Raw genomic sequence first — 133,900 nt, forward strand, 5'->3', positions numbered from 1 at the left:
TTGTTCTCACTGTCAGGAAATTTCTCCTCAGTTCTAAGTTGCTTCTCTCCTTGAATAGTTTCCACCCATTGCTTCTTGTTCTACCCTCAGATGCTTTGACTCCCTCTTCTTTGTGGCAGCCACTGAGATACTGGAAGACTGCTATCCTGTCTCCCCTAGTCCTTCTTTTCCTTAAACTAGACCTACCCAGTTCCTGCAACCGTTCTTCGTATGTTTTAGCCTCCAGTCCCCTAATCCTCTTTGTTGCTCTTCTCTGCACTCTTTCTAGAGTCTCCACATCTTTTCTACATCGTGGCGACCAGAACTGAATGCCGTATTCCAAGTGTGGCCTTACCAAGGCATTATAAAGTGGTATTAACCCTTCACATGATCTTGATTCTCTCCCTCTGTTGATGCAGCCTAGAACTGTGTTGACCTTTTTGGCAGCAGCTTCACATGGCTGGCTCTTATTTAAATGGTTGTCCACTAGGACTCCAAGATCCCTCTCACAGTTACTACTGTTGAGCAAGGTACCACCTATACTGTACCTGTGCATTTCGTTTTTCTTGCCTAAATGTAGAACCTTACTCTTTTTTCACCATTGAATTTCATTTTATTAGATAGTGCCCAATGTTCAAGTTTGTCAAGATCCTTCTGTATCTTAAGCCTTTCTTCGGGAGTATTGGCTATTCCTGCCAGCTTGGTGTCATCTGCAAATTTGATGAGTTCCTCATTTATCCCCTCATCCAAATCATTGATGAAGATGTACTGGGCCTAAAACAGAGCCTTATGTCTGATTCCTTAGTTATGACGGACAGACCTGGGCTAAAACCGAGATTCTGACAATCATGTGAATTTTCCAGCCAGCTATGCTTTAAGAGGGGAGGACTTCCACTCCCAGAATCCCCTAGCCAGGATGCTTGTGCATCTCCCTTCATGGCTTCTTTTGCTTCCTCTCTTTTCCCGTCCCCCGATTTCTAAATCGCGAGAGATCCAAGCAACAGCGTAACTTTAAAAAAATGTTTATTATTATTATTAATATTATTATCATCATCATCACCATTATTAGCTCAAGATCTTCACTTTTTTTTTGTTCCCACGTTTTTAAACCGGTTTCTCCAAAAAAAGAAAGAAAGAAAGAAAGAAAGAAAAAATGAAGGCTGGGTGAAGTACAAATTAAAAACAGAAAAATGAAAATCAGCCGAGCCGCAGCAAAGGGTTAGAAGTCACAGGGGAGGGGGCACGGAGGAGGAGGGGCAAGAAGGGGCAAAGCCAACTAACCTGGGCAATATATACAGACAGGAAGAGACCAATAAATCAATGCACACCATTCATTAGGGAAAGCGGGGAGCGGACGCTGCCAGAATTCTCTTCAGGCCATTTTTCTTTAATAAGCTTTCCTTTTCTTTTTTTCCGTACGAAATACATCAAAGCATGCGATGACGTCGGCAGGGAGGGAAAGAAATTAAAAATCGAACAGAAACCCATAAAAATTGCACTCTGGATGAGAGGGAGGGTCTCTCGTGCAATCCAATTTTGTTTTTGCCTTCCCTTTAATTTCCACCCACCCACCCACCCACTTTACGGCATTGTCTTTCGTTCCGGCTCCTTTTTTTCTGTCGGATCTTCAAGTCAGATTGTTCTGCAAACAGTTCACTTCGGCATCGTCTGGATTGCCTTTCCTGTTATCCAGCTTGGGTGAGGTGGAATTCTGGATGTTAAAGGCTTCGTCATCTTTGAGGCAGGATTTCAAAGGGTCCTGGAGTTTGTGGGGGGCACTGGGGTCATCCTAAACGGATGGGGGGGATGGGAGGGGACAGGGAGTGGGAGATAGAAAGATCAGTTAGTTTCTGGGTGTTGTCGGAACAAATCAGGGAGAGGGTCATACGGGACTCGCCCATTCCCTTCAAACCGGATCTCAAACAAAGCTACGTGAGGACTTCAACTTCCAGAATTCCTCATGCCAGCTGTGGAGTTCTGGGAGTCAAAGTCCACCCATTTTTCCGAATCACGAAGGTTGAGAAACTCAGCTCGAAAGAACGTCCGTCCCGCCTGGACTTCAACTCCCAGCGTTCTTGACATCGGCTGGGGAATTCTGGGAGTTGTAGTAGATGAGTCTTCAAGTTGCCAAGGGGGAGAAATGCTGCTTCTAGTTTATTTCCTCCCCAAAACAGGGTAGAATATCTCCCAAGCAGTTTCATGCCTTTAGTACAGGTAGTCCTCGTTTAGTGACCGTTACAAAGTTTTCTTGTACAAATGACTTATGACCATAAGTGCAATCCAACTTCAGACACTTGGTATTTATGACGGTCGCGGTGTCCCGGGGTCACGTGATCTTCCTTTTGCGACCTTCCGATGAGCAGCGTCAAGGGGGCCCCCCAATTCACTTAATGGCCATGTGACTCACTTAACAATGACAGGGATGTGCTTAACCTCCGTGGCAAGGCAGGTCATAGCATGGGGCACAGCTCACTTTGAACAAACGTCTGCCTTAGCAATAGGAGACGGGGCTGGATTGTGGTCATAAGGCGAGGAGTACCTGTATATATCCTAGCCAGGATGATATGTACTTGCGCCTGCTTCTCCTTTTGATGCCGAAAACTGCGCTCGGGCGACAAACATGTCATTGCATTGCAACTCTTTAAAGCAACGCTGTCTTTTTCCCCTCCAGGGAAGGACAGTGCTGCTTTAAAGAGCAGCCAGTCACTGCCCTCTGAAGTGGAATTTATTTTTTTATTTTTGCAACCCAAGCCGTGCGCAGCCTTAGGGTCGGCTCCGAGGACAGCACCAGAAGCGTCAATGCGGTTGTGAACATGTCCATGCATTGGGTTATTCTTTGGACCCATCTCCACCCTTCCCTCTCTCTGTCTTCTCTCCTGTTCTCTCCTCCTCTCTCCTTTCTTCCACCTCTACTCCCTCCCTTTTCTCTCCTCCACTCCTTCCTTCTTCCTTCCCTCTGTCTCCTCTCCTCTCCAGTTCCTACTTTCTTTCCTCCCTATCCTCCTCCTTTCTTCCCCCTCTCCTCTCTCTAGCACTCTATACAATACAATAGCAGAGTTGGAAGGGACCTTGGAGGTCTTCTAGTCCAACCCCCTGCCTAGGCAGGAAACCCTATACCGTTTCAGACAAATAGCTATCCAACATCTTCTTAAAGACTTCCAGTGTTGGGGCATTCACAACTTCTGAAGGCAAACTGTTCTCTTTCCTCTCCTCCCTCCTTCATTCCTTCCTACTTCCCTCCCTCCCTCTTTCTATTCCTCCCTCCCTCCCTCCCTCCCTGTCCTACTTTCTTTCCTATCTTTCCTCTCCTCTCCCCTTCCCTCTCCTCCCCTCCCATTTCCCTTCTATCTTCTGTTCTTCTCCCCTTCCCTCTCCTTTCTTTGCCTCCCATTCCCTCCCCTCCTCTCCTCTTTTCTCCTCTCCCCTCTCTTCTTTAATTCTCAACTTCTCTTCTCTCCTCCTCTTCCACTCTCTCTCCTTTTTTCTTCTCTCTTCTCCCTTCCCTCTCCTCTCCTCCTTTCTCCATAACCTCTTCTGTTCTTCTCCCCTTCCTCCTCTCCTCTCTTTTCCCCCCTCTCTTATCCTCCCCTTCTGTCCTCTCTCCTTTTTTTCTCTCTTCTCCTCCCTCCCCTCCCCTCCCCTCTCCTTCTTAGGACACCAGCAACTGTAGAGAAGGGAGGCAGCCAGCGCCCCCCCCCCAGCATTCCCCCGCACCCACTCCTGAATTCCCAGTTCATCCAGTGTAGCTTCTGGCCACGTACAAACAGCCATCCACCACGATATCACAGATGGAGAATGGAGACAAGCAGACAGGGGGAGAAGACACATGGGCCCTGTGGAAGCGGGCTCAGACCCACAGCACTGCCAGGGGAAAGAGAAGGGTGGGCAGACTGAAGAGGGGTGGGCAGGCTCCCCAAACCTCCCTCCCTGGAGAGGGAGGGGACACCTCTGAAACAGTTCAGGGGGGAACTGAACAGCCCCTAGAGGGAAAATGTGGGCCTATCTTCTTCTTCCCACATCTTGATCATATCCCTCAATCTAATGCAGGATCCCTAAAATAGCTCTGGAGCTGCGAGAGGAACTTGTCCGATGCAATTGCCAAGGCAGTCAAGGATTGCCCTCAAAGCAAGAATCCTAAGCAGGTGTCCTGTGAGCTCGGTAAAAATTCGGCAAGATGCCATTTGGGCAGCCCCAGTTTCCCCTTGGAAGGATAGGGGTGCTACATGCTGAATATAGGGTGCAACGGGTATTAAGGTCATGATGCCACCACCTTCAACAGCTTTTAAGAGAAATTGGTCATTTGGGGAGATCAGGTGAGGATCGGAAGCCCCAGCAGGAGGAACACTCACGGAGAAAGAGGGGTGCTGCATTGCTCATGGTCCAATGTCATGCGGGGCCCCATAAGCGGTGGGGGGCGGGAAGGGAATCACCCTTAGGGAGGCAGACTTTGGACCCCTGAAACAACCGGGCAACCTACCAGGGGTGTCACAGAGTTTGGTCCAAAAATTGATGGCTGAGATAGTGCAATTGAAGCTCTGGATTATTTTTAGGTGACTTTCGGCTGGAACGCAGTACTCCCCGAGATCCAAATGCAGCCCCCCCTTGCTGGTTCTTCACTGTTAACTAACTTCACGGAACGTCTGCAGGTAAACAACCTCAGCTCAGAGAGCACCAAGGAACCCCACAGTCCTTCTTGTTCTCGCCCACTTTCGGCCATTTCTCATTCCCGCCTCCTCCTCCTCCTCCTCCTCGTCCTGTCTTGTTTTTATCTTCGCCTACATCTCTACTTGCGGATCGTCAAGAGTTGCTAAGATTCGAGCAAAGTGTAAATTAAATCAGGACCTAGTTACCTGCGGGATCGTATTCTGCCCCATACATCCCTACGACCCATCCGCTCGCACAGAGAGGGACTTCTCCAGGTGCCGTCCACCAGACAGTGTCATGGGGCGGCGCCTAGGAACAGAGCCTTCTCTGTGGCGGGCCCAGCCCTGTGGAATGACCTCCCCCCAGATATTAGGACCACTACTGACCTCCGCTCCTTCCGTGTAAAGCTCAAGACCCACCTATTCCAAATAGCTGGCCTGGCTCAACCATAACTTCTTAACGCTCCTGATGGGTTTTTTAATTCAGTAATTTTATTTAATGGGATTTTAAATTGTGTTTTTTAATTGTCTTTCACTTATAAGTCTACCTCCTCTATGCACGTGTATATGTCTTTGTTTTTTATGTATTATGTCTGTCTTTATCTGTATTTTACTGTTTTGATTGTACGCCGCCCCGAGTCCTTCGGGAGAGGGTTGCGGCTAATCAAATAAAATTATTATTATTATTATTATTAATACAAGCCTATATAAATCAGATCTGACTGCAATGGGGTATTGCCGAAATCTTGTTCCTAATAAATGACTGGATTTCTTTTGAAATTTGGCTTGAGGCTCATGAATTAATTAGGGCATCTTTTGGAAACCTGACAGACTAGTTAGACTTTCCATCTTACTGCAGTCATCTCAATTTTTTTTTGACCAAACTCGGTTAGCAATGGCAACCTGGAATGATCTGTTGAGGGTGCAGCCTCCAAATGGCAACCCAGATGGATCCCCCTTACAGTGCAGCCTCCCAGGAGTGGACCTAGAGCAGCAGCAGCCAGGCTGAGCATGCTTGGGACAACGGAGACAGGACAGGGAGACAGGGAAGGGAGGAAAACAGCAGGAAGCATGCCAAAGGACGGGAGAGGTGAAGAAGACACGTTACCTGACATATAATGTTATCATAGTAAGCCAATGCACGAGCGTGGGGGGAGTGGTTACACGGGGTGTCACAAAATTTCCTTACATTTGGGTGCGATCCCTCGGCAATGGTGGAGAGGGAGAAGTTGTCGTTGTGTAACTCCGAAGGGGTTCGGTATCTGCAGGGGAAGAGCAAAGGGTCAGAGAGAGAGAGAGAGAGAGAGGAGAAGGATGGTCAACTCCAGAGAGACTCTTTCGTGGTCTCGTAGGGAGAAGAGAGAGCCTCTGAGCATACACAGAAGGCCGGTGGTTCAAGGGCAAACCTTCTGGGCTGTCGAAGCGGCAATTCCTGGCTGGTCCACAGAAGCTAAGAAGAGTCAAGCCTTAGTTTGGATTGGATGGGAGGCCACCCAGAGATCCCACGGCTGTGTGTGTGTGTGTGTGTGTGTGTGTGTGTGCGTGTGTATGCGCGCGCGCACTCACATGTGTGTTTGTATAAAAAATGTTTGGGGGAAAACCACCATTTTTTTCAAAGATCTGTCACCTGTCTGTCTGTCTTTTATTACTATCCCTTTTTCTTTTTCCTTCTTTCATACTTCCTCCTTTTTTCTCTCTTTCTCTTATTCTTTCTTTTTCCTTCTTTCCTTTTCCTTTTTCTTTCTCACTTTCTCATTTTTCCCTCTTTTTATTTCTTTTTAGCTCTACTTCTCCCTCCTGCCTCCCCTTCCTTCCTTCCTCTTTTCTCCTTATTTATTTATTTATTATTGTGTCTGCCTTTCTCACTCTTTCTTTTTATTTCTCTTTCTTTCTCTCACCCTCCGTCTCTGTTTTTTATTTATCTGGTTTCTTTCTTTCTTTTTCTTTCTTTTTCTTATTTCTTACTTTCTGATCTTTTTCTCTCTCTCTTCTGTGTTTTTTCTGTCTCTTTATCCCTCTATTTTTCTTTCTCTCTCCTTCCTTCTTTCTCCCTTCCTTCCTTTTCTTTCATCTTTTTTCTTTCTCATTTTCTTTCTTTCTCACTTTTTATTTCTTTCTTTCTATTTCTCCCTCCCTTCCCCTTCCTTCCTTTCCTTATCTCTTCCTTTCTTCCTTTCTCCTTCCTTTCTTCTTTCTCTTCCTTTCTTCTTTCTCTTTCTTACTTTCTGATCCTTTTTTCTCTTTCTCTTTTGTTTTTCTGTCTCTTTTTCCTTCTTTTTTCTTTCTCTTTCTCTCTCCTTCCTTCTCTTTTTCCCTTCCTTCTTTCCATGTCTTTCTTTCATCTTTTTTCTTTCTCATTCTCTTTTCTTTCTTTCTCTTTCTCTATTTCTCCCTCTCTTCCCTCCCTTCCCTTTTCTTCCTTCCCCTCCCCTCCCCTTCCCTACAACTTAACAACTCTGTGACTAATTTGACCTCCAAAGGGAATCGTTTAACAAATGTGACTGACTTAATCACCAATTCAACGAATGAACGTTCATAAAACGGAGCCAAAATTTCCCTTCAGAAACATCTCGCTCAGCAGCAGAAATTTGGGGAGCTCAATGGCTGTCGTAAGTTGAGGCCTATTTCTATTAGCCTTTGTTTTGTGAGATGGGTAAATCATAGAAGACCTTTGGAGGAGCTGGGGGTCTTTCTCAAATGCCCCCTTTTACAGGATGGGAAGGTGTTTCTCTTTCCTCAACCCCAAACCCCTTTATAGGAAAACCTTTAAAAGTTTTCTCTCGGCAACACGGAGAGGTTTCGAAAACATCCGTGGGTTTCTCTCTGCGTGAATGAAGCCCCCCTTCCTGCCCAACCACGCTTCCAGCTTTGCATTCAAGCCATCGCTGGCCCCAAAGAGCTTCCCCCTGGCAAACCAGCCTTTTCAATGCCCCCGATTCCCCATCCCACTCCCCACAATACTACTGACCGTGGGAACTGGGCATCTTTCCATTGCAGCCGGCTTTGTTCCCTTTCCCCTGACCTTTGACCCTCAAACCCACCCACCCAGTGCTCAGTGCCAGAATCTTCCCAGAGATGCCCCCACCATCATCCCTTAACCCTCCCCCTCCCCTCTGTAAGACAATGCACCATCTGCTCTCAATGGGCTCAAATGTCCCCTTGCAAAAAAACTACTTTGTGAAAATTCTCCCAGGTTCGGCAAAAGGAGGAATGGGGGGAGGGAGGGGAGGGGGAATCGGGGTCCTGCATTGGGGTCGCAGGAGGGGGTGTGTGGCTCATTTGCATCTGTGAGCAAGTCCCAAAAGAAGAAAAGGAGGAATGGGGGGGGGGAGGGGAGGACAAGCCAGGCTGCTCCCACGATCTTTGCAAGAATGGGAATTTGGCAGTTGCTACGCACGGACGGTCCAATCTCTGTCCACCCCACTTGACCAGGGGAGGTTGTCACAGATGACTGGCCCCCAAAATTTGATATTTTCTTTTTTGTACGGAGGAGGCTGGACCTCAGAAGTTTGAGAAGCCGGGAAGGGGGAGGGGGAAACAACCCACATCTGCCAAGAGTTCGGGCCTAGACCGGGCTGGGGGGGGGGGAGAGAAAGCAAGCACTCCGTATTCTGGGGAACGAGAAAATGGTGCCTCCCCTCACCCACAAATGGCCATCCATGAAGGCATTCTGTAAATGTAGTCCTCGACTTTACAACCAGCAATGGGGGTTGGACTAGAAGACCTCTAAGGTCCCTTCCAAGCTCGATTGTCATTGATTGACGGTATTCTATCTGAGGACTATCCAAGACCCCAAGCCAGCAGGCTTTGACCAAAAAAACTGGGTGTGCCTCCGGGCCTTCACGCCAAACCCAATGACAGGTTGAACCCATGAACTGTGTTGGAAGGGACTTTGGAGGTCATCTAGTCCAATCATGGTGTGTACGTCCTTGACTGACAACGGTTCGTTTAGAAACCATACAAAGTTACGACGGCGCTGAAAAAAAGAGGCTGATAACCGGTATTCGCACTTTCAGCATCCCCCCCCCCCCCGCTTGGTCACGTGATCAAAATTAGGATGTTTGGCAACCGACTCATATTTATGACGGTTGTGGTGTCCCAGGTTCATGTGATCCCCTTTGCGACCTTCTGACAAACAATGAGGAAGCCAAATTTACTTCACAACCGTGTGACCAACAAGTGCAGTGATTCGCTTGACAAAAGAGGCAAGACAGGTGATAAAATGGGGCAAAACTCATTTAACAAATGTCTCACTTAGCAACATAAACTTGGGGCTCAATTGTGGTCATATGTTGAGGATGACCTGTGTTTGTAGACTTGCTTCATCCAGATTTTCTAGTGTCCTGGGGTCCTGCGTCCGGCTTTTACGATGCTCACATGCTTTCATGCCTAAAACAGAACTAGAACTCCTGGTGATCGGCCCAAAGTCACCCAACCAGCTCTCCTCCCTAAGGCAGGACTAGAACTCCCAGTCTCTCAGTTTCTAGTCTGCTGCCTTAACTCTTCACCCAAACCAGCTCTTCACGCGAACCTTCCTTGACGGCTCAGCATGGCTTCTCTCGTCTCAAAATAGCACGCCTGGCGCCTAGCCTTGGGACATGAAATCTAGGCGCACTTCCCCACGTGGTGGACAACCATCCCCACATTGTTTAAACGGACAAAATTGAGTTCGACGCTTCCCACTTCTTCTCCTTTTTTAAGTTGGTTGCAACATTCTGTTTCTCGGAGAGGAAGGTGCTTCAACTCCTTGGCGGAATACGGCGGATGATTTATCCTGGAAATTGATAGCCTGAAGACCATCCAGCCATCAACAACTCAGGCCTCTCCATCTTATCTACAGCCAAGTTGGCATCTTGCCCGGCAGAAGGTCCGTCCATAAATCAGAGACTGGAGAACATGGATCTCTAGGGAGCTCCACCGCTAACAGCTATCTTGGAAATGTCTCCTCTGGTGTAGCGCTGAGAACAACTGAGCAGAAAATTTGGTCCATGGGTGAGGATGAGTTCCTCTTACATTGGCCAGTTTTTGAAGAAGGCACCTGGGAGGAAGGTGGATGGAGGTTTAGCTCCAGAATTATGGAGGAAGGAAGGTTGGGTCCTCACCATCTTCAGAGGAAGGAAGACGCCTTGTGTGGGGATGAAGAGCAGAAGACTTTGAAGGGAGACCTTGGAGTCTTCCAGTCCTCCAAGAGTGGGAGATGGATGGGAGAAGGTCGAAGGCAGAGTTCCGAAGGTCAGGAGATGTTGGTGACAGAAATTATAGTAGAGAACTGCAGAAGTACAGAGGTGGGAGGGACCTTGGAGGTCTTCTAGTCCAACCTCCTGCTCGAGCAGGAGACCCTCTACCGTTTCGGACAAACGCTTGTCCAATCTCTTCTTGAAGACCTCCATTGATGGAGTCCCTACAACCTCTGGTGCGAAGTCATTCTACTGGTCAATTGTCTTCACTCTTTAGTTTCAGGTTCCTTCTCTCCATGCTTCTTGTCCTGCTTTCAGGTGCTTTAGAGAACAGGCTGACCCCCCTTCTTCTATGGGGTATGCCCTCAGCTTTGGGAAAATACTATCACGTCCCCCCCTTCTTTTCACTAAACTACATATCAACAATTCCTGCAACTGTTCTTCATGTTTCTCCAGGCACAACGGTAAGTTTACAATAGGTTGCCCAGAATAACCTCTGCCTGACGCCTCCCAACCCTTAAGAGAGGGGCTCTAGTTGACAATAGAGCCCCTTTGATCATGGAGGGAGGGAGGAGAGGGAGGGAGGGGGGAAATGAAATGGGGGAGGAAATGGAGGAAAGAGAGGGAGAGTGCAAGGGAGCAGGGGAGGGAGAAGAGAGAGGCGTAGGAGAGAAAGAGGGAGAGGATGGAAGGAAGATGGGAAGTGGAAAGGAAGGAGATGGGAGGAAAGAGGAAGGAGGAAAGAAAGGGAAGGAAGAAGAGCGGGGGAGGAAAGAAGAAAGGTAGGAAGGAGATGGGAGGGAGGAAAGGAAGGAAAGAGAGGGAGGAGAGGGAGGGAGGGGAGGAATGAAGAAAGATGGGAAGGAGATAGGAGGGAGGGAGAGAAGAGGAAATGGGGGGAGGAGAGAGAGGGTGGAAGGAGAGGCAGGAAAGAGAGGGAGGGTTGCATAAAGCAGGGGAGGGAGGGAGGAGAGGGAGAAAGAGGGAAAGGAAGGAAGAAACAACAGAGGGAGGGAAAGGGAGTGAGGAGAGGGAGCGAGGGAGGAATGTGGAAAGGAAGGAAGGAAATGGGAGAGAGGAGAGAGAGGGAAGAATGAGAGGAAGGAAGGAAGGAAGGAGGAAAAGGGAGGGAGGAAGAAAGGGGAAGGGAATGAAGCAAGAGGGAGGGAGAGAGGAAAGGAAGGAAAGAAGAAAGAGGGAGGGAGGAAAGAAGTAGAGGCAGGGGAAAGGGAGGAAGAAGGGACTACATCAAGGAGGACATCCTTTTGCTGGGGACAACCCAACACCCTCCTTCCCTGCCACTCACTTGCTCTTCCGCAGCTTGAGGTTCTCGGTCTTGAGCAGGTAGAGCTTCTTGGCGAAAAAGACGGTCATCATGAAGAGGAGCAGGACAACCAGGGCGGCCAAGCCCACCGCCACGCACATCACCTGGAAGTCGGTCACAACGGACTCACAGCGCAGCCCCTTGTGCCAGATGTAGTCCTGGGTGTTGCATCTAAGGGGGGAAGGACCGGGAAACATTTGGACAGATCCCGCGCAATCCCCCATTCTGGCTCTCTCTCTCCCTCTGCTTAGGGATGCAAATAAAGCAGTCCTGGAAGGAGGCAGTCTATCTTAAGGACAGAAGCTGGGGACAGATTGGATGTCCTGGCCTGTAAGGTAACACAGCACGGTTTTTGTCCCTCACCCCCCCCCACCCCCGCCCACGTAAAATTCACATCCGGAGGAGAGGGGTAGCGCCATTTGCAACTAAATGGAATGGGAAAAAATTATTTTTTTAAAAAAATGACAAATTCTTTAAAATTATGAAAAAATGAAAAATGTAAATAATAAAACATAATCAAATCAAATCAAAATCAAAAAAAATAAATTAAAATCAAAAACTTAAAAAGCTATTTAAAAAATTAAAAACTTGAAATAATTTAATTTAATTTTAATTTTTTGAATTTTTTGAATTATTAATGTAATTTATTTTTAATTTATTAATTTAATTTATTTTTTAAATTAAATTAATTTAATTTAAACTAAACTAATCTAACAAAATTAAATTAAATAATAAAAAAAACAAATTAAAAACTAAAACTTAAAATAATTTAATTTAATTTTTTAAATTTAATTTAAACTAATCTAAACTAATGAAATTAAATTAAACAAAGTAATAAAATAAAATAAATCTAAAGTAAATTCAAGTAAACTAAAATAAATTAAACTAAAATGAAGTAAACAAACTAAAATAAATTAAAGTAAATTAATTAAATAATTAAATAAAACAATTAAATTAAATTAAATTTAACTAAAGTAAATTAAGCTACAACTAAACTAAACTAAACTAAATTAAATCATTAGGATATTAGGACCTTTTTGTGACCTATGTGAAAAGATTATATATAATCTCCAATTGGAAATGCCACCATAGGTAGCCCATTCCTTACGACCGCCACTCAGCCCAATATTTCCGAGGCAGCGGGGAAGGGAGTTTTGTATCTTTTTATCGCCTTTGTTCCGGCCACCGTTGTTAAGTGTATCACCACCGTTGTTAAGTGAATCACCACCGTTGTTAAGTGAATTGGGATCCTCAATTAACTTTGCTCATCAGGAGGTTGCCAAAGGGGTCACATGACACCCCTCCCCCCCCCGAACACTGCGACAAGCGTCTCAGTTTGGATCACCTGGCCATGGGGATGCCGCAACGGTCATAAGTGAGAATAACAAGTCATTTTTTCAGTGCTGTTGTAACTTCAAATGGTCACTAAGCGAGGACTAGTATACTAGACTTCTCCTTATTTTTCGCTTTTCTGGATTAACAGGGACAAAAAGATTGTAGGTAGTCCTCGACTTATAACAGTTCATTTAGTGACGGTTGAGAGTTAGGAGGGAGATGGCACTGAAAACAGTGACTTCGGCCCATTGTTCAGACTTATGGCCATTGCCGCATCCCCGTGACGAAAACACTTGTGGCAACGGATGAGGGCCATGTGATCTACCTTTGCGACCTTCCAGCCAGCACAGACAATGGGAGAAGCCCGATTCTCTGAACGTCCGTCTGACTAACTTTGCAACGGTGGAGATTCACTTAAGGACGGTGTGACCAACTTAACGATACCAGGGATTTGCTTAAACATGATGGGCTGAAAGTCGTTAAACGGGGCCAAACTCTGAACAACCGTTGCATTTTAGCCAGAGTAATTTTGGGCTCCATTGTGGTCATAAGTCCGAGGATTAATTGTATTATATGCTCAGGAGACTGATGGAAAAAGCGACAGATCTTAAATTCATATTACTTTATGATATTAATATTATCTAAGATTCATCCTGGTATTTTGGATTTATATATTTCCTTCTTATCTTATATGTTATTACATAAGTTGGAAATGTGCCCATTGTTAAATGGGTAGTCCTCAACCTACGACCACATTCAAGCTCAAAATTTCAGTTGTTAAGTGAGACATTCATTATGTCTTGAGTTTTGCCCCCTTCAAATGACCACCATTGTTAAGTGTATCATGGCAAACGTCTCACTTAGCAACCCGGTCTTTAAATGAACCAGGCTTCCTCATTGACTTGACTCGTCCAACGGTCGCAAGAGAGGATCGTATGACACTGGAACTGTCATACGTATGAGCCTGAACTCTGATCCTGTGACCACAGGGAGGCTACGTGGTCGTAAATGTGAATGACAATCATATGACACATTTTTCAATGCTGCTGGAACTTGGAATGGTCACTGTAACAGGCTGTCGTAAGTTGAGGACTTCCTCTATAGGGTCTCCTGCTTGAGCAGGGAGTTGGACTAGAAGACCTCTGGGGTCCCTTCCAACTCTGATTTTACATTCTATATATCTTCCATCTTGGCTGGAGTTACTTGGAATCTACGGAACTCCCTGCCAATAGACCTCTGCAAAATCCACGGAGCTCATTGACCCCGGCTACAGGATCTCCCCGTGGGGATATGGAGATCCGGGTTCCATTTCTGGCTGTGTCCTGGGTGAACAACCAAGCGGATTAACGGCTTTGGATGGCTTTGACCTAATTCCAGCAGAGGGGGAGGCTGGAGGACTCCGAATACCATCTGCCTGCTTCTGGGAGGAAGGGGGGGTGGAGGTCTTCCCTATCTGTGGAAATTAGGGTAGGGGGTCTGCAAAGAGGATGGCCTCCATGCACAGAGCACCTAGTCCTTGAGTTACAAACGTTCATTTAGTAACCATTCAAAGTTACCATAGCACTGAAAGAAGCGACGCAGGGCCGTTTGTTTCAGCCTTACGACCGTCGCAGTCTCACCACGATCCAAATTCAGACGCAGGGCAACTGAGTCGTAGGTCGCAGCATCCAGGGGGGAAGGTTAGGGTTTGTACCCATTTTGCAATGAGGAAAGTCCAGAGGGGGGGGAGGCCCGATCCGCTTAACAACCGGGGCGACCGACAGCCACTGTAGCGATTCACTTAACAACTGGGCATGAAATGGGGCACAACTCCCTTAGTGAATGTCTCACCAAGTAGCAGAAATTGAGAGGGGGGGGATGGACGGTGGCCGTAAATCAAGGACTTCCTGTATTGGCTTCAGATTGGGGAGGGCTTGTTCCCCCCCCCCCAAAAGTAGAAGTAAAGGAGCAGTCTCTCCCCCCCCCCACTGTGGGTCCCGAGAGGAGGGGGCACAATGGAAAGCAAATTGGTGGATTATGGGTCCTTTGATCTGTTTCTGATGGAGGGACCCTGCACCCTGGTTTTTGTAGGACTTTGGGGGGGAATGACACCCCAATATAGGGCTCTGAAGCACCCCAATAAAGGGCAGGGCCTCCGGGCCAGGGAGGGGCTCCAAATCCCCCCCCCCCCACAAATGAACAACAGGTAGACCCTTATGGGCGTTTTCCCTGCTGGATGGGTTGGATTACACCTCCCATTGTCCCCTGCTGAAAGGCCTGGGGGAGAGAAAGATGGGGTGTGTAGTCCCAAGGAAGGCTGAAGTGGGTCTGGTACAGGGAGTCCTTGTTTAATGACAACGGCTTGGAAGAAAGTGACCAACTGCTGTTTTTCACACTTACGACCGGGGCGAAATTCCCATGGTCATGTGATCAGGAGTTATTGGCAAGTGACCCGTCCTTAGGACGGTCGCTGTGTCCGCATGATTCCCCTTCCGCCACCTTCCAATAAGCAAAGTCAAGGGGGAAGGCTGATTCACTTAACGGCAGTGTGACCGACTTCACGACAGCGGGGATTCGCTTAGCAACAATGGCCAGAAATGTCGTAAAATGGGATAAAACTCAACCACCATCTCACTTTGGGGTGGAATTGCCATCATAAGTAAAAGACGGCCTGTCTCGACGTGGGATTTGGGATGATGGGGGCACCCTTGGAAGAGCCGTTGAACAGGGCAAAACTTACCTAACTCGCTTAGCGATGTAAATGTGCTCGTGTTTTGTCGTAAATCGAGGACTCCCCCATCCCTGTTCCCCCCCCCCCCCCGTTTCCTGGTGTGTGTGTGTGTGTGTGTGTCAGCAGAAGGACTAGGCAGCCATGTTAGGCCCAGAATGTTTATTTGGGGAGGGAGCGTTTTTGGAGGGTCTGAGGTCCAGAGGAATTGAGATGGGGGGAGTTGGACATTTGGGAGGGGGCGAGGTCCAAGGTGACCCCCCCCTTCTGAGACAAAGACAGGGGTGGAGGAAAAGAAAGGGGAGGGGTCTCTTGGGTTCAGTCTGACCACCGCCCTCAAAAGCCCCAGGTGAGGGAGGTTGGGGGTCTTTTCCCACAGGAGGAGGGGGGTCAAAAGTGAGGAGCTCTAAAATGGCCACTGCCATCTTTGTTCCTGGGTTTTGGGTTCAAGGGAGAGAATTTTCAGACGGGAGGGGGCTGTCAAAGGACACCTCCCTTGGCCGCAGGTGGGGGGGGGGAGAAAGGAAGGCTGAGATTCCCTCTGGGGAAAGAGGGAGGGGTTCTCTCTTCCCTGACCGGCCAAGTAGGGTCTCAAGAGGGAGGGGAGGGGGCTTTCAACCCCCCCCCCCACCCTAAATTCCTCCCTCCCACCTTAATGTCTTCTTTTAATGACTCACAGCATCAATTAAACCCCTGGGAAGAAAGGCGGCAAAGAGGAACTCTCGAGCATGTGCAGAGCGCTTTTGAAGCAGGGTGTATGTGTGTGTCTCAGCTCCATGTGAGAATTAAGACGGGTGCTTTCATGAACAGAATAGTTGGAAGGGGCCTGGGAGGTCATCTAATCTAACCCCCAGCTCAAGCAGGGGACTCAAGAGATCCTAGGTCCCAGCACTAGAATATTCCTCTCTCTCTTACTTTCTCCCTTTCTCTCCCTCTCCTCTCTCATTCATTCTCTCTTTTCTATTGTTGTTTTTCTTTCACACCCATCCCTCCTTCTCTCTCTAATTCTCATTCTCTCCGTTTTTCTTTCATTCTCCTTCTCCATTTATCTCTCCTTCTCTCTCCTTTCTTTCTCTCTATTTTTCTCTCCTCCTCTCTTTCACTCTTTCTCTTTCTTTCTCTCCTCTTCTCTTAGCCTTTCTTTCTATTTCTCTCTCAACTTCTCTTTCCCCTCCTCTTTCTTTCTCTCGCCCTCTCTCATTTTGTCTCTCTCTTTCTCTCTTTCTCTCATTCTCCCTCTTTCTCATTTTCTTTCTCTTTTTCTCACTCTCTCCTTCTCTATCTATTCTTTTCCCCTTCTTCATTCTCTCTTCCTCTCTCGTTCTCTCTCCCATTCTTTCTTTCACTCTCTTCTCTCTCTTTCTCTACCTCTCTTCCATTCTCTCCTCTTTTCTTTCTATTTCTTTCTGTTTCTCTCTCCTTATTTCTCCCCCTCATTCTGTTTCCCCTTCTCTCTCTATCTCTCTCATTCCATTTCTCTTTTTGTTTCTCACTCATTCTTTATCTCTCCATCACCCCTTCTCTTTCATTCTTTCTCTTCATCTCATTCTCTCCCATTCTCTCCTTTCTTCCTATTTTTTTCTGTTTGTCTCCTTGTTTCCCTCTCCCTCTCTCCCTCTCCTTCTCTCTCCTCCTCTCCCTCTCTTTTTCACTCTCATTCTTCCTTTCTATCTCCCTCTGTCTCCTTCTCTCTCTTTCCTCTCTCTGCTGGGGTGGGTTAGGGTGGTGGAGCGTCCGCACTGCTTTCTGGGCTCCATTTACTTGGGAGACAAACACATGGAGAATATATACGTATGAACCATAAAGGGGGGGGGTGTTTTGAAGACCAGAGAGGGAAACCCCCCTCTCACGGGTGCCCCTTTCCCAGCAAAACTAGTTATCAAATCCCCTCGCCCCCTCCCCGGGACTGAAGTCTCCTTTTCGCATGTGCGCACATTCGGCCCTTCCCCCAAAGTTTAAAAGGCATCCCACCAGGTTTCTCCTGGTTGAAGGTAAGTAGGGGGGGTGTCTCTGTATCACCCCCCCCAATCTGCCCCTCGGAAAATCTGGCAGCCCAGAGGGACCCCAGGCCCTTTTCCAGACTTCCCCCACTCACCTGCAGAAGGCGCCCAAGTTTTCTACTAGGTAACACTGCCCCCCGTTGTGGCAATAACTTGGGAAGGTGTCACAGACCGACTTGCAGGTCGCATTGTGTCGGGTGTAGCCTATGCGGCATTCGGTGCTGTTCTCCGGGGTGCCCGTTTCTCGGGCTGGATCCCCTGAAACTGGCCTGGAGAGGATTCGTCCGCCGCCCCCCGAAATGACAAAGGTTTGCAACGGGGGAAGGAGAAAGCGGCGGGCGGTGGGCTCTGCGCCGGGGAGTTTGCTGTGGATTTTGGGGGGTGTGGGCGTTGGGACCTGGCGGTCCTTCCCCTCCTCCTCTTCCTCCGTGGCCCCTGCCTCTTCCTCCTCCTCTTCCTCCTCCTCCTCCTCCTCTGGCTCCTCTTCCTCATCGCCGTCGGTATAAAAGGAGGTGGTGGGGTAAAAATCTGATTCATCGAAAGGGCTGAACTCATCGTAAAGGTCACGGAATGGCCACGAGACCCCTTTGTCCACGGGGGGTTTCGCCTTGGTCGAGTCCATACCAGGACCTCGCAAAGTGCCCCCGTCGAAAAGGTCATAATAATCGACGTCGATGATCTCTGAGGCCAGAGGGTCGGAGGAAGGGGTCTGCTTGATTTTGACGGCAGGGGGCGCGATGGAAGGGAGGGTCTCCAGGTTCGGGCTGTGGCTGGAGGGCTCTTCCTTTGGGCCTGGGACACCCCCGGCTCCTCGCAAGGTCTCAGTTGCTTGGGGGTCGTGCGTTGATCGCGTGGGTTCGAGCAGGAGATCTCTCTCATGGCCGAGCGGGTTGAAATCACGTGGTGGAAGCGCTGTGGCCCACCCGCGATTCAGGGGTGTCTTTGCATGGGGATCTCCACTGCCCACGTCTTCTTGGCTGCCTGGGCCAGCTTTGCCTCGGTCGAAAAGCCGCCATGTGCCGTCTTCTGCCTGGCCTGGGGGACCCCACACGTGTGGGGCGGCTGAGGAAGCTTCTGCGCCAGGGTCTGGGTGTGAATCACTCCCAGCCATCTCCCGCGCTGTCCGCCGAGAGCAGCCGGGGCAGAGAACCGGCTGGGTTTTGGGCTCCCACGCAGGTTGCCAGACACGCGTGGGAGGGAGAGTGGGGGGAACCAGTTGGGACTCCTTGGCCTGGGCCGGTTGCAGAGATGACACCTGGGCCATGGAGACATTGACCCCCAACCTGGGAGTCTGCCCAGGGGGAGATGGACGCTCTTTCATCGGGGGATGGCTGCTGAGAAGGGGGGGCTCTTGGCTGCTCCTCCAGAGGGGTCCCGATACTTTGGGGTCACCCGGGAAACTCGGACGGGGCTCAGAGGCTGCAAGGAAGGAAAGCAGAGACATGGGACATGGGGGGGGTCTCTCTCTGGCTTCCCCCCTCCCCATGAAAACTCTACCACCCCCCCCCCACTTTGGTTACAGACACCCGCCTCTATGGGAGTTGGGAGTGGGGACCCCAAGCGGCTTTTCCCAAGGAGAGGGGGAGGGGAACAAAAAATACACCTTTTCTTTACTCCCCCCCCCCTTGCGTGGCTGTGTGGCGACTGACGAAAATAGCAGCCGTTCCCCACACGGCTTGATTCATTCTCTGGATTCTCTCGCCACCTTCGGGAGCCATAGTAAAGAGGGATTAATTCCCAGGAGGTGTGGCTGGGAGGGAGGGAGAAGGAGGGCGGGAGGGAGGGAAGAAGAGATGGAAGGAAGGAAAAGAAAAGGAAGCAAAAAAGGAAGGAAGGGAAAGAGGCAGGGAGGGAGGAAGGGGGGAAAGAAAGAAGGAAGGAAAGGGAAGAAAGAAGGAAGCGAGGGAGGAAGGAAAAAAGGGAGGAAGGGAGGAAAAGAGGGAGGGAGGGAGGAAAGGAAAGGAAGGAAGAACGGATGAGAAGGAGGGAGGGAAGGAAGGAAAGGAAGGAGAAGAAGGAAGGGAAGGAGGGAGGGGGAAGGAAGGAAGGAAAAAAGGAGCAAGGGAAGGAAAAGAGGAAGGGAGAAAATAAAGTGGAGGGAGGGAAGAAAGGAAGGAAAAAAAATGAGGGAGGGCAGGAGAAAGGAAGGAAGAAGGGATGGTGAGAAGAAAATGGAAGAGGACAGGGAAGGGTGGGAGGAAAGAAGGGGAGGAAGGGAAGGAAAATGAGGGAGGGAAGAAGGAGGAGGGATTGAGGGAAGAAAATGGAAGAGAGGACAGGGGAGGGAGGAACGAAGGAGGGAGGGAGGAAAAGCAAGAAGGAAGGAAGGCAGGATAAGAGGAGGGAGGGGGGAAGAAGAGTGGAAAGGAGGAATGGAGGGAGGAAAATGGAAATGAAGAGGGGAGGGATGAAGGAAGGAAGGGAGATGGGGAGAAAAGGAAGGAGGGATGGAAAGAGGAGGGGAGGAGGGAGAGTGGCAGGGAAGAAAGTAGACAGGAGGAGGAGGAGAGAAGGAGGGATGGAGGAAAGGAAATGAAAGAGAAGGGAGGGAAGAGAAGTAAGGGAGAGGGGGGGAAGAAGATAAAGGGGGGGAAGGAAGGAGGGAGGGAGAGAAGCAGGGAAGAAGAGGAGGAGGGAGGAAAGGAGAGAAAGAGAGAGGGAGGAAAATGAAAGAGAAGGCAATATGAGATAGAGGAAGGAAGAAGGGAAGAGGGATGAAGAGTGGAAGGAAGGAGGAAGGGAAAATGGAAAGAGGAGAGGGAAGGAAGGACGAAAAAACAGAAGGGAAAAAAAGATGGAAGGCAGGGGCTTGCAATAAGGGAGGGGCACACCTGTGGACACCCCCATTTTTGGGGAGTGGTCTCCATTCCCTTCTCTGAGACAGACCCATGGGGGGGGTCTTTTCATCTGCTGGGGGTGGGGTGGGTGTCGCAACCAAGCAGACAAGCCGCACCTCTGCCCCCAAATACAGGCCTCCATTCCCTCTTTGCAAAGACCCCTCCCAGAATTCCGACGTCCCGCGCCCCCCCCCAAAGGAAAAAGATGTGTGTGTGTGTGTGTGTGTGTGTGTGTGTGTGTGTGTGTGTGTAGGGCGGGGCGGGGATTTTCGGCACATGGTCAGGAACCACAAACCATTCGTGGCGATGCCGCCCTCCGCCCCGTCCTCCTCTTGGCCCCTTCCTCTAATTCTAGTCCCCCCCCATTCGTAAAATGATGGCCAGCTTGTATTAAAAACCGGGCGCCTTCGCCTGTCCTGGCTGGGGATGTTGGGCTTTGTAGCCCCGGTCCGTTTGAGAACTAGCGGGCTGGGGAAGTTGAGGGGGGGAGAGTAGGACCCCTCCCCTTCTCGGCTCCCACGGCCGCCCACCCCCCTCCCGGGAACCCCCGCCTTTCTGGCGAAAGGGACTCCATCGCAGCCTCCCTATCAGACGCTGATTGACAGCTAGGAGGGGGAGACCCCTTTATCCGCCGCCCCCTCCCCTAAATCTAGAGAACCCCGAGATTTCCGCAACCGCCCCTTCCCCCTCCAGTCCCCACGGTTGGAATTGGGCAGGTTGGGGGGCGTGCTGCGATTTTAGCGCGAACCTCTCCCCGCAACTCTTCCAAGGATGCTCTGTGTGGATTTGGGGGACACATTTCAGGGGGAGGCAACACCCCAATGCTCCCCCCTCGTCATTCCCCCTTCCTATTGCTCCCCACCTCAAATACGAGCGGGAAGGAGGTCAGAAAGACCCCAGACCGCATTTAAGGCAAAGACCCCTCCCCATCTCTTTGGCCGGCTTTACCCAATGTGGGGAGGGGACTGGGAGAGACCCTTCCACGGATTCTCAAGGCCCCCCCACCGTATCTTCCAGGCCCACCTACCCGCCAGCAGCAACGCCAGGAGGGCCAGCCGGGGGGCGGCGGGGGGCGCCCCCATCCTCGCCGCGGGGCTCTGGGCTCGCCCGCCGGACCGACCGCGCCCCCTGCCCGCCTGCCTCCCCTCCGCGATCAGCGCTCCGCTGCCGCCGCCGCCCCACCGCTCCTCCTCCGCCCCATCATCCGCGGCCGCCTCGCCTCCAGCAGCAGCGCCGAGTGGCCAGCCGCCTCCTAAAGTGGGAGGGGGGAAGAGGAGGGGAGGGGGCGGCGCTTGGGGAGGGGGAGGGGGAGAGAGGAGGGGGATAGAAAGAGAGAGGGAGGGAGACCCCCGCAGAGGCCGGAATACCAGCAGCAGCCCTACTCACGCCCATCATCCCCGGCCAGCAGGAGTGGGCTGGAGAGGGAGAAGGGCTTTGGAGTCTTTCCCCTGGCGGCGGGGTCTGTGCCTCGCCGGCAATCTCTGACTTGGCTGATCGTGGGAACGGAGCTGGAGGGTGGCTACGGGGATTCGCACGGGGCTGAGAGCTCCAGACTCATGCCCAAGCCAATGCGATGGGCGAGTGATCCGGAATTGAGCAAAGGGGAGACATCTCCATCCACAGAATTCAAGCCAAGGATCCTTCTGGCCTGGGAGTGGATGGGATGAGGGAACATGGCTCGATCTACAGTTTTCTGTGGTTTAGTGCCCTGTGAGAACTCAGTTTCATTCCCAGAATCCCCCAGCTGGTGTGCTTTAAGAGGGGAGGACTTCCACTCCCAGAATCCCCCATCCAGCTATGCTTTAAGAGGGGAGGACTTCCAGTCCCAGAATCCCCCATCCAGCTATGCTTTAAGAGGGGAGGACTCCAACTCCCAGGATCCCTCATCCAGCATGTTTTAAGTGGACTTCTACTCCCAGAATCCCCCATCCAGTTATGATTTAAGAGGGGAGGACTCCAACTCCCAGGATCCCTCATCCAGCATGTTTTAAGTGGACTTCTACTCCCAGAATCCCCCATCCAGTTATGATTTAAGAGGGGAGGACTCCCACTCCCAAAATCCCCCATCCAGCATACTTTAAGAGGGGAGGACTTCCGCTCCCAGAATCCCCCATCCAGCTATGCTTTAATAGGGGAGGACTTCCACTCCCAGAATCCCCCATCCAGCAATGCTTTAAGAGGGGAGGACTTCCAGTCCCAGAATCCCCCATCCAGCTATGCTTTAAGAGGGGAGGACTCCAACTCCCAGGATCCCTCATCCAGCATGTTTTAAGTGGACTTCTACTCCCAGAATCCCCCATCCAGTTATGATTTAAGAGGGGAGGACTCCAACTCCCAGGATCCCTCATCCAGCATGTTTTAAGTGGACTTCTACTCCCAGAATCCCCCATCCAGTTATGATTTAAGAGGGGAGGACTCCCACTCCCAAAATCCCCCATCCAGCATACTTTAAGAGGGGAGGACTTCCGCTCCCAGAATCCCCCATCCAGCTATGCTTTAATAGGGGAGGACTTCCACTCCCAGAATCCCCCATCCAGCAATGCTTTAAGAGGGGAGGACTTCCAGTCCCAGAATCCCCCATCCAGCTATGCTTTAAGAGGGGAGGACTCCAACTCCCAGGATCCCTCATCCAGCATGTTTTAAGTGGACTTCTACTCCCAGAATCCCCCATCCAGTTATGATTTAAGAGGGGAGGACTCCAACTCCCAGGATCCCTCATCCAGCATGTTTTAAGTGGACTTCTACTCCCAGAATCCCCCATCCAGTTATGATTTAAGAGGGGAGGACTCCCACTCCCAAAATCCCCCATCCAGCATACTTTAAGAGGGGAGGACTTCCGCTCCCAGAATCCCCCATCCAGCTATGCTTTAATAGGGGAGGACTTCCACTCCCAGAATCCCCCATCCATGCTTTAAGAGGGGGGGGACTTCAACTCCCAGAATTCCCCAGCTGGCATGGGGAATTCTGGGAGTTGCAGTCCCTGTGGTTAAAAGTGTACTGCAATCCGTGAATTAGGTTGGGCCATGGCAGAGTAGCTGTGTCAGTCACCAAAGGGAAGAAGAGAGGATCAATCAGAAGGCAACTCCAAAGGCCATGATGCTGGGCTGCCTCAGCCTTTCCAATCGGCGCCCCTTGTAGAAGCTGCCACTTGAGGATTGCAGAGCTATGAGGCCCACCGGAGCCTTCCTTTCCCCATCAATCCTGCCCGTAGTAGATCAAGGAATCTCTTATTAGCCTGGAGCTCCGTAGAAGCCCCAATCCCTAGGCTTTCTTAGAGCAACTCGCAGGGAAGAGGGCGCCAGTCATGGCGTTTCCTTGTTTGGGGGAGGCCTCGACTTTCAGGGTCTTTGGGGGAGGTTTCATTTCTTAGCCAGGTTTTCGGGTAATCACCTGGGAGCAAGAAGAAGTAAGAAGTTGGGTGATGCAAAGCAGATCTGAGTTCAGATCAGCCCGGGAGATAAGTTGGGAATCCCATCGTTAATTAGGCCGAGAAGAATGGATCAATTGCGGAGACAAGTCTGTCAGTAATCGGGAGGAATCCAGGATCATTTTGGGAGGATCTTCATCAAATGCTGCTCATGTTTGGCTTAGCTGAGAAATCAAACCAGGCTTCCACTAGGTGCGTTACAAGCGCAGGCCCGTTTTGCGTCAGTCTGTTGCACACACACACACAAAAAAAAAATCACCTTGGACACACACACACTGTAGAGCATACACCTGCAGCATCTCCAGCCATGCGGCCAACGGTCCTCCTGGCTGAGGATGCTGGGAGTTGTAGTGTGACGGCATTGGGAAGGCGGAAAAGGAGATGGAGAAACCTGGAGACCAGCTCAGTGGGAGGAGAGGAGTTAAGTTATTTAACAAAAAAGAGAAAATCTATTTGTGTTTTCAGTTGTGGAATTTTTTTGTGTGTGCAAAGACAAAAATTGTGTGTTTCAAACTGTGGATTTTTTTAATACAAAAAGATGAACCCATGTGTTAATTTTTTTCTAATGCAAAAAGATGAAAGCTGTTTTAAACTGATTTTTTATTTTAATGCAGAAAAGGAAATACTGTGTGTTAAACACATTTTTAAAAAATGTGTGTTTAAACTGGTTTGGGTTTTTCATGCAAAAAAAGGACATCGTCCATTTTAAACATAATTTTGTGAGGCTTTTTAATGTAAAAAAGAGGAAACTGCACGTGAGTTAAACTCTGGATTTTTTGCTGTATGTTTTAATGCAGAGAGAAAATTGTGTGCGCGCATGTGTTAAAACTAGAATTTTGGGGTTTTTTTTTTTTAAATGCCAAAACAGGAAATGATATGTTAAAAGGTGGGTTCTAATATCATACACAACCTCTTGTGTGTGAGTTGGACAGTTCTATAAATCCATTCAATTAATAAGTAAGAATAAACTCAATTTCCTAGTTTCTTTGTCCAACACGGAGACTCTGCTTGGCAGGCACCCAGTCAGGAAAGGGTTGTGTGTTTTTGTGTGTTTCTCTGATTTTGGGCAGTGTGGTTGCCAGAGCACTGAGGGACGCTGAGCAGAGGCCAAGAGCATTACAGGTAGTCCTCGACTTACAACAGTTCGTTTAGTGACCACTTGAAGTTACAATGGTATCATTTTTTCCACTCTTACGACTGTTCCACCATCCCCGTGATCACCTGATTGACATTTAGAGGCTTGGCAACGGGCTCATATTTATCACAGTCAAAGTGTCCCCAGGTCACGTGATTCCCCTTTCACGACCGTCTAACAAGCAGGAAACCGGATTCACTTAACGACCAGGCTTTATGACATAACTGCAGTGATTTACTTAACAACTGTGGTGAAAAAGGTCATAAAATGGGGCAAAACTCCCTTAACAAATCTCTCGCTTAGCCATTAGGGCTCCATTGTGGTCGTTAAGTGGAGGAATGCCTTGCCTAACCAACAAAGAGACCAACCACACGCAGAGTTGTTAAAAAAAAAAACCCACGTTTTATTTCAGTGTCACAAAAATTTAGAAATTTGTGCTGCAAGAACTGATGTCCCCACCCCCCCCCAAATTGGAGCCTAACCCCCCCACCCCCCCAAACATCTCCCATTTCTCATGCGTACCGAAACACCGTTGTGTTAATAATTCATCACACACACATACGCGGCAAGATCCGGTCATTAATTGAGCTTAAAAAAAGGAAAGAGAGAAAGAGAGAAGAGGGAGAGTAAAATTCTCCATTTCACAAATCTTTTACTATCCAAAGGAGATCTTGCTAAAAAAAGGACTCCGTCAAAAAGGACCCATGTTGAGAATCACAAATCCTATGGTGCTCCCGAGGTAAGGAAGGGTGGGGGCCACACATGGGACGGGAAGAGAGAGGGAACTCTTTTCCAGGGGCGCATTGAGAAGGGGACAAGGTCTTCCCCAAATAAAAGGTGTGGGACATCCACAATTGTTACCCTACATAACCGTTGCATTCTTCACACCAGGCAGAGGGATGGGGAGTGTGGTGAAGCAGATTTGGGGGGGGGGGCATATGTCCCCCCACCGGCCCCCAAAATGCAGTTAGAAAGGGTGCATCATTTTGAAGGACAAGATTTGAAATCTCGAAATATCGGGTGTCAAAAGGGAGGATGTGTGTCTGTAGGGAGGGTGCCATGGCCGGCTTTTTCTGGCGAGGCACCTGTAAGGCTGGAAGAAAACCAGGTGTGGCTGTGAGTATCCGGGCCTCATCAAGCCAGTAGCCCACTCCCCATTTCTAAAGGGCGGGTCGAAGAGAGGTGGGCAAAGTTAAGCAGGGGATTTGGGGTACAGTAGGGTTGGGGGTGTGCCTATGAAAGATGGGAGGGGGCTTTCAGGACCCCAAAGAGGGTCGTGGTTTGTTGGCTTGCCTCCCCCCCCCCGTGCAGCTGTTTTCTAAGAGGTAGTTTTGAGAACTGATGATGATGGTGGTGGAGGGCGATGGTAGCAGTTGGGTGGGTGGGCTGTGGGGCGGGGGGGAGGAGCCACAGAAAGGTGGGGAAGGGGCTGGAAGGGGAGAATGGAGTGTGTCCCCTCCAGGTCCAAGGAGAAGGTGTGGAACAGCAACGTTCTGGAGAACCATGTCCACCTGGAAGAGACAGAAGATTCCCAGGAGAATTGTCACCTTGAACTGTTAAGCTATGGGGAACCCTCCCTCCCTCCCTGCCTCCCCCCTGATTCACGGAACAGAGCTGGTCCATCTTGGTTCTCGGCCTGGGCCACTGATCCATCCCCCCCACCCCCCCAAATCCCAGTAGACCCCTTCCAATTCTTTTGATGATGATGATGGAAGCCCTTGATGGTCAGGAGATTGAAGCACCAAGATGAACCAGCTGTGGGTCAGTAGAGCCACCCAAAGGGTTACCACTGCCACCCCCCATCCCGAAACTGTGGGCGTTGTGAGTTGGATGACGCATTGGGGTGGGAAGACAAGCTGGGAAAAAGAGGAGCAGAACATGGAGGAGCGACGGTGTTGGCTGCATCTCCCAGAGCTTGAGAAGGTCCTGGTTGAGGATGCGTTCAGGGCGCTGTGGGGGCCGGGATGGGTCCTGTGGGTGGCGGCGTTGCCCTGTCGGCTGGAGGAGGAGGAGGAGGCGGCGGCTGAGGATCTGAGAAGAGACACCAAAGAGAGAATTAAGGTGGTCATCTAGAGAGAGAGAGAGAGAGAAGTATGATCTTCAAGTTGGATTCTTCAGAAGCTCCAGAGAAGATGCGACATCTGGCCTGGCTTAAATTCTGCACTTACATTTGGTAGGAGACGGGTCGGAAGCCACCTCTGGACATTGTCAACGTGAAGGTTTGGCCCTAAAAATGGGGACCCGTTTTCAGGAGGACCAATCGTTGAAGGGCCTCCAACCACAGATGGGTGGCTCAGAAGGTTCATTTGGGGAAGGGTGGACCAGGGCCATCGGACGGTTGGTAATAGCCAAGGACGAGGAACTTACTATTTATTTAGAAAATTATTTGCTGAATTCCATTGGCCGTTTGGGAAGGGTGCGTGCGGAAGCCAGGGGAACTCCCTGCCACTGGATGGAAGGTTGTAAGAGGCTGGCTTCAGTTCAAAGCCGAGGACTATTATTGGAAGGACAGGGAGAGCAACAGGGCTGAAAAAATTAGACAACCGTTTGTCCAGAATGTTATTTGTCCTTGACTTGCAACGCATAACTGAGCCTAACGTTTCTGTTGCAAAGCAAGACAAATATTGATAACGGTAGCGGTGTCCCGGGGTCACATGATCCCCTTTTGGAGACCTTCTGGTTGGCAAAGTCAATGGGGAAGCCAAACCACAATGATTCGCTTCACAACCGTGGCAAGAAAAGTTGTTGCAGGGGGGGTGAAACTCACTGAACAAAGGTCTTGCTTAGCAACTGAAATGTCGAGCTCAATTGTGGTTGTAAGTGGAGGACCAGCTGTAAATTTAATAAATAAAATGGAAGGAGGCCTCTGGAAGTCCTGGAGGAAGGGAACCTGCCCAAGGAAAGGGGGCCCAAGGGGGCCAACCGGGAGACTCACACAAGCCGTTTGGAGAGGCCAGCTGTCCCCGGGGGCCGACGATGTTCCCTGTGCCCGAGGGAGGGACGTTGGTGCTGGTGGCCGAAGGGGCGTTGGTGGTTCCGGTGGGCATGATACGGCCTGGCAGGGGCTGTCCGGGCATCATGGAGCCCTGTCCGAGGATGGGACCTGTGGGGGAGGAAACAGCAGTGAAGTGGGTGGTGGAGGGAGGGGGCCCTTGGAGGCCATCTTTGAACCTCTGGAACATCTCCATTCATCCCTCCTTCTTCTGTCCACCCACCCATCCTCTCGTCCTCTTCGTTCATTTCTTCTTCCTCCTCCATCCATCCATCCATTCCCCACTCTTCCATCTCTCTCTTTCTCCCTCCCTCCCTTTCCATCCATCTGCCCATTCCCAAGCCTTTGGCATCTTCGTCCATCTCTCCATCCGTCCATCCATGCATTCATCCACAGCCTTGCCAACGAAAGCACTGGTCTCTTGGGCAAACGGCCAGATTGGAGTGGAGAGAGAGGGAGGAACAGAGAGAAAGAGAAAGGGGAGAGGAGATGGACGGAGAGGCAAAGAGAGGAGGAAGGAGGGAGGAAAAAGGAAAGGGAGGGAGAGAGAGAGAGAGGGGAAGATCAGTGCTTCTCAACATGCAGCTGGGGGATTCTGGGAGTTGAAGTCCACACATCTCCATGTTGCGGAGGCTGAGAAAAATCCTGCCCCCCCTTCCCTGATAGTCCCCGACTTACAATGGTCCATTTAGTGACCGTTCAAAATTAAAACAGCACTTAGGACCAGTTTTCAAACTTAGAACTGTCGGTCATATGAACAACATTGGGAAGCTTGACAACTGACTCACATTTACGACAGTTGTAGTGTCCCGGTGTGTGTGTGTTGTGCGATCCCCGTTTTGTGACCTTCTGACAAATGGAACAGGGAAACCAGATTGGCTTCAGAACCATGTTACCGACTTAACAGCTGCAGGGATTCACTTAATGACGGGGGCAAGAAACTCCATTTCCTTGAAGAAATGTCTCCCTTAGCAGCAGAAATGTGGCCGCTCCATTGCGGTGGTTAAGCTGAGGACTGCCTACATTTAAGCTGCCTTTTGAAAAATGCTTTTAAGCCATCAGCAAGGAGAAAAAAAATCTTATTCCCCCCCCCCCAACTGCTCTACTTTTGCAAGAAATGGCACACAACGTTAAAATGCTTTTTAAAAGCCTTTTTCTGTCTCTTATATATATGTACATGTCTGTGTATCTCTGGGGGAAATAAAAGCAGGGAACAAATATTTTTTGGACGTGCAAAAACTCTCCATCACGGGGTAGAGGTGGGGGGAGCAGAAAATGGCTTCCCGCTAACCAGGATTTCCCCGCAGTAGCTGAGATGTGATGACGGGTTAAAGGCAAGCGAGAGGGGGGATAATGAGGGGAGAGGGGGAAAAAAACAAGAAGAGAGAGAGAGAGAAGGACGTTTGGTGGAGGAGAAAGAGGAGGGGGTGGGCGGATGGGGGGGGGGAGAAGACAGAACGACTGGAGCAGAATAAACAGGGAAGCGTGACCTACATACAGGAAGGGAGGCTGAAAGGAAAACACACAGACACACACACACACACACACAAATGCACAGCCGAGTACAAACGGCAGCTGTTTGGAGGGGGGGGGGGAGAGAATGGCATGGTTCATTAGACAGGAGGCGGCTGGCGGAGATGCCTTTAGTTGGCTCCTTCCTTCCTCCCCATCTCCCACCTTCCTTCCCTTCCTCCCACCCTCCCCTCATATATCTTTTTCCTTCCTCCCTTCCATCCATCCCCCATACCTGCTTCCTTCCTTTCTTCCATGCATGCATGCATGCATCCATCCATATCTCCTTCCATCCATTTTACCTTCCTTCCCTCATATATCTCCTTCCTTCCATCCATCCATCCATCCACCATACTTCCATCCCTCATACATCTCCAGCCTTTTTTCTTTTTTCCTTCCATTCATCCTCCCCGTATTTCCTTCCTTCCTTCCATCCAACATCCATCTCCTTCCTTCCTCTCTCTATCTCCATCCATCCGTCCTTCCTCCCTCCCTGCCCCATATCTCCTTTTTCTTTCTTTCTTTCTTTCTTTCTTTCTTTCTTTCTTTCTTTCTTTCTTTCTTTCTTTTCTTTCTTCTTTCTTTCCTTCCTTCCACTCACATTTCCTTCCTTCCTACAGTTCCTACAGCCTTCATTTTTCCTTCCATTAATCTTTCCCTATATATCTCCTTCCTTCCTTTCCTCTCTCCTTTCCTTGCTCCCTTTTGTCTTCCTCCCTTTTCCTATCTCCTTCCTTCCCTTTCTCCCTTTTCCTATCTCCCTTCATCTTTCTTCCCTCCCTTCATTTCCTTATTCATTTTTCCTATCTCCTTCTTTCCTTCCATCTTTCTCCCTTTTTCTATCTCCCTCCCTCCTTCTCAGGACCTAGTTACTTGCGGGATCGTATTCTGCCCCATACATCCCTGCGACCAATCCGCTCGCACAGAGAGGGCCTCCTCCAGGTGCCGTCCACTAGACAGTGCCGAGGGGCGGCGCCTAGGAGCAGAGCCTTCTCTGTGGCGGGCCCAGCCCTGTGGAATGACCTCCCTCCGGATATTAGGAATACCTCTGACCTCCGCTCCTTTCGTGTAAAGCTCAAGACCCACCTATTCCAAGCCGCTGGCCTGGCTCAACTTTGATCTAACCATATCGCTCCTGACGGGTTTTTATTTATGTAATTTAATTGTATTTATTTATTTAGGGGTTTTTTAATCACTGTATTCTAATTGTTTTTTATTCATCAGCCGACCTCCTCCTTGTGTGTGTGTCTCGGTATATGTCTCTGTTATATGTTTGTTTTGTCCACATATTTATTTCATATGTTTCATTGTACGCCGCCCCGAGTCCTTCGGGAGAGGGTGCGGCTAAGAAATAAATATTTATTATTTATTTATTTATTTATTCTTTCTTCCCTCTCTTCATTTCTGTCTTCTTTCCTCTTTCCTATCTCCTTCCTTCCTTCCTTCCCTCCCTCCCTCCATTTCCCTCATCTCCCCATCTCCAAAGAGCGGCAGTGCCTCCAAGGGTTGGGAACCTTCACTCCGGAATGTCCTCTCTGAAAGGGCTAATCCTGCCCTGGATTAAAACCCGTTTCCACTGCAGAGGGATCTTTACTTCTGTTGCTTTCTGAGTTTGAAAAGCCCATTTTTGCACATCTGGGCGTGTTAAAAAGAAGGTTTCAAAGAGCTTTTGGAGCAAAGCTTTCAGGGAGGAGCCGAAACCCCTGGGGTCTCTAACAAAAAGGTGGAGGGAGAGGAGGAAGGTTGGCAGACTTGGCTTCCCAAGCGCCAATTGCAGTCCACCATTCCTGTTGCACTTCGAACACAACACAGTGGGTTGTTATGCACTGGTGATGTTACCTAGTTGGGTCATGAGACGCCTGCAAGGAAACCACCAAGCTCAGAGAGCCCCACCCCATCTTTTTGCTCCTCCTCTTTTCTAGCACTGATGACATTCCCTAGTTGGGTCATGAGATGCCTGCAAGGAAACCCAGTCCTCCTCTTCCTCCTCATTCCTTCCAGCCCGGATAACATTCCCTAGGTGGGTCATGAGATGCCTGCAAGGAAACCCAGTCCTCCTCTTCCTCCTCATTCCTTCCAGCCCGGATAACATTCCCTAGGTGGGTCATGAGATGCCTGCAAGGAAACCACCCAGCTCAGAGGGCAACCAGGACCCCCCCCCCCCCCCCAAAAAAAAGTAGTATTGCTGCAGAGGGGAAATGATGCTACCAGGATTGATTCTTTTCCCATTACAGACACATAGAGAAAAGTCACATTTACATACAATTCACAATGGAAACAAAAAAACTAACACATCCCTCCAGTTACCAATTCTCAGAGAAGCAGGGATTAACCCCAGACAAACAATCAAGGAGGAAACAATCCTCTTCTAATCAAGGAACAACCAAGGGAACACGCCCCCCCCCCGGCCCCCATTCCCAAGGACACTGTCTGGGCAAGCAATTGTACATAAATAGAGACTAATCCCCCTTTCTTCTATTACTGATGATGTTACCTAGCTGGGTCATGAAACCTCCAGAAGAAAATTAACAAACTCAGAGAGCATGAAAGACATTACAGTCCTCCTCCTCCTCCTCCTCCTCGTAGTAATGATGTTACCTAGTTGGGTCATGAAATGTCTGCAAGCTCTGAGAGCACAAAGGACTTCACCATCCTCGTACTTATGACCATTGCTTCATTCCCCAGTCACATGATCCAAATCCGCATGACGCACTACACAACCATAGCAACTCACTTAAATCACCGCAAGAATGAAGGGTACCAAACCAGGCGCAAATCCACCCAACCACTGTCTCACTTAGCCACCAATGTTGGTCACAAGGCGAGGACTACCTGTTATTTACAGGTTATGTCTCCAGCACTTAATAATCTTGGCTTCCTTATCTTCTTGTGAGAATTTGTGCCACCCCAGAACGTCTCTCTCTCTCTCTCTCTCTCTCCTTTCCAAAACCCGTCACTAACCTGGTTGAGGAGGGTGAGGTGGGGGCATCTGGTGAAGCATCATGGGATAAGGGGGAGGCTGCTGGTGAGATGACAAGGCTGTCCCCAGAGGATTCATGCCTGGACCACTGGTGTGCTGGTGCGATTGTTGTGCGTTCTGGCTCTGTTGTTGTTGCTGCTGCTGTTCTAATTGTTGCCGGGCTCGGAGTTCGGCGTATTTCAGCTGCTCCATGTGGAAGTTTTGACGCTCGGTGAGCAGCTGCTGTCTTTGCTGCTCCAGCTAAGGGGGAAAAATTGAGATGTGGGGAAAGAAAATCATATACCGATCAAAAGTCATGAACTGATCGGCGTCATAAACCAATCAGTGGTTCAAAGCCCACCATCAAAACAACCACAGCACGTTGTTTCCTCAGCTCATAAACCTCTCCCGGCCATTGCTTCAAATTCACGGCCATAAAAGGAGGAGATCACGTGACCACAGGATATTGCCATCGTCATAAATACGAACCACTTGCCAAGAGTCTAAATTTTGATCATGTAACCCTGGGGAGTGCTGCAACGGTCGTATGGGTGAAAAATGGCCACAAGTATGTTTCTCTGGCGCTGTCGTAACTCAAATGGTCACTATATGGACCATCATAAGTCCAGGACTACCTGTAGTTTGGGGAATGCTATGGTGGTTGTGTAAAAATTGGTCCTTCGTAGGGCCATCGTAAGTTCAAATGGTCACTCAGTGAAATGTCATAAATCGAGGACTACACGTATGTAATCTCGGTATCCAGAGCTGAGAGATTCTGAAGGCCAGATGGAGGTCAGGGGATGGCTTTCAAACGCACGCCAAAACCAGGCGATGTGGCGGATGATGTATATGTGTCTGTGTGTGTGTGTGTAGCGCCAGGCACCATCTTTGTGGGTGGTGGGAACCGGGTCGGATTATGTGAGAGGATGGCCACCTTCTCCGAAAATAACACAATTCGATTTTCTTTAAAGGGAAAGTTCGAACGAAACGCTAGGTCAAAGTTTGAATACTTCCTTTATTTGATATTTTTACTTTTTTTCCCCATTATTTTGTAGTAATTCAAAGGGGTGGACATAAATAACACTCCTTCTTCCCCCACAACAACTCTGTGAGGTGGGCTGAAAGGGAAGGGCTGGCCGAGGCTCAGCCAGCTGGCTTTCATGCCTAAGGCAGGATTAGAACTCACAGGCTCCTGGCTTCTAAAGTAACACTAGACCACAAATGGAGCCACAAAACCAACACCCTAAATTTACATCGCACCAAGAAAGCAATTGTCCACTTCCTGGTTTTCAGGCCGATTGTTTTTTTTTTTAAAAAAAACACCCTATGTAATTTAATGTTTGTGCCCAGCAAAGGGACCCACCGAAGAGAAGTGAGGGGTGCAATTCCTTGGGATCCTGCCAATTTTCTCTCTTAATCGTAAAGGAAACAGGGAGGGAAGGAAAAAGAAAAAAAAACCACAGATATGCAAAGGTTTCCTAAATTCTGGTCACACCTCAGTTTAAAAGAAAAAAAAAATGGCCGAATCGGCTGTCTCCAAAAGGACGACCAATGGAATTTCTCCACCTGTCAGCTTCCAATTCAAATGGATGGTCGTCGGGGGAATCCTGCTCACACCTCCTACCCTTAGCCGGGTGTGTTGTTTGCAGCACGCGTGAACGAGGGATGCAAAGTATTCACAAAGCGCGCCTCCGCGGAAAAAGAAAAAAGGACGGGGGAAATGAAAAGCAACTCACCCGTGGTGGCTCTGGGCTCTGCAGTCATGCAGCCTGACATCCCTTTTGTGAGATTTTACACAACACGGACTCAGATCTCTCTGGGCTAAAAGTGTTACACTGGATCCATTATGTATAAAATTGGGAGGCCGATTTGAACCACCAAGAAGAACAAAAACCAACAGTTTTTGCAACCGGAAAGGTTTATTTTGCCAGGAAAATTGAGGCTTCCCACCCTCCCTGGGAATCCATGCATTCCTAGGCTGCGGGGCGAGAACAGCTGCTTGCTGCAAGAGAGTAATTTTCTTGGGGGGGGGGGGGGGGGAGAAGAGAGAGAATCAATGGAGAAGCTGCCTTTGCCCCTAGCAACCGTCTTCCCTTATCTGCCAATCAGCAGAGAGCTGGGGGGGGGGAGACTGGGGGGGGGAAACACGGCCACCATACAAAAGCCATTACGAGGAAGGGGAGAGGAAATCAGGAAAGCCCAGTGGATAAAGAGCAGAGAACCTGCTGGGGTTCATGTGCTCCGATGTCCGGGGGGGGGGGGAGCAGGGGGGGGGCTGCCCCATTTTAAGTGTTTTGCCTTCAGGGAAAAAAGGAGGGGCTAGACACCCCCCCGCCCAGGGAATCCAGGATCAGGAAGGGAAAACTGATTAAACTTTCCGAGGAGGGGTCTGGAAAGGGCAGGAGGGGGAGAAGTAAATTTGGGGTTCTGGGTTATTATGGCAGGTCAGATGCCGAGACGAGAAGGCCGATTGAATGGGGTATCCGGAGGGACTCCAGGGCTTGAGGTTGGGCTGCCCAGAGACACTTCATGAGTCGGCCATGAGATGGCTGCAGGGACTGACCATGGGGTGCCAGGAGAGGCTCCACGGATTTACTGAGGGCTGAGCAGAAGAACTCCATTTTCCAACCGTGTGGTAACCTGACAGACTCGGGATATTGATCGCAGGATGCCCAGAGGAAAGGACTGCATGGAGGGCCCAGGACGTGGCCTTGGGGCAGCTGCCTTTGCCGGCCCCAAATGGGAAAAGAAGAGGCACGTGAATGGTGGAAAGCCGGCGTCCCTAGCAGGTTTTGCAGACCCTGGAGGCAGCGTGAAAAGAGGCAGCAGCCTAGAATTTTTACGTGGTCGCAAGCAATCTACGTACTTCCAGCCTCCTTTGAATTCTGTTGACTCTTAAGTTCTGCTACTGCATTTCCCCCAAAATACAACCTCCTCCAAAAGCCCCAGCTTCATTTCTCTTCAACATCTTCATCAATGATTTGGATGAGGGGATAAATGGGGAACTCATCAAATTTGCAGATGACACCAAGCTGGCAGGAATAGCCAACACTCCAGAAGACAGGCTTAAGATACAGAAGGATCTTGACAAACTTGAACATTGGGCACTATCTAATGAAATGAAATTCAATGGTGAAAAGAGTAAGGTTCTACATTTAGGCAAGAAAAACGAAATGCACAGGTACAGTACAGGTGGTACCTTCCTCAACAGTAGTAACTGTGAGAGGGATCTTGGAGTCCTAGTGGACAACCATTTAAATAGGAGCCAGCCGTGTGCAGAAGCTGCCAAAAAAGCCAACACAGTTCTAGGCTGCATCAACAGAGGGATAGAATCAAGATCACGTGAAGGGTTAATACCACTTTATAAGGCCTTGGGAAGGCCACACTTGGAATACGGCATCCAGTTTTGGTCACCACGATGTAGAAAAGATGTGGAGACTCTAGAAAGAGTTCAGAGAAGAGCAACAAAGAGGATTAGGGGCCGGGAGGCTAAAACATATGAAGAACGGTTGCAGGAACTGGGTATCTCTAGTTTAATAGAAAGAAGGACTAAGGGAGACATGATAGCATTGTTCCAATATCTCAGGGGTTGCCACAAAGAAGAGGGAGTCAAGCTATTCTCCAAGGCACCTGAGGGCAGAACAAGAAGCAATGGGTGGAAACTAATCAAGGAGAGAAGCAACTTAGAACTGAGGAGAAATTTCCTGACAGTGAGAGCAATGAATCAGTGGAACAGAAGTTGCCTCCAGAAGTTGTGAATGCCCCAACACTGGAAGTCTTTAAGAAGATGTTGGATAGCCATTTGTCTGAAACGGTATAGGGTTTCCTGCCTAGGCAGGGGGTTGGACTAGAAGACCTCCAAGGTCCCTTCCAACTCTGCTATTGTACTGTATTTTTACACATGAGCCCAATGTAAGCCCTAGCCCCCTCCCAAACCCTAATTAAGAGCTCGCCCACTCCAGGGGATAGGAGGTGGGGCGAGGCACCCAGGTAAAAATGAAGCTCGCTGTGTGTGTGTGTGTGTGTGTGTGTGTGTGTGTGTGTAGAGCTGCTCTATTTACCAGGCCTCACACACCCCAACATCTGTCTTGCCTTGCCGGCCCACTTCTTCTGCCGCCACTTGTGCGTGTTCCGTTGTCAAGAGCCTTCAGGAAAGGTCTCTACGGCTAAGGAACGGCTCTGGATTGATGTGCACGGCATCCCCTGGCCTGGTTTCGCCCTCAGAGGCCTCCTGGAAAGGCCCCAGAGCTCTGTGGTCAGCTGCAGAGGGCTTTCCAGGAGGTCTCTGGCAGTGAAATGGAGGCTGGGGGCGACGCACAAGAAGTGGGCCGGCTGTGCTGGTAGGGCTGTTGGTGCCACCGCCGCAACATGAGTCAGTGGAAGACACACACACACCCTGAAAATAAGACCTGGTGCCTTTTTTGTTGTGTGTGTGTGTGTGTGTGTGTATGTATGTGTGTGTGTGTGTATGTGTGTGTGTGTGTGTGTGTGTGTATGTATGTATGTATGTATGTATGTATGTATGTATGTATGTATGTCCGGGTCTTATTTTCGGGGAAACAAGAGCGGCAGGTCTGTCTGTTAGCTAAGAAGATTCCCCCCTGGGTGGGCTTTGTAGCAATCCATCCCTTTAGGTGAAAGATTCCTGTGCAAAGGCTTTTTTGGCAATCAATCACTTTAATTGGAACCGCGTTTGTGCACCTGTCTTTGGCAGCTGGATATCTGGAGGAGGGTCTTCCCAATTTCTCCAGTAGGGGACCAGCGTTCCCTCCCCCACCCATTTTAGGGGTGGAAATAGGTCTCTATTTTTCTGCCCAGGCAAGTCACGCAATAAAGTACCACTTGCCTGCATTGGCAGATTGGGCTTAGCCCTGGGGGAGCCTCTCTCAGGGTACTACATTTTTGGGTGGCTGGGGCCCTAACCTTGGACCACCAACAATGCCACTGTTGCAGAGAAGGGGAAGACATGTGCAAAAGCTGATTGCTGAGGAGGCCAAAGAAGCAGTAAAAACCTTTTAGTGACAGACTCATTGCAACAGAAGAGTTAAATCAGGGGACTGGGAGAAAGTCGGTGCCCAACTTAGAAATGGGGCCCTGGGGGCAATTTGGGGCTAGAAGTCTAATCTATTTTTCTATAGGGCTTATTATTTTAGGGATCAAAGGAATTCCCTGAGGAAACTCACAACCATAAACACGAGGGAAAATAAACCGACAAATGAACAAATGAATAAGATCACAGCCACCATTGTGCGTTGAAGTCAATAAAATAAAGAAAACTGGAATCTGGGAGAAAAATCGGCAGCCCTCGACTTACAACTGTTTGTTTAGCGACCATTTGAAATTACAATGGAACTGAGAAAAGTGGCCTAGGATCGTTTCTCACACTTAATAATAATAATCTCCTTTTAACGATCCCATAACCCAGTGATGGCGAACCTATGGCACGCGTGCCACAAGTGGCACGCGGAGCCATTTGTCAGGGCACACGAGGCGCTGCCCTGTCAGCTAAGTTCACTTTTTTAAAAGCTATTTTTCGCCTTCCCCAGGCTCCAGAGGCTTTAGAGGAGCCTGGGGAGGGCGAAAAGAGCCTCCCCCCCCCCGGAGGCTTCAGGGACTGTCCAGAGGCTTCCCTGATGCCTTCGGAGCGCTTAAAACCAACCTCCGAGCAAACCGGAAGTGACTTCCGAGTTGCTCGGAGGGCGGTTTTAAGCGTTCCGAAGGCTTCAGGGACCGTCCGGACAGTCCCTGAAGCCTCCGGAGGGCCTCTGGGGGGCGGGGGGGCTCTTTTCACCCTCCCCAGGCTCCTATAAAGCCTCTGGAGCCTGGGGAGGGCGAAAAAAGCATGTAAAAATGGGGGGGGGGGTTGTGCGCGCATGCCCACTGGGGGATCGCGCGTTGCATTATGGATGCGGCACGCCCGCACACGACCCCCCTGCGCTCCCCCCACTTGTGGCACGCAAGCCAAAAAAGGTTCGCCATCGCTGCCATAACCCCTTGAGGGTTGGAGTCTGGGCTACTGAATGAAGCTGAGTGTTGATTGGCCGGATGCAATTCCTGTCGCCAATGGGGAGTTATATTCATCGGACATAATCTCAACATGCCCAGATAGAGAAATATCTGACTCTACCTAGGATCAAACTCACAGCCTCCTGATTCTGAGTTGAGAGAGAGCTCCACTTCTAGGCCACGCCACCACTCATTTCTCACACTTAATGTTCGTTGCAAAATCTCCATGATCTCATGATTAATATTCGGAGGACTGTCAATTGGCTCGTATTTATGACGGTGGCAGTGTCCCAGGGTCAAGTGATTTCCTTTTGCGACCTTTTGACTGGAAGCAAAGATTCACTACACAACTTTATTACTAACAACTGCAGCAAGAACGGTCTTGAAATGGGACAGACCTCACTATACCACTGTCTCGTTTAGCAACACAAATCTGGGGCTCAATTGTGGCTGTAAATCAAGGCGTCCCAGTGTATCAGGGACATTTACTGCCCAGAGTTATTTATAAAATCGATAAGGCGAGACATAAATGAATCAACAGTAGAGGAACTAAATCTGGAGAAACTTTGAGCTGGCAGACAACAGGTTCGGAGACACAAGTGAACAGAACTGGGTTTTAATCTTACCGCTTCCTTCTCTCGGTCCATGATGGTTTCCAGCTCTTCAAAATGACGGAGTTTGATCTCCAGTTTCTTCATCTGGGTTTCCACCAGGAGGGCCACCAGAGATTTGATCTTCCGTTCCTCCACGGCGGCCAGATGCTAAGGAAGAACAGAACCCAGTTTACTCAGAGGCCAATCCAGCAATGTGGGTTTTTTGTAGCTCTGGATAGGTATTTTATCCCCCCGTTATTTAAAATAGTTATGTATTTATTTATTTTTTTGCATTATCTGATAAGCATCTCTGTCACGTTTCTGCAATTATTGCGGAATTTGCTTTCAACGAGATGTAGATGACCTTGTCAAGATTGCTGTGTGGTGCCTGAATTTCGAGGGTATCAGCGGCACAGCTGCGGGATCTGCCTGGCAACCATTTAAGGTTGAGATATATTTTTCTTCTTCTTCTTCTGTGGGGTAAACGAAGGCCCCGTTACATCCTTCCTTGTCACTAAGATGAAGTAATCATCTCAAAGCGGCTTAATAACTAAATCTCAAAACTCTATTAGCGGCTTTGAGATGATGCTTGCGACCACAAAGAGACGTATGAGATTTTCAACCGGGAAATTATTTCATTTATTTGAACGATACCGAAAACGGGATTTTGAAAGGCGAGATGTCTGGGGAAGGCTGGACGGGATGGTTTTCCCACCCAGGGTGAGATTAGGAAGGACGCAGAGCTGGAGTGATGTCTTTATGGGGGTTTAATTGGATGAAACCAGGATCGGATCTCAGATATAGAAGCAAAGCGTGCAAGAGGACAGGAAGCCCTCCACTTACAACAGTTCGCTTAGTGACCGTTCAAAGTTAGAACGGCATTGAAAAAAGTGAATTATGGCTGTTGTTCAAACTTACGACTGTTGCAGCATCCCTAAGGTCAGGTGATCAAAATTCAGACCCTTGGCAAACTGTCTTGTATCTATGACCGTTGCAGTGTCCCAGGGAATCACAAGATCCCCTTTTACGACCTTCTGACGAGCAAAGTCAATGGGGGAGGAGCCAGATTCATTTAACAGCTGGGTTGCTAATGTAGCAACTGCAGTAATTTACTTAACCACCGTAGAAAGAAAGGTCATAAACAGGGACAAAATTCATTTTAAAAATGTCTCGCTTAGCAACAGAAATATTGGGCTGAGTTATGGTTGTAAGTCGAGGATTAGCTCGTTTTCAGAGAAAGCAAATAGAAGGTGGATTGTTAAGACTTCGCCTTAGGGCAGGGGTGTCCAAATCTGGCAACTTTAAGACTTGTGGACTTCAACTCCCAGAATTCTCCAGCCAGCTAGCTGGGGAATTCTGGGTATTGAAGTCCACAAGTCTTAAAGTTCCCAAGTTTGGACACCCCTGCCTTAGGGCATCTATTGCTCTCTCTTTAGCAGCATTTTGTCTCTACAGCGCAGAGGACACATTTTGTCCATTTTAACCTCTTATCTGCATAATGGGTGGTCCTCGATTTATGACCATTCACTTTGTGACCGCAGATAGAATGGCCCTGAAAAGAGGGACGCTTTCCACACTGACAACCACTGCAGCATCCCTGGGATCAGGTGATCAAAATTCAAATGCTTGCTACCTGACTCATATTTATGATGCTTGCAGTGCCCCGGATGTCATGTGATTTCCCCCTGGCGGCCTTCTGACAAGCGAAGTCAAAGGGGAACCGTTGCTAAGTGAATTGTGTCCCATTTTACCAACTTTCTTGCGCCGGTTGTTAAGCTAATCACTGTGCTTTCTAGGTTAGTTGCATGACTGTTACATGATTCAAGAATTCAAAAACCATGTAACAATTGTGTGACTAACATGGTATGCGCTTGTGATTCACTTAACAACCAGGGCAACAAAGATGGTAAAATGGGATGATAAAATTCACTTAACAGCCGCCTTGCTTAGGAAGAGAAATGTGGGGCTCAATTGTGGTCGTAAGACGAGGATTACTGCATGGGAAAGCCAGTTCTTGGAAGCTTCTTTTGCCGGCAATGCAAATAACCTAAGGCAGGGGTGTCCAAACTTGGGAACTTTAAGACTTGTGGACTTCAACTCCCAGAATTCCCCAGCCAGCTGGGAGTTGAAGTCCACAAGTCTTAAAGTTCCCAAGTTTGGACACCCCTGGCCTAAGGAAATGTAGCTCGGACACAGTCAGTGGCGCTTTGATAAAAGCACTTCACATGAGTGTATTCTTCTCTTCCGGCATTGCTTGTATTTTTGTGGAAAGCGTTGTGGACTTTTGGTGTAAAATGATCCTCCAGGACAGCAGCAACGGTCAGTGCCATTGCTAGGAGCAGAGCCCGAGGAGAAAGGAGCATGGAAATCCTTGGCGAGAGGGATCTCCTGCTCATTAGCTCAGAAATGGCAGGGAAAGGAAGAATCATCGGCATGCATTCAACCCAGGGGAAAAAAAAGGAAGTTTCTCCTTCCATTTCTTTGGAAAGGGGCTACACAATGGGCTCTTTTCAGACCCACCCACCCACGGGGTTAATTGGAGCTGGAATGCGTTAGCCTCCCTACACACACACACACACCCACACACACACACACACACATGCACGCACTGTCAGGGAAGTTGTGAGGTAAAGAAAAGCTGGGCTCCTGAAAGAAATGAACCCATCAAGGCCACACAGAGCAGCTGCCAAACTTTCCAGAGGGGTTCCGTCAGCCAGCCAACAATAGCGCACACACATTCCCCTCCGCGCAGCTGAAGCCGAAGCGCACAAACGGAGCATTGGAAAGCGTGAAGAAACAGGAAGAGGACCGAAAAAACAACAACAACAACGACACAAGTACAATCCCGGCCCGTCACGACACAAAGAAGCGGAAACGCAGAGGCTGGCTGCGGAGGCCTTCCACGGGACAAACCTTGGCTTTGGTGGCGGCTGAAGCCAGGGCGGCAGCTGCAGCCGTGGCGACGTTCCCTTCGGAGAGTTCGTGCTCAGTGCGCCGCTTCCCGCCACTGACTTCCTTCTCTTTGCCGACGTCGAAGTTCTCCTTGTTGTCATCGGCGTTCTTGTCGTCTGTACAACGGAACCCCGGTTAGCCTCAGGTCACCTCCGATTCCCACGACTATCTTGGCTTCTTGGGATTTTAAGTTTAGGCCGAAGAAAACCAGTCTCGTCCCAGTATGACCAGAAAGAGCTCTGCTCTGCTGTGGATCTCAAGCAAACCTCTCTATACAGGTAGTCCTCGACTTACAATAGTTTATTTAGTGACCGTTTGAAGTTACAACGGCATTGAAAAAAAAGGGACTTAGGACCGTTTCAGGTTTCCATGGTCATGTGATCAATTTGGGCACTGGCTCATACTTACGACCGTTGCAGTGTCCCCTGGTCACGTGACTCTATTTTGTGACCTTCTGATTAAAATCATCAATGGGGGAGCCGGATTCACTTAACAATTGTGTTACTAGCTGAACTGCCGCGATTCATTTGCTAACTGTAGAAGGAAAGGTCGCAAAATTTGGGGGCAAAATTCATTTAACTGTTTCGCTCAGCAATGGAAATTTTGGGCTCAGTTGTGGTCATGTTGAGGACGGCCTGTATCTCACTTCCTTTCTACGACCCCAATTGAGCCCCAAATTTTATTTCGCTCACCGACATTCCCTCCCCATTTTACGACCTTTCTTGCCAGCATTGTCAAGCGAACTACGGTAGTTGCTAAGTTAGTAACACGGTTGTTAAGCAGATACGGCTTCCCCATCAACTTCGCTCGTCGGATGGTTGACACAGCAACTGTTGTAAATGTGAGTCAGTTGCCAACTGTCTGAATTTTGATCACGCGACCACGAGGATGCTAAAGTGGCCATTGAGTGTGAAAAATGACCAGAAATCACCTTTTTAAAACGTGCTGTTGTAACTTTGGTCACCAAATGAACTGTTGTAAGCGAAGGGCAGGTCATTAGTCCAGAGCAGGGTAGGTTACCCCAAAATCTTCTTGGCTTTGCCTAATTCATTGTTTCAGATCTGGGCCATACTGACAGCTTAGCCATAAACAAAATAATATTTCCCCCCCCTGCCCCCACCAGTCTCTTTAACGTTTCAGCCTGGACTTCTTAGCTGAGTATTAATGACCCGGCGAATGCGACAGGAGATGAAAAGCGTCTGTAAGTGAAGCATACAATACAAGGTTTCCAAATCAGGATTTACTGCCTGGCGCTGTAAGGCTCGTGAAATAAACGGCAGGAAATTTACGGCTGTATTCTATGTTAAGGGGAGGGTGGGGGAGACTACCTCCGCTCCGGCCAAATTTATGGGGCATCGCTGGAACAATAGAGAAGACCTGCATGGTCCCCACTCTCTCTCTCTCTCTCTCTCTCTCTGTGTGTGCATGCGAGTGTGTTTGTGTGACAGCAAACACCCCCCTACCCCTTCTACCTTGTTTCGAATCTTGAGACACGTCGCTATCTTGTTCCTTTTCGGCAATTCTCTCCTCATCTCCTTCTGGTAACTTGTTTGCGTCTATTTCGTTATCTCCTTTGCTCTCGACCTAAGACAGTTTAGAAGAGAAAAAGAAGAGATGATTAAATTCAATTGTTTTATAAAAGGAGAAAAGGCTTAGAGAATCTAAGGGCTACAAGTTGTCACACAGCAGCCGAGTTTCAGCGGAAGGGAAAGAAGAGAAAGAACTTAAAGCTCTCATATCCTGATAGGACTACTTTAAGACCTGGCCAGAGGGGCTTTATAACAACAGAGTTGGAAGGGACCTTGGAGGTCGTCTAGTCCAACCCCTTGCTCAAGCAGGGGACCCCAGACCGTTTCAGACAAATGGTTGCCTAATCTCTTCTTGAAAAACTTTTGTGGTGGAGCACCCAGAACTTCGAAAGGGAAGGTGTTCCCTCCCTTTTTAGGGAGGCAAACAATATTTATCCTTCCTTCTGTTTAATAGCGGGAGTGAAGACAACAGGGGTGTTACTTAAGCAGAAAACAATACGGTTCCCTGAGAATATTAGTACTAATTGTTTGGGAGGGTGGGGGGTGGAATGTTTGTCCCTGGTGCTCTGTGACCTTGGTTGTTTTCTTGCAGACATTTCACGACACTACTAGGTAACATCATCAGTGCTAGGAGTTAATAATCCCCACTGCCTTATAGCACTGACAACATTACCTAGTTGGGTTGTGAAATGTTTGCAAGCCAAGATCAGAGAGCACCAAGGACGCCACAGACTTTTTCTTTCTCTTTTTCCTCCTCCTCTACCTCCGTCCCTCCATCCTTTCCTTCCTCCTCCTCCTCCTCTCTACAAACACCCTTCCCTTCTAGCCTGATGATGTTCCTTAGTTGGGAAAATGAAATAAACTCCGAGGCTCAAGTATCAATGAATGCTGATAATTCAAATTCACTCAATCTGAAAGGAGAATCATTAACCACAACAACAACAACAACAACAACAGGGGATTCGATTGTGCCTGACCTTAACTTTGTCTGTCTGTGGGGCGTCTGTGTCTGTCTCCATCTTGTCCTCTTGAGCTCCATCTAAAAGACAGAAGATCCACCCTGAATAGCAAGAAGTACTGAAAGATCTCAAGTAGATCACCTTGGATGGACACCGGGGTCCCGGTGCCAATAAATCAAGGATGCAGAAAGGATCGGTAGAGCTAGTCCTCAAGTTACAACCAGAATTGAGCCCAAAGCCTATGTCGAGGAGTGAAAGGTTGGTTAAGGGAGTTTGTGCCACTTTACGACTTTTCTCTTCACGCTCGTTAAGCGTGGAAGTAAGTTGTAAGACGGTCCTTAAGGGAATCTGGATTCCCCGTTGATTTTGCCGGTTGGAAGGTTGCAAAAGCGGATCACATGACCTCAGGACGCTGCAACCGTCATAAATATGAACCAGGTGCCAAGCATCTGAATTTGGAGCATGTGACCGCAACGGTCATTAAGTGTGAAAAATGGTCCTGTCCCTTTTTTCAGTGCCGTTGTGACTTTGGTCACTAAGTGAACAGTTGTAAATCAAGGACTATCTGTAATTTTATGAAGGAAAACGAGACTTGGCGCTTTAGCAACGCACAACCACGATGACAGGAAAACAGAATCCTTTGTTAATGCAGGTAGCCCTCAACTTACAACAACTGAACCCAAAATTTTTGCCATTAAGTGAGATGTTGAGTTTTGCCCCCTTTTATGACTTTTCTCCCCACTGTTCTTAAGAAAATCACCGCAGTTGTTCAGTTACTAACTTGGCTGTTAAGTGAATCTGACTTCCCTGTTGACTTGGCTTGTTGCAAAAGGGGATCACATGACCTTGGAATACAGCAGTGGTCATAAGTATGAAACAGTGGCCAAAGATCTGAAATTTAATCTTGTGACCACGGGGATGCTGCAACGGTCGTTAAGTGTGAAAAACAGTCCTAAGTCTCTATTTTCATTGTCGTTGTCACTCAGAATGGTCACTAAATGAACTGTTGTAAGTTGAGGACTACCTGTCCAGGCAGCCTTCGACTTACGACTGTCACCAAGTCCACTGCTAAGCGAGACAGCCACCCCCAAGTCCCTTGTTTTCATCGCTGTCGTAACTTCGAACGCTCGCAAAATGAACCGCTGTTAAGTTCATTACACTCTCTGTAATGTTATGAAGGAAAACATGATGGAAAATATTTAGATATTTTAATAATATCTGTATTTATATTTATAATTATTTTTCAGACTTGTCCGTCCGAAAGGCAGAATCCCAAGGTTAAAAAAACAGGGAGGAAAATAAAAAAGAGATTTAAGCGAATCGACTGTTGACTTACCTGAAGGGTCCTTTCTATGTGCACTGCGAGGGGAATCCAAGCATGGCTTAACTTTGTCCATTAGCCTAGAGACTGAGTTACGTAACTGTTGACCTCCTCTGACTGGGGTAGCTCAGTTTTGTACGAAGGCTCAGCCGATCCAAGAGATGGAACAAAAATCACCGAATGGAAATAGTCAATGAGGTAAGTAAACCATACGAGTGAAAGTGTAGGCGAAAGTCAAATGTCTGGACCAGCCGAAGCCGAGGGCGGGTTTGGATTCCCCTCGCAGTGCACATAGAAGGACCGTTCAGGTAAGTCAACGGCCGTTCTCCTGTGCGCTGCTTGGGGAATCCAAGCGTGGGACATGCCAAAGCAATGAGAGTCAAGGGCGGGAGCTAGGCTGCTCAGGGGCCGTAGGTGGTGAAAGAACCCTCTGCAAGACTCGCCGCCCAAAGGAAGCTTCTGCCGAGGCATACATGTCCACTTTATAATGTCTGACAAAGGGCGACGGTGATGACCAAGTCGCTGCCCTGCAGATGTCCTCCACTGAGGCCTGCGTTGCCCAGGCCGCCGTAGTAGCAGCACTCCTGTTGGAATGGGGAGTGATGCGTCTGGGAACCGGTGAGGATTGACTGTCGTAGGCAAGGCCAATACACGCTTTCAACCAGCGTCCGATGGTATGTGAGGACACCTTCTGCCCCATGGATGATGGCTGAAAAGACACAAACAGTGCCTCCGACCTTCTGAATGACGCAGTGCGTTTCACATAGTGACAGAGCAGCCTGAGAACACCAACATGATGCCACCGTCGCTCCTGTGGATGTGAAGGCTGCGGGCAGAAGTATGGAAGAATGAGTTCTGTGGAACCAAGAGTTATTTTTGGAAGGAATGCCGGGTCCCACCGCAGAACGACTCTGTTCGGATGGGAGATACAGAGCTCCTCGCAGACCGATGGCGCCGCCAGCTTCGACACTCTCCTAACCGATGTAAGGACAGTTTTAAGGGTCAACAATCGGAGACTGATCGTGCGAGTGGGCTCGAATGGTGCAGCCGTGAGGGCCCTAAGTACCAGGGACAAATCCCAGGTAGGGTAGCGATGCACTACCGGCAGCCTGAGGTTCGATGCGCCCTTCAGGAATGATCAGACCCTTGGGTGTTGTGCCAGCGAACAGCCATGCCTGCCACCAACCAGTTGATAGAGCTGCGTTATTCCCTTGTCCATGCCCATTTGCAAGAAGTCCAATACCAGTGGTACGGATGTCTTGATCGGGTCAGCGCCGGCTCTCCGACACCATCTGCAGAAGGCCTGCCAAGTGGCCTCATAGATGCGAGTTGTGGAAGGGTGTCGCACTGCCTGGATTGTGTCGATGACTTTGTCAGAAAAGTGTTGTCAAGTCAAGATAGCCCGGTCATGTGCCACACGGCTAACTGGAACAGTTGGGGGTTTGAGTGAATGAGGGTCCCCTGGGAGAGGTGTATCCAATCATCAGGGATTCTCCAGGGGCGTGAGACGGACAGATGGACGAGGTTGGCGTACCAAGGGCGACGTGACCACATCCGTGCAATCAGGAGGATTTCCGCCTGTTCCGCTAGGATTTTCTGAATAACAAGCGGAATGATTGGTAGAGGAGGGAAAACGTAAAGGAGGTCCTCTGGCTACGGGCTGCGAAGTGCGTCAGTGCCCTCTGCCCCTAGTGTTTGGTACCTGGTGTAAAACCTCAGCAGTTGTGAGTTGTGAGGCTGCGCAAAGAGGTCCACTTCGGGTTGGCCGAATCTGTGAGACAGTTCCTGGAACAGGGCCAGATGGAGACGCCACTCCGCCTGGTCCACTGTGGTCCTGCTCAGCCAATCCGCCTGTATGTTGGCTGTGCCCGATATGTGCTCCGCTCAAATTGATACCAATCGGTTCTCTGCCCAATGGTGGAGCCTCTCCGCTTCCAGCATCAGGGACCTGGACTGTGTGCTCCAGGTGAAACTTGGAGGCCACGTTGTCGGTGAGGACCCATACGTGGTTGGTCATCACCAAGTCCCAAAATTCATGGAGGGCTAGGCGGATGGCCAGCAGCTCTAGCCAGTTGATGCTGGTCCATAATTCCTGGGCCATCCAGTGACCTTGCGCCACTCGGTCCAAGGCATGGGCTCCCCACCCGAATAGGCTCGCATCCGTCGTCACTATGATGCGGTCTGGCTCCTTGAAAAGGCACCCCTTGAGTAGCTTGGAGGATGTCCACCACCGGAGCGACCGTAATACCTTGGAAGGTAGTTGTACTCTGGTTTGCGAGTGACTGGTATGGGGCCTCTGGGGAGCAAGAACCATTGGAGCGGTCACACATGAAATCGCGTCCAGGAAACAATGTCTATACAAGAGATCATTTTCCCAAGCAGCTGGGAAAGAACTGCCAGTGGCAACGACCTCTGTGACAGCACGTGACTCACCAGGGTGTGTAGACTTTGTCGCCTCTCCTGAGATAGTGAAAATTCGCACATCTCCAAGTTGATGATGGTCCCAAGGTGTAAGAGGGACGTGGTTGGTTGCAGGTGACTTTTTGGAAAGTTCAGGACGAAGCCGTGAAGTGTCAATTGTGAACTGCAGGTCTCGAACTGCCTGGTTCCGGGATGAAGATAGGACCAGGATGTCGTCCAGGTAGCAATTGACTCTTATGGGCACTGACCGAAGAGATGTGGCTTTTACCGCCAGCAACGTTTTGAAGGTTCGTGTGGCTGATGAAATGCCAAACGGCAGGGCTCGATATTGAAAGTGGCACCCTGCGAATTGGAACCGCAGGAACCTTCGATGTGCCGGATGTATCGGCACGTGGAGATACGCCTCTTTGATGTCGACTGAGGTCAGCAGATCGCCGGGTAAGCAGGATAAGATGCTTTTGAGCGATTGCATCTTGAACCTCTGATATTTCAGTGTAAGTTGAGCCGTTTCAAGTCTAGGATGACTCGCTATCCTCCCGAATTTTGGGGAACTAGGAATAGAGTAGAAACCTAGTCTTTCCTGCCCTTCTGGTACCGCTTCTATGGTGTTGATTGATAACAGATGTTGGATTATGGTGTCCATCAGATGCCTTTTTACCTGACACCTGGGTACGGGGCACTTGATGAAATGCTTCGGGGGGATGGTGAGAAATTCCAGAGTGAGGCCCAGCCTCACGGTCTGAATGGCCCAGGAGTCTGAGGTTGTTTCTGCCCATTGGTGAACGAAGGTTGTTAGGCATCCACCAATAGGGCCAGCCCCGTATGAGTCATCAGTATCTACGAAAGGACCTGTTGTTGGCACCACGAAATGGCCACCAAGTCTAAGACTGTTGTTGGTTCTGTTGCCGGCCTCTATCCCTGGTACCAGAACGGTCCTGGGTCCTGTCCTGTGATTGAGCGTAAGACCTGTTGACTGGGGAGTATATGGGACTGCAGTATACCCTGAGTTCCCCGCCCGAAAGGACTGCCATCTGTTGTAGGGCTGCTGTTTCCTGTCTGTGCATCTACTGACCGACAGGAGCACTTTGTGTTTATCCCTTGTTTCAATTAGGATAGGGTCTAATGCAGCGCCAAAGACAGCCCCGCCTTTAAAGGGGGTGGAAGCCAGGCGCCATTTGGATCGTAGGTCTGCCTGCCAATGGTGAAGCCAGAGGAGTAGGCGGGATGCAACATTGGAAACTACCGCTCGAGATGCGAATTTGACCACGTTGAAGGTAGCATCAGAAGAAAATTCCAATGCTGCCACCAGCTTGTTGACATCTTGGTGTAGGCGTATGTCATCGGGCGCAATTGCTGGCCTGTAATTGCTTGAGCCAAACCAATGATGTTCTATTAATAAACGAGGTCGCTGTAGCGGCTCATAACACCCAGGCAGCCGCCTGCTGCGTCTTGCGGATGACTAACTCAGCCTTGCGGTCTTCAGCCTTGAGGCCTTCCGAAATTTAGGATGGAATCAATGCTGGGGAGGCCAGTGCCGCCACTGAGGGATCTACTGGAGGGAATTGGAGAATTCCGTTCAGTTGCAGTGTAGAAGAATAGAGTTTCCTGTCACCATTACTGGGTGGAGGGAGATGTTGGTTGTGTCCATTGCTTTTGGACAACATCCATAAACAGTTTCGGACAGGGTATAATATCCTGTTCCTGTACCTGTTCTGCAAATAGGCATTCTGTGGAATCTAGGCCCACCCAGTGCTAACCTGGGTAGTGGCGCCTCCCATGTTGGTCGTAGCCTTGGCCTTAAATAAAAGTGATTTAAATAAGGTAGGCTGAAATAATCCCCCAAAAGCAAGGCCCTCGTCGTCTGAGAGCTCTTGGTGTGCCACCTCATCCTCCTGACCCAGCACTGAATCTTCGCTAAATACTGAGGGAAGCGGTGATGGGGTGTCAGCTGGGGAAGTAGATAAGTCCCTAGACAAGGCTGAACCCCGAGGGAGCTGGGTTCTGCGTTGCAGCTCAGCATCCACACCCTGTGAAATGGCTGCAGATATCATATCGGAAAGTTCAGGAGGAAGGCTGAAAGCGAGGCCCTCCTCAGGCCTCAGCCCTATAGCCGTGGGAGTAAAGGTAGCCAAGGGGCCTGGGCGCGGGAGCACTGGTGCCGGGCTAGTCTCAGAAGGACTAGAGGGGGACTGTGGTCCCAATCCTTCCTCTGCAGGGGGCACCCCTTGGGGAATAGGGAGGTCAGGAGACCAGCTCTGGATCCCCACCAGGGGAAGAGAAGGGCCTCGGGAAGGGCCTTCAGGTAGCAAGGTTGGTGGTAGCCTACTGATGGGCACAGGTGCCTTGGACTATGACTTGCCCTTGTCCTTGCATTTTGTGGCTCTATCAGGAGCCGCGGAAGATGCGCGAGACCTGTGGCTGGTGGCCCTAATGGTGGCCCTGCCCACCCTAGCGCTGGCCTCAAATGCAGCAGGAAGAATTAGAATCCCAGCGCTGGGACCGGATACAGAACGATCCGCCATTATGCAAGTATAAGGGAGAGTTGAAAGGCTCAAGCTCACGACCTGATATCAATGCTAAGTGCTGATTGAATAGATGCGAAGGCTGATCCGATCGCTGTGAGGCAGAGATAACCACGTGCACTACCGGACTGGTGGCGAACAGACCTCTGAAACGGTACACTAGCGGTGGAACGACTGAATCACTCTGGGACTGACCACGCTAATGTGGGCGGGTTGCGCCCACTCTAGCCAACGCGAGAATGGCGAACCTGTCTCAACCACGGCAACGTATTGAGACCGGAAAGCGGCGAAGCGACTCTCAGCAGACAGTGCAGACAAACAAGCACGCGGCTGCATTCTCTTTCGCCGAAAAACCTCCCGACCACAAAAGTCACAAGGACGTCTCGCTGAAGCCGCCAGATCCTTGCTAAGCCTCGAAAGGAACTTGCCGAGGCTGTAGATCAAGGAGCTGTCATTTAGCGCAGCTGGTGTCCGTCGGAATGGCCAGACAACGCCCCGTGCTCTCAGCTGCCTCCGCAGATATTCAAGCAAAAGGTGAGGAATCCAAACTAACAATAAGAAGTTATCTTCGTCTATTATCCTAGAGAGATAAATTTTTTACGTCTCTTTAGGCTGGACTGAGTTAAAAAAACTGAACTACCCTAGTCAGAGGAGGCGTGGTCAACAATTACGTAACTCAGTCTCTAGGCTAATGGACAAAGTTAACCCATGCTTGGATTCCCCTCGCAGTGCACAGGATAATAAATGTGTTTTGTTCACATTTATTCAGCTGTCGTAAAATTATAGCCACCTCCGCATGAGATTGTGAAATAAATTAATTAGATATATAAAACTCAAAAAATTAATTAATTAGGTGTATAAAACTCAAAATAAATTAATTGGGTATATAAAACTCTCTTGGTGATCAATGCGAATGACAATGATTAGCCGGTTGAGCAGGAACGGAAACGATGACACGGACGTAAAATCGGGACCTGCTCACGAAAGGTGCCAGGATCCTTTTTCTTCCTTCCAGTCCCTGACTTACGATGGTTCGTTTCGTGACTGTTCAAAGTTACAACAGCCGTGAAACAACTGACTTTGGATCAACTGTCATACTTAAGCCCCAACACTGGAAGTCTTTAAGAAGGTGTTGGATAGCCATTTGTCTGGAACGGTATAGGGTTTCCTGCCTAGGCAGGGGGTTGGACTAGAAGACCTCCAAGGTCCCTTCCAACTCTACTATTGTATTGTACTGTATTGTATTAACGACCGTCACGGCATTCCCATGGTCAAGGGATCCAAAGTCAGACCCTCAGCAACCGACTCGTTATAATGGTCGCAGCATCCTGGGGTCACATGATCTGCTGACAAGAACTGTGTGACTGACGTCCCAAGTGCAGTGATTCACTTAACGACAGAGGTAAGGAAGGTGGTAAAACATTCTCACTCAGTGACAGAAATTTGGGGCTCAATGGTGGTCGTAAGTTGAGGACTAAAGATGTATGTTCATCCTCCTTAGATGCTTAATTGGGATTAGCATACTGTAGTCCTCTCGAACAGCTGGTCCATAAAGAAAAAAAAGTCATAATCCTTAAACAGATACCAAAGAGAATCAGAGAGCAAAGAAGGAATTACCAATTCCTCTCCACACAACTGATAAAAATATAAAATAATGTTTCGCTGATTCATACCGGAGGGCATGTTAATATCCTGGCAAGATAAGAAAATAAGGATTGACACCATAGAGAAAGCCCAGGAATTCTATAAACATTACATAGAGGGAGAATCAGACAGCAGAGAGGAGTTGGAAACCTAAAGCCAAAAGGAGCAGCTGATGGAAGAAAAAGAACTAGGCCAAGATGTCAGAAAGAAGACCGATACAGAAGTCCAGGAAAGAGAAGGAGTGAGGACAAGAAACCAAAAGGAAACAAAACCAAGTAGAGGAACGAAGGCGACAAAGAAGTAACAGGATGGAGGAAGAAGTGAAGTTAATATCAGTCAATATAAATTGACTACATTTATCTATAAAAAGAAGACAAACAATTTCTAAGCTCCAAAAACAAAACATGGACATCACATGTCTACATGAAGTTCATATTAAAAAAGGAAATGGTAGCATTTTGGAATCTCCAGAGTTAGGGAAATGACATCTGGCCGATACAAAGAAAAGAGGAATTGCAGTACATATAAAGGACTGGCTAAAACCTAAACAAGTATACGCGGACGAAGAGGGAAGAACATTATTAATTGGAAGTATCAATAAAACAAAAAAGAGTACTAATTGCAGTCATATATGCACCAAGCACGAACCAGAAAGAATACTATAGTAAACCACACAAGCGGATTGCAGAACTGAAACTGGACAACATATGTCTATTAGGGGACTTCAATGCAGTGGTAGACCCAAAGAAAGACTATAAAACGTATAATTAAAAAAATTATGAAAGGAGAACACTACCAAATGCATTCTTTGAAATGGCCCAAGAATTAAATCTAAAAGATGTCTGGAGAGAAATCAACCCACAGAAGAGTCAATACACATTCTTTTCAAACCCCCATAATTCACAGTCAAGGATTGACATGGTGTGGATGGACCCAGAAATGGAGAAGGATGTAGAGGAGGTAGAAATAACACAGAACATGTGGGCGGACCATGACCCATTAACAATCAAATGGAAAGGAGAGGCAAAAAGGAAAAAGAGATGGACCATGAATCAGAGGGTTGTGAAAGAAAAGAACTATGTACAGTATATGTGGAAAAAGAATTAGCGTTTTTCCTAAAGGAAAACTGGAATGAACAGACAACCATTCAAAACCTATGGGATACAACCAAAGCCTATGTGCGTAGCATTACGATAGCATATACAATAGGAAGAAACAAAGATAAAAAGAAACGATATACAGAGCTCCAGGAGAAACTGAGGAAATTAGAATATAAAATCCAGAAAGAACCTCAAAACCAAGAAGCCAAAGAAGAAAAAGAAATAATTAAACATAGATTAAATTTAATTACACAACTGGCCCAGAAAATTAGATCAAGTAGGCAAAATTATTTTGAAAATGCCAATAAGACGGGGAGATGGCTAGCCTATAAATTAAAAAAAGAAAAAGAAAATAAATTAATACAGCAACTAGAGGAGGATGAAGGGATGATACACCACTAAAAGGAAAAGAAAAAAAAGGTATAGCAGTAAGATACTTTCAAGCACTGTATAGAGACTGTATAGAGCACTGAGAGGAAATAGAAGAAGAGGGCATTAAAAGATACCTACAGAAGAAGAATCTTCCAACCTTACCCGAAACAACCAAAGAAACACTAAATGAGAGAATAATGAGGCTAGAATTAAAAAGGGCAATCCAAAAATTAATAATAATAATAATAATAACAACAAAACCCTGGGCCTGGATGGAATTCCAGCAGAATTTGATAAAGAATTGCAAAAATCATTAGAGAACATATTATTAGAAATGTATAATGAAGTACTAGAATGAGCGAAGACACCAAAATCCTGGATGGAGGCACTAATAACATTAATTCCCAAAGACAACACTGAAAAACAAAAGATCCAAAATTATAGGCCAATCACGCTGCTAAATGCTGATTATAAAATATTTTTGACAATAATGGTGGAAAAAAATAAAAATATACTAAACGGAATCATACACCCAGACCAAAATGGATTTTTACCCAACAGACACATAAAAAACGATATACGAACGATAATGGACATATTAGAATACTACGAGATACACTCAGGAAAACAAGCAGTACTGATATTTATTGATGCACAATAAGCATTTGTTAACCTGAATTGGGATTTTCTTATAAATCAATTAGCAGTAATGAACTTTGGAGAGAAATTTATCAGGATGATCAGAGCAATATATTCGAGTCAGAGGGCAAAAATAATACTAAACAGGGAAGCAACAGAAGGTTTCAGCATAACCAAAGGGGTAAGACAGGGATGCCCTCTATCCCCCGTTATTTATCCTCTCAATAGAGACATTGATGTTACAAATCAGGCAAAACAAGGACATAAAGGGATTGAAAATTAGAACACAGGAGTACAAAGTGCAGGCCTTTGCAGACGAAATAGCATTCATCATAGAGGAGCCCCTAGAAACTGGACTAAAACTATTACAAGACAAAAACCAATTTGGTAAAGTGGCAGGGCTTAAAATAAATAAAGATAAAACTAAAATATTAACTAAGAATTTAACCAAAAGACAAAATGAAGAACTGGAGGAGAAACTGGGAATTTCGAGGGCCAAGAAAATTAAATATTTGGGAATATGGCTATCGGCAAAATGTATTACAATAAAAGAAGATAACTACAATAAATTGCTACGACAGATACAAAAAGATTTGGATAATTGGACTAAACTACAGATATCACTAATTGGCAGAATCTCAACAATTAAAATGAATGTACTACCCAAACTACTTTATCTTTTCCAAACAATACCGATTAAATTAGAGAATTTTTTTTTCCAATCAACTAAATAAAATGGTATCCAAATTTATCTGGTCAGGGAAAAAACTGCATATTAAATACAAACTTCTACAAAATAGTAGAAACAAAGGGGGCTTTGGCCTCCCAGACCGGGAGCTTTACTATCAGGTGGTAGCCCTGACATAGCTTAAGAACTGGATTCAACTAAAAAATAAAAGGATTCTTATGCTAGAAGGCCATGATCTCCAACTAGGCTGGCATGGCTTCCTCTGGGAGGGAAAGAATAAATCTCATTCCTACTTTCAGAGGCACATAGTAAGGGATGCCCTGTTTAAGGTCAGGGGACGGACGGACGACCATTATGTGAAAATCCCAATCTGGTTATCGATGATGGAGGCAATGACATATCCAAATACTATAGATCTCAGTAAAATGGTAAGATATGCAGAACTCTTAGATGAAAAAGGAGAACTAAAATCAGTACAAGATCTGAAAGCACAGGGAATAAATATGGAATGGTGGCTCTATTTACAAATTAAAACAAGATTTTAAAAAGATAAGGAACAATATGGAATACACGAGCAACAAATGGAATTAGGGAAAATATTATTAGGAACGGGAGGAAAATGATTACTAGATTTAAGATATAAAATGGAGGAAGAGACGGTAAAGGAGACAATGATTAGCTGGGAAATAAATTTTGGCAATAATATAGACTTAGAAAAATGGGATAAAACTATGGGGAAGAATTTATAAATTTACAACTGCAGTAGTTTACAAAGAAAACCTCTATAAAATATTTTATAGATGGCATTTGCCTCCAGCGAGATTGGCCAAAATGTACCCAAATTTATCCCCCAAATGTTGGAGATGCAGCCACAAGCCTGGAACATTTTACTATATGTGGTGGACATGCCCCATCACAAGGAAATACTGGTGCAAAATTCGGAAATGGTTGGAAGAAATTACGGAGCGAAAAATAGAACTCAAACCAGAAGCATTCTTATTAGGACTATTAGACCAAAAAATGTATAAACAATCTCAATACATAATCATACACATACTCACTGCAGCCAGGATTGATTTCACACAAAACTGGAAAAAAATCAATACACCCGCAGATCAAACTAACCAGAAAAATACTCGAATGCGTAGAAATGGACAAAATGACAATAGAACTAAAAGAAAGAGAAGAATCGGACTTCTATAAAGTATGGAATCAAATGAATAAGTGGCTATAAATCAGAAGCCAAAACAGAAAATAGAGAATATAAATATATAATGATACAAATAATTAATATTATTATAAGTGTTAGCACTACTGTTGTTATATTATAGGACAAGGTGAAAGCAATAGGAAGGCAATGCAGAATGGAGAATTATAAAAGCTAAGCAGGAAAGCCGATACAGAAGGCTGTAAAATTACTGTATATTGCTATGTATGTTTTGTGCTTTGTTCTTTCTTGTTGTGTTTTCTTTTACTGTTTTAAAAGATTAAAACATTAAATAAAAATTATTTATAAAAAAAAAGTATACAGTAGTCCTCAATTTACACCCACAAAAATTAGGTTACTAACTGAGAAAGTTGTTATGGGACTTTTACCCCATTTCCCGACCTTTCTTAACCTGTTTGTTCCCTTGCAGACATTTCATGACCCTCCTTGGTGACATCATGAGTGCTATAAGGGACTGTATATAAACAGAGAGGAAACCCCTTGTGCTTCTAGCATTGATCAGGTTACCTAGTTGGGTCATGAAACGTTTGCAAGAAGACAGTCTAGCTCAGACAGCATCAAAGATCCCTCCTCCCTCCTTCTCCCTTTCTCTTCATTTTCTTTCTTTCTTTTTCTTTATTTCCTCCTCCCTGCTCCCTCCCTTCTTTCCCCCGTCTTTCTTTCAATCCCTTCCTTTCCTTCCCCCCTTTCTTTTTTCTGTCTTCCCTCCATGCTTCCCTCCTTCTTTCTCTTCCTTCCCTCATCTTTCTCTTTCCCTCCTTTTGCTTTCTTACCTTTCCTTCCTTCCTTTCTGTCTTCCTCCCCTCCCCTTTCTCTTTCCCTCCTTCTCTTTTCTTGGTTCCTGCGTTCCTTCCTTCCCTCCCTTCTCTCTCTCTCTCTTTTGTTTTTAAGTCTCGTTCAGACAGAACCAGCATCTGGCCATCAATCCCCCCCACCCCCCTTAATCTCAAAAGTCTTAAATCTGATTGTGGTCTCATGCAAAGCCCCCCAAGGAAATCTCAGGGCCAGAAGGGAGTTGGCTTTCAAGGCCCCCTGAACCTCCGAGAGAAGTTTTTCAAAAATAAACAACAGCAACAAAAAAAGAGACTTATCACCATTTTTCACACTTACGACCTTCGGGGCATCCCTGTGATCCAATTTCAGACCCTTGGCAGCCGGCTTGTACTTATGACCATTGCTGTCTCCAAATGCCACGCGATCCCCAGTCAGTTTCACTTTAACTTATCAACTGCAGCGATTCACTTAATGACCGTGGGAAGAAAGGTCATGAAATGGGGAAACACAAATCTCTCCCTTAACAGTGTTAATTCGGGGCTCAATTGTGGTCATAAATCGAGGATGACCCCCACAGCCCTGGACGTATGGAATGTAGGCAGTCCTTGACTGAGCGACCGTTTGTTTAATGACAGCCACTGATCCGGAAGGGTGTTAAGCCGAGGACTGCCTGTGTATGCAGAGGCATTCACAGGCAGTCCTCGATGGGTAAACCCAGCATGGGGCCAGCAAACGGTCCATGATCATCGTGTTCTGATGCCTTTTAATTTGAGCCCAAGATCAGCGCCTGCAGCTACGTTTCCCGGCGCCATTTGAAAGTACAACAGCAGGGGTGTTGTTGTGTTTTTTGCACAGCTCTCTTGAGCGATGATCCGTCCGTGCCTTTCGCTGTGACAAGGAAGAGGGGATGTTCCGCCACTCAGTTGGCCACCCACTAAATCAGGTGCAAGCCCAACAACACGCCAGGATGCTTCTCTCGAAGAGCAACCCCTGCTGACCATCCGTTCGAGCGGACCGAGGCGCCCTCAGGTTTTGATTTAACTTCTGAGGATGGCTAAATAGGGAGCAGTCAAAGTTAATTTTCCTTTTTTAAAAAAAAATCGGTATCAGCTCAAGAGTTGAAAGAAAGGCGATAGGATAATAAATCAATGGAGAGTGTGTAACGGTTTAGGTGCTGGCTTGGTAACCAGGAGAGGGGGAGTTGTAGTACAGATTGAAGCATGAGAGGAACCTGGGTGATTCCGGAGACGATTGGTGAATTCTAGTCTTCTCTTAGGCAGGAGAGCCAGCTAGGTGACTTTGGGCCAATCACCAAGAGAAAGGGAGTTCTAGTTCCACCCTAGGTACAAAGGCCAGCCGGTGTCTCTGGGCCAATCACCAGGCGAATGTGAATTCTAGTCCTGCCTTATGCATGAAGGCTGGTTGGGTGACTTTGGGCCAGTCTCACTCTCTCAGCGCTACCCACCTCACAGGGTTGTTGTTATGGTGAAAATAGGAGCAGTGATGCATATACGGCATGTTTAACAACTTATCAAACAATAAAGGAAAGATCCCAAGAAATAAACGATGGAAATGGTTCTCCCTCGCTCAGATAATGAAGGATTCCTACCCCACAGGCGTTCCAGAATGTTCGGCTGACCTTGCTCAAATGTCAGCCAAGGTTACGGCTTAGTGGCTGAGCCCTGCACGAACCCCCTGTGTGACAGCTGCCGGGTGCCCATCTGAGCTTGCAGGCTAAGAGGCCTCCTGGGGTGCCGTAAAGCCACTGTCTTTATGAGGTGTCGGTCGGATCAACCAGACAACGCGATGGAGAACATGGAGTCCCGAATTTCCTTCGTTCCGTTATTGAGTTCGAACCATTGCTAAATGAATGGTCGTAAATTGAGAACTACTTGGATTGCGACCCACGGATTGTGGAAGGGGAGAAACTGTGTCACGAGGATTTTTTGTGTGACTTCAAATAACCCCTAAATGCACGGTCATAAATTGAGGACTAGCCAAATTGTAGAAGGGGATAATGGAGTTGTGAAGTTTCAACCTTTTGTTTAGTGACTTTGAACAGTCCATAAACGAACAGTCATAAGTCAAGGACCAGCCTTCTTTGTGAACCCAAAGCTTCCAAAAAGGGGAGAAACGGCATCGCGAGCTTTCCGTTTTTCGTTTAGCGACTTCGAACCATCACTAAACTATCGTAAGTAAACGACTGCCTTGATTGGAAAGCACGGATTGTAAAAGGGGAGAAATTGCATAGCGAGGTTTCCGTCTTTCCTTTAGTGACTTCAAACTGTCGCTAAATAAATGGTCATAAATCCAGTACTATTCGGATTGCGACCCACAGATTGCTGAAGGGGAGAAACTGTGTTGCAAGGTTTTTTAGTGATTTCGAACTGTCACTAAATGTACCGTTATAAATCAAGGACTACCCAAATTGTACAAGGGGAGAAATTGCATCATGAGTTTTTTGCCTTTCATTTAGTGACTTCGAATCGTCGCTAAACGAATGGTCGTAAGTCAAGGACCACCCTCCCTTGTGAACTCGAGGCTTCCAGGAAAGGGAGATACGGCGATGAGCTTTCCGCCTTTTGTTTAGTGACTCCGAACCGTTGCCAAATGAATGGACGTTAACGCGAGAGCTCAATCGTCCACTTTTGGGAAACGTACCCATTTTCTCTGGCTCGTCGGGGGCCGTTCCAGCAATGCAGCTACTCTCAAGCCCATAAGTTGGGTCCACTTTCCCCGAAACCCGGGCGGCTTCTTGGACCTTCCTGATGTGGGCCTCCACCAGTTCCAGAGGGACTTCTTCTCGGACACGGGAAAATTCCTCTGTGGGACCAAAAAACAAAACAAAAAGAAGAAGTAACACCTTGAAATACAGAATTGTGGAATTTGGAAGGGACCTGGGTGGTCTTCTAGTCCAGCCCTGAAGATCCCTCTGATCAGTTGGGAGAAAATGGGTTGTCCGATCTCTTCTTTAAAAAGCCTTTCCAGTGATGGACTTTGGGGAAGGGTTGTCCGTCAAAGAGCAGAAGACAAGGTTGGGATCGTGAGGCCCTTACGGGGAGTTCGCCCCCTTCTGGAGCGTATGGACTACTGTGACCCGTTGTCCGTGGGGCTACCCCTGGAGAGTATTCGGAAAGAGGCTATTGCGTGTAGAAGGCAGTGGGGTGGATTGAGTGTGTATGTGGGGGCCCTGAGGGTCTCTTGAGCTGGGTTGTTTTCTTGTAGACGTTTCGTGACCAAATTAGGGAACTTTCTTTCCCCTCCTCCTTCTCCTCCATTCCTCTCCAGCCCTGATGATATTACCTAGTTGGTTCATGAAAGGTCTGCTAGGATGCCACCTACCCCACAATCCTCCTCTCCCTCCCATTCATCCATCCTTTTTCTTCCTCCCCCTCCTCCATTTCTTTCTAGCCCCTGATGTTTCATGGCAAGTTGCAAGGAAACCACCCAGTTCAGAGAGCATAAAGAAGCCCCATCATCCTTCTTTCCTTTTTTCTTTCCCCTCCTCCTTCTCCTCCATTCCTTTCCAGCCCTGATGATATTACCTAGTTGGTTCGTGAAAGGTCTGCTAGGAAGACACCTAGCTCAGAGAGCACCAAGGACCCCACAGTTCTCCTGCCTCCCTCCCTCCCATCCATCCATCCTTCCTCCTCCTCTTCTTCCATTCCTTTCTAGTCCTGATGAAGTTACCTAGCTGCGCCGCGAAATGTCTGCAAGGAAACCACCCAGATCAGAGACCCCCCCCCACCCCCCAATTCAATCCTAAGCGACCTATCTTCTTTTTCTCTCGAGTTTTCATAAGTAGGGAACCTGGTTTTCCTGTAAGCCAAGGTCAAACTAAGTCCATACAGTGGGGGGAAAACCATACCTAAAGCTGCTTTGGCGGCCGCTGAAGCCACCCGAGGATCCACCACTGAGGCCAGGAAAGCCACAGTGCTCATCACCGGATTCCCGGATTGGCTGAACGGGACAGGCTGGTAGGCCAAGGGTCCGAGGGAGGCATCCGAATTCTCCAGGTAAGGGTCTTCGATGGGGAGCCTGAGAAAATGGAGGATGCACTCATCCTGGGTTCGACTCCCGACGTGCTCTGAGACTTTATTCCAATCGTCCTTGTACATCTCCAACGCCTGGCGAAGAACGGAGGGGTTTTTAGGAGTGGCAAACACACACAAATGACACACACTACAATCCCATCTATGAGCGCGTTTTCCCCCCCTTACGGGTGTTCCTTGTCTTACAACCTCCATAAAGCCTGAAATTTCCACCACTAAGTGAGACATTTGTTTAACGAGCTTGGCCCCTCTCGTTTTGAAGCGAATTAAGGGAGTCACACGGTCGTTAAGCGAAGTGGGTTACCCCCTTGAGTTTGCTGGTCAGGAGGTCGGGATCATGTGACCCCGGGACATGGCAACCGTTGTAAAAGTGAGTTGGTTGCTAATTGCCTGAATTTTGATCGCGTGACGGTGAGGATGCCACAAAGGTCGTTAAGTGTGAAAAACAGGTCTAAGTCACTTTTCTTTCAGGGATGTTGTAACTTTGAATGGTCAATAAGTGAACTGTTGTAAGTTGAGGACTAGCTGTACACACACACACACACCAGTATCCCATCAACACTCACATCTTCCTATATGGCTAGTCTTCGACTTACGACCTCAACTGAGGTTCTGTTGCTAAGTGTGCTTTCCTCCCCTCCCTTTACGACATTTCTTACCACTGTTGTTAAGTGAATCGTTGCCATTGTTATGCTATCAACACAGCCATTAAGCAACCTGGCTTCCCCACTGAGTTTGCTCATCAGGTCACAAAAAGGGGGGACTGCCTGATCCCAGAGAGGCACAGCAGCCGTCGTAGGTAAGAGTCAGTTGCCAAGCGCTTTGAATATTGATTGAGTTGACCGCGGGGGTGCCACAACCGTCGTTAAGTGTGTAAGTCACTTTTTTCAGTGCCATTGTAACTTGGAAAGGCTGTTAAATGAACCATTGTAAGCCGAGGACTGCCTGAGTAGATGCTTTATGGTGGACCAAGTCATTCAGATTGACTTGGACTTTGATTACCGGATGAGAAACTGGGAGTTGTTGAGTTCTAGTTCTGCCTTAGGGATCAAGCCAGCTGGGTGACTTTGGGCCAGCCACTTGTGCTCAGCCCTAGAGAGAAGGCAATGGCAAGCCTTGAAAAAAACTTCGGGGCCTTCCCCATGCATGAGGAGGAGTGAGGGAGGGAGGAAAAGAGAGGGAGGAGAAGAAGGAGAAGATGGGAGATTGAGGAAGGTGGAAAAAAGAGGAGAAGAAGAGAAAGACAAGAGAGAGAGAGAGGAGGAGGAGGAGGAGGAGGAGAAGGGGAAAGAGGGGAAAAGGAGGAGAATCGGAAGAAGAATGGAGGAGATGGAGGAGGAAGAGAGGAACAGGAGGAAGAGGAAGAAAAAGAGAGGAGGAAAAGAGGAAGAGAAGGCTGAGGAAAAGGAGAAGAGGAAGAAGAGAGGAGGGAAAAGAGAAAAAGGAGGATGAGAAAGAAGGGATTGAGGAAGGAGAAGAGGATGAAGATAGAAAAGGAGGAGGTGGAGGGAGAGATGGAGAAGGAGGGAGGAGGGAGCAGCAACAGCAGCATTTTTTGGAAGGAGCCAATGGGAAAGGACTGCTCTGCTGTTCCCTTGGCAACAGGAAGATTGTCTCCATGTGGTCCCCCAAAATTAAGCCTTGATTTGAGGATGCTCCTTCCTTCCTTCTTTGAATTCTGAGCCTTCCCCTCCTCTCACCCTGTCTCTTCCTTCCCTCCCAGCCCTCTTTTCCTTCCTTCCTTCCTTCCTTCCTTTCTCCTTCCCTCTTTCTTCCATCACTCCTTCCCTTCCCCATTTTTCTCCATCCTTCCTTCTTTTTCTTTCATCGCTCCCTTTGCCATCCTTCCTTCCTTCCCTTCTCCCTTTCCTTTCTTCTCCTTCTCCTTCCTCCCTTCCTTCCCTCCTTTCTTCCATCCTTCCCTCCTTTTTCCTTCCGTCTCTTCCCTCCCAGCCCACTTTTCCTTCCTTCCTTCTTTCTTCCATCGCTCCTTCCCTTCCACATTTTTCTCCATCCTTCCTTCTTTTTTTCTTTCATCGCTCCCTTTGCTATCCTTCCTTAGCTCCTTCCTTCCCCCTCCTCCCTTTCCTTTCTTCTCCTTCCTTCTCCTTCTCCTTCCTTCCTTCTTCCATTTTTCCCTTTCATCTTCCTTCTCCCTTCCCTTTCTTTCATCCTCCCCTCCTTTTTCCTTCCAATCTTCCTCCCCACTCCTTTCCTTCCTTCCTCCCTCTTTTTGTTCCTTCCTTGCCTTTTTCCTCCCTTTTTCTTCTTCCTTCTTTCCTCCTTCCCTTTTTCCTATTTCTTCTCCCTCCTCTCTCCATTTTTTCCTTTCTTTCCTCCCTCCCCTTCTTCGTCTTTTCCTCCATCCATTCTCCTTCCTCCATCCATTCTTTCTTCCTATTTCTCCTCCCTTCCCTTCTTCCTCCCTCTTTTCTTTCCTCCTTCCAAACGTTCGGCCGGAATAACACTCAGCTGGAGCTGCCTCTCATCCACAAGACAACCTGCATCCTCCCCCCCCCCCCACTCCCCGGCAAACCGGGTTTGTTTGAAGCTTCCCTCTCCACCACCCGCTAAATCATGAGGTCCGGCACCATTCACCATCCAATTTAAGGGGAGAACAACAAAATATTGGATTCATTGTATTTTTTAGACAAACAATCTAGGAAAAAACTACAACTTAACCATGGAAATAGCAAGGGGGGAAAAAAAACACCCCACCAATACTGGCAGGGCAAGCCAATCTTTATTCAGAGAGCAAATCCAACACACCCTTTGACTGATGACATTACCTAGTTGGGTCATGAAACATCTGCAAGGAAACCACACAGCTCAGAGAGCACCAAGGACCTCACAGAAAGAGAAACCCAGATAAGCAGGATTAACACTAGAGAAATACAGCCATCAAGACGAGCGAATCCCTGCAATCCTCAAGTTAGTTACCTGGTCGTTAAGTGAATCGGGCCTCCCCAAGTGACTTTGCTGGTCAGAAGGTCACAAAAGGAGATGATGTGACCACGGGACACTATGACTGTCATAGAGTGTCTGAATTGTGATCATGTGACTGTGGGGATGTGCTCCTCAGTTCGAAAAACAATGCTAAATCACTTTTTTCAATGCCGTTGTTAACTTTGAACGGTCACCAAACGAACAGTTGTAAGTCGAGGACTGCCTGCAGTCACATCTCTTCTTGCCCAAATCCTAATGTCTGTGGTTTATATGTTTGAATTTTACCTCAAGCAGAAGCAGAGTCTCTTGTTCTGTCCATTCTCGGCCAGCATTGGCGCTTTTGCTCTGGAAAAAGAAAATAAATAACAATTGATATATACTTTTTATATATCTAATTTGTATATAATCTAATGTCTCCCTCTCCCTATCTACAAATCTCTCTCTCTCTCTCTCTCTCTCTCTCTCTCTCTCATGTCTATCTCTCCATCTGTCTACCATCTATGTATGTATCCACCCACCCACCCACTATCTCTCCCTGTGTGTGTGTGTGTGGTTTTTTTGTGTGTGTGTGTGTGTGTGTGTGTGTGTGTGTGTGAAACATCCATCCAATTTAGAGATTGCTCATCTCCCTCTCCGAGGGATTCTGAGTTCCCAGCAGCCTGGGAGTAAATACTTCCTTATTTAACATATAACAATTGAACACACTAGCCAGTTCAGACTGCAGATTATCCCCTGAGATAATCTGTTTCTCCACTTCAGCAACTTCCAGAGGCAGAAAGTTCCACCTGCTGGTTGGGGAATCCCAGCAATCGAAGAGACAATCTAAAAATTTTGCCGAGATCTAGAAACTGTCCTCGAGGGAGGAAGTAAAGGGGGAGGGGGGGGGAACATCATAGCTTGCCTTGGCTAAGGTTTTCTTGGAGTAGATGTCCGTGCGGAGGCCAAAATTCTGCAGATCGCTGGGTTTTTCCTTGTTTTTCTCCGGGAAGTTCAGCATTTGTTGGGAAGCTGGAATCTAAGATTTTTAAAAAAGACAGAATAATGAGGGGGGTGGGGGAGAGAATTTGAACGCCTTAAGGAGGAGGCCAAAGCAACTCCCAATAAGCAAAATCAAGTTTTATTTTCTGAAAAGATGCACATAAAGTACTTACAATGTGCCACACGTCACAAGTGTGTATCACTACTACTGGGACCCGTCAGTGCTCCAAAAGAACTTTCTCACTTCCTCACCCCGATTAAAAAATGCAACAATATTTTTTCCAGAACACAAATACCAATTATAAGTGAGGGGTCATATCTAAGTTAGGAAGAGGAGCCAAAACATTGAAATTACCGTAAGAGATTTGAAAGGAGAAAGGAAGCTAGCTAAGAAGTTAGCAAAACGGTTCTCAATAGTGGCGGCCTGAAGATATGTGGACCTCAACTCCCAGAATTCCCCAGGCAGCATTTTGGGAAGCTCTGATCTATTTCTCTCTCTCTCTCTCTCTCTCCATCCATCCGTTCTTCCTCCACTTTGATCACTTGAAGATGGGTGGACTTCAACTCCCCAGTCGACCATGGTCTCTAGTGGCTCAGCCCACCAGACCTCTTCAGTCAGATGGTTGCCGAGCTTGAGAATGGCCGAACCCAACAACATCCCCGAGATATGTTCTCCAAAGGTTCTTTCCACGGTTCCTATCGTCGCCTCCCCACAACCGTCACCCAGATGCGAACTCAGGGTTGGGAAGACCCTCTCAGCCGGGTGTTTGTAGCACAAATTTTCCCCACGGATGCGAGATACGAAACCAGGTTGACAGGAACCCATCCCGCCCTGAAGGACGCCATGGGAAGTCAAGGGACCCACCAGAAGAAGGACGGTTACCTGAGCAGTCCGCAGGTGGAGCGGCATGAGTCCCGAAGGGGTGTCTGCCAGCACATTGAAGTGGGGGGTGGGCGGGGGTCCCATGGCCATGGGTCGGCTTTCCGGATCCACTTGGTAATTGATCAGCCCCCACTGCTCCAGAAAGGCATGGACCCTACAAGGACAGGGGGGCGAGATGGGTGAGAAGGGGTTGAGAAGAAGACTTGTGGAGGACCAACGCAAGGAGAAAGCGAGCTCATGTTACTCGGAAGTGGCTGGGCAGACCCCAATTGTGTGGGGTGGGGCTGTTCGTGGACCCCTGAGCTGGTTGATGGGGAAGGTCTTCTCAACCTGGGCTCCTTCCTGATGGATGGGCTTCAACCATCCATGGTTCCTCAGCAAATATGGCTGCTGTTGAGAAAGAGCTGATGTCCATCTGTACGGAGGCTGCCTTGCACTAGCTGTGGTGGAAGGTGGTCTGGATTCCCAGGAGGGAGGGGCAGCATTCCAGAGGAAGTAGATCATGAGAAGGCTTGCAGGGGCTGGTCAAGCTATCAATTATACGCCCAAATGCAGGTCGCCCTCTGAAATACGACCATCCCGATGTCTTCTGTTAAGCGGGGTGGGATGGAAAGGGGGAGATCGCAGAGGTCCTCTGGTTGATTGCAAGGAGGAAGGGCTGGGGGCTGTGACCCCAAATGGGGTCATAAGTAGCTTTCTGTGTGTGTGCGTGTGCATGCGTGTAGGTCTATTGTATCTTCAAACAGCCGTAAAGTGACCGGTTGTATCTTGAAGGCTATCTAAACTTCGATGTCACTTGGTCCTCTGAAATGCGGCCCCCTCCCTTCTGGGAATCCAGACTACAATCCACTCCAGTAGCCCAGTTCCCAGTTTAATTCCTGTGAATCCCAGAAATGTTCTCCAGATGACGAAAGGAGACATCAGCACAGAATACATTGTTGGCTTTCCAAGCATCACCCCAAGTTTTTCCGGGGTCCCGTTTCTCCCCTCCCCCTTTCCCAGGCAGGACTGGGGTGATATTTCAGATTTTTCTGTCTTGAAGGCCCTCCATAAATGATTACCTCATGACTGCACAAACGTCGCCGGTCAAGTTTCTTCGGCAGGCCGTGCTGGTTAAATATTCTTGAGGGTTCAAGCGATAGGTGTCGATCATGAAATTGCGGTACGCTAAGTATCTGGGAAAGACAAATGACAATCAGACCACAAATGAAGATAAGCTTGTGAGCTGAGAGTCTACCTGTATGTTAGAGGGTTGACTAAGACGCTGAGCTTTTCGATCAGAAAGGTTGGCAGTTTGCCTGTTCAAATCCCTAGTGCCGCATAATGGAGTGTGAGCTCGTACTTGTCCCAGCTTCTGCCAACCTAGCAATTGGTGTTCTCTGAGCCTGGGGACTTTCTTACAGACATTTCATGACCCAACTAAGGAACATCATCAGTGATAGAAGGAAGAAAGGAGGAGGAGGAAAGGAAAGTGGGGTACTCAGTGGTCTCTGAACTTGGTGGCTTTTTTGCAGACATTTCTTGATCTAACTAGGGAACATCATCAGCGCTAGAAGGGAGTGAGGTTTGTGGAGAGGAGAAAGAGCCAGAAGGAATGTGGGTCCTTGAGGCTCTCTGAGCTTGGGTTTTGTTTTTTTTTGCAGACGGTTCATGACCCCACTAAGGAACCTCATCAGAAAGAAGGAAGGAGGAGAAGGAAGAGAAGAAAACTGGGGGGGGGGGGGGAGAGGCTTGATGCTCTCTGAATTTGGCAGAATTGTTTTGCAGACGTTTCATGACGAAACAAGGTAGCGTCATCAGTGCTGGGAGGGAGGGGGATTGTAGAGGGGAGGAGGAAAAGGAGGACTGTGTGGGAGTGGGGGTCCTTGGTACACTCTGAATTTGGCAGCATTTCTTTTACAGACGTCTCATGACCCAACTAGTTAACTTCATCAGTGCTGAAGGGAGGGGGGATTGTGGGGAGGAGGAGGAGGAAGGCGATTATGGAGTCCTTGGTGGTCTCTTGAGCTTGGTGCTTTTCTTGTGGATGTATCATGACCCAACTAGGAATGTCATCAGTACTACAGGGGTTCACCCCTCCCCTAGCTGAGGACGTTTTTGTACTTTGGTCAAGAAACGTCCCTTAAGAAAACCACCAAGCTCACAGCCCACAGAGAGAGAGAGAGGGAGAGGGAGGGAGGGAGGGAGGGAGAGAGAGAGAGAGAGAGAGAGAGAGAGAGAGAGAGAGAGAGAGAGAGAGAGAGAGAGAGGAGAGAGAGAGAGAGAGAGAGAGAGAGAGAGAGAGAGGCCTCCCTCCTCCCTCCATGCCTCCTTTGTTTCTCTAACTTACATTTCCGGAGTCTTGGACTTGTTTTTCCCATTGAAGAATTCGGGAAGCGCCCGGCGTTCGATGACATAGATGCTAGAAGAAGAAACAAAAAAGAGCTGCCGTTCTGTTTTGCTTTTTTTTGTTCAATGCTAGTGCGCTGCGTAAGCCATGATCACGGACATTGGGATAGCAGGACGAGTCCAAAGCAACAACTGACTGATTAAGCCAACTAGCTGCTGGATTTCATCACTCTATATAAAGGCTTCTTCATGTTGTTAATTAAAACAATTACAGATTTGACCACAAATAAGAAATACAATCTATTTTCTTGCAGACATTTCTTGACCTGGCTAGGTGACATCATCAGGGCTGGAAAGGACTTTATATAAAAAGTGAACGAAGCCCTCCTCCCTTCTAGCAATAGTGATGTTCCCTAGTTGGGTCATGAAATGTCTGCAAGAATGCCACCCAGCTCAGGGATCACCGAGGACCCACACAGTCCTCTTCTTCTCTCTCCCCTCACTCTTCCTCCCCACTTCTTCCTCCCTCCAACCCCACTTCACTAACCCCACTAAGTCTTGGGGTAAATTCAGGGGTGGGTGGGGAGGTGTTGCTTCCCATCTCCCCTATGGCCAAATTTACCAATTGTAGTCGAACCAGGAGGCATAGCTGGGAATGATGATGTGGTTGGTCTGTTCAGTGACATTGTCTTCTCCGGTGTCGAGAGACCGTCCCTGGTCCCCTTTGTTGGGATCTTCGTCTTCCTGTCAGCAGGAAAGAGAGGGTTACGCTGGCAAGGAAGGAACATCTAGAGTGACCGACGGAAAAAATGGAGCCCCGACATTGGCATAATTTGCAATTTGCAATCATCTTCCATCTCCCTTTTTCTTCTTCCTCCTCCTTTTTCTTCTTCCTCCTTTGGTCCTCCTCTCTCTCTCTCTCTCCTCTGACTCCCCCTTCCCCTCCCCCTTTTCTCCTTCTCCTTTCTCCCTTCTTCTCGTTTTCTCCCATTTCTTTCTCCCTTCCCCTTCTCTTTTCTCCTACTTCACTTTTCTCCTACTCCTCCTTTTCATTTTTTTCTCCTCCTTCTCCTCCTGAGCCATTTGGTTTTGAACCCCTGTTCTTAAGGAAAGTACCGGACATCAGTAGAGTTGTCAAAGAAATGAATATCACGTGTAAAGGGAAGCCTGAATGTAGAGGAGACGATGGGATGGTTTGCTCTCAGTGTCTTCTCTGATTAGTTACTACCAAGATTTGTTTGGCTAAGAGAAGATTTGTGCCTCAGAATTGAATTGTGGGCTCCTTGGAGTTTATTTGCAACTCAAATGAAATCTACTTTGTTTGCACTCTTTTATCCAAGATTGAGTACAGGAGCCTCACTGAGGTACAGCTCCTTTGTTTGCAACAAACAAACAAATAAATTTTTAAAAATGTGATTTTCTTTTTTGCCCCCCAGAAGAAAATTTCTACCTTTGCTCCGGCCGTCATTGTCTCTTCGTCTTGTTCATCTGCAAGACAAGAATACAACAGGAGGCGGTTTGTGTCACTTACACAACTTCGCCATTGTGTTATGTCACAGAAATTTGACCCATATTGGAGCGCTACCATCTCCATGACCCTCCCTTCTGCAGGAAGTCCTCAACTTATGACTACAACGTAGCCCAGTATTTCCGTTGCTAAGCGAGATAGCGGTTAAGTGAAGTTTGTCCTGTTTGATGACCTTGTTAGCCACTGTTGTTAAGCGAATCCCTGCCGTTGTTCAGTTAGCAATGCAGTTGTTAAATGAATCTGGTTTCCTGCTTATTGGAAGGTCCAAAAGGGGATCACGCAACTCCAGGACCACCGTAAATACGAGTTACGATTGAATTTTGATCACGTGACCAAGGAACGCTGCGATGGTCGTTAAGGGTGAAAAATGGCCCTAAGTCACTTTTTTAGGGCCGTTGTAATATCAAATGGTCGCTAAACAATAGTAAGTTGAGGACCAGTTGAAAATAGGAAGCCAAAATAAAGTTTGTCTCACCAAGATCCACGACGGTGCCTCCTTTGACTGGGGTGTTTTCGCTGTCCTTCTTCGGATTGACTGCAAAAATAATAATACAAAATTGTTCATTTTTAAATGATAAATATTTATTTTTATTTTATTTATTGTATACATCATAAATAGAAGTTGGTTGCCAAGGGTCTGGATTGTGATTATGTGACTGTGACGGTCGTAAGTGTGAAAAAGGGTCCAAATTACTTTTTAAAGTGCTATTTTAATTTCGAATGGTCATTACATGAACCTGGATTTGCAAACGGAGACGGGGGTTCCTGCTAACTTGGCAAGTTGAACTTCAAGTCCCAGAATTCCCCAGCCAGGCATACTAGACCAACAACCAAGCAGTGAACAAATACTCCACTCACAGAAGTACCAAGGAGAGAGAGAGAAAAATACATCCCACTCCATGACACCCCTTCCCTTCTAGCACTGATGAGGTTCCCTAGTTGGGTCACAAAACATCTGCAAGGAAGCCCCCCCTGCTCAGAGAGCACCCAGGACCCCATAGTCCTTTTCTTCTTCCTCTTCCCTGAAATCCCCCCTCCCTTATCAAGATTGTTCCCTAGTTGGGTCACAAAACAGAACAAAGAGGGCCCGGAGGGGGAAACCAATTTGTTTCTCCGGCAAATCATCTATTTCAACCCTTCCGCCTCAACCATTGTGCTACACAGCCTTTCCTATTTTCAAACAAAAAAAATAGCATTTCTGTGCTAAAAATACTAATAATAATTTTATACACACACACAGTACACATAGTTGTATATCCTCCAGTAACCTCAGATTTTAGAGAAGTGGTTGCAGAATATGTACACAGTATGTGTCACTTAAAAGCGGCAGCAAGAAAACTCGCCAAATGCCTTAACCAATGTCTCACTTAGTGAACTTCTGAGAAGCAGGAAGGCAGATTTACAATACAAAACAATAGCAGAGTTGGAAGGGACTTTAGAGGTCTTCTAGTCCAACCCCCTGCTTAGGCAGGAAACCCTATACCGTTCCAGACAAATGGCTATCCAACATCTTCTTAAAGACTTCCAGTGTTGGGGCATTCACAACTTCTGGAGGCAACTTCTGTTCCACTGATTAATTGTTCTGTCAGGAAGTTTCTCCTCAGTTCTAAGTTGCTTCTCTCCTTGATTAGTTTCCACCCATTGCTTCTTGTTCTACCCTCAGGTGCCTTGGAGAATAGCTTGACTCCCTCTTCTTTGTGGCAACCCCTGAGATATTGGAAGACTGCTATCATGTCTCCCCTAGTCCTTCTTTCTCTTAAGCTAAACATACCCAGTTCCTGCAACCGTTCTTCATATGTTTTAGTCTCCAGTCCCCTAATCCTCTTTCTTGCTCTTCTCTTCACTCTTTCTAGAGTCTCCACATCTTTTTTACATCATGGAGACCAAAATTGAATGCCGTATTCCAAGTGTGGCCTTACCAAGGCCTTATAAAGTGGTATTAACACTTCACGTGATCTTGATTCTATCCCTCTGTTGATGCAGCCTAGAACTGTGTTGACCTTTTTGGCAGCAGCTTCACATGGCTGGCTCTTATTTAAATGGTTGTCCACTAGGACTCCAAGATCCCTTTCACAGTTACTACTGTTGAGCAAGGTACCACCTATACTGTACCTGTGCATTCCGTTTTTCTTGCCTAAATGTAGAACCTTACCCTTTTTTCACCATTGAATTTCATTTTATTAGATAGTGCCCAATGTTCAAGTTTGTCAAGATCCTTCTGTATCTTAAGCCTATCTTCTGGAGTTTTGGCTATTCCTGCCAGCTTGGTGTCATCTGCAAATTTGATGAGTTCCCCATTTATCCCCTCATCCAAATCATTGATGAAGATGTTGAAGAGTCCTGGGCCCAAAACAGAGCCTTGGGGTACTCCACTGCATACCTCCCTCTATGTAGATGCAATTCCATTGAGGACTACACGTTGAGGGCGGTTGGTCAGCCAGTTACGAATCCATCTGGTGGTGATGCTGTCTAACCCACATTCTTCTACTTTATCTAGTAGTAGGTTATGGTCTACCTTATCAAAAGCCTTACTGAAGTCCAAGTAAACTATATTGACGGCATTCCTCTGGTCCACTAATTTTGTCAACTTTGTCAAAGAACATAATGAGATTAGTCTGGCATAATCTGTTTTTGACAAACCCATGTTGGCTTTTGGCTATTTCTTTGTTTACTTCTAGGTGTTTGCTAATTCGTTGCTTATTTTTTCCAGAATCTTTCCTGGTATTGAGGTCAGGCTGATAGGTCTGTAGTTTCCTGGATCTATTTTTTTTACCTTTTTTGAAGATGGGAACCACATCAGCTCTTTTCCAGTCCTCTGGTAGTTCCCCGGTGCTCCAGGATCTCTGAAAGATATAGTTCGGTGGTTCTGAGATCTTGTCTGCCAGTTCCTTCAGAACTCTGGGGTGTAATCCATCCGGTCCTGGTGATTTGAACTTGTCTAGGGTAGACAGGTGTTCACTTACCATTTTCTTCCCTATTTCAATTTGTGTTCCTAATCTGATTTTTGTGGTGCTGCTTTTGATAGGTTGGACTGTTTTATCCCTTTGTGTAAAGACAGATGCAAAACATGAGTTAAATAGTTCTGCTTTCTCCCTGTTGCTTGTCACCTTCTTGCCATTTTCTCCCAGCAATGGACCAATTGTTTCCTTAACTTTTTTCTTGTTTTTAACATGTTGGAAGAAGCTTTTTTGGTTATTTTTTACTTTTGTGGCCTTTCTTCATTGTGAGTCTTAGCTTTCCTCACTTCACCTTTACAGGCTCGGGCTATTTGCTGATATTCTGCCTTAGTTATGTCCCCCTCCTTCCACTTGTTAACTTTTTTGTCTTTCAATTTGTCAGAGAGTTCCTTATGCAGCCATGCTGGTTTCTTTTGGGAGCTGTTATTTTTCTTCTTCACTGGTATTGTGCTAGACTGAGCTTTTTTAATCTCATTTTTCAAAATTTCCCAAACTTCTTGAGTTGTTTTCCCCTTGAGGATTCTCCTCCATGGAATCCTTCCCAAGCTCTCTCTAAGTTTATTGAAATTAGCTCTCTTAAAGTCCAAGACTCTAGTTTCACTTTGTTCTACTACTTGTGTTTGTATAATGTTGAATTCCAGTATTGCATGGTCACTTGCCCCCAGGGCTCCTGTGGCTTCAGCACCTTCTATCATTTCCTCTCTGTCAGTGAGAATTAAGTCCAATATGGCCGACCCTCGTTCCCTTCTCTACTTTTGTGGAAACGACCGTTGATTTACCTGAACGGTCCTTCTATGTGCGCTGCGAGGGGAATCCAAGCATGGGTTAACTTTGTCCATTAGCCTAGAGACTGAGTTATGTAATTGTTGACCACGCCTCCTCTGACTGGGCAGTTCAGTTTTGTACGAAGGCTCAGCTGACCCAAGAGAAGCAATGAAGACCTATAAACAGTAAGTAGGTAAGTAAACTCCTTTCGTGCGTGTGTGTGTTTATGAAGTCAATGTCAACGCCCGGACCAGCCGAAGCCAAGGGCAGGTTTGGATTCCCCTCGCAGCGCACATAGAAGGACCGTTCAGGTAAGTCAACGGTCGTTCTCCTGTGCACTGCTTGGGGAATCCAAGCATGGGACATGCCAAAGCAATGAGAGTCAAGGGCTGGGCGCCGGCTGGTCAAGGGCCGTGGATGCAACAACCCTCTGTAAGATGCGCCGCCCAAAGGATGCTTCTGCCGAAGCATATTTGTCCACTTTGTAATGGCGGATGAAGGGCAACGGGGTTGACCAGGTCGCCGCCCTACAAATGTCCTCCACCGAGGCTTGAGTTGCCCATGCCGCCGTGGTAGCCGCACTCCTGGTGGAATGGGGAGTGATGCGCCTGGGCGCTGGTCGAGATTGGGATTCGTAAGCGAGGGCAATGCACGCTTTCATCCAGCGTCCAATGGCATGTGAAGACACCTTCTGTCCCATGGATGATGGTTGAAAGGACACAAATAACGCCTCTGATCTCCTGAATGCCGCCGTGCGCTTCACATAGCGGCGGAGTACTCTGCGAACATCGAGATGATGCTACTTCCGTTCCAGGGGATGTGACGGATTGGGGCAAAAATTCGGAAGGATGAGTTCTTGAGCCCTGTGGAACAGTGAATTAACTTTCGGCAGGAATACCGGGTCTAATCGCAAGATGACCCTGTCGAGATGAAATATACAGAGGTCTTCGCACACTGAAAGTGCGGCCAGTTCTGAGACCTTTTGAGTGGATGCAATCGCCACTAAAAAGATGGTTTTGAGGATCAACAATCTAAGACCAATGGTACAAATGGGCTCGAAGGGTTCTGCCGTGAGAGCTGCGAGTACGAGGGGCAAATCCCACGTAGGGTAGCGGTGGACTACCGGTGGCTTGAGGTTAGAAGCGCCTTTGAGCAAGGAACAGACCCTCGGATGGCGAGCGAGGGAATGTCCATGCGTGCCTCCTATCACTGTTGATAACGCCGCGGCCTGCCTACGTAGGGTGCTGGGTGTTAGTCACTTGTCCAGTCCAAAACCTGTGGTGAGGACGACTTGAGTGGGTCCACGGATACTGTCCAACACCAACGGCAGAAGGCCTGCCAGGTGGCCTCATAAATACGGGTCGTGGATGGACGGCGAGCAGCCTGTATAGTGGCGATGACTTTGTCCGAGAAATGCTGACGCATCAGGATCGTCCGCTCACGTGCCACACGGCTAATTGTAGCGGCTGAGGGTTCGGGTGGGTGAGAACCCCCTGCACGAGCTCTATTCGGTCATCTGGTATCCTCCACGGCCGGGATATAGAGAGATGGATCAGGTCGGTGTACCATGGGCATCTGGGCCACATTGGCGCTATCAGGAGAACTTCTGCCTTCTCCAACAGAATCTTCTGTATGACTAGCGGTATGAGCGGGAGAGGCAGGAAGGCATATAAGAGGCATATAAGAGGGCCTGCACAAAGCGTTGGTGCCTTCCGTTCCTGGGACGTAGTACCTGGTGAAGAATCTGACCAGGTGTGTATTTTGTGGTTGAGCAAAGAGATCCACCTGGAGTCGTCCGAACCGGTGTGCTACTTACTGGAACAGAGTCGGGTGGAGCTGCCACTCCATCTGGTCCACCGTGGTTCTGCTCAGCCAATCCGCCTGCACATTGGCTGTGCCCAAAATGTGCTCTGCCCGTAGTGATAATAGGTGGGTCTCCGCCCAATGGTGGAGACGTTCCTCTTCCAGCATCAAGGCCCGGGACCTGGTGCCTCCCTGGCGATTGACGTGTGCCTTGGAGGCTACATTGTCCGTGAGAATCAACACGTGGTTGGCTGTCACCAGGTCCCAAAAGACTCTGAGAGCTAGACGGATCGCCCGGAGCTCCAGCCAGTTGATGCTGTTTCGCAACTCCTGAGCGCTCCAGTTACCTTGTGCCGCTCTGTCCAAGGCATGGGCTCCCCAACCGAATAAGCTGGCATCTGTTGTTAGTACAACGCGTTCCGGCTCCTTGAATAGGCACCCCTTGAGAATCTTGGAGGAGGTCCACCATCGGAGCGAATGCAGCACCTTGGGAGGCAACCAGACCTTGGTTTGCTAGTGGCTGGTGTGAGCCCTCTGAAATGGGAGCAAAAACCATTGGAGGGGACGTGCATGAAACCTCGATCACGGGACAATGTCTATGCATGACATCATCTTCCCCAACAGTCGGGAGAGTACTGCAAGGAGAAAAGATCACTGAGTTTGCACCTGACTCACAAGGGCCTGCAGGCTCTGGCATCTTTCCTGGGAGAGCGACACTACGCATCGTTCGGAGTCGATGACAGTCCTGAGATGGAGGAGGGGCGTGGTTGGGTGCAAATGGCTCTTCAGGAGATTCAAGATGAATCCGTGAAGCTGCAGTGCCTCGATTGTGGTCTGCAAGTCTTGCCTCACCATATCCGGGGAAGACGACAGGATCAAGATGTCGTCTAAATAACAGTTGACCCTTATCGGGACAGACCTGAGGGAGGCCGCAATCACTGCTAGCAGCTTGGTGAAGGTCCGCGGATCCGATGAAAGGCCGAATGGCAGGGCGCGAAATTGGAAGTGTCGCCCTGCAAACTGGAAACGCAGGAACCTTTGGTGCGGCGGATGTATTGGCACGTGGAGGTAAGCCTCCTTGATGTCTATGGAGGTCATCAGGTCGCCCTGCCGGATACAGGCAAGAATGCTCCTGAGGTTGAGCCGTTTCAAATCTAGGATTGCCCGCCATCCTCCTGAGTTTTTGGGGACCAGGAAAAGGATCGAGTAGAACTCTAGCCGTTCCTGTCCCTGGGGCACCTGTTTTATTGCGTTGATAGAAATCAGATGGTCGATTTCGGAGTCCATCAGGTGTCTCTTTACCTGACATCTTGGTACAGGACACCTGATGAAGCGCCTCGGGGGAAATGCGAGGAATTCCAGTGTGAGGCCCAGCCTCACCGTCTGGAGTGCCCACACGTCCGAGGTGGTGGCTGCCCATTGGGGGGCGAATGATGTGAGGCGCCTGCCAATGGGACCCCCCTCGTGTGTGTCACCGGAATCTTCGAAAGGACCTGTTACTGTTCCCACGAACAGTTGTTGTTGGCCCTGCTGTCGGCCCCTGTCCCTGTTACCTGGACGGTCCTGATTCCTGTCCTGTGCCTGAAAGAATGATCTGGAATAGGGCGGAACGTATAGGGCAGTGCTGTAACCGGAGTCCCCAGCCCAAAAGGACTGCCTTCTGTGATATGGCTGCTGTCTCCTGTCCCAGCATCTAGTGGTTGAAGGGAGTACCTTGTGTTTGTCTCTATTTTCAATTAGAATCGGATCTAACGCAGCTCCAAAAAGAGGCTCTCCCTTGGAGCGGAGATCGGCTTGCCAATGGCAAAGCCAAAGAAGCCGGCGGGATGCCACATTGGACACGACTGCACGGGATGTGAACTTGGCCACATTAAGTGTAGCATCTGAGGAGAACTCTAGTGCTGCCACCAGTTTGTTTACATCCTGGTGTAGTTGCAGATCTTCGGGTGGGATCCTAGACTGCAGCTGTTGCAATCAAACCAAGGAGGTTCTATTGATGAAAGAAGCTGCTATGGCCACGCACAAAGCCCAGGCAGCGGCCTAGTGCGTCTTGCAAATAACCAATTCGGCCTTGTGGTCCTCGGCCTTAAGACCCTCCGAAATCTCCGAAGGTATCAAGGCCGGAGAGGCTAACGCCGCTATAGGTGGGTCCACTGTGGGTAATTGTAGGAGTTTGTCCAGTTCAGGCGTGGAAGCGTAGAGCTTCCTGTCCCCATTGCTAGGAGGGGGAACAGCCGTTGGTTGGGCCCACTGTTTCTGGACCACGTCCAGGAACAGCTTAAGAACAGGCATGACCTCCTGCTCCTGTTCCGTGAAGAAACGGTGAGTGGAGTCAAGGCCCACAGCTGTGCTAGCCTGAGTGGTGTCCCCCCCCCCCCGCTAATCTTGGTTGTTGCCTCAGCCTTGTATAAAAGGGACTTGAACAAGGCGGGCCGGAATAAACCAGAGAAGGCCTGAGTATCTTGGCCTGGACCATCGTCATCCGACAATTCTAGGGCTGCCACATCCTCCTCCTCACCAAGGATGGAACCTTCATTGTAAGCTGAAGGTGGTAGTGAAGGAGGGTCAGCCTGAGAAATAGAAAAGTCTCTGGCCATGTGGGTAGCAACAGGGCGCTGGGCCCTGCGTTGTAACTCTGCATCCACCCCCCTGGGAAATAGCGGCCGAAATCATGCTATGAAGTTCTGGGGGCAGATTAAATTCAGGGGCCTCCCTGGCTCTAAGGCCTGCGCCTGTAGGAGTAAATGTGGCCGTTGGCTCTGATTGCGGGGAGACATAACTTGTGGTCGGGCCCACCGCAGACAGGTCTGGGGTAGATCGGGGCCCAAAGACCCCTTCAACTGAACCCCTCCCCAGTGGTGTGGAGAGGTCAGGGGACCAGCCCTGGACTCCCACTATAGAAGTCAGGGAGATAGGTGAATGGCGCTCAGCTACCAGCCTAGGAAGTGACCTAGGAGTGGGCCCAGCAGTCGAGGCCGATGTCTTGGCCTTCTCCTTGCGCTTTGCAGCCCTGTCCGGGGCTGCAGATGGCACGCACGCCTTGTGCTTGGAGGCCCTAGGAGTTGATCTATTGGCCCTGGTACTAGGCCCCGGGGTCTCAGATTGCAGTGGGAGGTAACTGGGAGTTTCTTCGCTGCCCCCCCCCAAAGAGAAAGATTGGCCATAGTAAATATGAAAAAGGCGGGAGAGATTTGAAATGCTCAAGCTCATTTGAAACCAGGGCGAACCGCTGATAAATAGGAGCGCTGGAAACTTTACGGAGCTAAACGATGGCGGCGAACTGACCTCTGCAGCCCAAAATTCACTCTGCTAGCAATTGAGCGTGCAATATAAGGCTCCGCCCCTTTCAGGCAATTAGGTGCGAAGAGACTAACAGCCAAAATGGCCGACACTAACAGTTGATTTGGTGCGAAATTTAAATTGCGGGCAAAATAGCGCTGTTCTAGTCTGTCCGGAGGGAGAAACAGTGTTGAACGCGAACTGACGCAGCAGACTCACCAAGCGCTAGTTTTTAATCATCTCTCGTACTAGCGGCTGGTGTTCAGGGCACGAAGCCCCCCCCCCCTCCAGCGGCGACGAAGGAATCAAATGAGTGGAAGACACCAAAGGCGGGCCATTGCGGTCCGCGCCGACTCGAGAGCGGCGAACCGACTCTCACCCCAGCCACACAACAGTAAAAGAGGGCGGTAAACTGACCCTCTGTCGACCACTCTGTTCCGGCACCCCGCTATCAGGTGATCTGGCACACGGTCCAGCGACTAGAGTCACGAGGAATCAAGAGGTAACCGCTGAAGACACGTTCCAGCGGCCACTAGAACCTCGAGGAACTAGATCATTGCTGAAGTCACAATCTTAACAACAAAATCACAGTCCCAGAAAAAATCCAAGTCAAATGAACTAATTTTGTCTATTAACCTAGAGGAGAGAAATTTTTGTGTCTCTTTAAGGCTGGACTGAGTTAAAAAACTGAACTGCCCAGTCAGAGGAGGCGTGGTCAACAATTACATCTCAGTCTCTAGGCTAATGGACAAAGTTAACCCATGCTTGGATTCCCCAAGCAGCGCACAGGAGAACAAAGTTGTCTGCTAGGTTTGTTAGGAACCTGTTGGATCTTCCACTTGGTGAAGAGTTTGTTTCCCAGTTGATGTCAGGATAGTTAAAATCCCCCACTACTATTGTGGTGTGCTTCCTACATACCTTAGTTAGCTGACTAGCAAAAAGTTCATCTACTTCCTCTGCTTGGTTGGGTGGCCTGTAGTATAGACCTATGGCAATGTCATTCCCCCCCCCCCAACTTTAATATTGACCTAAATGCATTCAAGATAATTTGCTTATCAAAATTGATTTGCTTAATGACTGCGCTCTCCACTTGACAACTGCAGCAATTCGTTTTACAAAAATGGACCTACATTGCCAACATCTTGCTCAGCGATGGGAATTTTGGTCTTTAAATCGAGGACCGCCCGTCTGGAGAAACCCCAGATGACGGTTTCAAAAGTGGGGAAAATTTCAGGGGGGAAGAAACAACAACATGGTGGACAAAATGGGGCAAGACAGCTGCGTGGGCTGCGTTGTGCGGCTTGTGTGTTGGGACGCACCGTTTTTGGGAAGGGCCACCTCCTCAACGTTCGGCACAGGGGTGGGGTCCTCCATGTCCTTGGTCAGATCGTCCTGCTCCTCCTCTTCTTTCTGACCGCGTCGCTTCCCGTAGAGGCTGGCTTGTCTGGAAGGGGAGTGGGGTGGGTGGTGGGGTAGACAAAGGAGAAGACCACCCTTGGCTGACCATTTTCTACATAGGGAGCGGACTCTGGGTTAGGTTACCACGCCCATTTCTCCCCCCCCCCAGGAGGGCTTCAACTCTCAAGTTCATCAGTTAGTATGTTGAGAAACATCTTTCTTTGTGTCTTCATCCATTCATCTATCCATGCATCCAAAGATGCCTCCCTCCCTCAATCCAACCTCCCCTCCATCCATCCTCTTCAGCCTAGCCAACTGGAACATGGATAGACTTCCATTTCCATAGTTCCTCAGCCAGCATGTTGAAAAATGGTATATCTCTCTCCATTTCTCCATCCATCCATCCATCCATCCATCCATCCATCCATCCATCCATCCAAGGACCATACCCCTTCTTGCCAACTTTCTTCCTGGATTCCACTGGGGTGGGAGGTGGTGGGGGCGAAGGAGAGGCCTTCCTCTTCCGGGTCCCGGTAGCTGTCTTTCTATCTCGTCGTTCGGGGCTACGGACCGGCTGTTGAAAGAAGAGAGAGATGGTCCAACAAGGGTCTCCTTCCCGAGCACCCATCATCCACATCTCCTCCAGTGGCTGCTTCTCGAGTCCTGCCTTTAGAAAGGATCTGGAACCTTTGGCAGGTTCCAAAAGGGGCTTTGGGGCAAGGCTAGATTTGCACAAGGGTCATCTCTCTGGAAGATTTGCTTCCGGGTCCTATTCATGATGTTGGGTGGTCACCTCCAAAGCCCTACGTGTTGCCTGAAGGACCTACTTTTCCCAGTTACACCCACCAGGTGGGGGGCACATGATGTTATGGGTTCCCTATCTTGAGGATGTCATCTGGTGGGACCCAGAAGGGCCATCTCTGTGGTGGCTCCCTCCCTGTTACTTGAAGGACCTCCTTTTGTCAGTTACATCCACCTGACCCACCAGAGCAAGGAGGGATAAGATTTTATGGGTCTCCTATCCTAAGAAGGTCCATCTGGTGGAACTAAGAAAGGATTAGGGTTAAGGTTCAGCCATTTGTCTAAGATGGTCCTACTTGAGTAGGGGGGTAGACCAGAGGACCTCCAAAGTACCTTCCAGTTTCTCTTCCCTTCTTTCCTCCTTTTTTTCCTCTTTGCTTCGCCTGTCCCACTCCCAATCGTCTTTTCTCTCTTCCCCTTTCCACCTCTTCTTTCCTCTTTCCTTCCTTCTCTTCCCTTCATTATCTCCTTCCTTCCTCTTTCCGTTTCCTCTCCTTCCTTCCTCTCCTCTCTTTCTCTTCCTTTTTCCTTTCTTCTCTCCTCTCCACACTCTTCCCTTCTTCTCTTCCCCTTTTTAACCTCTCCCTCCCCTCTTCTCCTCTTCCCTCCTCCTCCCATCTTCCTTCCCTTCTTTGTCTCTTCCCTTCCCCCTTTTTAACGTCTCTCCTCTTCCTTCCTTCCATCCCACCAAGCATCACCTCTATCCCAAGAAGCCAAAAGCGTCACCTCTTCGTTTCTCAGGTAGATCCGTTGTCGAAAGCTGACTGGCTTCTTGTTCTCATCCACCTCATAGTCTTCTTCGTTCATCCATTCGTTGAAAACATCCATGTCCAGGATCCATCGGGCGTAGACCTAGCCGAAGAATCAGAATTGTCAGAAACATCTTTAAGGACAAGCAGTCGTTGACTTATGACCGCCATCAAGCCCAAACGTTTTGCTGCTATGTGAGAAATTTGCGAAGGGAGTTTGACCTGATTTTAGGATTTTCCTTGCCAACTTAAGTGAAATGCTTCAGTTGTTAAGTGGGGAACACGGTTGTTAAGTGAATCTGGCTTTCCCAGTTGACTTGGCTGGTCAGGAGGTTGCAAAAAGGGATCACGTGACCCTGGGATGCTGCAACCGTCGTAAATGGCCATAGCTTCCAGCCCCATCATGCTTGACAACTTTTTTGTCATCTTGTGTGTGTAAAACCGTATGCCAAATTTCTCTTCCCCGAGAATTCTTAACCCCTCAGGCGGGAAGTCCCTTAAAAACTGCAGATTTTGCAGCCAACGCCCACCGAGAAGAGAGACGCACCTTCCAAGGCTTTTCAGGAATGGGAGGCTCTTCGATCTCTGCTTCAACTTCGCTCGCATGGACCCAGGTGTCATAGCTGGAAGGTTAAAAAATAAATAGGAAAGAGGTGGGTGGATTGGATAGGCCGCTCAGGCAGGATGGAGCGCAACAGACTACGTGAAACCATATCTACTATCCACCTACCTACCTATCTATCCACCCATCCATTCTTCTAGTATCTATGTATTCATTTACTATCTATAGATCTATCCATTCATCCTGTATCTACCTATGTATTTATCTGTCTCCATGTCTATCTATCCATCCAGTATCTATCCATACATCTAATATCTATCTATTATCCACCCACCCACCCACCGAGTATATGTGTATGGGTGTGTTTGTGTGTATATATGTATCCATCCATCCATCCATCCATCCATCCATCCATCCATCCATCCATCTATTCAGTTTTGGTCACCACGATGTAGGAAAAATGTGGAGATTCTAGAAAGAGTGCAGAGAAGAACAACAAAGAGGATTAGGGGATTCTCCAAGGCACCTGAGGGTAGAACAAGAAGCAATGGGTGGAAACTAATCAAGGAGAGAAGCAACCTAGAACGGTTAGAACTGTTCCTGACAGTTAGAACAATTGATCAATGGAACAGCTTGCCTCTAGAAGTTGTGAATGCCCCAACACTGAAAGTCTTTAAGATGTTGGATAGCCATCTGTCTGGAACGGTATAGGGTTTCCTGCCTAGGCAGGGGGTTGGACTAGAAGACCTCCAAGGTACCTTCCAACTCTGATATTGTATTGTTTTGTATTGTATTGTATTCTTTCTATTATCTATCTATCTATCTATCTCTCTCTCCATCCAGTATCTATCTACCTATTCATCTATCCATCTAGTATTTATATCCATCCATCAATCTATATCTATCCACTATCGATCTACCCAACCATCATCTATCAATCAATCCATGTAGCATCTACTGTATATCCATCCATCTTGTATCTATCTATCCATCTATCCATCCATCCATCCAGTATCTATGCATCTATCCAGCCTCCCTTTCTTCCTTCCATCCAATTTATTTGCAACTAAATGGCCAAAAGAGATCTAGTGGTCTTTCTGCTCTTTGAATTTGGTTTTGTTGTCTTTTTCATTTAATTTTTATTTTTTTAATTCCTGGTAATCCTCAACTTACAACCATCACTGAGTCCAACATTTCCATTGCTAAGTGAGGTTTGCTCCATTGTTTTACGTTTCTTGCCATGGATGTTAAGGGAATCACTGCGACTGTTAAGTTACATGGCTGTTCAGCGAATCTTTGATGGTCAAAAGGTCGCAAAAGGGGACCACATGACCCCGGGAACACTGCAACCGTCATAAACACGAGTCAGTGGCCAAGGGCCGGAAGTTTGATCGCGGGGACACAGCAACAGTCGCTGGGTGTCAAGAAGGGCCGTATGTCACTGTTTTCAGTATCATTATAACATTGAACAGTCATAAATGAAATGTCATACATCGAGGACTACCTTTATTGTAATGTTGGATTGCCAAGGCCACATGGATTACCTGTCTGGGTAATAACCCCAGTGCACCAGGACTTGCTTGTCTTTTCTCATCACCGGTCTCAGCCAGTCATCTGCCAGGAACAGAATTTAAACGACATCAGCCAATTCATTCATTCATTCATTCATTCATTCATTCATTCCGTACGGCGTGACAGTCTGGCATTCGTGCATAAATTCACAAAACCAGCAGAGATATGTATATCAAAATATAAAAAAACATTTTCAAGAGGCAATTGGACTTTCTTAGGGTTTTTTTTTTCATGAAGAGGTTTCGCTTCTCATCCTATAAGCTTCTTCAGTTCCGAATCATGAAATGAAATGTTACTCAGAAGGGAGGAAACCTTTCCGGATGAGAAGTGAAACCTCTTCAAGGACAAAAAAACCAAGAAAGTCCAGTTGTCTTTGGAAAGAAAGCACCTTTGGGACACCTGAAAACCGGGATGAGTGAGAATCTCCCAAGACAACACTGTAATACCATGATGGCAAACCTGTGGCAAGCAGAGCCCTCTCTGCGGGTACATGAGCCGTCACCCCAGCTCAGCTGCACTGCATCTGCCTCCCACTGGCCAGCTGATTTTCTAATCTCTGCCGCACATGTGCAGAGGGCGGGGCGCATGTGGGAGAGGCGCACACATGCGTGCACAGGGGGGGTTTGTGCATGCATGCGCAAAGGTCACATGCATGAGAGGTGGGGAGATTGCAGAGGGGCAAGCCCTGCTACCTGTTTTTGCTCCCAGGAGGCTGCAGGAATGCCTACTGGGCCCAAAATGGGGTGCACGTATGCGCAGAGGGGCGAGGAGAGTTGTGCGTGCCTACACAGGGTGACAGGTGATGCACGCATTGCAATATGGGTGCGGGTGCTTTTGGCACATGACGACAAAAAGTTTGGCCATGACTGTTAGTGAATGTCCTCATGGGACACTCCTGAGTAGTGCAAATGGAGGTGGAGCCTTCTTAGCTGCAGGATGTTTTCTGCTCTGTGTCCACACGCAGGCTCCACCCCCATCTGCACTACTCAGGTGACTCCTGAGGGCACAAATAAATCTGCAAGTGGTCTCAATGGTGCTCTAAAAGAATGCAAGGATTTACATCCTCACATTCCCCACCATCCAGTCACAGCTGAAGAACATCTCGGAGGAGAAGCAAAACGTCTTCAAAGAAACAGAAGAAAGTCCAGTTGCCTCTTGAAAAAGCACCGATGGGACTTCCTAACAGTGAGGAAAATTAACCAGTGGAACAGCTTGGCTGCCTTCAAACCTTGTGGGTGCTCCATCACTGGAAGATTTTAAGAAGAAACTGGACAACCATTTGTCTTATAGGGTTTCCTGCTCGAGCAGGGGGTTGGAGTAGAAGACCTCGGAGGTCCCTTCCAGTTCTGTGATTCTGTCCTTCAGGTGAGAAACCGGATATGAAAGGATTCGGAAGACAGGAAAAGAGGGAGAAATTGTCCAAAGTGTCTGGGGAAATGCTGCCCTCCAGTGGAGGCCAGCTGTAAAAACTCTGGGGAACATTTGCCAGGATCTGCCAAAAACGTCACCTCTGCGGTCTTTCCATTCAAGTCACAACAATAAAATATGTCATTTTTTAAGGCCACTTATATTTTAAATGCTAGTTTAATCGAATATTATAAAGTTGTGTTGAACCTTCATCCAGTGAGGTAGGAACAGGGTATATATGGTGTGTGGCTTTCGACTTGTCATCTGTGATGGTCCCCTAAGGAAAAAAAGCACAGAGAGGAATAGCATCTAAGCTTCCTGGTTTTCTTGCAAATGTTTCACAAACCAACTAGAGAACATCATCATTGCCAGAAGGGAGTAGGGTGTATGGAGAGGAGGAAGGAGAGAAGGGGGAGAGGTCATTGGTGCTCTCTGAGCAGGGTGGAGCTTGCAACCTAAAACCTGTGGAAAAAACCTTGAAGTCTTCGAAGAGAGGGAGAATCAGGAAAAACACTCCTTCTGGGCCGAAGGCTGAGGTTAATCTGGGAGGTCAGAGGAGGTACGGAGGTGTGGCCTCAAGATTTACCTCAGCCTCCAGGGTGAAAGGGCTGTGTTAATACCATGTGTGACTCCTCCCACGCCCCTCTTCGGAGATAGATCGTGGGGTCCTTGGTGCTCTATGGCTTTGGTGGTTTTCTTTCAGATGTTTCATGACCCAAACTAGGAAATGCCATCAGTGCTAGAAGGGAAGGGGATTTGTGAAGAGTGGAAGAACGAGGATGACTATGGGATTCTTGGTGCTCTGAGCTTGGTGGCTTCTGCACAGATGTTTCATGACCCAACTAGTTAACACCATCAGTGCTAGAAGGCAGGGGGGGGGGGGAGAGGCTGCTGTCTCTTTCTATGCGGTCCCTTCTAACACTGAAGACCTAATATGTAATACATATCATATATATTATACATATTATATACAGTTATATATATATAACTTGATTAAGCAGCAAGCATCCTGGGCAGTTAGAAACATGCTGAAATTGAGCCAGGAAGCCTCTCCAAGAAGGCAACCGAGGACCTAACACCCTGACTGCCGTTTTCAGCAACCGAGGGGCAGTTTTAAGAGCTCATTATCTGAATTTGTTCACTACTCCAAGAGACAACGCTTGTGTGGAACCAGTGTTTTCGAACCCATTACCTGATGGCGTTTGACAATGTCTTTGAGCTTGTTAGCCACTTTCAGCTCAATGTCTGGAATGAGGTAGATGCTTGGTCTGCTTAGACAGTTATTCTGAAGAAAAGAAAAGAAAAGAATAATGGAGGAATTAAAGGAATCTTTTTGATCCCAGAAAAAAACAAATTAACAGGATAAAAAATAAATACTGCATTCAAATAATAACCCATTATTCCTATCACAAAGAATACAGATTCAATACTTCAACAAGACACTTATATTTATCTCTAGGGAAACTGCATGCCTTTCAGCATGTTTCTAACTGCCCAGGATGCTTGCTGCTTAATCAAGTTATATATATATAACTGTATATAATATGTATAATATATATGATATGTATTACATATTAGGCAGTTGTATTAGCCACTAAGCCACAGGCTGTGGCTTAGTGGCTAATACAACTGCCTAATATGTAATACAGCCCTGGTTCGAATCCCAGTAAGGGTATGGCTAGCTGATGAGAGCTAAATAGCTTGAAATAGATCTATACTAGTTTCCCTTTATTTATTTATCAGCACAAATACAACACAAATATAAAAAGGCAACATTAAAAAAAAAATATGGTTTTCTGCCTGCATGGTCTTTTGTAATGAGCCGAATGACAGAAAGAGGGAGTAGTGAGCTCCCTTCCATATTTGGGCATACCAGGGGTTGTAACACAAATACATACATACATACATACATACATACATACATACATACATACATGTGCGCGCGCATGTGCATGTATACATGTATATATTTATTTATTTATTAAGAGATTGACAAAGCATCAACCTTTAGGGGAAACTCTAGAAAGAGATTTTTTTTTCATTAGAGTACTTCACAGATGGTTGGTTCATTTACATTTTATCCAGCCTTGTATAATAAGTACTTACAATAAATATGTTTATTATATTTATTGAGAAAGACTCAAATCCCTGTTCGGGTCCTTCAGAAGCACTTCGAAAGCCATTTCCACAACCCAAAATAACATTATTAGCCTTGCCTGCACTAATGTTTTTTCGATGTTCATGAACATTTCCACGTTTCGGTCCATCCGTGAAGGGTTTTGCAAGTCAAATCTCCTCCTGCACAGAAGAATAAAGATTTTGGGGCTATTTATCCATCATAAACATGAGTCAGTTGCCAAATGGTTGAATTTGGATCCCATGATCAGGGGGATGCTACAACAGTCATAAGTGTGAAATCGGTCATAAGTCGCATTCTGAAAACAGTCATAAGTCACATCTTTTGATGTTGCAGTAACTCCGAACAGTCATTAAATGAACTGTTGTAAGTTGAGGACTACTTGTGTTATCAGTCAGGATGGCAATAAATGCAATTATTTTCACCTCTGTAGGTAGTTTTTAACTTACGGCCAACACTGGGAGCAGAATTTCCATCGCTAAGCAAGGCAGTGGGCTCAGTGAGCCTCGATCAATTTGATAACCCTTGTTTTTGCTCCAGCTGTTAAGCAATCACGGCAGTCATTAAGTGAATCATGAGGTTGTTAAGTGAATTGGGCTTTCCCCATGGACATTACTCGTCAGGAGGTCACAATCAAGAGACCCCAGGAAAGTGAAACAGTCGTAAATACAAGTGAATTGCCAATTGATCACACATGCACAGTTGTAAGTATGAGGACCAGCTCTTTTTTTTCAGCAGCGTTGGAGATTCGGTCACTAAAGGAATGGTCATTAAGTCGAAAACTAGTTGCGGGGATAGCAAACTCACCATCCTTGCTCGTTCTTGTATTTGTAAGCGGCACCGAGGATGTAACACAACGTTCCTCCGGCTTTGAAATCCAGGAAACACTTGGCCTGAAAGACAAAACCGCAACAAGGGAGAGTTGTGGGTTCCCCCCTCCGGACAAATCTGAAACATGCAACCAGCCACACAAATCTCACATCGCACAAGGAGAAACGATCGGCCAACGGCTTGCAGATTTTGCAAGCAAATTTCAGAAGCCGCTGGGTTAAAAGAGCCCTTGTAGCTTACGGGGCACTGGAGGCACCTTTCCTCATCGCAGCTTAGTTGTGTCGCCAGGTAAGGACAAAGGCGAGGTGTTTTGAGTTGGGGGAGGAGCCCGGATGGCAGGCAAATCCAAGTCCTTAAATCAAACTTGTCTTTTTTCTTCTTCTTTCCTTTCCTGCTTGGTTTCTTTCTTTACTCTCTTCCCTTCCTCATTCTCCCTTTGCTCTTTCTTTCTTTCTTTCTTTTTCTTTCTTCTTTCTCTTTCCCTTCTTCTATTGTTTTGCTTGTTTTTATCTTCCCTTTCCTTGTTTTTAACTTCCCCATTCCTTTTCTCCTTTCCTTTCGTTGCCTCCCTTTTTTTATTTGTTTCCTTCCCTTCCCAATTTTCCTTTCCTTTCTTTATTTTGTCATTCCCTAACCTTCCTTTTTTCCCCTTTCCTTTTCTGTCCCTTCCTTTTTTCCCTTGTTTTGTCCTTTCCTCTTTTCCTTCCATTCTTCTTCCATTTCCTTTCCTCCCTCCCTCTCTTTCTCCTCATCGTCCATCCCTTTCTTATTCTCCTTTCTTCAATTTGACTTGCAGTTCTGCAATTCTAGAACAAGCTTGAAAGGGAAATTTTTCAAACAAAACTCTATCTAAAGTTGCACAAAGAATCGTTTGAGCCCCACTTGTGACAAACACGTTGCACAGAAAGTTTCATGAGGACTTATGAAACCAGATTTAACATCAGAAAAGCATCCTTTGTTCCCAGCACATTTCTCAACCTGACACCCAGATGCATCAGAACACAACTCCCAGAATTCCAAGCACGTTCGCCACACTGATCGGCAATTGAGAGTCAGATAGGACAAGTGGCAAAGGTGCTGGCTTAGAAACTAGGAGACGGTGAGTTCTAAATCTGCCCTAGGCATGAAAGTCGTATGGGTGACTTTGGGCCAATCACCAGGAGACAGTGAGTTCTAGTTCTCTCTTTAGCATGAAAGCTGACTGGGTGACTTTGGGCCAATCACCAGGAGACAGTGAGTTCTAGTTCTCTCTTTAGCATAAAAGCCACAGGGTGACTTTGGTCCAATCACCAGGTGACAGTGAATTCTAGTCCCACTTTAGGCATGAAAGCTAACTGGGTGACTTTGGGCCAATCACCAGGAGACAGTGAGTTCTAGTTCTCTCTTTAGCATAAAAGCCACAGGGTGACTTTGGTCCAATCACCAGGTGACAGTGAATTCTAGTCCCACTTTAGGCATGAAAGCTGACTGGGTGACTTTGGGCCAATCACCAGGAGACAGTGAATTCTAATTCTCTCTTTAGCATAAAAGCCAGGGGGCGGCTTTGGGCCAATCACCAGGAGATAGTGAGTTCTAGTCCCTCTTAGGCATGAACACAATGGCAAATCTTTGGCATTTCCTGTTCTGCCCACAAAGAGCATCACTGGAGACCCACATTGGAGAAATCCTCAATACTGACCGGAAACTTGGTAAAGGCAGGATTGGCCACATGTTTTCCGAAGGCATCTTCCTGGAACTGCAGCAATTGGGAAACCAGCCCAGCCAGGGTTTTATTGGTCGGTGCATCGGCCTGGACATACTGTGGAACGAAGACACACACAGTTGTGGCTGTTAATTTTCTGTCTATAACCACATTGGCTGCAACACGAGAGCAGAATAGGTCATCCGTTGTTTGTTTTAATCCTGGTTCTGCCGATGATAAGGAGCCATTGCAGGTGGAAGTCAGGTAGCAAGAGAGATACAGCCTGTCCCCTGAGTTACAACCACTAGTGTAGTGACTATTCCAAGTTAGAGCAATCTTACAAAAAGCAGCCAAAAATTTCTTAAGAGTGAGGAAAATTTATGTGGCTAAACCAGACAGTTAAGGGAGGGTTGCCCCGTTTTACGACCTCCCTTCCTGCAGTTGTCAAGTATATCACCCCAGTCGTCAAACTAATCACATAGTTGTTAAATGAATCCGGCGTCCCTATGGACTTTGCTCATCAGACGGTCGCAAAAGGGGATCACTTGATGCCGGGATACTGAAACCGTTGTAAATGCAAGTCGGTTGCCAAGCATCCCAATTTTGACCACATGACCGTATGGGGACGCTGCAAGGGTTAAGTGTGAAAAAAGGGTCATAAGAGACTTTTTTCGGTGCTGTTGTAAATTTGAAAGGTCACTAAACAAACTGTTGTAAGTCAAGGACTACTTTCTTAAGCTCCACCAGGGGACCTGATCAGCAACTGTAGTGTAGGATTGTGAGGAATTATAGGGTCTCCTTCTTGAGTAGGGGCTTGGACTAGAAGACCTCCAAGATCCTCTCCAGCTCTGTAATATAGACCCACAAAGTAGCTCTCCCCCCACCCCCACCCCACCCAAACCCCTCTTAGCTGTTTAATACTGGTTGAATAATGAATAAATGATCTACGGCTGCATATTCATTTCTGGTTTTTTTCAAGTTTTTTACCTACCAAACTCTCTCACCCAAAGAAAGAGGAATCTCCTATTTTTCAAAACAGAACAAGATGGTTGGAAGGGACCTTGGAGGTCTTCTAACCTTGCTCAAGCAGGAGACCCAAGACCATTTCTGACAAAGGGCTCTCCAGTCTTTTTTTTTAAGCCTCCAGTGGTGGAGCATCGACAATTATAGCCAGAATGGTATATGATCTCCTACTTGAGCAAGGAGTTGGACTAGATGACCAACAAGGTCCCTTTCAATTCTGCATTTCTGTAAGAGTCTGTTGCTTGAGCAGGGGCTGGACTAGATGACCTCCAAAGTCCCTTCCAACTCTGTCATTCTATGATTCTGTTAGGGTTTCGTGTTTGAGCAGGAGCTTGAACCAAAAGACCTCCAAGATTACTTCCAACTCCGTATTTCTCTAAGGGTCTCCTGCTTGAGATGGGGGTTGGACTAGATGACCTCCAAGACCCTTTTCAACTCCGTATTTCTCTAAGGGTCTCCTGCCTTAGCAGAGAGTTGGACTGTACAACCCTAGGGCCGGTTTGTTGTTCAGAATTTAGATTTTTATCGGCTTTTCTAATTGTTGTAATCTGCTTGGCGGCTACTGAACTCATTGGCAGCCTCTTAAAAAAGGGGGAGATCAAATCCAGCCCTGTAGGCCATTGTGGGCGGCCAAGGTTCATTTGTACACAACAGGACACTGCACAACAGATGAACAACAGCTGAAACATCACCAGGCTGGCAGACCTGGGGGGGGGGGGGGTCTGTCAGGGTTTCAAGTCACAGATCTGGGGAGGGGACAGCTGTACTTCCAGCTGCTCTTCCCTACTAAACCTTCTGAGGGGCTGTTGTGTTTAGTGTCAACACCTGCCAGTCCACTGCCATGAGGTCAGCGAGGAGTGATTGTGACAGTGCAGGCTTTATAAGAGATGAGGGAACTGATCCCATTTGCAGATGACATGGAATACTTAAGACTTCATTCAGTAAGGCATTCGACAGAGTAGACCACAATGTACTTCTTGGTAAACTGGGAAAATGTGAGATAGACAGCATCACCACAGATGGAGTTGTAACTGGCTGACAAACTGTACTCAACAAGTAGTCCTTAACTATATTACATCTTCAGTGAGGGAAGTAAGCAGTGAGGTACCACAAGGTAAGTCTTAGGCCCAGGACTCTTGAATATCTGTTCTGTTTTGGGCCCAGGACTCTTCAACATCTTCATCAATGATTTGGATGAGGGGATAAATGGGGAACTCATCAAATTTGCAGATGACACCAAGCTGGCAGGAATAGCCAACACTCCAGGAGATAGGCTTAAGATACAGAAGGATCTTGACAAACTTGAACATTGGGCACTATCTAATAAAATGAAATTCAATGGTGAAAAGAGTCAGGTTCTACATTTAGGCAACAAAAACGGAATGCACAGGTACAGTATAGGTGGTACCTTGCTCAATAGTAGTAACCGTGAGAGGGATCTTGGAATCCTAGTGGACAACCATTTAAATAGGAGCCAGCCGTGTGCAGCAGCTGCCAAAAAAGCCAACACAGTTCTAGGCTGCATCAACAGAGGGAGAGAATCAACATCACGCTTTATAAGGCCTTGGTAAGGCCACACTTGGAATATGACATTCAGTTTTGGTCACCACGATGTAGAAAAGATGCAGAGACTCTAGAAAGGGTGCAGAGAAGAGCAACAAAGAGGATGAGGGGACTGGAGGCTAAAACATATGAAGAACGGTTGCAGGAACTGGGTATGTCTAGCTTAAGAGAAAGAAGGACTAGGGGAGACATGATAGCAGTGTTCCAATATCTCAGGGGTTGCCACAAAGAAGAGGGAGTCAAATTATTCTCCAAGGCACCTGAGGGTAGAACAAGAAGTAATGGGTGGAAACTAATCAAGGAGAGAAGCAACTTAGAACTGAGGAGAAACTTCCTGACAGTTAGAACAATTAATCAGTGGAACGGAAATTGCCACCAGAAGTTGTGAATGCCCCAACACTGGAAGTCTTTAAGAAGATGTTGGATAGCCATCTGTCTGGAACGGTATAGGGTTTCCTGCCTAGGCAGGAGGTTGGACTAGAAGACCTCCAAGGTCCCTTCCAACTCTGCTATTGTATTGTATTGTATCTTTATAAATGACTTAGATTAGGAGATAGAAGGGAAACTCATCAAATTTACAAATGACACTACTGGCAGGAATAGTCAACATCCCAGAAGACAAACTTGGGACCCAAAAGATCTGGATTCCAACCCTAGGCCCTATCCAACAATATGAAATTCAATGTGGAAAAAAGCAAGATTTTACACCTAGGCAGGAAAAACCAAAGGGACAAGTACAGAGTGGGCAAAAAACGGCTCAAAAACAGTAACTGCAAGAGGTGCCTTTGTGTCATAATGGACGATTGCTTAAACATGAGCCAGCCATGTGCGGCAACAGCTGAAAAAGCTAATAATGATCCTTGCTTGTCAAAACAGAGGCATAGAATCAAAATCACGTGAAGTGTTAGTACTGTTAACTCACATTGGTCGGAATCCTGACAAGTACATTGGTTAAGAGGTTATAGGGATATCGGTTAAGTGAGTTTTGCCCCATTTCATGAACTTTCTTTCCACGGTTGTTGAGCCTATCGCTGCAGTTGTGAAGTGTGTCACATGTTGTTAAGTGAACCTGGCTTCCCCAATGACTTTGCTCATCGGAAAGCCACCAAAAGGGAATTGTGTGACTCTGGGACTCTGCGACTGTCATAAACTGGAGTCAGTTGGCAAGCATCTGAATTTTCATCATGTCACATGGGAATGCTACTATGGCTGCAAGTGTGAAAACTGGTCATAAGTTCCTTTTATTTCTGGTGCTGTTGTAACTTCGAAGGGCTGCTAAACAAAAGGTCGTAAGTCAAGAGAAAACTTGAATTCTGATTGCAAAGAGATGATCAGAGCTGCCTCAGTTCCCTGCTGCGCATGTATGTGAACGCTCTATCATGGGTGCACAACTTCATGCCTGTTCATGCACCCAAAAAACCCAACAGGTTTGACCTGCCTTACAACCTCTGCGGCTCACCTGACATTGTGGGTTTCAGAAAAAGGTAGAGAGGCTGCGTCGCTGCGTAGCTTAATGACTACACGTGGGAAAAGCAGCTCGGAAAAATTCAGCACGGGGGGGAGGAGTTGCAAAAAGCTTGCGGCATTGGGTGTGATGTAGCTACCCCACAAGGGGTTAGAAGAGACTATTAGCTATGTCGCAGCAATCAGGGTAACCAACTAATCATAGCATGGATAGAAGAGTTTTAAAGCTCGGAGTTGAAATGCAGGGGTCCTTGGTGCTGAGCAGACGTTTTGTGACCCAACTAAGGAACAGAATCAGTGCTACAAGGGAATTGGGGTGCGAGAGGAGGAGGAAGACTCTCTAAGCTTAGTGGTATCCTTGCAAACATCTTGTTACTAGGTATCTAGGTGACATCATCAGTGCTAACATTGGTGTTGGTGGAAGACAAGGGGAATAAACCTACTCAAAAATATATGTTGTTTTGGAGGGGATAAGGGCACAATTGGAATATATTGTATATCTTTTAGTTGTTACAGAAGAAGAAATATAAGGGTAAAAAAATGGTCTCCGGGGTGTGGGAATGCATATAATATTTGGGTTTTTTTGGCTTCTTCTTTTCTCTTTCTTTTTTTGGGTTCACTATGTTTGTATTATTTGTACTTAAAAATAAAATAAAGTTTAAAAAAAAACATTTCTAACATTGGGTTCATTCGTGTTTCCTTGGATAATGAAGTTCTTCAAGAAAAACACCAAGGCCAGAGAGCATCAAGACCTCTCAGTCCGCCTCCTTTTCTTCTTCCTCCTCCTTCTCCCTTCTAGCACTGATGAAGTTTCCTAGTTGGGTCATGAAACATCTGCAAGAATACCACCAAACTCAGAGAGCACCAAGGACCCCCCAGTCCTTTTCTTCTTCCTCCCCCCAATCAGCTCTACAACCAACCAACCCCCTCTCTTCTAGTACTGATGACATTCCCTAGTTGGGTTACAAGATGTCTGCAAAAAAACTACCCAGTTCAGAGAGCACCAAGGATCCCCCAGTCCTTTTCTTCTTCCTCCCCTCTTCTCCTTCTCGGCTCCACAAAAAAAACACCCTCTCTTCTAGTACTGATGACGTTCCCTAGTTGGGTTACAAGACGCCTGCAAAAAAACCTTCAGAGAGCACCATATTCTCCTCCTCTTCCTCCCACCTCACTCCCCTCTAGCACTAATGCTGTTCCCTAGTTGAGTCACAAAATGTCTGCAAGAAACCACCCAGCTAAAAAGAACACCAATGACCCTTGTTGTTAGTTGTGAAGTTGTGTCCGACCCCTCATGACCCAGTGGACAACATTCCTCCAGGCCTTCCTGTCCTCTACCATCCTTTGGAGTTCATTTAAGCTCACGCCAACTGCTTTGGTGATTCCATCCAGCCACCTCATTCTCTGACATCTCCTTCTTCTTTTGCCCCCTCAGTCTTTCCCACCATTAGGCTCTTCTCCAGGGAGTCCTTCCTTCTCATTGACCCTACAGAAGACCCCCATAACCATACAGAAAGGGAAACTCAAATAAGCAGGGATTAACCCCAGAGGAACAATCAAGTAGACAACAATACTGCAATTAAGGAATTATTAAGGGAAAAAACCCACATTCCCACCCCCACCAATGCCAGGGCAAGCAATTATACAGAGACCAAATCCCCACCCCCATCCTTCCAGCACTGATGATGTTTCCCTAGTGGGATCATGAGACATTTACAAAAAAACCACCAAGCCCCAAAGAAAGAGAAATCCAGATAAGCACGGATTTACACCAGACAAACCATCAGGGAGAAAGCAGTAAAGGAATTCACAAGGGAGAAAACCAGGCTCCCTCTAGCACTGCCAAGACAAGCAACTGTATATAAACAGAGACCAACCCCCCCCCCAACATTTCATTTAGTAACTGCTCAAAGTTACTAAATGTGCAATCAATGGAGAAGCCAGATTCCTTTAACCGCCAATGACTGCAGGGGTTCGATTAGCATCTTGGCAAGAAATGTTGTAAAATGGGGCAAAATTCCCCAAGCAAGTCTCGCTTAGGGACAGAAATTTGGGGGTCAATTGTGGTCGTAGATCAAGGACTAACTGTATTCAAGGGGGGGGGGGGGAGAATCTCAGGTTCCTAAAGAATTGAGAATTGAATCCAGTCTTCAAAGGCCTCCCCAAAAAAGCAAGTCTAGCTAGGAGGAGACAGGAAGAAAAGCAACAATGCAGCACACCTCCCCGTGCAGAAAAGCTCACAACTGGTTGCATAAATGACACCTCCCCAATCCAAGTGGTGCATCCCTAGGTCCAACTGGCCCCATAATCCACAGCCACCCCTCTCCCACACCCCAGAGGGTAGGAGGGTGAAGAAGACTTAAGACATTATTGCTTTTGGTGGGACGACGATAATGACCCTATCTAGATTTAAATACAAGGTCCAGCTGACCCCATAATCCACAGTCACCCCACTCTCCCAAACCCCAAAGGGCAGGAGGGAGACCTGTGCCTAGGTCCAGCTAGACCCATAATCCACAGCAATCCACACAATCCCACAGGGCAGGAAGGTAAAGACATGGGGAGAAGGATGACTCCTCATCTAGAATTAAATATGGGGGGAAGAGGAATAACCCTGGGTCCAGCTGACCCCATAATCCACAGCCACCCCACTCTCCCAAACCCCAAAGGGCAGGAGGATAAAGACATTATAACTTGGGGGAGGGGAGAATGACCCCATCTAAGGCTAAATATGGGGTGAGGCTTGTCCCCAGGTACAGCTGGCCCCATAATCCACAGCCACCCTCCTTTCCCAGACCCAAAAGGGAAGGAGGGCAAAGACATAGTGTGTCTGTGTGTGTGTCTGTGTGTGTGTGTGTGTGTCTGTGTGTGTAAGAATGACCCCCTCCCCATCTAGGGTTAAGAAAAAGGGGAGGAGAAAAAAATCACCCCAGGTCCAGCTGGCCCCATCATCCACAACACCCTGCCCTCCTCACTCCGTGGATGATGGGACCACCCGCTGTGATGAAAGAGGCCCTAACTTAATCCCAGGGAAGCCCTGAGGGGAAGCATCTGTGAGGAGGAAGAGGGAGGGGGGATAAAGGAGGGGGGTCGAGGGGAGGGGAGGTCAGAGGTCAAGGGTCAGAGGCCTCCCATTCTTTGTTTTTCCCCCTCAGGAATGAGAGGCCTCATTATTTTTTCTTTCTTTTCCTTCCTATTTTTTCTTCAGAAATGACAGGTCTCCTATTCTCTCTCTGTTTTTCTCATCGGAGGCCCTCCTATTCTTTTCTCTTCCTTTTTTACCTCAGGAACGAGAGAAGCCCTCCTATTCGTTCTTTCTTCTCCCTTTCATCTCCTTTTTCCCCCCACCCCACCTCACCTTCTTGTAATGCTTAGCCAGCCAAGCCCGGGCGGCTTCCAACTGCGAAGCCGTGTCGGCGCTTTCCCAAAATTTCCCCGCGGGGCCTCCGTCTTTCCGGCGGGAAAGCGACAAAGGGCCGGCGGAAGAAAACGACGACGACGACGAGGACGAAGAAGCCGAACCGGGCCCGCTGCCGCCGACGACGGTTCCAGGCCCCGACACGGGACTCGAGGCCGCCGTTACCGAGGCCGAGGCCGCCGCCATTGTCCTGCCGGGCCTACCGCGCCGTCGCCGCCGCCGCCGCCGGGGCCCCGCGCCGCCCACTTTCCTCGCTCCGCGCATGCGCGGCCGAGGAGGCGCCGCGGCGGCTACTGAGGCTGTTCGCTCGCCGTCGCTCTCTCTCTTTCTCTCTCTCTCGCTCTTTCCGCGCACGCGCCGCCTCAACGCCGAGCTCGCGACGGCTCCTCGGCCGGGGTTGCCTCAGGCCGAGGGGGACGATCGGCGGAGCGCATGCGCCGACGACCTAAAGACACGCCCTCCAGCCGCGAAAGCGCCTGCGCCGTACTCGCCGCCGTTGAGTTGTGGGCATGCGCGCTTTCCCCTCTTCACCCTTCCCCCATGTTTGGATGGACAGCTGGCCCGGCCGAATGGACAAGGGCCTTTTCCCCCCACCTTTTGCGCAAGCGCGGATTTAGGGGAGTGGACCGCGCCTGCGTGAAACGGGGCGCGATGGAGGCGTCCGGAGACCCCTGAAAGAGGGTCGGGGATGGGAAGGGGACGGGCGAGGGGTCTGGCCTCGCCCACTCAGACCCAGTCGCGCCACGTGGAGGACGCAGCCTAGTCTTCCATGATCGGCTGGCCTAGGGGAGTAATGCAGTAATCCAGATACCCTGGCAAGGCGCGCAGCCCTTCCTTATGGTTCCTATCTGTACGTGTGAAATGGCTTGACAACGTGTATCATGCGTGTTGCTTTGATGTGTACAACCTTGGAACCTGGTCAAATAGCCAGAAAGGTTTCCTTTTTTGATGGGGCTGGTTTTAAAATTACAGGTAGTCCTCAACTTGCGACCGTAATTGAACCCAAACTTCGGGGAGTTTCATACATTTTACTGCCTTTCTTGTCATCGTCGTTAAGGAAATCACTACAGTGATGAAATTAGTCTCCTGGTTGTTAAGGGAATCAGGCTTCTCTTGGCGAAAGTTGCCAAAGGGGATCACATTACCCCACGACTGTCATAAATATAAGACAATTGGGAAGCGTCTGAATTTGGATCTTATAAGCCTGGGGATACTGCAATGGTCATAAGTGTGAAAAAGTCCCTCTTTGGTGCTGTTCAGAGATTGGTCACTAAATGAACTGTTGTAAGTCAAAGACTAGCTTTAGGGAGCCCTTTTGTGAGGGAGGTAGAGCATAGGCTGGGAAAAGTTTGGTAAATAAATTACTATGACAGTTGCTGTTAAATACAGGTAGTGCTCAGCTTATGACAATTGAGCCCACATTCTTTGTTGCTAAGTGCAACATTTGGTCAGTGAACTCTGCTCCATTTTACAACTTTTTGCACTACTGTTGTTCAGTGAACCATTTCAGTTCTTCAGTTAGTTACACGGTTGTTAAATGAATCTGGCTTCCCCATTGACTTTGCTTCTCAAGGTGGTCGCAAAAGGGGATTCTGTGACGCAGGGATGCTGCCACCATCATAAATATGAACCAGTTGCCAAGCATCCGAATTTTGATCACATGACCATGGGAATGTCATGTGAAAAGCGGTCATAATTCCTATTTTTCAGTGCCCTAGTAACTTTGAACGGTCACTAAATAAACTGCTGTACGTTGAGGACTACCTCTAATCAGTCTATGAAGATTTTCAGTCATGCAGGTCGTGGTTGTCCCGAAATGTGCTTTTTCAAGAGGAAACTGACCTTTCATGACTATTTTTTTCTTGAAGAGGTTTTGCTTCTCATCCGAGAAGCTTCCTCCGTTCTCTCTAACAGTTCAGTTCTTCAGTCAAGCTTCTCAGATGAGAAGCAAAACCTCTTCAAGGAAAAAAACAAACACAAACACTAATTGGATGGTGGGGAATCAAAGGATTTATATTCCCTGCAGACAAGCTGGTCATTTACATTCTTTTTAAAGATATGTTAAGGACACTTAGAGGATTGTGGGTGTCCTTGGGCTCCCCCAAGTAGCGCAAATGAGTGTGGTGCTTTTTTGGAACTGCTGAAAGGGTTGTGTTGTAGGTTAGAGATCTTGTGGTATCTCCCCCCCCCCCCCCGAATTGAGACAGGATTGTTCAATTTTGACAAAGATGGCCTCTTGGGCCTTCCTCTTGCAAACCTGCCCAAAATGTAGAACCGTAAATCAGGATAGAGCAGGAAGGGACCTTGGAGGTCATTTAATGCAAGCCCCTAATCAAGCAGGAGAACCTCTACCATTCCGGCAACGGTTGTCTAACCTATTCTAGAAATCCTCCAGTGATGGAGGAAAGTCCTTCCACTGATTCATTGAGAACTCCAATGGAGGATCTCCCTTGATCCTTCTTCTTCCCAATTAAGCTTATCTAAACTTCCATGCGTCTTGGCCCCTCCCTCTTGGGAATCCAGACCACGTCCCACCACATCTAGATATAATCCAGGGCAACCTCCCTGCGGGTGGATGGTCCTTGACTCCCAGCCATCTCAACAGTGGCCATATTGACTGAGGAACTGGCAGGAAGGCCTTTAGCTCGGTCTTGCAGGGTTTTCATAACCACCATTTGCTGCTCCAGTCAGTGGGGACAATCAAAATGCAAATATTGAGTTTCCAGGCTATAATACAGCTCCTTAGTTCCAAGAAGGCTGCACCCCCCATGTGGGCTACTCTGGTGACCCTAAAGACACAGGGGGGAAAAAAACCCTCAAAACGGCCTCAACGGCTCTCTAAAAGAAATACAAATGACCAGCTGTCTCTAAGGAGTTTCAATTGTTTTTTCCCCCCTTGGAAGATAGGGCGTTGGTACTTACCTGATATGCCTCTTCTCACACTGGGGGAGGAGTATCCAGACTGGGTTAACCTTGTCCTCTCATTGATTGGACCGAGTCAGATAAGATATTTGGACACGCCCACTGGTCACCTGGTACTCCCCAGGTATCGGCGAAGAACTCCATCCGACTCGTTGCACCATTCACTCCAGACTCTTATTCCAGTTATTAGCTTTTATTGGTTGAAATATCAACATAACCTTGTAAACAACCAACATAATACTTATCAACATAACACTGTCAGGGAGGGGCTGGATACTCCTCCCCCACTATGAGAAGAGGCGTATCAGGTAAGTACCAACGCCCTTTCTCCATAGTGAGAGGGAGGAGTATCCAGACTGGGACGTACCAAAGCCTACACGTCCCTAAGGAGGGAGACCCTTGAGGCCACATGTCCCCAACTCATGCCTGGTGAGGCGTGGCCCCCACCCTGTGGACCGCCTGTAATACCCTGCAGCCGAAAGAGGCCTCTGCCGAGGCAAAGGAGTCCAGTTTATAGTTCCTTACAAAGGATGAGGGGGAAGCCCAGGTAGCTGCCCTGCAGATTTCAGCCAAGGAGGCCTGCGTGGCCCAGGCCGTGGAAGTGCCTGCGCTCCGCGTAGAATGAGCTGTGATACGACCTGGTGTAGGCAGGCCCTGTGACTAGTAGGCAGTGGCAATGCAGGTTCACAACCACCTGCCTATGGTGGTGGTGGTGACCTTGTTTCCCAGAGTCCCCGGCTGGCCTGGTTCTCCTGAGGTAGATCCTCAGAGCCCTCCTTACGTCCAGAGTGTGCCACTTCTTCTTCTCCAACGGGTGAGAAGGGTCTGGACAGAAGTTGGGCAAGATCAGCTCCTGTGCTTGATGGAAGCAGGTGCACACCTTGGGGATGAAGGACGGATCCAACTGCAACACCACTCTGGAAGGGCCCCTTAAGAGTCAGGAACTCAAGAGAAACCGTTCGTAAAGGCTCAAACGGAGTGCCTGTCCAGAGCATCCAAAACCCTGTGTAAGTCCCAGGACGAGTACCTGTGTACCGCAGGCGGTTTGAGGTTGGAAGCCCCCTTTAGGAATTGTCTGACCATGGGGTGGTGAGTCAAACTCTGGTTCCTGCCACACAGGAGAACTGATGAGATGGCTGAAACCTGCCTCCTGATCGTGTTGGGAGCCAACCCCCTCTCCAGGCCCGCCTGGAAAGTCCAGAACCTGTGGCACCGTGACCTGGATCGGATCGTGTCCCCGGGAGCTACACCAAGTGGAAAACGCATGCCATGTGGCGCTGTAAATGCACTCCGTAGAGGGTCTGCAGGCAGCCTGGATGGTCTGTATTACCTTGGGGGAGAAGAGATCTTTCCTCAGGATGCTCCGCTCAAGCGCCAGGCGGTCAACTGAAGCCATTGAGGTTCTGGGTGCTCCAGTGACCTCTGGCTGAGGGATATCTTCTGGGGAATTCTCCACGGCCTCTCCACTGACAGCAATTGGAGATCTGCAAACCACGGCCTCCGGGGCCAGTGAGGGGCCAACAGAACCACTTCCGCCCCTTCCCGAAGGATTTTCCGTATGACCCTGGGGATTAGGGGGAAGGGCGGGAAGGCATACAGAAGACCCCTGGGTCAGGGGCTTCGAAGGGCATCCACCCCTTCCGCTCCACGTGTCTGGTACCTGGAGAACCTTGGGAGCGGAGTGTTGAGGGGAGTGGCGAACAGGTCGACCTCCGGGCATCCAAAGCACTCCACCACCTCTTCGAAGATCTCCGGCTGCAGCCTCCACTCAGAGTTGTCCACCTTGGCCCGGCTGAGCCAGTCGGCCATGGTGTGGTCCACCCCTGCTATGTGCTCTGCCCTCAGTGACAGGAGGTTCCTTTCGGCCCACAGCCCCAGATGCTTGGCCTCCTTCATGAGGGCCCTGGATCTGGTCCCCCCGTCTGTTTATGTGGGCCTTGGTGGTGATATTGTCTATAACAGGGGTGGCGAACACGCGGCTCGCGAGCCGCATGCGGCTCCCGGCCAAAATAAATGAGGCTCTTTGCTCTTATCATTATTTAGTATACTGTGGCTCGGATCGCGCGCTCCCTTTCGGAAGCTGGGGAGGTCCTTTGCAGGCAGCTAGAACGGGCCGCCTGCAAAGGACTTCCCCAGACTTGCTTTGAGGAGCACGGGGCGACTGAGGCTAGTTGTGAAGCCCCAAAGCCCCCACCGCCACCGGAAGAACTGCTGCCACCTCCTCCTCATCCTCCTCTAACAGGCAGCACTGCCGGATTTGCCGCCCGGCGCTGCGGCTGAGATGAAGCCGCCAAAGCTCCAGCCGGCATCTCCACGCGTGGCAGCGGCGTCTCCCCTCCGCTCGGAGCAGCTGAGCTCAGTCAGCGCTGGGTTACCCCTGCCCCCTCCTCCTCCTCCGCCGTGCTTTTGAGGAGCCATGAGGCTGCAGGAGCCAGTAGGAAGGTGGGGGGGGGGGGAGCAGGGGAAAAAAAGCCTCATGGCTCCTCAAAAGCACGGAGGAGGGGGAGGGGGCAGAGGTAACCCAGCGCTGAGCTCAGGAGCAAATCTGGTGATTCTGTTGGAGGAGGAGGAGGAGGAGGAGGTAGCAGCAGTTATTCTGGTGACAACTCGTACTCGTTGGCATCTTCAGCAGAAGCCCTGCCCACAATGAAGAAAGCAAAGATGGAGCAGATCCACGCAGATGACGTCGCTGCAACATGACTGGAGGAGGAATTCTGGGAGTTGAAGTCCACAAGTGTTAAAGCTGTCAGGTTTGAAGACCCCTGGGGTTTTTTTTCCCTAAAGGGTTAGGGGTGCAAGGGTCTTGTAACTTGACAGCTTTAAGAGTTGCGTGCTTCAAATGCCAGAGTTTCTGAGCCAACATTTTGGTTGCTAAGCAGGAGCGTTGTTAAGTGATACTGATATTATATAACACTTTGAATTAAGCGGGTACCTTGAAGAAACATAACTTTGAGTTTCAAATAATACTGATTTCGTTGTTGTCTTAGGTGACATCTGTGAAAAAAATTCGGGTGCTCAGGCATGAAAATGTGCCGCTCAAACACTATACTTTTCTGCTCACATTGAAAAAAAATTAGAGGGAACATTGCTTCCGGGTCTGTTTTGGCAGGTCACTGCGTGGTGTGGCTCTCTGACTCTCACAGTTTAAAATTTTGGCTCTTTTTGTCGAACTTGTTCGCCACCCCTGGTCTATAAGGACTAATATGTGATGGCCCCTGACCGAGTGATGGAAGTGTAACAGGGCCAGGCGGGCCGCCCTGAGCTCCAACCAGTTTATGTTGTGAGTCCCTTCCGCCTGAGTCCAATGTCCTTGCGCCATCTGAGCCTGCAGATGGGCGCCCCACCCACTCATACTGGCATCTGGTGTTACCATCATGCAGTCTGGTGTCCAGAAGACCTCGCCCTTCATGATCGCCGGGGACATCCACCAAGTCAGGGAGTGGGTGACTTCTGCTGGAAGAAGTACTTTGGACTGTGTGCAGCTCATGCGCCTTCGCTGGAAACGCAAAAGGAACCATTGGAGGTCTCTGGTGTGGAGACGAGCCCACGGAACGATGCTGATGGCAGAGACCATGGTACCCAGCAGTCTGGGCAGGGTGGCTAAGGATACCCTACGCTTCCTGGCTACCAAGGCGGCTAGCTACCTGAGGGACAGCTGTCTTTCTGGTGACAGATAGACCATGCCTGCCTGGTTATCTATTAGAGCCCCTAGGTGGATCAGGCTAGTAGAGGGGTGGAGGTGGCTCTTGGCCATATTCACCGAGAACCCGTGGTCTCTCAGGACTGTCATAGTGATATCTAAATCCCGTAGGGCACCCTTAAAGGAAGATGACCTTAATAACAGGTCATCTAGGTAACATTGAATACACACCAGTACCTGTCTCAGGTGTGCTGCCAGGGCAGCCCTGACCTTAGTGAATACCCTAGGGGCCGAAGACAATCCAAAGGGCAAGGCCCGGTACTGAAAGTGGTGCCCCAGGTAACAAAACCTGAGATATCTGTGGTGTTCCCTGGCAATGGGAATGTGCAGGTAGGCCTCTGTGAGGTCAATGGAGGTGAGAAAGTCCCCTTGCCTAATCCCTTCCAATATAGAGTGCAGAGAGTGCATCTTGAACCTCTTATATCGAATGGGACGGTTCAGGCGTTTCAAATCAAGGATCACTCTCCAGCCCCCCCAAGGCCTTGGGAATGACAAAGAGGATGGAGTAGTGTCCCTGACCCTGTTGCTCTGGAGGCACTGGCTGGATTGCCCTAATCTCCAACAGGTGTTGGATGGCCTCCTGCATCAGCAACCTCTGGGTCGGGTTGTTAGAGACCAGACATATCCGGAAGAAACTCGGGGGGCTGGAAGGGAACTCCAGTGAAAGGCCATGCCTGATGGTGTTCTGCACCCACTTATCGGAGGAGGAGAGGTCCCAGCGGTCGGCGAAGTACGCCAAGCACCCCCCAATGGGCAGAGAGCTGGGCCTAGATTTAGTTTTTGCGGAAGGAGCGCCCCCCTCTGCCTCCTCCGCCCCCTCGAAAGGGCCGCTTCTGCTGCCTGCCTCTCTGTTGCCTGTCTCAGTATCTCTGCCTAGTAGAGAATCCTCCCTGGTACTGTCTGTTCCCCGAGTACCCCACATCTGATCCCTTGAAGGAATCCTGACCCTGAAAGAAGGACCCAGAGTCTTGACCCCAGAAGTAGGAGCATCTGGGGTACGGAGCCGTCCTGAAGCTGCCCTTCTTCGGGGCGGTGGGAAGGACTTTCCTCTTGTCCTTGTTCTCGATCAGGAACGGCTCCAGCACTGGGCCAAAGAGGAAGTCCCCTGTGAAGGGAGCCGAAGCCAGGCGCCACTTGTGACGGACGTCTGCCTGCCAATGTCGTAGCCACAGCAGTCTGTCGCCCTGGAAGCAAACCTGGCTGCAGCTAAAGTGGCATCCGAAGAGAACTGGTTGGCTGCTACCAGCTTGTTGATGCCCTGATGCGAACGGACATCTGTTATGGGGGGTACGTTGCTGTAGTTCCCGCAGCCACAGCAAGGATGATTGGTTGATGAAGGAGGCTGTGGTGGCTGCTTTCCCTGCCCAAGCGGCCGCCTGATGACCCCTCTGCAAAGTGAGGTCCGCCTTCCTGTCCTCCAATTTTAGCACATCCTCTGGCTCCCTGGGCATGTTGATGGGCGTATGCAAGGCCACGACTGGGGCATCAATGGAGGGTTGTGCCAGCGTCTGTGCCATCTCCTGGTCCACGTTAAAGAAGACCCTGTCCGTGGATAAGGGTGAGGGCCCCGCGGTGGGAGATACCCATTGGCACTTGACCAGGTCGAGGAAGGCTTTGGGGAGTAGGTACCGTGTCAGCTTCAATGGCCTGCTCATCAAAGATGTTCTCCACTGAGAAGCCCTGGCATTGAAGCGGCACCTCTGTAGCTCTGTTGCCCAGCTTGGCTGCTATCTTGGCCTTGAAGAGCAGGGATTTGAACAAAGAGGGCTGGAACAACCCGGTGAATGTTGGTTTAGGAGGTGGCATGCCTTCGTCCTCAGATAGCTTGTTCTCTCTGACCTCGCCCTCCTCGCTTTCCAGGTCGTTGTCCTCTTGGGATGAGGCTGAGGAACTGGGAAGTTCTTCCTCCTGGGAATCCAGGTGGTCAGGCACCCTCGTGAGGGAAGGGGGGGGGGCTGTGGCTGTTGGAATGCCGCTGCCATGCATTGCTGGAAGGCCCTCATCATCACCTCTTGAAAATTGGGTGCCCCTGTGGAGGGGGAGCTGGCTGGCGCCCATGCCCCCCTGTGCAAGGGGAACGCCCAAGCCTGGTAACCCTGTAGGCAGGGCTGCGCCCACTGCAGAGGGGACGGTGGCCCCCCTGAGCAGAGCCCCAAAGGCCTGAGGTGTCTATTGGGATCCTAGCTTGCATGGCTGGGTTCTCCTCTATGGCTCCACAGGGAGAGGGAGTCCCTGGAGTCTTTCCCCCTTTGCCCAGGCCTGAGGTAGTTTTATTACTGCCTGCCTTCTTGCAGAGCCTCTCCAAGGTCTTATGCCTTTGCCTCTCGTACTTAGAAGGGGGCTTGGAAGGCTTGTGACTCCCCCTTCCTTTGGATCTGCCTTGGGGGAGAGGTGCTTCCTTTTGGATTTAGACCCCTCCTTCCTTTTGGACTGCCCTTTGGGCAGTCTCTAGGAAGGCCAGTGACCTGGGTGGATGCTCCTCTGCCCCTCCAATGGAGCTGCTGGCTGGATTTGCAGCTGACTGGCTCCCTTCCTTCTCGGCTTCTGCTGGGTGCCGCCATCTTGGTTCACGTGGATCCTCCCGGCTTCAAAATGGTGCCGCGTGGCTTGCAAGAAAGGGCGCGACTTTTAAAAGTGCTCACCAAGCCGCTGTGGTCAGGGATTTCCTCTTTGGCTCCTCTGCGATCGTCTGGCCACGTGGAGGCAGCACGGGCGAGCTGGGGCGCTTGGAAAAGCCGCAATTCGCTGCTCGACCCTGAGGGGAGCAGCGGAGCACTCCTGCGCTTGCCTGCTTGTGCCCACTTCCCTGCTTGCCCGGCAAAGGTCCTCACTGAGTGACTCCGGTCTCACTCCGTGGCAAGGGCAGCGTGCCGCCCCAGAGGGCTTGTGGCAGTCCTTCTTTGAAGATGGGAGGCTAAAGAGCGGTGCTGGGAGGCAAAATTCGTGGGCCCAAGTCTTTTTTCCCCTTAATTTCTATTAAATTGCTGGAGATCCAGGTCAACCGTACAGTGAGTGGACTGAGTCGATAACTGGGTAGTACCTGGTGACCAGTGGGCGTGTCCACAGAGCTTATCTGACTCAGTCAATCAATGAGAGGACAAGGTTAACCCTGTCTGGATACTCCTCCCCCTCACTATGGAGAAGTTTCCCCTCTAATCCTCCCCCTCACTATGGAGAAGTTTCCCCTCTAATCCAAGGAGCTTCCTTCAGTTCTCACTGAAGAACCAGAACTGAAGTAGCTTCTGGATGACTAAGAATAAATATCCATATTTTAAAAATACCTTAAAAATTGAAAAATGATGTTTAAAAATTATTTGCAACCCTCCCCCCCCACCTCCCAATGATCACTTTGGAGCCCATGTTATTCATCCGGTCAGGTTCCTTTTATTGATTACATTAGAATTTCCGTACAACTGCATAGCATCGACCACTTTTCTGAATAGAAAAGTCTAGAAAGCGTCGGTTGCAATCATGATTGATCATTTTGTGTTTTTTCCCCCCCAAGATCAGGAGAAACCATGATTCCGAGCTAGGAAAAACCGCCGATTCCAGAACAGGTTTTGCGTTCAGAAAACCGTGGATTCCAGAATGGCGTAGATCAAAATGATAAACTGTGTGAAATTTATCGCCCTTCCCTGCAGACCCTTCCTTCGCAACCCCCACCCCAATAACCAGCGGCTCCGGGGACAAAGCCATCGTCCACTAATCAATCTCCCCATATAATCCACACTTCCCTCCTGCTTTTGAGGTTCCGATCAACGGCATCCATTCCCAAGCATCGCCTCTTGGTGTGTGTTGCGGCCTCTTCGTTTCACCCCCTTTTTTAGGTGGGGGTGGCCTCCCGCAGCCCCTAGCCTTCCTTCCTGTGTGGTGCTCCAGATCCTCCCACCTACCGATGGGCTTCTCCAGGTCACCCCCTCCTCCCGCCCCACAGAGGCTCGGCGAATGGCCCCTGCCGGCCCTTTTTCGCCAGTCGTGAGGAACTCCTAGTCCAAAGATGGACCTCCGCTATGCGCCCGACTTTCCCGGCGCCTGGCTCGCCAGCCGAGCTCGGTGATGCCTCTCTAGAGTGTGGGTGCAACTCTCCCGACGTCTTCTCTCCGGGGCCCGAGAGGTCATCTGTTGTTCAGTGTGGACGCGACGAAGCAACGAGGCTCGGCCTGGCGCTGCCGATCATTGTCCTCGGGAGGTGCCTGATACTTGGCCGGAAGCGCCTCTCTCGGATTAGAAAGGCCGGCAGCATTGATGTGGTTAGTCCTCAAGGCTTCGTCCCATTGCTGGCCAAAGGTTTTGTGGGAGGGGTCATGGAGCGCCTGGTAGTCAGTGTCGGAAAGTGGGAAGGTGCGGGGTTCCCAAGGCGGGACGTTCTGGAGAGGAGAGGAAGAACACCAGGGTCAGTGTGAGAGAAGGAAAATTCAGCAAAGGAAGACCCACACCGATACTTCTCGACTTACGATCGGGTTACTTAGTGATCATTTGAAGTTACGACATACCTATGCGGGAATACAGGTAGTCATTGACATCTAAATATTTGTTCGGTGACCATTCAAATTTACACTAGCACTTTAAAAAGTGATAACCATTTTTCACACTTAAGACTGTTGCAGTGTCCCCAGGGTCACACAATTAAAATTCAGGCGCTTGGCAATGACTTGTATTTACGACTGTTAGTGTCCCGGGGTCATGCGATTCCCCTTCTGCCAAGCAAAGTCAATAGGGAAGATTGACTTACTTAACAGCCCTGCTATTAAGTCAACGACTGCAGTGATCCACTTAACAACTATTGTGACTGACAGGCACAACTGAGCCAAAAATAAAGGTTGCTAGGTGAAACAGTTATTCCAAGTGAATTTTGACCCGTTTTACGTTTTTTCTCGCAATGTTTAGTGAATCACCGCCGTTGTGAAGTCAGCCACATGGTTGTTAAGCGAATCGTTCTTCTCCGTTGATTTTATTTGTCAGAAGGTCGCAAAAGGGGATCCCGGGATACTGAATCTCTCATAGGTGAGTTGCCAAGTGGCTACATTTTGATCACTTGACTATGGGAAGGTTGCAAGGGTCATAAGTGTAAAAACAGTCATAAGTCCCATTTTTCAGTACTGTAAACAAACTGTTCGTAAGCTGAGGACTACCTATAGTTCCAATTTTCAATGCTTCCTGCTAGCTTCTCTATGCAGTCATTGGGGAAGCCAACAGGAAGCCGAGGTTACATGAACTTTTTGCTTCATGATAGCAATCGGGACTGCCAGAATTGCTATCATTAAGTTACAACATTGTGCTTTGCAACCCCATCTCTCAGTTTCTGAAATTTTGCTCTCGGTTACTGTCATAACCTAAGGACTGTGCATTATTAATGGAATAACCAAGCTCTCTGAACCAAGTCTCACCTGGATCTCGTCTGTGTTGAAGGAAGAGTCTTCACTGAAAGAATTCCCTCCTCGGCCTCTTAACACCAGGGACGTTGGGACGTTGAAAGGGTCCGGGCTGAGTGATGCAGTGGGAGAGTTGGCACCCTGAGGGTAGTGAAGACTATTCGGCACGCTGTCCTGACAGCTGGGAGGAGGCACCCAGCGCCCGTCAGCTTTATGGGAGGAGCTCCTGGAAGGAGAAGGAACAGAGAACCCCATCAAGCAGGAAGTATAACTTAGCAGGGTCTCAAAAGAGGTCCTGGGATGGTGGATGGAGCGGTGTGTGTGTGTGTGTGTGTGTGTGTGTTGTCTTATTCCTTCCACCCCAATGACAGAAAAGGGTGTCCATCGACAGGTGTATCTCCAAAAGGAGTTCAGAGATCGGAGGACATGTTTTGGGGCATGGGAGAAACACTGGGAAAAGAGAAACATTCCAAAGTATGCCAGGCCCAACCAGAGACTTCAGAGAACATCCTGGAACAAATGATCCCTTGCATTTGTGTGTGTGTGTGTGTTTTGTGTGTGTGTTTTGTGTGTGTGTGTGTGTGTGTGTGTGTGTGTGTAGGTTGGGCAAACAGTTTTGGAAAGTTGGTGACTTTTCTATCCCCACCCCCTTTCAGGGATTTGATTTAGATTGGAGACATAATCAAATCATTTATTTCTATAATTTAGATGCCACATGATTCTAAACACTGGGCGTCTTTTTCAGCACCCTTGGGGCTTCTTCCTGCTGCATTATTATCCCTAAAGCAGGATTCCCAGCCCTGCAGCAATTAGTTTGTCTGTCCATCCAATTCATACCTTCATCCACTCTGCCTCGATATTGTATCTGTCCATCAATTCATCTATATCTATCCTCTTCCTCCCTCTAGCTATTACTTTATCATCTATCATGTATCTATGTATGCATCCATCCATCCATTCAATCTGTATAATCCATTCATCTCTCTCTCTCCATCCATGCATTCCTCCATCCATCCATCATCTCTAGCTATCATCTCATCCATCCATCCATCCATCCATCCATCCATCCATATCATCTCTGTCATCTTAGCCATCCATTCATCCTCTCTTAAGCTATAATCTTATCTACTTATCCATCCATCCGTCTCTATATATTCATCCATCCAATCTGTATTATCTATCTGTCCCTCTCCATCCAACTCTCTAGCTATCATCTTAACTATTTTATTTTATTTACCGATCTATCCATCCCTCTTTGCATCCATCCATCCCATCTCTCTAGCTATCATCTTGTCTATCCATCCATCCATCCATTTCTATCCATTCATCTCTAGCTATCATCTACCTGTCCATCTATGCATCATCTGTCTACCAATCTACCTCTTTTATCTGTTTGTTCATCCATCCATCTCTCTAGCTATCATCTTATCTATCTCTCCATCCATCCATCCATTTCTCTATCCATATAATATCTAGCTATCATCTACCTATCCATCTCTTTCTACCTATCTCTTTTATCCATCCATCGTCTGTCTCTCCTCGTTCTCTGAATCTGATTAATCAACGTAATCTCAGTATATCTAGGAATTCCCCAAGAGCTACCCACATGCTAATGCCGAGGCTGATAGGGCAGAGAAAATATGAGGCAAGTTGAGTTTGTTCTTCAACCTGTGATCAACTCACCTCTCTGCATGGAAAGAGACTCTCTGGAGGGGCAGACAAGAGCCTGTGGGAACAAATACCTGTTTCCTCGTCTCTGAGAGGACGTTCCGGTCCAGGAATCCCAGCGGACCCGTTCCAGCTCTTCAAATTTTTGGTGATAGTTCAGATATGTTTCATCTGAAGTGTCTTCCAGCTAGAACAAAAGAAAGGACAAAAGGTCTCCAATCTAGTTCAGAAATGATGTGGGGACGGTGGGGCACGAGGGGGAGGAGGATTGTAAGATTGTGGGTGGTCTGAGCTGGGTTGTTTTCTTGCAGACATTTCATCACCTGACTAAGCAACAGCATCAGTGCGAGAAGGGAGAGGAGTTTAGAGTGGAGGAGAAGGAGGTAGAAGACGAGGAGGAAGAAAATTACTGTTAGATCCTTGGTGCTCTCTGAGTTTGAATATTTTCTAGCAGACCTTTGATTAACTGAGTAATGCCATCAGTGTTTGAAAGGAGGGGGTTTATGGAGAGGAGGAGGAGGAGAAAAAGGACTATGGGATCCTTGGTGCTCTCTAAGCTGGGTGATTTTGTTACGGATGTTTCATGACCCAACTAGGGAACTGCTGAAAGGCAGGAATGTTTGTAAAGAGCAGGAAGAGGGAGGGTGGTGGAGGAGGAAGGAGAGGGGCGTCTCAGGTGCTTTCTCAGCTGGGTTTTAGTCTTGCAGATGGTTCATGACCCAATTAGGAAACATCATCAATGCTAGGAGGGGGGGGGAGATTGAGGAGAGGAGGAAGAGAAGAAAAGGAAGAAAAGGACTGTGGGGTCCTTGGTGCTCTGTGAGTCAGGGTTTTAATCTTGCAGACGTCTCATGATCCAACTAAGAAACATCATTAGTGCTAAAAGGGAATGGGGTTTGCAAAGAACAGGGGGAGGAAGAAGAAGAAAACGAGGAGGAAGGAAGGACTGGGGGATCTTTGCTGCTCTTTGAGCCAGGCTGTTTCCTTGCAGACATTTCACGACCCAACTAGGGAACATCATCAGTGCTACAACAGAGGAGGAACAGGAGGAAAATGAAAAAGAAAAGGAAGAGCTGGAGCAATAAGAAGGGTGGAAGAGAAGGGAGAAGAAAGGAGGAGGGCCGGGATGGTTGAGGGGCGGGGTGTGTGTGTGTGTGGAAGGCTCCTTAGTGCTCTCTCAGCCAGGCTGTTTCTTTGCAGATATTTCACAACCCAACCAGGGAACACCATCAGGCCCTTCCCTCTTGCCCATCATACCAGCCAGTGTTACAATCAGGAGGCAGCATCCCCCTCCACACACACACACCTTCTTCCACTCCTGAATTCACAACACCCAATGTAGCCCTTGCCCGATTGTGGCTGCAGTCATGCAACATGTACACAGACACACAAACACAGGGCCTGCCACAATTACAGTGGGCCACCTGGAGGGCGCCCTCTCTCTTACCTCCGACTCCGCTTCCTCCAAGATCACCAACTCTTTGGGATCCACCGTTCTCCAGCTAAAGGGAGAAAAACAGAGGTGATCGACTGATTTACAATGCGTCACTTAGTGACCATTCAAAGTTATGCCAGGCCTTGGGGGGGAAAAGGGACTCGGGAGGCATTTTTCATGCTTGCGATGCTTGCAATGACCCCAGGGAAACACAATCAAGATTCAGATGCTCGGCAACAGACTTGGATTTATGAGGGTCCTGGGATCCCCTTTGGTGACTCTCTGACAAGCAGAGTCAAGGGGAAAACAGGATTCGCTTAACGACCGTGTGACTGACTTAAGCACTACGGGGTTCACTTAAAGGTGGCAAAGAAGGTCGCAAAATGGAGCAAAACTCACTTAAGGAATGCTTCCCTAAACCGTGTGACTCACTCAACAACCGCAGGGATTCATTTAACAACAGTGGTAAGGAAGGTCCTAAAATGGGGAGAAGCTCACTTAAGGAATGCTTCACTTAACAACTGTGTGACTCACACAAATGCAGGATTCACTTAACAACAGTTGCAAGGGATATCCTAAAATGGGGTAAAACTCACTTAAGGAATGGTTCACTTAAGAACCATGAGACTCACTTAACAACCACAGGGCTTCACTTAATGATGGTGGCAAGGAAGGTCCTACAATGGGGCAAAACACATTGCAAAATGCTTCACATAACAACTGTGTGGGTCACTTAATAATGGCAATGATTCACTTAACGACAGTGGCAAGAAAGGTCACAAAAAGGAGCAAACCTGACAAACAATGCTAATTGTGTTACTCACTTAGGAACCACGCTCACTCACTTAACTATGGTGGTAAGTAAGGTCATAAAATGGGGCAACACTCATTGCAAAATGCTTCACTTAACAACCATGTGACTAACTTAGCAATCACAGCAATTCCCTTAACGATGATGGCAGGAAGAGTTGTAAAATGGGGCCTAACTCACTCCACCAACGCTTCCACTTCACAACCAAGCGTCTCCCTTAACAACCGTCTTTGTCAGCAACAGAAAGTTTGGGCCACAATTGCGGCCGTAAAGTTGAGGACTCCCCAGTAATGAAACGACATCCCCAATTTAAATTCCAATTATTCTTCAATTAAAATTCCAGATTCTGGTTTCGTCAGGAAACAGATTTGAGAATTCCGCCCAAAAAAGGAACTCACCTGGGGGTTAAAATCTCTTTATATTGCAGTTTTTCCACCCGGGTGGCGGCGGCCATGGACATCGGAATGACGATGTTGTTGATATCATAGGAAGTTTCCACTTTTTTCTTCTTGGCAGGCTGCTGGGCGTGGGGGGGGGGGGACACAACACACAATTGGTGAAACAAACAAAGCAGCAAAAGACAACGCTGGGGTCAATGTTGACACTTGGTAGGAGCGAGGGGTGTTGTATTCCTGAAAGGGTCTTTTGGGTGAATTTGATGGGACGGACAGGAGGCAAAGCCTCACTCTTGGTCACCCTGGGGGGGGGGGGGGGTTCCCTATTACACAACGGGATCTATGTAGCTCAGTTACTGTTCTGAGAGGGGGAATGGGGTGGGGGACAGTTGTTGTAACCTCATCACTGCTAGGAGGAGGAGGAGAGGAAAAGAACTGGGGAGCTCCATGGTGTTCCCTGAGCTGGGTCCTTGCAGACATCTCATGACCCAGCTAGGGAGCACCATCAGTGCTAGAAAGGAGAGGAGGAAGAGGAAGAAGATAAGAGCAGCAGGAGGAGGAGACAATAGATAGAGGAAGAGGGGAAAAAGAGGAGTAGGAGGAAGGATTATAGGGTCCTTGGTGCTCATTGAGATTGGTGATTTTTTTGCAGACGCTTTGTTTCCAATTAGGGAACGTCATTAGTGGTAGGAGGGAAAGGAGGAGGGGGAAGATGACAAAGAGGAGGAGGAGAGAACAGATGAGGAGGAGGAAAAGTAAGAGGAGGAGGGAGAAAAGAATGGCAATCATGGGGTTCTTGGACCTCCCTCCAAGGGTTTCCTTGCAGACGTTTCACGACCCACTAGGGCCGTGATGGCGAACCTATGGCACACGTGCCAGAAGTGGCACACAGAGCCATTTCTCCTGGCACGCGGAGCCATCACCAGTTCCTCTTCTGGGTTCGGGCGCAGCAGCCAGCTGGTCTTGACGCGCATTGCCGTGCCAGAAAGCAGAAGTGGAGCCGCCCGGTGCGCATGCGCACGCCAGGAAAATGATATTTTTGTTTCTAGGGTGCACATGCATGTCAGCCATTTGGTGATCTGGTTCCTGGCACACATGCACTCCAAAAACCAGCAACAGGAAGAGCAACGGCCACGCGTGCCAAAAGACGAAGAGAGGGGTTCCTGGCCATTGCTTCTTAGTAGAGCTGTGGTCGGGGCTTCCCTCCCTCCCCACCTGACCGGGCTTCTTGCATAGCCCCAACCCTCCAGCCCATGGCTCATCTGCTGTCTGAAGGGCCTGGCCGGCTCAGGCGCCCCAGAAAAGCAGCGGCAGCCACAAGGGGAAAGGCAGGAGTGGCCAGCCGGCCCCTGCAGCCACTCCCACGCCAGCCAGAAGCAGCACTGTGACAGCCGCCGGGGGCGAGTGGGCGGCAGCGGCAAGGACGGGCTTTCCTCCCTCCCCACCTGAGCGGGCTACATGTACAGCTACAGGCTGCGGCTCTGATGAGGATCCACAGTCTGGGGTGCCTGGCTGGCTCGGGCGCCCCAGAAGAGCAGCAGTTGCAGCCACAGGGGGAAGGGCAGGAGCAACCGGGCAGCCACTGCAGCTGCTCCCATGTCAGTGAGTCAGGCCCTTGGTGGCGTCTTTATGAGGGTAGCTCCCCTCCCTGCCAGCAGCCCCTCCAGTGTCCCGGCTGGAAGCAGCAGCGCAACAGTCGCCGTTACCAGGGGCGAAGGGGTGGCGGTGGCGAGAACGGGCGACCGCCACCCCTTCGTCTCTTCCCCAACAGCAGCTGTTGCGCTTCCGCTTCCGCTTCCAGCTGGCATGCTGGCGGAGGAGCTGCTGGCGGAGAGGTGAGCTACCAGCATTAAGATGCCACCAAGGGTATGGCAGAATATATCCCGGCTGGAAGCACAGCGCTCCTGACCGTGGCTCCTCATCAGAACTGCAGGCTGGAGCTCTGAAGAAGTCTGCTCGGCCGGGGGGGATGGAGGGAAGCCTGGGACCGCCTGTCCTTGCCATCGCTACTCCTTTGCTGTTGCGCTGCTTCTTCCAGCCGGGATATATTCTGCCAGACCCTCGGTGGTGTCTTTATGTGGGTAGCTCACCTCTCCGCCAGCAGCTCCTCTGCCAGTATCCCAGCTGGAAGCAGAAGCGCAACAACCACTGTTGGGGAAAGGATGAAGGGGCGGTGGTCGCCCGTTCTCTCCACCGCCACCCCTTCGCCCCTGGTAACGGCAACTGTTGCGCTACTGCTTCCAGCCAGGACACTGGATGAGCTGCTGGCAGGGAGGCGAGCTGCCCACATAAAGACGCCACCAAGGGCCTGGCAGAATATATCCTGGTTGGTTTGGTTTCGTTTGGTTTATTTGGATTTATATGCCGCCCTTCTCCAAAAGGACTCAGGGCGGTGTACAACATTAAAAAAACACACATCCCAAAAGTTAAAAAAGATAAAATCCATATCCAAAAAAAACAAACCAAATTTAAAAGACAATACATTTAAAATAAGTTAAAATTAACAGGCCAGGCCGGCTTGCTGGAAAAGCCAACTTTTTAGGGCGCGTCGGAAGGACCGGAGGTCAGGGATTATGGGAAGCTCCGGGGGCAGCTCATTCCAGAGGGAAGGGGCTCCCACAGAGAAGGCTCTCCCCCTGGGGGTCACCAGCCGACACTGTCTGGCCGAGGGCACCCTGAGTAGGCCAACTCTGTGGGATCACACTGGACGGTGGGAGGCTACTGGTGGCAGTAGGTGGTCTCACAGGTACCCTGGGCCTAAGCCATGGAGCGCTTTAAAGGTCATAATTATCACATTGAATCGCACCCGGAAAACAACCGGCAACCAGTGCAGGCCGCCTAAAAGGGGTGTAACATGGGAGCACCTAGGTACCCCCATGATAATCCACGTGGCCACATTCTGGACCAGCTGAAGCCTCCGGGTGCTCTTCAAGGGCAGCCCCATGTAGAGAGCATTGCAGTAGTCCAGGCGAGAAAGGACGAGGGCATGAGTGACTGTGCATAGAGCATCCCAATCCAGGAAGGGGCGCAACTGACGTACCAGGCGAACCTGGTAAAAGGCCCCCCTGGTCACGGCCATCAGGTGATCTTTGAAACTAAGCCGCATGTCCAGGAGGACTCCCAGATTGCGAGCCTTCTCTGAGGGGGCTAAAATTTCTCCCCCTATCGTCAAAGATGGAACAAGATGTACAAATCGGGATGACGGAAACCACAGCCACTCAGTCTTGGAGGGATTGAGCTTGAGCCTGTTCCTCCCCATCCAGATCCGCACATCCTCCAGGTATCGGGACATCACGTTGAGGGCATCGTTTGGGTGGTTTGGGGTAGAGATGAAAAGTTGGGTATCATCAGCATATTGATGATACCATACCCCAAAACCACGGATGATCTCGCCCAGCGGTTTCATGTATATGTTGAACAGGAGGGGTGAGAGAACCGACCCCTGGGGCACCCCACAAGTGACGCGCCTGGGGGTCGATCTCTGCCCTCCAGTCAACACAAACTGCGACCGATCCGACAGGTAGGAGGAGAACCACCGTAAAACGGTGCCCCCCACTCCCAACCCCCCGAGTCATCGTTGGAAGTAGCAGCGCTCCGGACTGCGGATCTTCATTAGAGCTGTGGGCTAGAGCCATGCAAGTAGCCCACTCATGTGGGGAGGGAGGGAAACCCTTGCCCATCCTTGCCTCCGCCGCCCCCTCACTCCCAGCGGCTGTCACAGTGCTGCTTCTGGCTGGGGTACAATACAATACAATAGTAGAGTTGGAAGGGACTTTGGAGGTCTTCTAGCCCAACCCCTGCCTAGGCAGGAAACCCTATACCGTTTCAGACAAATAGTTATCCAACATCTTCTTAAAGACTTCCAGTGTTGGGGCATTCACAACTTCTGGAGGCAACTTCTGTTCCACTGATTAATTGTTCTAACTGTCGGGAAATTTCTCCTCCATTCTAAGTTGCTTCTCTCCTTGATTAGTTTCCACCCATTGCTTCTTGTTCTACCCTCAGGTGTCTTGGAGAATAGCTTGACTCCCTCTTATTTGTGGCAACTTCTGAGATATCGAAACACTGCTATCATGTCTCCCCTAGCCCTTCTTTCTCTTAAGCTAAACATACCCAGTTCCTGCAACCGTTCTTCATGTTTTAATCTCCAGTCCCCTAATCTGACGGAGCAGCCAGAAGAAGGAGAAGCTGCCGTGGGGGAAGTGGGTGGGGCAGACACCGATTGCAAATGCTTCTCCCCCAGTGCAGTCCGAGACACAGCAAAGAGCCTCAGGAGAGTGGGGGAGGCTGTTTTCACACTCCCCAAGCTCCTTGAAAGCTTCTCAAGCCTGGGGAGGGTGGAAAATGGGTCTATCGCGGGCCAAAAGGGAGGGGTCACACACATGCGCCGGGCATGTGCACGTGCATGCGCAAGGGGGGGTTCGCGCATAGCATTATGGGTATGGCACGCCTGCGTACGACCCCCTTGCGTTCCCCCCGCTTTTGGCACAGGAGCCCAAAAAGGTTCGCCATCACTGCACTAGGGAATGTCATCAGTGCTGGAAGAGATGGAGCTGCACTCTCCATTTCCACATGTCTCCTTCCGGCTCACTTACCAATGCAGAGCTGCTGCTGGCTGTCGCGGGATGAGGAGGCACATGATTGGCGTGCAGAATGGGAGGGTTTTCGAGGCACAGAGGCGGCACCTGGAGTGAAGCGCCCAGTTTGTTGGGTGAGGGACGCGGGGCGCAGAGGCCGAAGCCAGCCAATCCTTTCAACAAAGCACCTGGAGAAAAAAGGGAATGGGATAGAAGACAATCAAATCCATCATAAGGATGATTCGATTGTGGGTTTGGGGTCTGATGACTGACCCAGGTTTTTTGACTCCGCTAAAATCTTTTCTGATCATTCGCGGAAGTTGCCCTCGATTTACAATCATTTTGCAACTGTTCGAAGTTGAGATGGCCCTGAAACAAGGGACTTAGGACTGGTTTTTAGATTTATGATCGTGCAATCAAAATGCACACGCTGGGCAACTGACTTGTATTTATGACAGGATTACGCGATCTCCTTTCCCCACCTTAAGGTGAACAGAAGTCAATGGGGAAGCCGGATTCGCTTAACGACTGTCTGACTAACTTAACCACTGCACCGATTTCATGACTGTATGGCCAGACAGGTTGTAAAACAGGCGAGTTTTTTTAATGTCTCGGCGAGCCAGAGAAATTAGGGCTCCAGTCAAATGGAAATTCAGATTCGCTTAACAACTATGTTACTCATTGAACAACAGCTGGGATTCACTTAATGACCAGGATGAGAACGTTTGTCAAATTGATTTTAAAGTCTTCCTCCGCCACAGAAATATCAGCGGTCATACATCAAGGACTGCCCCATATTCCAAAGCAGGTGACGATGACCCACGATTGAAATTCTGATGTTTGGCAACCGGTTCCAATCCCTCTTTCGAACTGCAAGGCCCACCAGGGAGATGGGACGTGGCGTCCAAAAGACACAGAACCCTCACAAAATCATGTTACTTTGCACCTAATGAAGGTCAGGAAAATTATTATTATAGATTACATAGCATTATCAGAGAGATGGGAAACGAAAATGTTTGCTTAATGGGAGATTTAAATGCTAAGGTTGACCAGGAATGGAACTATAACAGTGGAAAGAAGAGAAAAGGAGTTATGAGAACTTTGCCCAGGTCATTCTTCCAAATGGCCAAAGAATTAAATATCTCTGACGTATGGCAAGAAAGATGTCCAGAGGGAGAGCAATATACCTTCTACTCAAATAGACATGAATCCTGGTCAATGATAGACATGGTCTGGATGTCGGAGTTAATTTTGGAAGTGAAGGAAATAGACATAGAACTCAATCTATGGGCTGACCCCAATCCCTTGAGGATTATATGGAAAAAACAAAAGGGCAGTTATTGTTATCATTGAATAGAACAATCCTAAAAGATCAGGAATATATTAAAAGAGTCAGTCAGGAACTGAGATTCTTCTTCAAAGAAAACTGGCCAGGAGACACATCCATACAAAACCTATGGGATACAACTAAGGCATTTGTAAGAGGGGGTCACGATATCGGCTACAAGTAGGAAGAAAAACATTGAGAATCAAAAAACAAGAGAGTTGAAAGAATGATACAGAAATTTAGAGAGTGAACTTCAAAAGAAACTGCAAAATAGAAGTATAAAAGAAAGTATGAAATTAATTAAACATGAAGTGGCTATATTTGAAAAAGCAAAACTGGCACAATCTATAAAAAAATCAAAACAAAATTTCTTTTGAGAATGCAAACAAACCGGGCAATAGCTAGCCTATAGGTTGAAGAAGCAGAAGCAAGAGAATTGGATTAATAAATTACAAGAGGAAAAAGGCGAGATCTGTTATCAATTAGAGGAAAATAAAAGGATTACCCAAGTTCTATGAACTATATAGAGAAAACCGAGATTATACAAAGGAAGGAATACTACAGTATCTGAAAAAGTCAGATTCGCCAAAGATATCAGAGGAAGTAAAAGATATGCTCAATGAGGAAATAAAAATATCAGAGATAATTGAGGCCATACAAAGACAAAAGAATAATAAAACAGCAGGGCCGGATGGACTGCCAGTGGAAATATCTAAAGAATTCCAGGATATGCTTGTTCCAACGCTGATGGAGGTTTATAATGCTGTGTTGAAAGAGGCAAAGAAACCACTATCATGGATGGAGGCTAACATTGTCTTATTACCTAAGGAGGACTCAGATCAAATGTCTACACAAAACTACAGACCAATTTCATTGCTAAATGCAGATGATAAGATTTTTGCTCTGATAATTGCAGAACGGTTGAAAAAATTCCTCACATTGTTTATCCACACAGATCAAAATGGATTCCTTCCCAGAAGACAAATTAAAAACAATATGAGAACTATGCTGGATATTCTCGAATATTATGAAGTACATAATGAAAAACAGGTTGCACTACTTTTTCTCGATGCCCCAAAGGCATTCGACAATGTGAACTGGGAATTTTTACATCAATAATTGGAACACATGGAATTTGGGGATAAGTTTATAAACATGAGCAGAGCAATATATACAAATCAAAAAGCCAAAGTAATAATTAATGGTGAATTAACGCAAAGTATAGCAATATAGAAAGGTACAAGACAAGGTTGCCCTCTATCCCCACTGCTGTTCATATTAACTCTAGAAGTTCTAGTTAGGAATGTGCGTAAAGAGGAGCAGATAAAAGAACTAGAAATTACAAAGGAACAATTTAAGTTACAGGCTTTCACGGATGATTTAGTTTTCGTGTTGGGATCCTTTAAAGTCTGGTATGAAACTTATTGAGGAATTGACAGAGTATGGGAAAGTAGCGGGTCTAAAAGTAAATATGACAAAGACTAAAATGTTAGTTAAAAATATGACATCCGAATTGAAAGAGGAAGAAATTGGGTATTCAAATTGTCAAAACAGTGAAATATCTAGGTATACATTTATCAGCGAGGTGTGTGTCCATCAAAGAACACAACTATATTAATTTGATCAATAAAACTAATCAAGACTTAGAAAGGTGGAAAAACCTACAATTGTCCCTGATGGGTAGGATCACAGTCACAAAGTTAAATGTACTACCAAAATTTCTTTTTCTGTTTCAGAACATTTCCATTAAATTAGAAAAAGTTTTTTTAAAGATTTTAAATCAATTGATTTCTAAATTCATATGGCAGGGGAAAAACCAAGAATAAAACTCAAAGCTATGCAAGACACTAAGGAAAAAGGAGGATTTGGCGTACCGGATTGGGAACTTTATTATACTAGAAACTATGGTCGCCTGGGCAAAATATTTTGGTTATAATGTGGTTTTGGCTAAATGGGAAAAACTTTGGATACTTAATCGGAAACTAACAATGGCCACAGCTTATAAAGAAAAAATGTATAAGATGTTCTACAGATGGCATCTTCCCCCAGCACGGCTCTCCAAAATGTTTAAAAATTCGGCCCCAAATTGTTGGAAGTACAAAAAAACACCAGACATTTTTTATCATATGTGGACATGGAATAAGGCAAAAACATACTGGAAAATGATACAATCATGGTTGGAACAAATGGTAAGAGATCAAATTTTGTCCAACCAGAAATTTTTCTCCTAGGCATAATACCGGAGGGGTATAAGAAAGATGCGCTTTATTAATTATACATGTACTAACTGTGGCACATATAACTTATGTGCAGTATTGGAAAAAAGGAAATAAATCACCAGAGTTAGATATACCTAGAAAAAATTTGGCCTATGCAGAAGCAGATAGACTCCCCCTTGAACTAAAAAATAAAGGGGAATCGGAATATTTTGAAGTCTGGAACAGATTCTATTATTGTTATAAGACAAGGTGACAAGACTGGAACAAACTGTAAATAATGTGATTGGATAGAAGGATGGATAATGTATTAAGTAGCTAATAGCTATTGGATGAGATTATTTGTATATAATGTGATTGTACGGTCACTTTTGACTTCACAATGCTGCACTGTTTTAAATGCAAAAACAATAAATATATTTGAAAAAAAAATCATGTTACTTTACCTGGAGCAGAAAGCGATGGGGAACCGACATTGTTGGTTAAGTCTTTCAAGCCGGCATGGGGTGGCTTCTGAAAGTTGGGTTTGGGGGTCCGCCAATGGTCTTCTCGGAGCAAGGCCTCGAAGTGTAAATGCAGAGGGTTGCCTGTTTAAAACAATAAACAATAAATAAATAAATGGCATTTGAACCCTACAAAAGTTGAGGCAGAGGTCAAGGGATTAGTCCTCTGTGAATAATGCATTGACCACTTAGGGTCCTTACACTGTACATCTCATAATCTGGCGGGAATCTCTTGTTTTTCGCCTTGTGTATGTAAACACTGGAATGAAGGCCGTGGTGTTCCTCCGGGTCATAAGTATGCGTGCATGTGGGTATATGCACAATGGTTATCTTTGGAGGGCTGAATGCAAGGAAATATTTTAATGTATGCTGATTAATACACATTTAAAGTGACAGTAAATATTTGATTCTATTCCATTCCATTCCATTCTTATTCTCAATCCTAATCTATTCTATTTCTATTCTATTCATTTCTATTCTATTCTAATTCCATTCCACTATTCTATTCTAATCTCTGTTACATTCTGCATTCTATTCCATTCCATTCCATATCCTATTTTCCATTCCATTCCATTTCATTTCATTCTATTCCGTCCTGAATTCTATTCTATTCCATATTCTATATACTCTTCTCTTTTCTATTCCATTCCATTCTATTCCATTCCATTCTATTCAGTTCTGCATTCTATTCTGTTTTCTAATCTGCATTCTGTTCCATTCTATATTCTGTGCTGCATTCTACTGCCCTGATGGCGAACTTACAGCACACGTGTCACAGGTGGCACGCAGAGCCATATTTGGTGGCACTCCAGCTGTCAGCATTTTTCCCTCCCCTGGAGGGCCAGGAGAGGCCGTTTTCGCCCTCCCCAGACTTCAGGAAAGCCTCTGGAGCCTGGGGAGGGGCTGCACGTGCATGCGTGGCTGAGTGTGGGTGTCATGCATGCATAAGCAGCTGGGTGGGGAGATTGAGTGGGCACGCAGATGCAATTTTGGCATGCTGTAAGAAAAAAGTTCGCCATGTGTCCTATTCCGTTCCGTTAGCAAGTGACTCGTATTTATGATGGTGGCAGGATCCCTGAGGGTCACACAATCCCCTTCCACGACTCACCAACAAGCAAAGTCAGAGTCACTTAATGACCATGTGACCAACTTAAGAACTGCTGGAATTCACAAGGCTTGGCAATTGACTCACATTTATGACGGGTAAAGGGTCCCCGGGGGTCACGCGATCACCTTCTGTAACCTTCCAATGAGCAAAGTCCATGGGAAAAGCCCGACTCACGTTAACAACCATATTGCTAACTAAACAACTGCTGCAATATACAACACTTGGCAACTGACCCACATTTATGACAGTTGCAGGGTCCCAAGTCACGCGATCCACTTTTGTGACTAGCAAGGTCAACAAGGAAAGCACAATTCACTGTTGCTAACTTAATAACCATTGGGATACACGTGGCTTGGAAACTGACTTGTATTTATAATGGTCACAGTGTCCCGATCTCACAAGATCTCCTTTCGCGATCAGCGAAGTCCAAGGGGAAGGCCCGATGCCCTCAACGACCGTCTTGCTAACTTAACCACGGCTGGGATGCCCTAAACAACAGGGGCAAGAACGGTCATAAAAGGAGGCAAACCTCCCTTCATCGCTGTCTTACTTAGCAAAGGAAATGCTGGACTCCACTGTGGTAGTAAGGCAAGGAAAGTAAGGCCTGTATTTTGTGTCTGCAAACAGAACGGATTGGGGGGGGGGAGTGAAGGAGGCCGGAGTGTAATTTCAGAGGGGGGGGGAGGAGGAGTTGCAGGCGGTGTCTAGTTACTCACCATGTGAGAAGGAGAGGATGGGGTGGAAGCCGGAGTCCAGCAGAGCGATCCGTTCCTCCAAGGACATGGCCTCCGGGTCGAGGGCCGGCAGCGAGGCCTTGAAGTCGCACAAAATGCAGGAGTTGGGCTGCTCACAGGTGCACTTCAGGCTGAGAGGCTTCGGTGGCTGCAGGGCAAGAGAGGACACAGCGATAACGACATCGACAACAATGACAATAATCTGAACAGCTCTTAGGTCCCCTGGGCCTAGGACTTGAAAGGTGGGTTTCATCACTGGAGGCTTTGTAGAAAACCAACAACCGGTTGTCTGAAACGGCTGAGGGGATCCCACTAGAGCAGGGGGTTGGACTACAGGACCTCTCAGGTCCCTTCCGACTCTGTCGTTCTGTGATTCTATAAGGGTCTCCTCTTGAGCAGGGGATTCGACTAGAAGACCTCCAAGGTGCCTTCTGACTCTGTTATACTGAGGAAAAGGAAGGGGAGGAGGAGGAAGACTGGGGGGGGGGGGTCCCTTGGTGCTCTTTGAGCTTGGTGGTTTTCTTGCAGATGCTTCATGACCCAACTAGGGAACATCATCAGTGATGGGACAAGGAGGAGTGTCCTTGGTGCTGCCTGAGCTTGCTGGTTTTCTTTTAGATGTTTCACAACCCAATTAGGGAACAGCAAGAGGGCTACAAGAAAGGGGAGTTTGGAGAGAGCAAGCGAGCGAGACAGAGAGAGAGAGGAGGAGGGGGAGGACTACCAAGTGCTCTCTGAGCTGGGTGGTTTTTTTTATAGGACCGAAATGAGATACCATCATCATCACTAACACTGATGATGATCTCTAGCTGGGTCATGAAACATCTCCAAGAAAACCACCCAACCCAGAGACAAACAGCGACCCCATTTGAAATGTCTGCATCGACTGCACCTTCAGCCTTACCTTTCGGTTCAGGTGAGCGATGGAGTTGATTCTCACCAGCCGGCGCTTCTTGTACCTGCAGATGGGACGGATCCGGGCCGCCACGCAGCTGTTGTCCAGGGCCGAGGCCATGCCGGGCAGGCTGTGGTTCACTGGTGTGGGTTTCTTGAGGTGCCGGTCGGCAGTCGGGCCTTCTGCAGAGCTGCCACTGGTGGCACAGGCGCTCAAGCTGGGAGGGTCAAAGAGAAGAAACGGTCCCGCTGGAGAAATATTCCAGACACAATGGGGATGTTGTTGTGTAGGAAGGAATGACAATCTTCCTGCACAGAATCCTTGCAAAAGAAATCAGCAGGAAATGAGTAGCGCAACTATAAGGGGTCCTTGAGTTATGACCGTTCAAAGGTGTCGACGGTCCCCACTAAAGGGACTTAGCACCCCGTTCAAAGATGCAACGTGTCCCCATGTTGTTGTGTGACTGCGCTGGGGAAGCTCTGTCATCAGCCTTTGCGTACATTTTATTGGAAAGTAGGTCTTGGTTTCATACAGCCAGTGACAAATGTACCAGGGAATATCACTGCTATGTAGCAAGAAAGAAGAAAGAAAGAACGAATGAAAGAAAGAGGGGGGAGGAGGAAGAAAAGAAAGAAGGTAGGGAAAGGAAAGGAAGGGAGGGAGGGAGGGAGGAAGAAATAAAGAGAAAAGAAAAGAAAGAAAGAGAAAGGAAAGAAGGCAATATGGGGTTTCTCCTGGACTCATGACCACAGGTGATGGTCATGGCCTTTGCGCAACTGTGCGTTGTGCGTCAGTTATGCCCTTTTCTGGACCAATAATCCCTACTCACAGTCACTCATGCCCTAGTCACTTCCCGTCTTGACTATTGCAACATGCTCTACATGGGGCTGCCCTTGAAGAGCATCCAGAAGCTCCAGGTTGTGCAAAATGCAGGGGCCCGCGTGGTTTTGTGCAGAGCCCAGTGTGCGCATGTCACCTCTCCTGAGGGAGCGGCATTGGTTGCCAGTTTGCTTCCAGGTGCAATTCAAGGGGCTGGTTGTCACCTTTAAAGCCCTTCATGGCTTGGGACAAAGTGATCTGAGGGACCGTCTCTTCCCGGTCATATCTACCCAGCCCTTCAGAGCAGGGAGGCAGGGAACTCTGTGGGTCCCATCCCCGAGGGAGACACACCTGGTGGGACCCAGAAGAAGGGCCTTCTCCTTGGTGGCCCCCCTCACTCTGGAACATCAACCCCACAGACATTAAATGGCCCCCACTCTGATACTCTTCCGCTGGTTCTGCCAGCAGGCGTGGGGAACCCCGAGCGGGAGGGAGCCCATTAAATGGCTCATGTGTCTGCTAGCGTCTTATTCTGTAAGACACCTTGAGTCGCCATGGGTGAATAGGCGGATGGATGGATGGATGGATGGATGGATAGATAGATGGAAGAGGGAGGGAAGCCGGGAGAGAGGAAGGAATAAAAGGAATAGGAAGCAAGGGAGGGAGGGAGAGAAAGAAAAAAAGAAAGGGGGGGGAGAGGCAAGGAGCAAAGAGGGAAGAATAGAGATAGAGGAAGTAAAGAAGGAGAGGAAGGAAGAAAGAGAGAAGGAGGAAGGAACAAAGAAAAAGGGTGGGAAGGAGGGAAGAACAAAAGAGGAAGGAAGTGAGGGAGAAAGGAAGGAAGGAATTCACTTTTAATAAGAACCAGTGTGCTCTGAGTAAAAAATGACAATAAAGCTTAACCTATCCCATCCTATCTTTTGATTCCAGAAAGTAGGAGAAGCTAACAAGCAAAGACACCAGATGCTGTTCAAAACACCAGGGCAAAACAATTTTCAAGAAGGAAAATCCCAGAAAATAGAGCAAACTTTTAATGTGGATGAGAATGAGACGGAGGAACAAGTTGACAATCTGGCAAATAAATAACCCTCATGCTTTATTTCAGCAATGGGTTAATTCCGGGAGGAAAAAAAAATATTTTCAATAAGGGGGAAGAGATTAAAATCAGCAACCTCTAGGCCTGTCAGCTGAATGCCGAGGGATGCTTGGAAGATTCCAGAGAAAAAGATCAAAATATAAATGACCTTGAAAAAGGGATGGCAACCAACAAGGATCTGTGTTATAAATGTTCTCAAATTAAATCTTCTAGGATAATTACCACGAAGATCTGTTCATTATAAATTTTATCAACTGAAATCTTATGGGATAACTCACCAGTTGCTAATTCCGTTAACTTGATGGGGGGATGGGCAGGCTTTGGGGGGCTCCGGAGACCCGTTGATGGGGGTGCAGGAAGGATTTTGACAGACCAGGTTCCTTAAAGACTGGGCGAGGTGAGAATTCTAAAAGAGAAAAATGCAATTTTATTTTATTTTTGTTCTGAAAACAAGTTTTATTTCCCAGCAATGCAAAATCCAGAAGAGAGTAAGAATCAAAACAAATTAAATTCAATGAATAAAAAATTAAAACCATTAAAACGAAAGGAATGACTGAAAACTTTTAACCCCATCTGCCATCTTGGCAGGCAGAATTTCCCCGCCTTTGCGGCTTTTGAAGCCCTCTCCCTACGAAGCCTATCACAGCCAAATAAATTACTGGCTGGGGGATTCTGGGAGTTGAAGTCCATCCCTCTTAAAATATGAAGGCTGATGGATTCTTGGAATCGGAAGTCCACTCCTCTTAAAGCATGATGGCTGGGGAATTATGGGAGTTGGTCCTCCCCTCTTAAAGCTTGCTGGTTGGGAGATTCTTGGGAGTTGAAGCCCACCCCTCTTTTAAAATGGCCATGATCTAAGATCATCTCTTTCTTTTCACCTGCTTGATGAAAGAAATAAGGACTTTGACAATGCAACTTTTCCAATATTTCCCTTCAGGGTCAATCACTGCTCCTTGCCACCGGATGCATCCACTAGAATACAAACCTGTTTTTCAGCATTTTGGAGGAGATAAGAAGGGATGCAAGGCGATATTCCACCGGGCACCTTCAGGTGGGGAGAGGAGGGAGGCAGTGCTGGGGTTTTCCTGGAATTCATCAACCCTGCAGGGGAGGCCAGGCGGCTTGGCGGCTTCAGCCCATCTTCCTGCTGGAGGCTGCCAAGGATAACTGGGCCCTGAGGAGGGGGTGGGGGAAACCCTTGTATTTAGAAGCTCTTGTTAAGGGTAGACGGATAGATAGTGGATACTCGAATAAAAACAAAAAAATGGGGCATTTGTCCTGCCTGAGATAGGATGGTGCGATGCTCATAATTCTGGAGATTACTTCAAAGCTTTACTGATTCTAGATACTGATTTCACAACCGAAATACTTTCTGGGAGGCTCAGGGATCTGCTCTGTCCCTGCTTTGATATACCCAGTTTGGCCTAAGGTGGGACTAGAACCCACCGTCACCTGGTGATTGGCCCAAAGTCACTCAATTAGGTTTCATCCCTAACCTAAGGTGGTACCAGAATTCACCATCTCCTGGTGATTGGCCCTAAGTCACCCAGCTAGCGTGCTTTAAGAGGGTCATAAGTGTGATACACCGTCCAAAGGTCGCAAAAGAGAATCCTGTGACCAAGGTTTACTTAAATCATTGTAAGTATGAACCAGTTGCCAGGACTCTTAAATTAGATTACATGCTATAAAGGTGGTAAGTGTGAAAAAATAGTCTTTCTCCAGTGCCGTCGTAATTTGGAACGGTCAACCAAGAAATGGTTGTAAGTCAACATGTTTGTGATAAATGCAACCTTTACAAAACTTTCCCTCAAGTCTAGTTGGAGGTAAGAGATTCCCCAGCCTTTGATCTTTCCCCGGTTGCAAATCACAGCCTCTGTTTTATTAGCCTCAAGTCAATAAAATACTCATTTTTCCCTGTTAAATTCACCAACGTTGAAAGGCAAACCTCGGAGGCTCTGTTCCTACAAACAAATGCCAGGTCCCAGAACACACAATGGCTGCGTTTGCACACATGCAGGGGTGGGGGTGGGGGAGTGCTGGTGAATTTCAGTGAACGTGACCCAGATCACACAACTTAGAAAGACGCTGATTTGATGCCCGGAGCCTGCAAAGCCTCAAAAACTATTTAATTATGGCTTAGCCTGGGCAAATGCAGACAAGGAAAGAGAAAGATAAATAAAATTCAAAAAAAGAAATAAGTGTAAGCCACCATCTTCGATTTGAAGTAATAAATAACTGGTATAAAATAAAACCACGTTTATTATTTGGACTGAATAAATGGCACAGGTCTTAAGAGAATTCATTGGCATACTGACAAAATGTTTTCTCTTTTATGTTTTGACTTTTATCAGTGAATAGTGTATTCTACTTAGGTATTCCAGTGGATTGTGGCAGTAGATTCATAGCAGTTTACAAAATAATTGTGGGGGGACAGAAACCCATCCACATTAAATAGAAATAATAAATTAGGGGTCCTTGGTGTTCTCTGAGCTTGGCGGTTTTCTTGCAGACATTTCATGACCCAACTAGGGAACACCATCAGGTCTAGAAGGGACTGTATGTATAAACAGAGCAAACCCCACACTTCTCTTGCACTGATGATGGGATGTGAGCTTTGCCCCAATTTTACGACCTTTCTGAGTGAACCCCGGCAATTCTGAAGTCAGCTGTATGGTTATTAAGTGAACCTGACTTCAGGTCGCCCCAAAAGGGAATCCTCTAACCCTGGGACTGTCATAAATACGAGCCAGTACACATTTTGAGCACTGTGACTCTGGAAGGAGGGGGGCAGGAAATGCTGCGACGGTTCATGAAAGCCTCCCCAGGTCCTGGTTTTTTTCAAGTGCCATGATAAAGTTCTGAACAGTCAGTATCACTAAACGAACTGCTTTTCAAGGCGCCCATCTGAAGATGCTTCTGGGAAGGAAGGAAGTTTGCCTTACCTTGTTGGCACGGAGCTGCTTGTAAACATCGGTCTGCTGCCTTATCCGATACTCCAGGTCCAACACTTGAGCTTGTAGCCATGTCCAGCGACAGATGATGGCCGCTCTCTCAATCGCCCACTGGCGCTGTGCCAGCCGGCGCCTAAAAGCATTGACACACAAGCATTAGTGTTCTTCACTCAGCTTGGTGCATCAGAGAGACAAGGATTGAAATACATACATCCATTTGTACACAAGTCTACCCAACAACCAAATCCAAGGTTGCTCTGAAGGGAACTTAGCAAACTTCGGTTAAGCCTTTCTCGTCTTCGGCTTTTAACAACTCAGTTTCATATTTCAGATTTTCTCCGGAAGGTCATTTGGTAAGCTTTCAAGGTCTGGCCACCAAAACAGCCAAGCTTAGAGAACACCCAGGACTCCTCCTCTTCCCACAAACCACTTCTGGCACTGAAGACATTACCTAGTTGGCTCCTGAAACATCTGCAAGAAAACCACCCAGTTCAGTCCTCTGTTTGACAATTTCTGAATTTCTAACAATCTCTTTTGCAAACTTAAAGTTTCTTTCTGCTGTTGAGATTGTGCCATTATCTCCAGCTGACAAACACTGCTGCTCTGGCTTGGAAGGTTTTTACAAGATTAAGCATAAATTCACAATAAGGTTTTATTTTCACTTTTCTCTGGTTAAAGATATACTTCAAAGGTATATCTTCAAAGATATACTTCAAACAGTGAGACCTTGAAGTGCCAAGCCAGAATAATCAGTGAGGAAAGTGTTTTGTTTCCAATACACAAACCTCCAGCCTCCGAGTAACAGTGTCCTCTTTCCCTCTGTTGTTACAATTTTCTTTGTTGCTTTTTGTGTCTTTTTTATTCCAAGTTTTAAAAAAAAGTCAAATTCTTGAATGAAATAGAGAAGAAAAAGGGAAAAACACACAAAGGAGAATTTAAGTCCATAGGTTGCAAAAAATAATAAAAAAGAAAACTTAATCCATTCGTTTTAAAAGGCTTGCATAAATTCCATCCATGAAAATAACATTTAAAAAGTAAGATAACCCACTGTCCGAAACCATTCAAAGCTTAATTCTGCCATTTATTTCTTCTGTTCTCAAATTTAAATTAACTTTAAGTTTTTTATAGGCAGTCTCTTTTAAAACGGTAAAAATTCCTCACCAGCTGGAAACACTTTCTCTTTCCGTACCCTTCCGTTTCGGAGCCATCCTGACTTCATCAGCCTGGTGGCTGGACTTTTGAAGAACTTCTCTTGGATTGATCAGGGACTTTGTGATGTCCCTGAGATCAGCAAGATATATTCTTCCTGTTCACCGTCTCTGCAGGACGGTTTAGGTCCAATTGGACCACCCAGCGGCAAAAGTATCGGCTGCAGTCTCGGAACATCGAGACTGCACGTCCGTATCGTAACGACTTGGGCTCCTCCTTAACTAAATTTAACTAAGTTAAATTTAGTTAAGTTTTGTTTATTGGGGGGGGGGAGGAATGTTATGATAAAGAGTCAAATAAAGGAGGGATAATGATAACAACGTATAGGTACAACATAAGGAAAATGAATGTAAATTGTAAACAGTGATTTGGAAAGGAGGATTAGAAATCTTTGTTACTAAATATTATGGATGTTTCGCCAGAATAGGCCATAAGGATTCAGTGTTATTGGAGGATATTAGAAATAGCAAATGAAATGCTAGTATGTGGTTATGTTTTAAATCTTGTCATATTTTATGATGAAGGATGTTCAAACAATTATAGTCAAATGAAAATGGAGGTATGATGATGGTAATATGTATAAATATATCTGAGTTAAAATATGAATTATGACTGTGGAAGAGATGCACGAAAGTCTTTTGTAACCAACTGATACACTTTCTACAGTATGTAAAGAAAGAGGATTCTTTGTGTTGTGTCTGTTTTGAAAAAAAAATATATATATTAAAAAAAAACCACCCAGCTCAGACATCACCCAGGACCCCACTATATTCTTCCTCCTCTCCACAATCCTACCTCCCTTGTAGCACGGATGATGTTACCCAGTTGGGTTATGAAATGTCTGCAAGAAAATCACCCAGCTCAGAGTGCACCAAGAAGCCCACTGTTCAGATCACCTTTCAAGTTCAGAGAGTCCACACTTAACCACCATCGGAAGTTTGGGTGACACTAAACAAACCCTAAGCTTAACCATTGTTCACACAACCGTCGTGGAATCCCCATGGTCACACGTTCAAAATTCAGACACTGGTCTAAAGGTAACTCGTGTCTGACTCTAGAGCATGGTATTCATCTCGGTTTCTCGGGTGAGGGAGCCAGGATTGTCTGAAGAGGCTTCCATGGTCATCTAGCCCACATGCCTCTAGATAACATTACCTATATGTCATGTTGGCCATGGAACAGTGTTACCTTTCCATTGAAGTGTAACCTGTTTATCTACTAGTCTTTTGTAGGGTGGGGGACTATTGATTTATCATGTTATTACTTTCTTTTATTATTTTTATATGACATTTTTATATTCAAATAAGCTGCCTTGAGTCCCCAGGGACGATTTTTCTAAATTTTCTACAATAAAGAAAAATGGTCATGCTTTCGAACTGCTAAGTGGGCAGGAGCTGGAGCCAGGGATGGGAGCTCACCCCTTTGTGAAGAGCTCGGGTTTCAAACCGTCAATCTTCCATTGGACAAGGCCAGTGCCTTGTCAACTGGCATGTCTTTATGATGATTGAAGCATCCCACTTAGTAACTGGCATGTAATACGGGTAGTCCCTGACTTACAACAGTTCATTTACAAACCGTTCAAAGTTACAACAGCATGGAAAATGAGATTTACAATCATTGCTCACACGACCCTAACCAGAGATCAAAATTCAGACGCTTCGCCACCAACTCATATTTACGACGCTTGCGGTATCCAGGGGTCATGTGATCCCCTTTGCCGATCTCCTGACGAGCAAAGGCAAGGGGGTGGGGGGTAAACCAGTTACACTTAACAAACATGCAACTCATTTACCAACTGCAGTGATTCACTTAATAACCATGTCAAATTAAGTTGCAAAATGGGCAAAAAACCCTTCACACGTTTCACTTGGCAACAGAACATTTTGGGGCTCAATTCTGGTCGTAGGTTGAGGACATCTGTAACATCTCACCGAAGGCTCTTCTTTGCCATTTCAGGTTGCAGAAACAGACACACAAACACACACACACGGTCTGTAATCAGGATGGCAGCAGCCCAGGGTCATATGATCCCCTTTTGCGACCGTCTGAGAAGCAAAGTCAATGGAGGTGGAGTTAAGCCAGATTCACTTAATGACCATGCAACTAATTAAACTGCAGAGATTTATTGAACAATTGGCAAGAAAGGACTTCCGGTTTGTTCCCGGTGCCGATGGCAGGCTTTTTTTTAGCCTGTCAGATCAAGAGACAGTTAGAGGTGTTTTTTTACGATCTTTAACACCTCGGATACTCGTAAATTCTTGGAATTTATGAGGGAGAGATTCAGCTGCTGGGTTGAGCCCTTGTGTACCCTCCGGAGTCCGGAGTCTGACGAGGTTTGCCCCCCTTCGCAGTTGTTGTATTCTCCTGCCTTTTTGATAACCTCTGCTAAAAAAGCAGAACCAGTCGCCGGGAGCAGCCTTAACATCTTAACATCTTAACATCCCAAGAAGGAAGCAAGACTTTTGCAAGTATTTTAAGTTTTAATTGGGGGAAGAAAAAAAAAAAAAAAGAAATCTCTTTAAAAAGAACACTACTGCTGAGTTCGAGAGGCGTGGGCTTAGAACAAAGGATTCAAAATGGCGTTGATTTATAGCTGAAAACCTACAGAAAACGAAAGCTAATTACTTGCTGATAGCCGGGGCAATAAAGGCGGAACGGCTGAAACAACCCTAACTATTAACAATCTTTAAGCCAGTTTACATAACCTGAACTACTTAAATGTCAAAGTTTTAATTTCGAGCAACTTAGAAAGAAACATTTGCAAGTATTAATTTACAGCTGAATACCTAAGGAAAACGAAAGTTAATTGAATGGTGACAGCTAGAGGCGGCTGTAAGAATTATTAATTATGGCAACGGAAAAAAAAGCTTCACCAGGTGCCACAATAAATTATCAGGATTTCAAGGACTTTATAAGGGAAGAAAATGCTTTTTTACGCAAAGAAATTAAGGAGGTTAAAGAAATGGTTCAGGATACCATTAAAAAACATGATCAACTTGATAAAAAATTACACACTTTAGCCACAGGTCTGTCAGAAGTTGTTCTTAAGGTGGACAGCAAAGTTAATCATCTGGCTTTGGATTTGGAAACTAAAACGAAGGAAACAGATTTGAAATTTGTTGAAATGGAGGGGAATATGCAGAGGATGGATAAGGAGATTATCATGATGCAATTCAGATCTATGGAGTACGCTGTTAGACTGAGGGGTATCAGAGAAAACCCTAGAGAGGACTTAAGAAAAGTTTGTGCTGATGCTCTGGCCACG

General features: G+C 47.9%; 3 protein-coding genes across 6 annotated transcripts in view; all 3 read right to left on the reverse strand.

Annotated features, from left to right (window-relative positions):
• Positions 1-1,603: 1,603 nt before the first annotated feature.
• CSPG5 (chondroitin sulfate proteoglycan 5) lies at positions 1,604-21,242 on the reverse strand. Its single transcript, XM_081933442.1, has 5 exons — positions 21,030-21,242; positions 17,261-18,584; positions 11,106-11,294; positions 5,812-5,884; positions 1,604-1,768 (listed from the first exon to the last, which is right to left on the reverse strand). Exons 1-5 carry the CDS (start codon positions 21,082-21,084, stop codon positions 1,607-1,609), a joined length of 1,803 nt encoding a protein of 600 aa, XP_081789568.1. The 5' UTR covers positions 21,085-21,242; the 3' UTR covers positions 1,604-1,606.
• Positions 21,243-25,186: 3,944 nt separating this feature from the next.
• SMARCC1 (SWI/SNF related BAF chromatin remodeling complex subunit C1) lies at positions 25,187-97,317 on the reverse strand. 2 transcript variants are annotated; one of them, XM_081969902.1, is made up of 28 exons: positions 96,838-97,317; positions 89,430-89,549; positions 87,728-87,813; positions 87,000-87,081; positions 85,976-86,068; positions 84,991-85,060; positions 83,349-83,418; positions 81,790-81,865; positions 81,220-81,345; positions 80,142-80,266; positions 79,614-79,738; positions 69,966-70,025; positions 69,413-69,450; positions 68,585-68,706; positions 67,964-68,035; positions 66,696-66,809; positions 65,635-65,788; positions 64,675-64,788; positions 64,059-64,118; positions 60,644-60,902; positions 59,437-59,598; positions 44,091-44,146; positions 43,051-43,162; positions 41,540-41,694; positions 38,660-38,794; positions 32,030-32,288; positions 27,500-27,667; positions 25,187-26,595 (listed from the first exon to the last, which is right to left on the reverse strand). In XM_081969902.1, exons 1-28 carry the CDS (start codon positions 97,159-97,161, stop codon positions 26,507-26,509), a joined length of 3,426 nt encoding a protein of 1,141 aa, XP_081826028.1. In that variant the 5' UTR covers positions 97,162-97,317; the 3' UTR covers positions 25,187-26,506. The 2 variants fall into 2 exon arrangements, with proteins under 2 accessions (XP_081826028.1, XP_081826027.1); XM_081969901.1 differs by having other exon boundaries at positions 44,085-44,146; positions 96,838-97,316.
• Positions 97,318-106,866: 9,549 nt separating this feature from the next.
• The window catches only part of LOC309381394 (KAT8 regulatory NSL complex subunit 1-like), a 36,623-nt gene continuing 9,589 nt past the window's right edge, over positions 106,867-133,900 (reverse strand). Inside the window, exons 2-13 of one of the 3 annotated variants that reach the window (XM_081932337.1) lie at positions 129,418-129,559; positions 127,461-127,649; positions 126,754-126,881; positions 124,570-124,777; positions 123,648-123,813; positions 121,767-121,907; positions 117,796-117,965; positions 113,204-113,325; positions 112,007-112,061; positions 110,634-110,746; positions 108,907-109,117; positions 106,867-107,886 (exon numbers count right to left, since the gene is read on the reverse strand). In XM_081932337.1, coding sequence (XP_081788463.1) covers positions 107,635-107,886; positions 108,907-109,117; positions 110,634-110,746; positions 112,007-112,061; positions 113,204-113,325; positions 117,796-117,965; positions 121,767-121,907; positions 123,648-123,813; positions 124,570-124,777; positions 126,754-126,881; positions 127,461-127,649; positions 129,418-129,559 — 1,897 coding nt within the window. In that variant the 3' untranslated portion in view covers positions 106,867-107,634. The remainder of the gene's footprint in view (positions 107,887-108,906; positions 109,118-110,633; positions 110,747-112,006; positions 112,062-113,203; positions 113,326-117,795; positions 117,966-121,766; positions 121,908-123,647; positions 123,814-124,569; positions 124,778-126,753; positions 126,882-127,460; positions 127,650-129,417; positions 129,560-133,900) is intronic. The other 2 variants (XM_081932338.1, XM_081932339.1) reach the window with 2 other exon arrangements.

The sequence above is a fragment of the Natrix helvetica genome (genome assembly GCF_964273705.1).
Source record: "Natrix helvetica genome assembly, chromosome: Z".
NCBI lineage: Eukaryota > Metazoa > Chordata > Lepidosauria > Squamata > Natricidae > Natrix > Natrix helvetica.

Coding starts and splice junctions, on each gene's coding strand:
- CSPG5 (XM_081933442.1), bottom strand. CDS start 21,084: ATGGGGGCGCCCCCCGCCGCCCCCCGGCTGGCCCTCCTGGCGTTGCTG. Junction 11,295..17,260: donor AACTTGGGCGCCTTCTGCAG/GTGAGTGGGGGA, acceptor TTCCCCCCTTAG/ATGCAACACCCAGGACTACA. Junction 5,885..11,105: donor CTCAAGCTGCGGAAGAGCAA/GTGAGTGGCAGG, acceptor CTTCCCCTGCAG/ATACCGAACCCCTTCGGAGT.
- SMARCC1 (XM_081969901.1), bottom strand. CDS start 97,161: ATGCGCGGAGCGAGGAAAGTGGGCGGCGCGGGGCCCCGGCGGCGGCGG. Junction 41,695..43,050: donor GTCTCAAGATTCGAAACAAG/GTAGAAGGGGTA, acceptor TCCGTTGTACAG/ACGACAAGAACGCCGATGAC. Junction 27,668..32,029: donor ACCTCACCCTCCTCAACCAG/GTTAGTGACGGG, acceptor CCTCCCCCACAG/GTCCCATCCTCGGACAGGGC.